The sequence below is a fragment of the Cyprinus carpio genome, chromosome A17 (genome assembly GCF_018340385.1).
Source record: "Cyprinus carpio isolate SPL01 chromosome A17, ASM1834038v1, whole genome shotgun sequence".
Classification (NCBI taxonomy): Eukaryota; Metazoa; Chordata; class Actinopteri; order Cypriniformes; family Cyprinidae; genus Cyprinus; species Cyprinus carpio.
This window is the reverse complement of record NC_056588.1, coordinates 14,853,432-14,961,393: the sequence shown is the minus strand read 5'-3', so window position 1 is coordinate 14,961,393 and position 107,962 is coordinate 14,853,432. Positions and strand designations below refer to the sequence as shown.

General features: G+C 36.6%; 11 protein-coding genes and 1 pseudogene across 19 annotated transcripts; 7 read left to right on the top strand and 5 right to left on the bottom strand.

The window, feature by feature from the left end:
• Positions 1–4,924: 4,924 nt before the first annotated feature.
• On the bottom strand, positions 4,925–8,590 carry LOC109107361 (iron-sulfur protein NUBPL-like). 2 transcript variants are annotated; one of them, XM_019120636.2, is made up of 11 exons: positions 8,247–8,590; positions 7,953–8,100; positions 7,781–7,815; positions 7,582–7,672; positions 7,442–7,481; positions 7,042–7,132; positions 6,708–6,801; positions 6,306–6,391; positions 5,911–6,031; positions 5,644–5,726; positions 4,925–5,008 (listed from the first exon to the last, which is right to left on the bottom strand). In XM_019120636.2, exons 1-11 carry the CDS (start codon positions 8,376–8,378, stop codon positions 4,946–4,948), a joined length of 984 nt encoding a protein of 327 aa, XP_018976181.1. In that variant the 5' UTR covers positions 8,379–8,590; the 3' UTR covers positions 4,925–4,945. The 2 variants fall into 2 exon arrangements, with proteins under 2 accessions (XP_018976181.1, XP_042630583.1); XM_042774649.1 differs by lacking the exon at positions 8,247–8,590 and having other exon boundaries at positions 7,781–7,855; positions 7,953–8,089.
• Positions 8,591–8,654: 64 nt separating this feature from the next.
• Positions 8,655–9,751, top strand: LOC109107362 (D-aminoacyl-tRNA deacylase 2-like). Its single transcript, XM_042774658.1, has 3 exons — positions 8,655–8,942; positions 9,032–9,101; positions 9,295–9,751. The coding sequence occupies exons 1-3, from the start codon at positions 8,829–8,831 to the stop codon at positions 9,615–9,617; spliced, it is 507 nt and encodes a 168-aa protein (XP_042630592.1). The 5' UTR covers positions 8,655–8,828; the 3' UTR covers positions 9,618–9,751.
• A 640-nt stretch (positions 9,752–10,391) lies between these two features.
• Positions 10,392–17,993, top strand: LOC109107705 (protein O-mannosyl-transferase 2-like). The gene is given in 21 exon segments (XM_042774669.1): positions 10,392–10,512; positions 10,731–10,835; positions 11,317–11,425; positions 11,521–11,629; positions 11,719–11,878; positions 12,364–12,470; positions 12,576–12,658; positions 12,795–12,901; positions 13,463–13,529; positions 13,608–13,677; positions 13,755–13,798; positions 13,801–13,832; positions 14,122–14,273; positions 14,562–14,653; positions 14,742–14,818; positions 15,521–15,592; positions 15,988–16,047; positions 16,125–16,249; positions 16,310–16,449; positions 17,112–17,223; positions 17,446–17,993. Coding segments are annotated over 21 exon segments (1,959 nt in total). The 5' UTR covers positions 10,392–10,482; the 3' UTR covers positions 17,552–17,993.
• Positions 17,994–18,732: 739 nt separating this feature from the next.
• lin52 (lin-52 DREAM MuvB core complex component) lies at positions 18,733–29,182 on the top strand. Of its 2 annotated transcripts, none has more exons than XM_042774666.1 (6): positions 18,733–18,840; positions 19,474–19,548; positions 19,852–19,889; positions 19,964–20,030; positions 20,302–20,385; positions 25,855–26,540. In XM_042774666.1, exons 1-6 carry the CDS (start codon positions 18,822–18,824, stop codon positions 25,887–25,889), a joined length of 318 nt encoding a protein of 105 aa, XP_042630600.1. In that variant the 5' UTR covers positions 18,733–18,821; the 3' UTR covers positions 25,890–26,540. The 2 variants fall into 2 exon arrangements, with proteins under 2 accessions (XP_042630600.1, XP_042630599.1); XM_042774665.1 differs by lacking the exon at positions 25,855–26,540 and adding an exon at positions 29,000–29,182 and having other exon boundaries at positions 18,742–18,840.
• Positions 29,183–35,547: 6,365 nt separating this feature from the next.
• vsx2 (visual system homeobox 2) lies at positions 35,548–41,829 on the top strand. 4 transcript variants are annotated; one of them, XM_042774641.1, is made up of 5 exons: positions 35,548–36,467; positions 36,767–36,851; positions 37,469–37,592; positions 40,204–40,384; positions 41,292–41,829. In XM_042774641.1, exons 1-5 carry the CDS (start codon positions 36,023–36,025, stop codon positions 41,663–41,665), a joined length of 1,209 nt encoding a protein of 402 aa, XP_042630575.1. In that variant the 5' UTR covers positions 35,548–36,022; the 3' UTR covers positions 41,666–41,829. The 4 variants fall into 4 exon arrangements, with proteins under 4 accessions (XP_042630575.1, XP_042630576.1, XP_042630577.1 ...); XM_042774642.1 differs by having other exon boundaries at positions 35,551–36,443; XM_042774643.1 differs by having other exon boundaries at positions 35,551–36,467; positions 41,355–41,829.
• A 3,271-nt stretch (positions 41,830–45,100) lies between these two features.
• znf839 (zinc finger protein 839) lies at positions 45,101–52,311 on the top strand. The gene is made up of 7 exons (XM_042774594.1): positions 45,101–46,110; positions 47,535–48,422; positions 48,517–48,699; positions 49,270–49,362; positions 49,461–49,607; positions 49,686–49,820; positions 50,688–52,311. Exons 1-7 carry the CDS (start codon positions 45,301–45,303, stop codon positions 51,351–51,353), a joined length of 2,922 nt encoding a protein of 973 aa, XP_042630528.1. The 5' UTR covers positions 45,101–45,300; the 3' UTR covers positions 51,354–52,311.
• On the bottom strand, positions 52,200–54,496 carry LOC109107351 (cyclin-dependent kinase 2-interacting protein-like). Of its 2 annotated transcripts, none has more exons than XM_042774656.1 (5): positions 54,391–54,496; positions 53,997–54,167; positions 53,756–53,888; positions 53,554–53,683; positions 52,200–52,692 (listed from the first exon to the last, which is right to left on the bottom strand). In XM_042774656.1, the coding sequence occupies exons 1-5, from the start codon at positions 54,429–54,431 to the stop codon at positions 52,490–52,492; spliced, it is 678 nt and encodes a 225-aa protein (XP_042630590.1). In that variant the 5' UTR covers positions 54,432–54,496; the 3' UTR covers positions 52,200–52,489. The 2 variants fall into 2 exon arrangements, with proteins under 2 accessions (XP_042630590.1, XP_018976166.1); XM_019120621.2 differs by having other exon boundaries at positions 53,997–54,183; positions 54,391–54,444.
• Positions 54,497–57,265: 2,769 nt separating this feature from the next.
• On the bottom strand, positions 57,266–60,688 carry LOC109107701 (ADP-ribose glycohydrolase ARH3-like). Its single transcript, XM_042774645.1, has 6 exons — positions 60,182–60,688; positions 59,672–59,768; positions 59,386–59,593; positions 58,597–58,784; positions 57,909–58,009; positions 57,266–57,814 (listed from the first exon to the last, which is right to left on the bottom strand). The coding sequence occupies exons 1-6, from the start codon at positions 60,354–60,356 to the stop codon at positions 57,438–57,440; spliced, it is 1,146 nt and encodes a 381-aa protein (XP_042630579.1). The 5' UTR covers positions 60,357–60,688; the 3' UTR covers positions 57,266–57,437.
• A 290-nt stretch (positions 60,689–60,978) lies between these two features.
• On the top strand, positions 60,979–63,274 carry LOC109107353 (annotated as a pseudogene).
• A 219-nt stretch (positions 63,275–63,493) lies between these two features.
• On the bottom strand, positions 63,494–70,266 carry heatr4 (HEAT repeat containing 4). Of its 2 annotated transcripts, none has more exons than XM_042774614.1 (15): positions 69,977–70,266; positions 69,449–69,790; positions 69,261–69,355; positions 68,624–68,805; positions 68,307–68,495; positions 67,884–68,027; positions 67,281–67,457; positions 66,982–67,151; positions 65,936–66,040; positions 65,724–65,842; positions 65,469–65,649; positions 65,293–65,362; positions 64,233–64,422; positions 64,058–64,136; positions 63,494–63,644 (listed from the first exon to the last, which is right to left on the bottom strand). In XM_042774614.1, the coding sequence occupies exons 2-15, from the start codon at positions 69,758–69,760 to the stop codon at positions 63,552–63,554; spliced, it is 2,106 nt and encodes a 701-aa protein (XP_042630548.1). In that variant the 5' UTR covers positions 69,761–69,790; positions 69,977–70,266; the 3' UTR covers positions 63,494–63,551. The 2 variants fall into 2 exon arrangements, with proteins under 2 accessions (XP_042630548.1, XP_042630547.1); XM_042774613.1 differs by having other exon boundaries at positions 68,307–68,498; positions 69,977–70,265.
• A 2,053-nt stretch (positions 70,267–72,319) lies between these two features.
• Positions 72,320–77,949, bottom strand: LOC109107803 (transmembrane protein 151B-like). Its single transcript, XM_019121000.2, has 2 exons — positions 77,534–77,949; positions 72,320–74,399 (listed from the first exon to the last, which is right to left on the bottom strand). The coding sequence occupies exons 1-2, from the start codon at positions 77,636–77,638 to the stop codon at positions 72,843–72,845; spliced, it is 1,662 nt and encodes a 553-aa protein (XP_018976545.2). The 5' UTR covers positions 77,639–77,949; the 3' UTR covers positions 72,320–72,842.
• Positions 77,950–78,705: 756 nt separating this feature from the next.
• rpap1 (RNA polymerase II associated protein 1) lies at positions 78,706–95,168 on the top strand. Of its 2 annotated transcripts, XM_042774593.1 has the most exons (25): positions 78,706–78,865; positions 79,011–79,223; positions 79,355–79,503; positions 79,585–79,677; positions 79,756–79,930; positions 80,010–80,168; positions 81,143–81,367; positions 82,006–82,121; positions 83,092–83,190; positions 83,362–83,463; positions 84,197–84,364; positions 84,446–84,619; positions 84,710–84,844; positions 85,243–85,413; positions 85,785–85,942; positions 86,079–86,249; positions 87,308–87,503; positions 88,073–88,182; positions 88,440–88,635; positions 88,706–88,852; positions 89,211–89,353; positions 92,064–92,826; positions 93,672–93,848; positions 94,718–94,774; positions 94,902–95,168. In XM_042774593.1, exons 2-25 carry the CDS (start codon positions 79,040–79,042, stop codon positions 95,043–95,045), a joined length of 4,212 nt encoding a protein of 1,403 aa, XP_042630527.1. In that variant the 5' UTR covers positions 78,706–78,865; positions 79,011–79,039; the 3' UTR covers positions 95,046–95,168. The 2 variants fall into 2 exon arrangements, with proteins under 2 accessions (XP_042630527.1, XP_042630526.1); XM_042774592.1 differs by having other exon boundaries at positions 78,706–79,223.
• Positions 95,169–107,962: the final 12,794 nt, after the last annotated feature.

Genomic DNA, 107,962 nt, shown 5'->3' with positions numbered 1-107,962 from the left:
ATCTATCTATCTGTCTGTCTGTCTGTTATAAGGCTATGTTCACATATTGTTTGTAGTAGCCTTTTGGATTGAGATTTACCAATGGAAATTGCATTAACCTTTTGCTCCGAGGTTGCAGGTAGAGTTTTAGGTTGGTTTAGGTTTTTTATTTTTATTTTTTTATTTAGCCTAATTCACATATATATTTTATTCTTGTATAGTAGCCTACAATTTTCAGATTATGCAGGGTATGTTTTAAAATAAGTCACTGTGATATTTTAATAAATGTATAGATTGAATGGTGAAATGTGTTCTATTTTACTTTATTTAAACCCAGTTGTTAAAAGCTCCATTGTCCTGGTCTGTTTGTATGAAGGCTCAGCTGCTATTTCAATAAGACAGGAGAAGAAAAAAAAAATAGATTAGGAAGGCTGGTCTTATCCTGTTTGCACCATTTTTATCTATTCTTATGGATGTATTTGGCACAAAGTCTAAAGTTAAATTTAAAAGCTTTTCTGAGTTCAGAGCTTCTATCTTAAACTAGTTAGTCATACCTTTACATCATCAATAAAATATGTCAGTGATAGTCACGGGTGTTCGTTTAGCAAGAGATTGTATACAGTGAACTTAGCAAACATCTGCAGTACATTCACTTTGGTATTTTTGGACACAGGACAATGTTTATAGTACATTGTTTACCATTTGAGTTAACAGCACTGAAGTTAACTGACCCATACCTTTTGAATCTGCACAGCCTCACTTGTGCTTACAGGCTTTATTTAAATTTAGATAAACTAAAGATTTTATTCTTAACAGACAAACACCTTGCTTTACAATTATACATTTATGATTCCTTTTTTCAACAGTTTCTTTTTTATGATTCCCTTTGAACACATACTCCTTCAGTATTTGTATTAAAAAGATTTTGAAATGATACACTTCACTTCTAACCAGCAGAACTAGACATGGGTTGGTCTGACTAAGGAATGAAGGTGGGTCACACACACACACTGAGGTGTGTCCATACTGTTGCTGATTCTCTTGTGTTTGATGTACTTTTGTTTCATAAAATAATTCTCTGTTACCAAATCTATTGTTAAGAGAGCGTCTGTTCCCAGGGCAACGCCTATCTGTGGTCAGTGGACAGCCACTCCCTGTCCCGGGACAGGTTTCAACAAAAGGTTTACAAAAGATTCTTCTTTTGTAAATGCAAATGGTCAATCTGAGCACTTAGGGTCTAAAATCACTGTACAAATTTTTTTTGTTATTGTTAAATGTTTATTCCTGTGATGCAAAGCTGAATTTTCAGCATCATTACATAACCCTTCAGAAATCATCCTGTGCTGATTTGCTGCTCAAGAACTTATCAGTGATGAAAACATGTGCTGCTTAAACCGTGATACATTTTCTCAAGATTCCCTCAGACTGTGTTTAGTAAATTCTGACCATGAATCAAATAGTCTGACTACAGTATGCCTCTTTTATCCAGATCTGATTTGATTTGTTAAACGATGTCTCTGAAACCCTGAGTCTGAACATGAATTTCATCACAGTGTCATGATTGTGTCTGTATTTAACATTCAAATGTTACTGCCATCAGCCATGTGCAGCCATCTCTTCCTCTAAGGATGTTCATTTGAAAAGCATCCACTGAAACTCTCTGTTTGCAATAAAAAGACCTATCTGTTTTTGTGGCATTCTAGATTCAAAACGGTGTTGTTTGAGTATTATTTATATACCATATTATAGTATTTATTAATATTTGTTTTATATTTGAGTTTTCATTTTAGTTTGTTATTCTGTTTTGTGTTTTTGTCATTTTTATTACATTTTTATTTTTAAATATTACTATAGCTTTAGTTTGAATTATTTAAGTTTAAGTAATATTTCGATTTAAAATTATTAAAGGTAGTTGACAATGCAACATTTCTCATTTTTGTGTTTTTTTTTAATGCAGGTTTTTTTTAAAGTTGTCTTGCTATCAATAGTAATATAACGAAATTACTTTCTGTAATGACTGAACTTCCCCAACAAAGGCTGTATGCAAAGTACTGATTAATATTCTAATGTTCATTGCAGCTACTGCCCACAAAACACAAAAGTGTGGACATCAAACGCTCAGCATCAGGCCTCGCTAATGTGTCTGTCCATGCCTCCTTTAAATCTCGCCCTCTCTCTTTTTTACATCATGAATTATTTACCTTCCCCCCACCCCCAAATCTCCTTCCAACACCCCTCAGATCTGCAGATTCACTGTCAGCTGTGCTTGGAGTCTTGCTGAGAAGCCCTGGTGTCCACACCCTTTGTGTGGAGCCTGATCGTGCAAGATAAGCCTAGTCATCGCTATGAATTTAACGTAATCTAAAATTGCCAAATGCTTAGGTAAATGTTTGATACACAAATAGTATTCCACCCATTCTTTTTTTTTTTTTAATGTTTTAATAAATATCTGCTCAACTTCTCAAACTACTACTTGAAATATAGTTTATACAGCTATATTACCTATAGAGATGTTCCCAAAGTTTAAAGAAGACCAATGCTAGAGAGTTAAAGCACCTCAGACATCTCCTTAAGCAGGAGCCCCCCTCCCGTTCCCCTGCGCTGCAGTGCAATTGGAACCAGCTGCTGCTGCTATGCACCCTGAGCAGCAGCACGGCTACATTGCCATGGTTATGGATCCACGCTTGGGATTGTGGGAAGGGCTGGGTGTCCGGGTCACTGCAGACGAGGCTTCAGGAGAAAGATATCATGCAAATAAATACAGCCACATTCTTAATATTAATAGTTAATAACTTAATAATATAGTTGCCTTGGCAACTAGCTGTCTAATAAAAACTTTAATATATATATTTTAAAATTCAGTTATTTTTTCAGTTAAGTTTATTTTATTTCAAGTACTGAAAATGCTTTTTTATGGTTTTAATTTTAGTTTCAATTTTAATTAACTATAATAATTCTGTTAATATTTACTCTTTAAGGTATATTAAGGGTAAATAAGGTACAGAGTTAAGGTAATGCCATATTAACAAGCTGTTGTGCCCCTAAAGGTACTATTTATTTTATTTATATTATTAACATTTGATGTTTCTCAGAATCATGTCTCAATATGTAGCCTTAATGAAGATTTATTTCACATGCCAGAAGTATACTATAGCATGCTTTGAAAAACCTCTGCTTCAAAAGGCATGTACCTTACATAATTTTAATCAATTATACATATGTCTTCTATTATACATGTGCAGATCACCATTTCAGCCAATTTACAAGCAGAAAGCCAATACCTAAGCCATGAAGACTGAACTAAGGAGGCAGAGCTTTCCACATATACATAGTTATGTCATTTGCAAAAATAATAGATGATCATTTAATCAGGATCTGGTTGAAAATCGTGCTGTTTTATGTTAAAAAAACCGTAACTAGAATGATATACCCTGAAGAGACCATTCATGACCAATATTCATTTTAGACATAAATATTTTCCTTAAATGTCTTTTGTTTGCACCTCAGCTTATCTTGATATCTTCAGTATCTGCTCATGAATCAAAGATGACCCAGAAATAAATCTGCCCTCTGTCCTCTTGGGCTGCACAGCTACCCCATTTAATTATTGATTTTTTCCCCATAGCCTTAGGAAGTAGAAGCTATAAGCCACATTTACCACATGGGGCAAAGTCTGCATTTATAATGTCACCGAGAACACCACAAGAACACTGTTGTAGAAATCTGTTTCTTGCCAGCTGGCAATTATCTGAAACATACTCAATCTGAATATGCCCATGTTATGCAGTCTCTCACAAGCAGATAAGGTTTCATGAGAGGAAGCTGTCTGATCTAGAATCAGATTAATGAATGGTCTTCTCCTATTCGTTGTGAAATTCCCTTTCTCTGACAGTAATCCCAGGCAGAATTTTGGTGAATTCTACATCTCTATATGAATAGATGTTTATTTGCTGTTTACACCTCAAGGGCACACTCATGGGAGTGTGGTGAGTCACACCACTTGCGCTCAATGACATCAGTCAAGGCATGTTATGGGGAATAACGCTTTCTTTAACGTGAAAACAAAGAGTAAATAAATAACACCAAATGTGAAACCGTCCAAATTCATCTGAGGTCATTGTACAGCTGAAACCCCGGGGTCGGACTTCTGGGAACAGTTAAAGAATTGAGACTAAAAGAAAGCAAAATAACTTCATTGCAGTGATGAATCACAGACTGGTCTGTCTGGCCACAGTTACACAGGGGTGGACTGAATACGGCTGTTTCAGCTGAGTCAAGGGAGCTGTCGAAATATGCAGGAAGTGACCCTGTTGTTTTCATCCCATGAAAACTTCACTGCACTTTTCCTATTGGACCGGGACCATTTATCTTTATTAAATGCAAGTTAAGTAACAAAAGAGTCCAATCATGTTACTGTCAAAACAGTTTAAGTGAAAGACCTAATTTAGCTATCACTATAAATCAAAGCACAATAAGATGTATAAAAACATTTGCAGTGCCATCAAGTGGTTAAGACCTGTAATGACCATCTTTATGTTGCAATAAGAGTCTGTAGAATGATACTTTGCTGAAGCCTCACTAAATCTGCCCTTTAACCCAGTTCCTTTTGGATAAACATCTTGTCAATCTATTCTGGTGGGAAAGATCCACATCTGAGATTTGTACACAGAAACAGATGTTACAATAGGGCACTTTTAATATGATCATAACTGCAGCAAGTTCTTATTTTCATTATTTCATACTTTAAACAGCTATGTAAAAATCCAATCTGTTTAAAATCAAAATGATTTATTAGTATTTGTTATTTTAATCTCTGTAAATAATGAGCAATTTGTCAGTCCATAAATAAAGAACATAAATTATAGTATTCTGATAGGTATGTGATACCAATCTGAATGAGTAAACAAGTTGATTAGGAGACAATGAATCAATACTGATAGTTTTTCTCAGGTCAGCAAAACTACATTTATCTTGTAAGCTCCGCTAGTCGCCGTACTACTGCTGCTGCAACTCTTCTGTAAGCCTCGGCCTGCAAAACAGAGAAATATGCATAAACATATAAGAAAATGATTTCATAAATGTTATTTCAGATCAGTTCTATCTAACATTTTATGACTACAGTACATTCAAATTGAATAATATTTCCATGACTGTTTAGAAATAACCAAATTTGAACATAAAATAGAAAGTCTCAAGAAGCATTTAAAATAGAATTAGGACTTGAAATAAAATAAAGTATATTATGTACAATAAATAAACAATATTTTCTTTACCATTGATGTAGTTTATTTTAACTCTTGCTTTTAGAAAAATAATATAATAATAATAATCATTAAAAAAAATTATAACATTATATGTCAGTGTATTATATACACAATATATATCTTGCCATTTTTATCAACACGTGCTACAAAGTGGTTTAAAGAAATACAATAACATAAAAATATAAGTTTATTTTACAATCATAACATGATTTATGAATAAAAGTATATTATATACAATAAATATACAATACTTGCATTTCAATTTTGTAATTTATCAATACATGTTACCAAAGTAGTGTACCAAATTTTTGCAACCAAAGATCCTGAAAGGCTTACGGTAAAAACTACCATAGTGGATAACGATGAAAAGCAAGACAGGAATCCGAAGTGATTCACTTACTTCTGGACTATCTGGAGACGACACAACCACTGGCTGTCCCTTGTCTGACGTCTCCCTAATGTTGAGATGAAGAGGAATGTCTCCTAGAGTGAGAAAAGAGAAACCCTGTGTCCTCACAAATAGGCCGATCCACTTGAATCAAATCTAAGCACATACAATTTGACTTTATAATACGCATTACATTTGGTAAATGTCAGTTTTTTTTTAAATTTGCTTAAATGCTAAACAGTCAGTCATAATGAAATACTTTATAGAGAATGGCTTTACCAAGCATCTCAACACCAAGGGTCCGAGCCAGCTCTTTCGCCCCATCTGAGCCAAAAATGTGTGTTTGATGACTGCATTTGGGACACTGAAAAACACTCATGTTTTGAACCAGACCCAGCACCTGAAAGAGAAAAGTATATCCTTAAATGTATATTTATAAAACAAAATTAAGTCATTTCTGTCGGAATTGACTGTCACAGAATAAATACAAAAACAATGATCAAATATATTAAGAGTATTAATATTTTGATGCCATTTTTACTGCTTCAGTGTTTTATTATTGCTAGGTCTATATCAGCATGAACCCAACCTGCTTAAACGCTATTACTTCCCAGTATAAATTAATGACAAGTTGGAGCAATTTGAGTCTTTAAACACAAAAGCAAATTCTTTACCGGAACGTTAACCTTTCTGAACATCTCGGCACCTCTTCGTGCATCTAGCAAGGCAATGTCTTGAGGTGTGGACACGATTACAGCACCTGAAAGGCAAAATGGACGTCAGTTTAGCATAAATTATACAACTAAGCTTGACATTTGGTGCATAAACCTGTCAAAACGTACTTACATTATGTTTAAGAGCAGTAAAAACTGATTTCATAATGAATGTTCTGAATAATAGAAAACAATGCATCCAATTCTCTCCCACCTGATATTACAATAAAACCTTAAAAGACAATCTGAATTGGAATAATCCATGGCGCTGTGTTGTGACTGACATTAGGTAGAATGCTTCTTTCAGATTGTAATAAATTCCAAAATGATGCAGATAGAGCATAAATCAGCTGTAACATTTACCTGCTATTGGAATATTCTGAGTAATAGACAGCTGGACATCTCCAGTTCCAGGTGGCATATCAATCACAAGGTAATCCAGATTCCCCCAATCTACCTGCATGGAAAAACGCATTGTAAACAACAATGTTAAGTAAATTAGATTGTTTTCTTAGACTGCAGAAAATGACAATTTTGCACGGAACCAGGGTAGAGAATAATTCATGATGTGTCAATGGATATAAATATTGAACTCTATTGAAGAAATCACATCTATTTGTACTGGACGAGGACAACTGAGAAAAAAAATTAACAAAATCCTATTATCAACAGCAATTTCCAAATCCAAATTACACACCTGTCTAATGAGTTTCTCAATAGCTGACATCACCATCAGACCCCTCCACACGATAGGTGCGACCTCTTCAACCAGAAAGCCCATTGACATACTGTAGAGGACGGGGAAGCAAAAAGTAAGACCTTAAAACATTTGAAAATTAAATTGTATAAAAGAAAAAACTAAAAGTAACATTCTAAAGTTTGGGGTCAGTGAAATAAATACTTCTCTTTAGCAAGAACAAATTCACCTTTCTTTCAAAAACATTAAAATAAAAAAAACAATAAAAGGTGAGCAGAAAAGACTTCTTTTAAACACAAATTTAAAATCTTACCAACCCCAAACACTTGATCACTTTTGAACAGTAGTCTACATAAAATAACACTCTTGCACTATAACTATTTTTCAGTCGTGCACTTACCAAGGAATTCCAAAATTCACAAGTGGTCTCATTAAGTTCTCTAAAAATAAAGAAAAGAAAGTATCATATATGAATGGCAAAAAAGTTTTCTTATAAAACATGATACATTTTGTTTACAAAGCAAATAAAAAAAAACTCACTGTCTGTTAATTCAGGGTTTCCTTTTAGGTTCATTAACCTTGGAATGGAGGGGCCATAGACATCAGCATCTAGAAGACCCACCGATTTACTCTACACGCAACAGTGGTCCCAAAAAAGATATTAAAATCATCTAATAAAAAGTGCAATAATTTTGTGCTTTCAATACAATGGCTAAGACTGGTACTATCTGAATGTTACCTGATCATTAGCCATAAGTCCAAGAGCAAGATTCACTGTGAAGACATTAAACCAAATGAGGGTTTCGGAGAAATACTGGCAGGTGATTAAAGAGTAAAACAAACAGATTGGAGATGATTGTGACATGCCGCATGAAACAAACAAAGATCAATGAATGCAAAAGACAACAGACCTGCTGTTGTGGACTTTCCCACCCCTCCTTTCCCTGATGCAACAACAATGAGCTCTTTGACTCCGGCTATGGGCTTCTGTTTTGGCAAACCTCGTGCCATGTGCTGCCTCTGTCTCTCCTGCAGAGCTCGCTCACCAGCACCTGAAGTCTAAGCAAACATTGAAAAAGTTGGAAAATATGTGTCAGTATCGCTGTCTATACTGTAATGTAGTTAGGTTTATGTATCTATACAGGAACCTGTAATCACTGACGTAAAAAGTTACATTAAATTATTAATTAATGAGGTTCGCTTACCTTGAAGCGGATTTCATGTCGATTTTGAGGTGAAGGAACAAATCTGCTAGGTAACAGTGGTGTGCCTATAATATTTGAGGACAATGTATATATTTGCAAAAGCCTTTTGTAGCTGTCGTGTAATTTAACCATCTTATAAAGCTTCCAGAGACGAGCTCTCAGACTACGTCACGAGCAAAACAAAGACATTAGACACCGCTGTGATTTCCATGTGACACGCGTTTCTATCGGTTTAGTACGTGTTTACGTTTTTTTTTTTTAAATCATTTAATATCACAAATACAGCATGTTTTTTTTTATATAGATGGCATGTGTTGTTGTGAAGAAGCGTCGCACACGCGCTGTCAACTGTTGATGACGTATGTCGTTTGGATTCTCACGCGGAAGCGGAACCCACTGTAGTTCCGCAGGTCTTTTCAGAGAATGTCCAGAGAATGTCTAATATGTAGACGGGCTCTGGTCTTTTCCATAACCAATGAACTCGTGAGGTTCATTTGAAATAAACTTATATTATTTATAATGCTTCGGAATTAAACTGATCCCTGACACTGAACTCGGCAGTTTCCGGCTTATTTCGTAGCAATGTCCGAGAGAACCGAGAGCGGCATGAAAGCGCGAGTGCTTCTGCAGCAGTGTCTGCATGCAAGACTGCAGGTCAAGCCTCCAGAAGCTGGGAGGGAGGCTGAATGGGTGAAGGTATTGGAAAAAATAAAATAAATAACCTTAAACACAATTCTAGTTTTTGTCCAATTAATGGCCTGTCTAATGTGATTCGGATTATTCAGATTAACAGGGGAATGGTTATCTACATCTGCTTTTTCAAAGGTGCAACTGAAGATATAATCCCCAAAATGGGTATGCAATTGTTTCTGTCTCACATTTGCAATAAAAACACACACACACACAAACATATATATATACATATATATATATATATATATATATATATATATATATATATATATATATATATATACACACACACACACACACACACACACATGCATTAATTCTGAAATGGAATATGAACTATATTTTTCTTTCTCAGTGAACACTCTGCTGAACATGAAGCTCTGTGAGACAGAATCTGGAAAGTACACCTCAGTGCTTCAGCTACCAGACAGTGTTCTCATAGTACCGCAAGCTACGCTTGGAGGAAAACCAAAAGGAAAAGGGATGCAGTACCATGGCAACATTGGGAAAGATGAAGGCTTGAAGCTCTACAACAGCTTTGTGTCTCATTGTCAAAGTGAACTCTCAGCCTGTAAGAACAGTGACACTGTTACAGAGGTCAGACATGGAACGTATGGAAACAGACAAGTCTTGAAGCTGGATACAAATGGACCTTATACTCATCTAATGGAGTTTTAAGAATTATACCATTTTCATTTGTTTGTAGATCTGTAATATATGGTTGTATGAAAGACATGGATGTATACGGATCATCCAGAACTGTTAATACACATTTATAGCTCCACTCCTAATTAAAATATGTGTAATGCTTACACCTGGTGTCTGTTTTCGTGTTATCTTGTGTTGTGATTCTTTTGTGTTTTTTAGGTATGTTAAGCATATCTATCTATCTATCTATCTATCTATCTATCATTGTACTTATCTGATAAAATAGTCCATAAATAATACCCCATATTTTGCACACACACACACACACACATCACACACACACACACACACACACACACACACACACACACACACACACACACACACAAAAACACACACACACACACACACATCACACACAGTCTGGTTTGCAATCCTTGTAGGGACTCCCCATAGGCATAATGGGTTTTATACTGTAATATTTTCTACCGCCCTACTCTAACCCTACATCTAAACCTACCCCTCACAGAAAACATTCTGCATTTTTACAATCTAAAAAAAAACAAACAAATTCTGTAATTTAGACAAGATTTTTTAGACAACACAAGTCCCCATGAGTTGGTGTGTATTCAGGTTTAAGTCCACCATCAGTGTAGAAAAACCTGTATACACACACACACACACACACACAAATTACCATAAACCTAAAACGCATTGGATTCACTGTGGCCGCATGTCCTTCTCCTGTCCAGCAGGTGACAGTAAAGTGCAGACTTTCCAATATCTCCCAAACCAACACTCTAGAACAGTTTATGGTGGACACGCACAACAAACATGAGCTGGACAGCGTTAGGATACTTGCAATGATGAGCAAGATCATTTCTCATTCTGCGACATGTCAACACACCTGAAGCAGCTAATCAAGGTGTTCAGGGCTACTTGATAATTACAGACAGGTGTGATGAAGCAGGGTTGGAACTGAAGTCTGCAGGACGGTAGCTCTTCAGGAGCAGGGTTGGAGATCCCTGGGTTACAGTGTATCTAGACCCCCGCTTGAGGCAATAGAATCTGAATTTATTATGGTGTCAGTTTTTGTGTAGTTTGTTGTGTGTGACTCAAAAGGATGTTTCTACACTCACTCAGATGCTGATCGGCCTCGCTGGATATCTGACAGGCTATGATGGCAGCTTTCCCTTCATAAAACCAGGGGACAAATATGAGCACCACAACTATTTGGGGATGAGAGCAGTAAATCCCACTTCATGTCATGCATTACTTTAAGACGGTGTTAACTTTTAAGTTATTTAGAATTTTTAATGTATTTTGAGCATTTATATAATTAAAATATTGCTTTCAGTTAATTGCTTAAAACGGAAAACAGTTATTTTGTATCATATGATGATTAAATAAATGGAGCCTTGTTGACCATAAGAGATGTTAAAAATCTTACTGAACCCAAACTTTTAATTTTTAATCTAGTTTTTAGTTTATATAGTTTAAAAGATCATTTTTCCAAATGCAAATTATTTTTTATTTCACCATGCAAAATTGTAATGTAATGTAAATGTAATGTAAAAATGTTTAAAATATAAATTTTTTTGAAAGTTGGATCAAAAGTTATTCTGTTTATGAATGGGCATGATGCTTCTTTATTTGATTATTTTCTTTACTTTGCATTGCTGATCTCTCAATCTTTAATCCCTGTGATGATGAATTCCTTTGTGTTTAGTTCTGTGCAGCTCTTGGTTCCTGTCTTCCTCCTTTTACTTTCCTTATTGTCCTGGAGCTGTCTCGCTCTACACCAGCAGCGATCATTGCAGCCTCTCTGCTTATCTTTGGTGAGTGTGGTAGTGATCATCAACACAGAGCTGGCCTGTATACAGTGAGGGCCTCACTATGATGATCTAAATCGTCTGATCTATTTTACCGACAGACACTGGCTGTATCACCCTGTCTCAGTACATTCTCCTGGATCCCATTCTAATGTTTTTCATCATGGGCTCTGTTCTCTGCATGGTCAGATTCAACACACAGAGACTCAGGTAGAGGAGTCTGAAGCATCTCTCTATGTAGCTTTACAGTGTCAGTTTGTGTTTCATAATATAATGCACATTTTCTTTCTTGTCTCTAGGCCTTTCAGCTTCTCCTGGTGGTTCTGGCTGCTTCTGGCGGGGGTCTGCCTCTCAGGGTCTCTGGGGGTAAAGTTTGTGGGGCTGTTTGTCATCCTCTTGGTGGGAATTAACACAGCATTTGATCTGTGGAGGCTGCTTGGGGACCTCAGCTTGTCTCTGGTATGAATGAGTATCTGTTATGAGATCGAATATAGTCTCAAATATATACACTGTTTAAAAGTTTGGGATCAGGGAAGTTTTTAATGTTTTTGAAAGAAGTCTCTTCTGTTCAACAAGGCTGCATTTATTTGATCAACAATGCAGTACAAACAGTAATATTATGAAATATTACAATTTTAAATAGCTGATTACTATGTGAATATATTAGAAAATATTGATATGTAAATTATTCCTGTGATGTCAAAGCACAGCAGTCATTACTCTGCCCTTCAGTGTCACCATGATCTTTCAGAAATCATTGTAATATGTAGATTTACTGCTCAAGATACATTTATTATTTATTTATTAATTCATTTATTTATTACAGTCTTTACTGTCACTTGATCAATTTAATGCATCCTTGCTGAGAAAAACTCTTACTGATTTCAAACATTTGCACATAAGTGCATGTTGTGGATGATAATATTTTCATGTTTTTTCACTAGGTGGATTTTGGGAAGCACTTATTGGCTCGAGTTTTCGGGTTGATAATGCTCCCATTGTTCCTGTACACTACAATATTTGCCGTCCACTTTGTTGTCTTAAACAGAAGGTATGTTTGAGCCAATATTAATTTTCAATTTTATTATTAAAGCAGTTCATTTGTCATTAATACAATAAAATAAAATGCTAAAGCTTTGTACTTTTCAACACACAGCGGTCCTGGGGATGGTTTCTTCAGCTCTTCTTTCCAGTCTCGCTTGATTGGAAACAATCTGCACAATGCCTCCATGCCGGAGTGTACAACAACTTGAGCTCAATATTTGGCATTTTTACTGCTTATGTTTCTTTTATTATTTAAAAAAAACTTACTGAATTGTGAAAAGTTTCAATTTCCTGACAATATCATCCTGGCTTGTACTCCTCCCTCATACAGATCTGGCATATGGCTCTCTAATAACTGTGAAGAATCTGCGAATAGCAGGAGGGTATCTGCACTCTCACTGGCACCTTTACCCAGAAGGGGTTGGAGCTCACCAGCAGGTCAGTTCACCCTCATTTACTCTTAACAGACAGTTACACAACAGTAACATTATCTGGAAGATTTCAAGATGAAAAACTGATCTGTGATTCTTAATTTGATTCAAAATGTCTAATTATGCTACCGGTAAAAAGTTTGGAGTAAGTAAGAAAATATTAAGCAGCAAACTCACTGTTATCAACATTGAGCAAGATAATAATCAGAAATGTTTCTTGAGCAGCAAATCGGTATATTAGAATGATTTCTGAAGGATCATGTGACACTAAAGACTGGAGAAATGGCTGCTGAAAATTCAGCTTTGCCATTACAAGAATAAATTACATTTTAAAATATAATAAAACTGTAATAATTTTTTTAAATTGTAATAATTTCTCTTAAGATTACAGTTTTTACTGATTAAGTAAATGCATCCTTGGTGAGCATAACAGACTTCTTTCACAGTAGTGTGGTGTATATTTGATATATGGCCTGAATTTATTATTTATTCTGTCAGGTGATCCGTTTCTAACAGAATGATAAATCATATTCCTGTCTAAATCTGTTTTTCAACTCGCCTCATGTAGGTTACAGCCTATTTGCACAAAGATTACAACAACCTGTGGTTGGTCAAGAGACCTGACAACTCTGACGGTGAGTTCTGGTACATGTTTGTATTATATTTCTAGATACACACTGCACATGAATCAATAACTTCTGTACTCTATTAAGATCTCACTGGGCCACCAGAACTGGTCCATCATGGTGACATCATTAGACTGGAACACAGAGTACGTATCAGGTCTTTGTTAAAGCAAAATGAAAATGATCAAAAAGAGTGTTTGTTTAAAGCAGTGCACTCCTGATCTTCTTCATCAGAACTACAAGGAATCTTCATAGTCATTTCCATGAAGCTCCACTGACCAAAAACACCTGCAGGTCACCGGTTATGGCATTGTGAGTACTATTTCTTTTTTCATTAAATGTTACCATTCATGTATTATAATGTTTTGGCATTATTATAGAAACTATGTCCCACTATTAGTTGATTAGGTGGGTTTGTGTTCTATCAGATGAATGGATTCAGCTTTGTTTTGATTAAGTTTTTATTTTCTGATTGTATCATTGCCAGAAAAAGCTCATTTTAGCACACAACTTCAAACCTCTAAATGAACGTTGATCATTTCATGTAAGTGCAACTACAGTAGCATCACAAATTTCAAACAATAATGGCTTTTCGTTTCAGAATGGAAGCGGAGACATGAATGACTTGTGGCAGGTGGAGGTGTGTGGAGGGAAGAAAGGAGATCCGCTGAAGGTGCTGCGCAGTAAAGTGCGTTTTCTCCATCGCTCTACAGGCTGTGCGCTCTGCTCCTCTGGAAGGACCCTTCCCAAGTGGTGAGAGCGTTCATTCAGCAAAAACCTCAGTTGCATAAACATAGACACTATGTTAAGAGTGTAACTCTCAACTAGCAGGTAGCCAAGAGACAATCAGTCTCACTTTTCTGATTAAAATTAGGCCAATCTACATTTTTGTTATTGACTTGTTATGACCAGTCTAGAAGAAAACAAATTAGATGGCTAACTTTTTAAGACTAGTCTAAGCAGTTTATGCAACCGGCCCCTGGTCTGTGGTGCATGACATACCACAGAAAACCATTTTAACTGCATATTACTCTTCTACAGGGGATGGGAACAAGTGGAGGTCACATGTAGCCCATATGTCAAAGAGAGCCCCAACACTCAGTGGAACATTGAGGATCTCATCAATCCTAAACGTATTTTCATATAGCTGCTTTTTAAAAAATACGATAAAATACGATGGGTTTTACTTGGGATTCGTGCGACATCTTTTTATGTCTGCAGTGCCCAACATCAGTCTTTCTGTGCTCAAACCAACTTTCCTGGAGATCCTCTGGGAGTCTCACATTGTGATGATCAGGGTAAGATTCTCCTAAAGGAAAATCTACCCCTTAAAATGTTATATTTCAACCAAAAAATTAAAATAATAAAATTATATGCTCTTAAAGGGATAGTTCAGCCAAAAATGAAAATTTGATGTTTATCTGCTTACCCCCAGGGCATCCAAGATGTAGGTGACTTTGTTTCTTCAGTAGAACACAAACGAAGATTTTCAACACAAACCGTTGCAGTCTGTCAGTCTTATAATGGAAGTGGATGGGAATCACAGCTAAAACATACACAAACAAAACCAAATTAAACCCTGCGGCTCATGACGATACATTGATGTGGAAAGACACTAAACGATCATTCTGTGCAAGAAACTGAACAGTATTTCTATAATATTTTTTACCTCTGATTCATGCAATGTCTGAACTATTAGAACTCTCCTGAGCACATTCGTCTTCTTCTTTCTTTATGGCGGATCACAGACTTATAAGTGCATTACCGCCACCTATCTCTCAAATGGACCATTGACACTCTGTATACAATCTCAATTTTAAGTGTCAGTGGTCCACTTGAGAGAGCCGTGATTCCTATCCACTTCCATTATAAGACTGACAGACTGCAACGGTTTGTGCACCTACATCTTAGATGCCCTGGGGGTAAGCAGATAAACATCAAATTTTCATTTTTAGGTGAACTTTCCCTTTAAGTTTAGTAAAACGTGTATTTTTGTTTAGGGAAACAGTGGTTTGAAGCCCAAAGACAATGAGATATACTCTAAGCCCTGGCACTGGCCCATCAACTATCAGGTGTGTTGCATAAGAAGTGTTAGACAGTTTAAAGAAAATCACTATTTTGAAAGTTTTATTTTAGTATTAATTATATAATGTTATTATATATTTAAGCTTTAATTTTTATTTATTTTTGATGTGCTTTTGTCATTTTTTTTATTTATATCTATTATTTTTTTTGTAAATTTTTTTTTTTGTAATTTTAGTACTTCAACATATTTTTAGTTAATTGCCAAGACAACGTTTCTTTTTTTTTTCAGTTTTTATTTCTATTAAAAACTTTCTAATGAAAATGTTTTTTATTAATTTATTTTTATTTGTTTTATTAAAAGTTTAGTTAACACTAACAAAACTGTTTTGAAGATCCAGATCTGTTGGAGTACTAACTCATTCTTATTCATTATTCATGATAGGGTTTGAGGTTTTCTGGAGTGAATGAGACGGAGTACCGCGTTTATCTTCTCGGGAACCCTGTAAGTGTCTCTGACTCTTGCTCTGCTTCCTAAGATCTCTTGTCGTATCATTGCTGAAGATCACATTTAATCTTCAGGTCATCTGGTGGCTGAACCTCTTGAGTCTTGCTCTGTTTGTTTTAATGCTGACAGTTGCATCTTTAGCAAAACAGAGAGGAGTGAAAATGGAGGGAATGAGGAAAGGTAAGCAGCACTACATAGTGTGCAGTACTTAAAAAGAGCCAATCAGAACGAGTCTAAAACAGCTGATGTTGTCTTTCAGTGCAAAACAAATTCTCATGGAGGGTGGTGGAATGCTGCTTTTGGGTTGGCTATTACACTACCTCCCGTTCTACATCATGGGTCGCATACTCTACTACCACCATTACTTTCCTGCAATGTTGTTCAGCAGTATGCTCACGGGTACGACGGCAAACCAGATAACCAAAGCCACTGCCTACTTTAAGATCTTCTTATCATACGGTTTTTCTATGGACTGGAAGTTAATTAATTAGCCTTACATACATTTTCCAGTGCATTTGTCCAACAGGTTATGCTGCAGTCAGAGTTGCCATCTTGTAAATACAATAGTGTTAAAGGAATAGTTCACTCAAAAATGAACATTTGCTGAAAATGTATTTACCCTCAGGCCATCCAAGATGTAGATTTGGAGAAACTTAACATAACATCATTTGCTCACCAGTAGATCCTCTGCAGTGAATGGGTGCCGTCAGAATGAATCCAAACAGCTTGTTTAGAATTGTTCTGGACTGTTTTCGCTTGCTTGATCAGTGCATATTTCTCTCCTGATATAGACAAAATGACTTTTTAAGTAGTAAAAAAGCAATGTTATGGATCGAGGACTTTTGCTTCACAAGACATTAAGTGAGGGGCTGGAGTCATATGGATTACGGGTATATTGTTGTGATGTTTTTATCAGCTGTTTGGACTCTCATTCTGACGGCACCCATTCACTGCAGAGGTTCCACTGGTGAACAAGTGACGTAATGATAAATTTCTCCAAATCTGTTGCAATAAAAAACAACTTTTTCTGAACTAACATTTAATTACCTTCTTTATTTAAGGTATTACTCTGGACATCTTCCTCCAGAATTTACACCTTCTCTTTAGTTCATCCAGATCCCATTATTTTGTGAGGGGAGGTCAGTTTATACTCCTGTTAGGGTTCATCTACAGGTAAGACTCTTCAATATTTAAATGTAGTTGTTTTTGGGCTCACATCACTTTTATGCTTTTATTATTTGTAACTCTTTACAAGATTTCCTGTTGGAAAATAATAAAGTATGTTAATTTTATCTAATGCTTAAATTGTGCATTTTGTACAAATGTTCTATGTACTATGTTTGTTTAGGTTACAAATTCAGTCTATTTCTAATATTGATCTCACACTTGCTTCAGCTTTTATCTCTTCCACCCTCTCTCCTATGGCATGAGGGGGCCGCTGGCACATGACCCTGCCTCCTCGATGGCTGGCCTCAGGTGGATGGAATCCTGGGAATTTTAGACAATTTTAGACAGTTTTGAAGGACTTCATTAGATGTTTTTAACTATTTTACTTGTAACATGTCGACTGGCTCATTTCATTGTGGAAGTACAGCCTTTACTCTGCTGTTAGACTGTGATGAAAATAGTATTTTAAAGTTAGTGTTTTACAGTCAAGGTGTTTTAACTGCTGTAGCTGGACTGAACTAAACTGATAAGTAATAAAGTGCCTTTCAAGTTTCAGATTTAAAGACACTAAATTATGTTTAAAATATTCACTCCTTCAGTTGTGTTTTGTACATTTCAATTGTTGCATATTTTGTTTTTCCTAAAAGAAAAATGTTTGAATTAGTGTATGCAAAAGCAGCAACCTTTAAAAATACAGTGTATCACATTGTTATATTTCTCATCTACACAAGTTGTGTATTTGATTAATTAAATTGCCATTTCTGGGTCATACCAAATAATTTTATTTGTATTTATGTTTGGTGCTGGATTTGAGAAATAATTAGTGTCCCTTCGTAATTGTGTTACTGAAACTGTTGCCTTAAATGCAGATTGATGACTGATTGAAATGAATACATTGCAAAAGATTTGCTGGTATTTGGAGTTTATTTGTGTTGCATTTGAGAGCAACCCATTTTCTAAGTCCATTTACTGAAAAGATAACATACTTTTCATAAACCACCATCATGCTAAGAGGAAAATTATTCATTTTGGGTTGTATATTTTTACCCAAATTTAGTAGCCTATCACTGAAGCTTAACGTTTTCTTGAAAAACGAATCTTTTCTCACAGGGTTTCTATAATCTCCACTTATTAAGAAATTGTCTTTGTTCTAGCTGCTGTCTTTAAGCAACTTTATCTGTGTTGATATCTGGGTGATTTCTCCCACCATCTCAACTTGCTTTTCAATGTCTGATCCGTTCTCCGACCGTCTCTAAATTTGTCATATTTAAGTAATGTTACATATCACTTTATATTAATACACTGTAATGTTGCATAAATGGTCTATTAGTAATAATTCACTTTCACTGTATTAATTTGTAGCTAATATTTTTAACAAGTTATTCTGTTGTATTTTCTTAAATATAGCCTATTTAACTCAGCCTATTTAAAACTGATCACAATTTTTATTAAATTAACACCCTGTTAGAAATTGCTTCTTAAGGGTTAAAAAGTTGCGACCATAGACTGCATAAAAACATCTCACATAACGCGAGAGGGCGGGGCTACAGGTAGTCACGGCCTTCAGCTATTGGCTGCTTCGAATCACGTGTATTGTTGTCAAGATGGCGTCTCCAAATGGAGGTAAATTTTAATTCCTCTTTTCCCTGGTAACATTAGTTGTTATTGTATTAGTGCAAAGGACCGATTAACCCTTATAAACTATTATGCTAGTCAACATATCCTCTTAAATAATTAACGAATTCAGGTTCAAAAAAAGGCTTATTTTTTTCTCGAAATAGCGTCATAAATTTGTTTGAGTCAGTAATTAGCAAGCTACGTGTCACGACATCAGTTACTAAATATAGGAATGTATTGATGCAGCGGTTATGCAGAAAAAGGTTGCTTTTTGTATCTTGCTTCTTTTGTTAAATACGTATTTTTGTTTTTTTTAACAAGCATTGCTATCAGTGCAGCTAGCTCCGCTGGATCACAATACAAACAGCTGAGTAAACATAACATAACCTCCCCCTCTAACGTGACTTGTCATAACATCACCTTTATACCTTTATATTATGTCCTGCATAACATGGGGATTATTGCCCCGAGAGTCACAGCATTTAAAGTGACCCACATTATAATTGCACTTACATCTGTGGTCTAATTGTAAGTAATGCTTGATTTAAAAAAAAAAAAAAAAATGTAATGCTGATCTAATTTCTGAACCAGTGTTGTAATAAAGAGCATATATCATTTGTTATTTATTTATTTATATAGGTGAGGACTTTGAATCTTCTCTGCTAAGTTTTGAAAAACTCGACCGAGCTTCACCTGACCTGTGGCCGGAGCAGTGTAAGTTTGAGTGTCTAATATTCTTGATTTGAACTAAAACAGTGTTTTATAGGATGTCATATTCGCAGATGTTTCCACATATGACCCAAAGTTACATTTGTTGAAAAACAAACATTTAAAAAAAAAAAAAAAAAAAAAAAAAAAAAAAAAAAAAACAATTATATATATATATATATATATATATATATATATATATATATATATATATATATATATATATATATATTGGCCTGTCATGTGTTTTTCTAATATACCTTTGAATGTTGTTTTGAAAGTCCCATGTAATTTTTATAATTTTAACAGTACCGGGTGTCTCTGAATTTGCTGCATCCTTCAAAAATGTGAGCAAAGAATCAGAATTATTTTGAAAGTTTGCATTCAGACACGAAATTGAGACTTTTGTTTGTTGTTCCAGCCTATCACAAATTCTCCGCCCAAGTGGATGGCTGAACTGGAGTCAGAGGATATCGAAATGTTGAAAGGTCTGTTTCCTTTTTCATAAAACCAAAACAAATTATATTAAGCTGCTCAATGTATTATTTTAGCATTTTTATGTCATGGACCTATCTGACAGATGCTTATTTCAGTTAAAGAGCTTAATATGGTTAGATAAATTGTAGCGTAAATTTAGAAAAGCTGTGGTATTTTTTGTATGGTGTGGTCATTTTTTAAATTAACTTATTTGTGGCGGTGGCACTACAAATGTTGATCTTCTTATGCTTGTTGTTATTGTGTGTTGTTGTTTTTAACTAGAATTAGGAAGTTTGACCACAGCAAATCTGATGGAGAAGGTGAAGGGACTGCAGAATCTGGCTTATCAATTGGGTTTGGAGGAATGTAAGTAATCTTAGTTTCTTAGAAACTTTTAGTCCATCTGTGCAGTGTTTAAGAAGTGGTTTGAAGACTTAAAAAAAGCCTCCACTAGATGGCGATATTAGCAAAGAAGAAAAGCGCAAGAGCTGCTGTTAGCTTTATGATAGAGGTACTTTAAATCATATACATTATTATAAATAATCTAGCACCTAAATCCATTTGAAACATACCAAAAAATGACTTCTTTATATTTATTTATTTATTTATTTATTTATTTATTTATTTGAGTTGGTAAGTTATAAATAAATCCCCACTCTCTATTTAAACAGAGCTGTTTTTTTGCCCAGTAGTTCTGAAATGTTTTGTCACAGAATTGCTAGATGTAGTACTAATCCATACCGGCAGGATTACAGAAAAGATAAAAGATTTACTAGATGAAAATGGGCATCAAATGGATAATTATTGAGAATTTGAAAGTAATGCAGACCATGTCTGAACACTTGTTTTAAATATATTACATTTCTTCTGACATTGACTTTTTCGTGGCATGTTCAAAATCATCCCTCAACAAACTTCCTTTCAATGAGGAACATAGGGTGAATTCAGGTAAAATCTCACACTCAAAACCATATGTTTGCTTGAATTGACCGTATTATTTTGAACAACTTTAGTTATTCTGAACATGTATAAATTAAATCTTACTGACCTGAAATATTCATCCATATATATAATTTTCTATTAGATTTGAGTGAAGTTGATATTTTTAATGTGACATTTCATGTTTCTGTATTCACCATTTAATATTTAAAACATCTGAATGTCTGTGTAAGTGCAAGCTCTCTAGGGTAAATACAGCTCCCATGTCACTGTTGCTATGTAAAAATGGCATTTTTTACAAATAGAAAGGCATAACCTGAGTCTGTTCTGCCTGCATTTAATATCTTTGACTTTACACCCAGCAGGCTTTCTAGCAGTGTAATAAGTCAACCTAGATGTCTCCACCTTCCTGTTATTTTGTCCTCTGCTTGTTCATGATGTAGCTTCTTCACTTCTGTATAAATGCAACATGCTTCAAGACATTTACTCTTTTTAACAGGAGTAAGAAAATTAATTTCCAATGCTGAAAGCAGGTTCTCTCCATCTAATATATAACCTGTGATTTAGTGTGTGTTTGGTTTCACATTTGTTTCTTATATATCTTTGGCTATACCCAGCTACTGGTTTCTTTAGTCTCTGGTCAGACTTGGTGCTGTAGTGTGGAAAATATACTGGTGAAGTGATGAGAGGTCGCCTTGTGAGTTCACTGCCGATTTGTAAAATCTCCATCAAGAGCGCATGATTAAAGTAGGCTCGTTCAACCAAGATTATGCCAAATGTAATTTGTCACAGCTCATGCCATTGAGCGAAAGAATAGTTAGAAATAGTCAGCTGCATGAACTTAACAAGTTTTGCGTAAAACCACATGATCATGTTCTCAAACATAATTTTAGAATGATCCAAAGAGCATCCTGTGCTTTATTGGAAACAAGAACATCTGAATGTCAGAAGGTGTTCACATGATTAATGTATTTTTTAGATTAGTAACCTAGAGGGTTCAAAATCTGAAATATGTCATATTCATTTTACCTGTTCAAAAGTTAAGATTTTACAAAAATTTATAATTCTAATAATTATATTTAAAAAAAATATATATATTCATAAAAAAATTGGGGGGGGGGGTGTATGTATAATTTTACTACATATATATATATATATATATATATATATATATATATATATATATATATATACATACATACATACATGTGTGTTTATGTGTATATATATATATATATATATATATATATATATATATATAAACGTTTCTTGGGCAGACAATCTGAATATTAGAATGATTTCTGAAGGATCATGTGACACTGAAATAATAAATTACATTTTAAAACACTGTTCTTTTAAATTGCTGTAATATTTCACAAAATTACTGTTTTCTCTCCATATTTTAATCAAACAAATGCAGGCTTGCTGAGCCTAAGAGACTTCATTCAAAAATATTTCAAAATTGTACCAAACCACAAAGGTTAGTGTACATCATAATGTTTCTTTGTATTACATAGTTCAAAATCTTACTTTGTTTATTTATCTCAGGCTTTTGGACTGTCTGTACACATTTGCAGTTTATTTTAAGATGCGTAACATGAATGTAGAAGGACTCGGCTAGCTGTGCTTCACTCTGTGCTTACATCAATTCATTATATTGCAGAATCGTTCAGCATCGTCTCAATATTCTATATTTCAATACGGTGTTTTAAATACGTGAACTGGTATGTAAAACCTCTGCACTGAGGAGACAGATATGAAATTATGATTATCATTCGGCTCAGCGCAGCATTTAACGTGGCGCTCTTTAATGTGGTGTGGTTTAATTTTCTTCCTTCTCCTAGCTGTCAGGGGAAGCCTTGTAAATCTGAGCTACTTTTTCATCATGTTTCTTTCTCTCTTCAGCGCCTTTAAACGAGCTGACGAGAGGTAGTGTTAGGAGACGGGAGGGTGAGGAGGAGGAAAAAGATTTACTGCACCTTTGGCACGATGGCCATTAAAGTCCTGATCTGGTTAATGGGGATAATGCAATCAGGCAGTGAAAGCTCACCCCAAAGGCAAGGTTATCAGCCACACATTTGTTTTATATATTTATTTCGACCTTCGTCTCTTCCACATGCAGATGCAGAGTCTTTAGATGCATTAGCCACATATGTTTGGGGGGTTGGTAGGATATGTTCAACAGCAGCATAAATTAAGCTTTGATTAATCGTGGAATTATGTTAAGCTTAAAATGTATAAATAACTGTATATTAAGTATCTTAATGGCTTGATCTTGAAGTGGATCAGCACATTTTCATCTGTAACTACTACATGAGAGGTGCGTAAACCTTTGGGGCGTGCAACCTTAGGCGGATAAGGATATCATGTGCATGTTTGTATATTTATTTGTGTGTGTGAGCGTGACATGTGCCACACCGTTCTCCTTGGGGACGTTTACCCCTCCTCTCCTAGCTGAGTGATGCTGATCAGGGTCGTTGTGGGAGGGCCTGACGCGTGCCTACCCCTCCAGCCCCCCACCAGTACCCATCTGCTCCAGGCCGTGATGAATGCTGCTGTTGGGGGGCTGCTGAGCATGGTCATCAGGCCCCTCTGCTCCCACAGGACCAGTCACTACACTGATAAGTACTGTTATTGAAGGTAATTGAATGGAGAGTGCTCCTCTGGGACAGCCAGGCCTCAGGCGATGCTGATGATACCTCCGATTCCACAGCGGCGGCTTGCACAGATGATGTAACACACTTGTTTCTACTTGAGTAATTGTGGGGGTGTTTTTTTTAAAATGGGCGTCAAATAATCTGGAAAAAAAAAAAACTTGTAGGTCTAACAAGATTGCTAATGCATTTTTATGTGTTAAGTAGCAAAATAAGCATCAGAAAATAGGAATGGATTAAATTTATTAATAGTGACCACTAAGGATTAGTGGAACACTGAGGATTAAACATGAGTTATATCTTAAGTCATGCAACTTGTTGAAGAGAGGTGTGTATTACTTTTCAGATTTAGCAGTGTACCAAAAACCTCTCAAATATCTTTGCAATTGTATAGCAAAGCCCTGGCAACCATCCTAGCATCATGATTACAAGTTCTGTGCAGTAAAGTAGCACTTACATAAATCTAGTTAGTCTAATGTTTCCCTGGACAGATATCATGATTGCTGTTTATTACAGATGCTATGATAGGAACACATGTGGCTCAAAGACAAGCTCAAAGACAAGTAAGAGTGTCCACGATTAAGAAATTGATAAGTCTTTTAAAAAAATCTGATTTAATGCATACAACAGAATAATGTGCCAAGGTTTTTTTCAATGTACTGTTTGTATTTATGGTGGACTCATGTTTTTGAAAAACATTTTTGTACCATTTTCAAGAAATTACTCTAGAAATGTCATGTGGTGTAACTATCATAAAAAAAGATAATATTTCAAGTATTAAGTAATATTTATTTTGTACATTTCCTTACACTTTGAATACATGTGAGTGTGCATAATTTAATCATCTTTTTCAAACACATTATATAGTGTTATAAAAGTGTTTACATATATAGTGTGTGTGTATATATAAAAAAAGTGTATACAGTATATATAATGAAGTATTTATTAATAATCATGTTTCTGGGTAGCTGCACCACATGACATTTTACAACCTGATCTAGTCTTACCTTGTAATAAAAAGGCGAAATTATTGACCTTGACACGCAGTCATGAGGGTCTGCAGAGGTCCTCTCTATGATGTCATTTCCGGTGTTTTTTCCCCTACATGTTTCTGCATTTTGGTCATACCACATTGATTTTGCAGACTTAAGTTAAATATAACTTTTTTACAAGTTTTGAAGTTTAGAAGCTTTGTTAATAAAATTTTCCCCAATAAATAATACTAAATTATTATGCCAAATGTATTTTTTTTTTTTTTTTGATTTCAGTATTTTAATTATTTTTCCTTTGTTATAATATCAGGACAGTTTTTTTTTCATTTTTGACAACCCTAAGGCCCCTAAAAATATCAAAAATAATAAAAATGAATATGCTCAGTATATTCAAACCGTTGCATGTATAAATAACATTTTAATGTATTTTTGATAAAATTAATAGATCCTCACAAAACAATGGGTGTCATGTCACTGACCCGTACATAGTGCTTCATATAGGAGGAAAACATGCTAAAAGTAAAACACTGGCTCGCAACATCCAAGAACCTCTTGCACCCCGTATGAAGGTCATACCCGTCCAGAGCTAATGGCCCCAATGTTCACTGCCTCCTCCCGTAGATCAATCTCTTCTCTATTAAGCGGAGTGTGTCGCTGAATATGATTGCAGTGATGCTACCCTACCGTAGTAATGTGCTTCCATCAATCCATCAGAGACACCCGACCGCAGGGGCAAGCAGTTATGAAGTGCTGCTAGATGACAGGCTGAGCTGGGGGAAAGCTCTCCTCGACTCTACTCTCTTCTGTCTTCCTGTCCACTCATCTTCCCCTCCCCTCACACACCATTCCTGCTTCTTTATGGCTATTACAGTGCCTGACTGGAGTAGGGAATGTTTGTGGAACCACATTCAAAATATAATCCTTAATATTCCTAATTTAATTTTGTTTTGACCCTGACTTGCTATGACACCATTCAGACCTTTCGACCGCACAGATACACCCGAGCCCGACTCAGATTTGGTCACGCACAGCGGGAGAGTGGAGGAAATTCATCTGACTCACTCTCCCTTCTCTGTCCTAGCCACCACCTCTGTCAACAGATCAGAAATGACACCTTATTTCCATAAATACATTAGGAATTCATTGGATTTTCTTTCCCAGCTAATCATAGCGCCTGTGCGAAACCTTTTAGGGTTTTTAATGAATGAATTTTGACTGATTGCCTATTAATAAGGACACCTCTTGAACAGGGATAGGCTGTGGCAGGGCTGGCTTGCGTTCATGAGAGCGTGTGTGTAATGATTCGTGGTGTCAAGCGGTTGGAGGGAGCGGTGAGAAGAGGAGAGCTCTCGGCTGGGACATTAAGAGGAAGCAGTGGCTCCCTTGGGAAATCACTCACCATGTCTGCATCTTAAATATCTCTGTGAAGTATCAATAAGTAGGTAATTGAATTTTGAACACAAACATGAGCATCAGGTGTATGTGTTCCAAAGGGGGTGGGGGGTTTGTGTGCGAGTGTGTGTCTGTCCTCCCCCGTCCCATGAGGTTTAGGCAGCGAGAATGGATGTTAAATCTATTAAATAAAGATTACTCCCCGTAATAGCCAAGTGGCAGTTTCAGATGTGCAACAGGGGCACGATTAGTGTGTTTGACTTCTAATGAAAGTGAATTGGGGCAGTCAGGTTTTGGAGAGAATTCAGTTTAAGGTCCGGGGTTTCATTTTCTCCTCAGGCTTAAAAACAAACTGTATTGTCTCTAGATGTGCTTTAATAGCCTCTAAAAGATGCTTACATCTCCCAAGATAAAAGAGCATTCATTACAGTTAAACTGCATTGATTTTAAGCAGAAAAGTTTAATGTTAGCTTATAATTGATCCTATTACTTTTAATGTGTTGTTTGCAATCCTATGCATTTATTATTTAATACACACACACACACACACACATATATATATATGCTATCATTAATTTATCTATTATATTTAAGACACAAATACACAGACACACACACACACATATATATATATGCTATCATTAATTTATCTATTATATTTTAGTTAGAAATTATAGCTGCCATGTAATTTTAATCATGTTAAATATGATGTTAATATGACTGTATTTAATTGTTAAATTTTATATTATAATAATATATGATGCATATATGTGTATATATTTATCTTTTAATAAAAATATCAAAATAACTTAATTATGTATAAAGAAAACATTTTAAAGCAACCAAACATTACATTACAGTTTGTGGCGTTTTAATTTTGCTCATGTATTGGCTCATTTCTGTTACTGTTATTATGCCTATTAACTCAACATGAAGCATATTTGCTTCATTCAAATATTTATAAGTACAAGAAGATAATATAGCCTCTGGAATCCATAATATGCCATTTAATATGGATGTCACCGGCAACAAGCTTCTGATTAACTAAGTACAGAATTAGTAATTGACCTTTCTAATCAACTAAACAAATCTCTAACTCCTGCTAATCAGTATTGATCTGCCCCGTCCAGTGACAGCACCAGCTTTGTGCGTGTGTGTAAATGCTCATACTTGTCTGTGTGTGTGTGTTTGAGCACAGTCGGCTAGCTGGCAGCACCCTCTGCACTCCCCTTTTTAATCTAACTCACTCAATGCAAATCATTTCCCTTCTGCTCTGACGGGATTTGAGAATAAATGGAAATCTAATTAATGAGTGGATCAGAGGGGTGCACTCTGGTGAAGGGGTCTCATGGGAGAATGCTTAGCCAGACAGACTCCTGTATTGTTTTGGACAGAAAAAGTGAGGGAGATTGGGAGCGGGGTAGTAAGAGTTAGAGTGGGGTGGGTCATTCAGCTATGACAAAGCTCTTTCCCCCTGTTTGTGGACCCCTCCAGAAACCAGTGGCCCATTTAACAAGCGTTAGCATCCCTATCATTGACATTAAACCTGGGATTAAGACACACATTTACTCATACAAAGCACTTGGAAGGCATTAATCTCTCTCAGTGAGGCTGCAGTGTGAATGTTTAGTGACTGCATTATCTTATAATGCTCGTCATTACTTAAATGTTTCACTTATAATGGTGATATCTGTTGTATTAATACACTGAAGATTAGGTTGCATTTCAGGCTTTACTCATAGCTTTCTCAGGGATCTAATATTTAGAAGTCAAGTGGTCATGTGTCTACTGTTTGAATCTATGCCATGGAAAATAGAAATAATCAAACTGTTCTTAAATCCTGTGAATTTCCCGCCAAATATTATTTTGGGTATTTTGTAACCTTTAATTTATGTGCAATGCATTTTTAATGTAATGTAAACTGGTTATGATACTCACAATGTTAGATTTTAAGTCGATACATTTGAAATATATTAATACATATATTGTCTGTTGTGGGGTCAGTAAGATTTTTTTATTTATTGAAAGATACATTTATACTTTTATACTGCAAGCTTGCATTAAATTGCATTAAAAGGTGACAGTAATGGCATTTATGATCTTACAAGAGATTTACATTTCAAACCAATGCTGTCATTTTGAACTTTCTATTCATGAAAAAAAAAATTCCTCAAGAAATGTATCATGGTTTCAACAAAAAACAGCCCAAATGCTTTCAACATTGATAATAATAAGAAATGTTTCTTGAGCACCAAATCAGCATATTAGAATGATTTCAGAAGGATGGTGTGACTCTGAAGACTGGAGTAATGGCTGCTAAAAATTTAACTTTGCCATCACAGGAATAAATTACATTTTAAAATACATAGAAAACAGTTTAAATTGTGATGATACTTCACAGTATTACTGCTTTTACTTTATTTTTGATCAATTAAATGCAGCCTTGGTGAGCATAAAAGACTTCTTTTAAAAACATAAATTCCTACCGAGCCATATTAAATAATTTGAATCCAGGTAGCATCATGTTTGATCCAGTGATGGACAGCTGAAGGTGAATCCACTGAATCATTAAAATGCCATACAGGGCAGCTCCTCTAAATTACAATCCGCCACATTTACAATCCGCCACATTATTTCATTAGCTGCCGCCCAACACTGTGGCTTACCCTGTCCCTCACGCCCATCACTTCCTGCCCAAAAGCTCATCAGTGCCTGTGTCATCCTGACCACAGGAGGGGTCATAGCTGTTACACCTCCATTTCTAAACGCTCACGAGAGTTGGCTGTAGATTATGTAGATGGAGCTTTCAGAATGAAGATGAAAAAAATGAGTTCATTAGAACAACTTTAATGATGTGCATTATATTTACTTTAATAATTACTCAGGATCTCGCTCTCCCTGATTAAAATATACCATGGAAAGTTACTTTATCTGTGTCTGATAAGGTTTGGAGACTGTCTTTGATATCACAATAACCTATTAACCTTTTATTTCCTTTTCCAGCTCGAGAAATGACAAGAGGGAAATTCCTGAACATCTTGGAGAGACCCAAAAAGTGAAGACCCAGATGGTGACCGCTGACCTGTCGGGTCAGCTACCAGTTGATTGTGAGCTTGTAAGGCAGAACACAGTAGCATGATACGCTAAATTTTAAATGCTTTCACTAATATTCGACTGATTTGGGGTCAAAAAAACATAACACCATGATTTTTTTTTGTATATACGTTTAATAGAGTAGAAAGGCTAGGATAGTGCCGTGCTTTTCAATACATGTTCATAAATGTATTTATTTTTCAGTCTACAGTTTAATACAACTTTTGAATATTTTAATAAAAATACAGTGTTGTTTAAATAAAATACAATTGGTTGTGCTCTTGTCTACATGCCCCTTTTTTAACATTTTAAAGACTTTTAGAATGCTTTTGGCATCAGCTAGTGCAGCTTTGCTTCCTATTGGCCATCCAGTGATGTTTCCTAAAAGTAGCTTCCATTAAACAATGAGGGAGTTCATGAAGTAGCATTCAAACTTTTAATTAGGGCAATAACTTGATGCCTGTGCCACTCCATCGACTGCTCCATTAACGTCTCTCTTTTGCTCTGGACATGTAAAAGGCTTTGACATGAGAGTGCTTCCACACCAGTGCAAGGCCAGTTTTTCTATTTAATGGGAATTGGAAGTTTTGAAGGCCCTCAGCACAAAACAATGCGTAAAAATAATATTGCTCATTGTCATCCCTGTTAACAAGACTTGACATAATTACTAGGGCCATTTCTTCTCTAATTAGCACACTTCCAGGGACATTGGCACAAACGGTCCGGGAGAAAAGGGAATCAGACAACAATCATGAATAACAAAAAACAAAGAACGCTCTGGCAAGCGTAATTAGGTGAGACAGTGGCCAGGACTGTTCTCGGTTGGAGATGTCATAGAGGCTTTGGCTGCGGTTGGCAAGTGTTCGCTCCTGCTCCCACCAATTCTTAGAGGTATGCCTCTCCCCCCAGTGCCTAATAAGCCCCTAATTGTATTTCTGATTCACATGGAACAAGGAAGCTGCTGAGTTAAACCCTGCAAAGCTACTACTGGTGTCTGATCCCATTCTGGAGGACCCAGATTTGCCCCTCATTTATTTTTTAACTGTCTAAACAACCTTTTTTGTTGTTGCAAGTTTAACCCTCTGATGCTCTCCAGTCACTTTTGACCCAACAATTTTACATTTAGTTTTTTTTTCTAAGATTAGTTTAATTGGAATAGTACAAAACTTAGTGAACACACAAAAATGGTCATGATTGGAAAAGACAAAATGGTTGTTAAAAGAAAAGAAAAGAAAAAAAAAACACATGTTCTTTGTGGTCAAAGGCCACCATAGGAAATCAATGGGAAATATGAAAAAATATGAAAATGCTGAGAATTTTCGGAATATAATCTGCAAATCAGCCACTATGCTGGAAAAAAAGAGGATATGTCAGTTAAATTGACAACATGTACCTACTCTAGTGTTAGGGTTTGGTTTAAGGTTAGGGTTAGTTAGTTGCGTGAGCAAAGTAAAGTTAAGTAAATTAAACTAAAGTAAAGTACCAAATTTTGAGTAACAATGTATGCAGTTTTGGCTGGAATAATTGAAGTGAAGTGAACTTGCATATTCTCTGGCAGACATTTTTCAACTTTTGGCAAATAGTCTCACATACTGGCTTAATGAAGGTATTTCTTCATCCTGTTGTTGATCTGTTATCTAATCCGTTTCTAATCTGAGGTTTGACAGAACGTTTCACATGTTGGTTCTGTACAATTGCATCTGTTACACTTTGTTGCCCTCATACATTGTGACATTAGTGATGTGCAATGGTTGTTGTGGCGGATCACGTAAGCTGCGGTTCACATAATGGCACCCGCTAGTAGTCGCAGCCTGTCAGATACTGTAGGTCCTGTCCAGACATCCTCCTTAAAATAAGGGTCATTCCCCACAGAGGGTCTGTCTCCAGAAACACCAGCATAGCCATAAACAACCCGTTGCCCTGACCTCGACGGGCCTTGCTGCCCTAACAAACGTCAATCCGATGTGCCCTCAGGCCTTTAATTAGCTGTCAATTAGTGCAAATTAATCAACTCCTCGCCTAATTAAGCAATGCTGGCAGGCAGCTTCCAAACACGCTATTGTGGGAGCTGCATGAGAAAACTGGAGCTAGCAAACGCTCTCTGCATCAGGGGGTCATCGCACCCTTGGTGTTTCGTGAGGGAAAGAACTCTACAGTTTCTATTTTTTCCACCTACTCGGCACAAGGTGTTTGCTGTCCTCAGTATCTGCTCCGAAAATCCTTAGTCTCAGAAAAAGGAGTTTCCCAGTAGCCTTAGCAGTAACTTTTAAACACCTCACAGGCACTTCAGTTTGATTCAAGACAGGTTTCTTAACTTTTTAAAATATATTGTTTTTTATTTTTGTTTTTTTTATTTTGCTTTGTTAAAAGACCATTCTGGATTCAATACAAGTACAAAAAAACACAAAAATATTATTTAGGCAAAAACCGAGGTTACGCTGATGCAATGGAAGTGAATGAGGCCAACTTTTGGAGGATATAAAAATGAAAATGTAAAGCTTATAATTTTAGTAATTATTTAGGTAAAACCTGTTATTTATTTGAGGTGTGAAGTTGTTTTGCCATTTTTACTGTTTCTTTAGTATTTGTGGCATTGTGTTGTCATGGCAATGAAGTTGTAAAATTGGGTACAACTTTACGCAGAAAAAGTTAGTATGTGAATTTTGTCCACACTAAAATCGTTAACACATTGTCTGCAGCTTGTGGCTTTACTTTTGAACAGTGAGTATTTTGATGTTATTTAATTAGGAGTTTGCCCCGCTCGCTTCCATTAAGTGCCTCACTGTAAGTTGTTGTTTTTAAAGCAATGGAGGGATGATAAATTGTAATCAACATTATGCCACAAGCGCTATCGATTGAGCTCAACTTGTATTGAACCTGGAATATTTATTTAAACCCGTACTACCTTTCAGAAGTCTCATGCTGATCAAAAATACAGTAGTATCTTGTAAAATATTACAATTTGAACAAAGTTTTCTATTTTAATATATTTCAAGATATATTTTATTCCTGTAATGTCAAAACTGAATTTTCAGCAGCCATTACTCCAGTCTTCAGTGTCACAAGATCCTTTAGAAATCTGAAAAATTCTGATTCGATGCTCGAGACACTTTGTTAGTTTTTTTTTTTTCGATGTTGAAAATAGTTGAAATATTTTTATGGAAACTGAATTCTTTTTGCAGGATTCTTTGATGAATAGAGAGTTCAAAAGAATGCTATTTATTTGGAATAGAAATCTTTTGTGACATAAATGTCTTTACTGTCACTTTTGTTCAATTTAATGCATCTTCACTGAACAAAAGTATTGATTTCTTTTAAAAAATCTCACTGACCCAAAACTTTTGAACGGTAGTTTATAAAATGGAAATTATGACTTAACTCTACTTCATTTATTAATATATTTTCTATTAGGTCTTGTTCAAAAATATTTCACTATAATTGCTTCATGAAAACGTATAAAAAAACTCCAAAAAGAGGAAAAGCAACCTGATAAGTCTTTTCAGGCACAGTATTGATTGTTTTAAGTTTGAAAATGATTGATTGTAAGAAAGGTCACATTAATACAATTAATGTTAAACAATATCCAGTATAATATCAGAGGTGATACTCCTACGGTGTGTGTGCTTGGTGTACAAAACGAAGTGCAACATTAAAAACAATTCATCACTTCCAATACATTGCAAATACAGAATTATGACCAGAAGAGCACAAGTGATTCTTCATTTAGATTGCCTGGCATGAGAAGATCAAGCACCAGCAATCTGTGTAGGGGCCGGGACTAATGCAATACAATGTCTCTATAATACAGCCCCATCCCAAAGCTCATTACCTTGCGGTGACCTTCCAGCACCGAAAGTTCTTCGTAAAGACAAATAGCAGTCAAGCATTTCAATATAAGAGAGGTCTTTATTTGTATTCATCACATTATGCTGTAAATTGTTACAAGTTTGGACAAACTCTCATTTTAGCAGCTTTGAAAAAGTACACAAGGGTTGTGTCCCATATTTTTCATAGAGGTCAAGGCAGTGGTGTAATTTGCCATCCATCTGTTTGACTAACGCAATCGCCTTCTCAGTATCTCAACTGCTTGCTTTGTGTTTGTATGGCGGATTTCACTTAAAATAAGTAGGCAACAGGCCCACAAGAGACCGAATATTCAGAGAAGGGCAAAACAAATTTTGCAACAGCTGTTTGCCTTTTAATCTGCCGCCATCAGATCCTCCAGTCTTTGATAGGCCACACAATCTACACGAATGACTGAACTAAATCTTTCCTTAATCTACAGCCTTATTAGTTTGTCCTCTTATGCATGTAAATCAGGGTGCAGTCATTTTCATATGTAGATGGATTATTAAAAGCCGTGGAGGGAGAGTGGGTTTTTTTCTTCTCACAATAAACAACAAAGCCCTGCACAGATTACAGCAGAAGCGATGGCTATGAGAGGGCAGGAAGCAGTTTGTAATTGACAGGCTGCTTTGACAGAGCGCTGTAGTCTTGTGAATAGATGGGTTTATCTAGACCGGGTGATGTGTCATTAGCATATCTTGATAACATTGATTTCTTCATTACCCTGAATGAAATTTCCACTTAATGGCTTCTAATTAGTTTCAACTGGTGCCTATGTAATTGCAGCTGTAATATTTTGCTCAGCGGCGCGGGGTTTAATGCTTTGAGGCGACGCAGAAACTCTTGCGTGAAGTTTTGTTCTCTTGCTGCTTACGCATTTGTTGTCTACATTTGCAGATCACTCGTTTGCTATATTGCTATATGTGATTAAACTTTACTTTTGTGTGGCTGCCAGTTTTGATGATCATCTCATGTAATTGCTATGGAGCCAGGCCAACAAAGAATTAGCATGGATGGGTAATTGAATAATGTCCCATAAGGCTACAAATCACATGTTTTTTCTGTGTTTTAAACTGCGCAAACAGGATTACTGTGCACCTTTATTATGAATATTTGGGGTAGGGTTATTATCAGGCCACCTCAGCAAAAAAATAAAATAAATAAATAAATAAATAAATTAAATAAATAAATCTTAAAGTGTTCGGTGTGGCTTCTAATTAGCCAGAAAAGCCACAGGTCAGGCGCTGTCTCGCGGGAGCGCGCGCTCGGGTCTGACGTTCTGCTGGTGTCATATGAATCATGACGTTTATTTATGCATCAGCACATGGCACTTTGATAAGATTGGTGTTATCTCTGTCTCCATCAACGGCTCGCTGCTCATTTCCATAAATTATCTCCCAGTAATTATCTGTCCAGATGTCCAAATTGTGCCACAAATTATCTGCAAAACGAATCAAAATCCCACTGTAATTTAGTAATAGCTGATTAGACCAGAAACTTGGATGTAATTAGAATAGCCTAAGCTATATTTTGCAGTCTGTTCAAACTTTTATATGCAACAGTGTAAACTTCTAAAAGTGTAAGAATAATGTAAAATATACAAATTTACCTGGACTTTCCCCCATATATGACCTTTACCCTTTAAAATTTAACTCAAAAACGTATTTGTATTATTGTGAACAAATAATATTGGACACATGTATTGTTGGTCATTTGCTTCCAGCTGACCAAGATTAATTAAATATAACTAAATTCAATATTCCGATTTAGTTGATTTCTCAGAATTTCTTATAAGAATTTTACAGTGATGTGATTGACATAAATACACCCGTTTTTCGTTTTCATATGTTTATTTTATTTATTTATTTATTTATTTGGGGGGGGGGGGGGGTGCAAAATTAATTGAAATCTAATTAAAAAGCTGATATTCTTGAAAATGAAATGTTGCCACTGTATCTTGAAATAAACAGTAAAGCATTTGAAATTTCAATATTGTGGCATTTTCTTTCTTTTTTAAATGAAAAAAAAAATGCATGTTTTGGTTATATCAAATGTATAAACCCCTTATAAACTTTGTCAGTTTCATTTGGAAATACTCTAAGAATTTGACACGTGTTTTTTATCATTTCAGACATCCTAATTTGAATGACCCATTAATCTTCTCCTTTAGAGCTTTTATGATCGAAGCCTTTTATTTTAAGCCCAAAAAGGGTTTGAGCTTTTGCAAAAGAGTAATATATAGCGATACAAGAATTATAAGTCCTCACAGGTTCTGTAGCATACGATCTTCTGAATCCTTCATCACCCAACAGGAATTCTTTAAAATATCTAAGCAATCTATTTCACTGACAAACATTCGATCTTAAATGATTGTGTTATTTATTAGTTTATAAAACAGATTATTTATAAAATGACTACTTTGTCAGTTTTGCTTGTTTTTGTAATAGTAGGCTATATCATTTTTATTCATTATACATTTTATATATATATATATATGTACACAGATATATATATATATTCCAGATGTCGTTTTCTATTTCAGACATTTTTATATATATATATATATATATATATGTACACCATTGCTGACGACATGATTCCAGATGTCGTTTTCTATTTCAGACATTTTCCTTTTGTAGATATAGGTTTCACGCAAAGTCGTGTATAATAGATCTATCACGTTTAAAACGTTGAAGCCTAAAAACAGAAAACATTTTGGCATCGACGATTATTATTATTATTATAAGCCTACTTCAATTGAGTAAATTTAATTCGAAATTTAATTTTGAAGTGATCTCATTTTATTTGCTAATTTTGGTTAAATGTCTGATTAACACATAATTGCAAGCAAAATGTGATGTGAATGAAATGACATGATGCATAAAATCAGGCAGAGCAGCATCCTGTATCCTCTGGAATTCTAAATCACTTCCTCGCCGCTGATTGGCTGTTGAGTTTTGACCCTTGTTGGGATGGACCTGTTGGATAAAAGGAGAATTTCTATCGGGATCATGCGTATTGCGCCGTGGATGCCTGTGCACAAGGGACCGACTCGTATGTGAAGAAGGGAATAGTCTCAGAGGCATCATGACGGGAAAGGATGGGGCTGTTTTGTCGGGAAGTTTGAACAAATCAAAATCAGTGTGTGCCGCTGAGAACGGGGGAAATAACAATCCACATCTGTCAAAGAGCAGCACCACACATCCGCCCAAATGCACGGGCTTCGGCATCCAGGAGATCCTGGGACTAAATAAAGAGCCGTCCTCGGCTCCGCGGAACACACTGGACTCGTTCCCTGCCGGGGCGCACCTTCTCGCCAGCAGGTCGATGCTCGGTCCAGCTGGTGTTGGTGTTGGGGTCGGGATGGGATTAATTGGCCCTGGAGGTATTCCATCGTTCTACAGCCAGCCCGCGTTTCTTGAGGTGCTATCAGACGCGCATAACGTCCATCTGCAGCCGCTCAACAGGACAGTGAGGCCGCTGGAAACGAACCAGTCTGCAAGCTCAGGTGAAATTCATGTTTCATCCTTGTGTAAGACAATTCATCCAGTTTCTCTTTTTTGTGCACTGTCATTTTTTGTTAACAGAAGGCCTTAATCTATTATTCTTGTTTCTCTTCTGTTCTATATTATTGTTTCTATTTTTGAGCCTCCAACCTGTTGCCTGTTTTAAATTTTATTAGGCTATCTATGTCAAATTGTTATAATTTTTCTCCAAGTCCTACGTCAAAACGTAAATTTTGCTTTTAAAATTAAAGGGCTATACTGTTGCAAAACAAAATATTTCACATTTTTTACAGCAGTTATAATAACATTTCCCCCGATGTTACAGATTCAGAGGATGTCTCTTCAAGTGAAAGGAAAACATCAAAATCTTCACTGAGCCAGAGCAAGAAGAGAAAAAAGCGACGACACAGGTACTTAACGCTAATAAAATCATGTAAAACGACAGTGATCTATATAATTATTTTATTAAACAGCCGAAACAACAAAAGGCACGTGTAGCGATGGTTTGGCATCATGGCCAGTTTGAAATCAACTGGAAAATAACATTTGAGGAACAGACTAACTGCAAGATCCCTGTCCTCTTTTTAAGAGCCAATTTGTTTTTTTCGTAATGAGTTAAAGGTTCGTAGGTTTTAAAAGGCAGTCAAAATATATATCCTTTCTTTATAATAATAATAATAATAATAATTGTAATTTGTATTTTTTATATTATTATATTTTAAGAGGCATTTGGATTAGCCTATTTTGTTAAATTAAATTTAGAAACAGGCCCATGATTTTTAGCGTTTGACATGTTCAGGTCTACAAATTAAAAAATAAAATGAAATAATAAGAAAAAAATGAAAATAATTAAATGAAATAATAGACACGTTATTATTTATATTTTAAAACCTGAAAAAAAAAAACATGTTTCATAACCTCGACATCTGCGGTAGTCCATTCGATTTTAGTAGTTATCGAAATACAAGTTATGCGTGATGTTTCAACTGTTTATTTCCTAATACAACTGAATGTTGTTCTTTTGCAGAACAATATTTACATCTTACCAGCTGGAAGAACTGGAGAAGGCATTTAACGAGGCTCATTATCCGGATGTGTACGCCAGAGAAATGCTGGCCATGAAAACCGAGCTGCCCGAGGACAGAATACAGGTAACGAACATTCAGCTATTTACACTCGCCTTTTGAATTAAATGAGAGTATAAGTAGACGACAATGTGCTCTCTTCGACCCCTCTTTTTTATTTATTAAACAAAAAGCCTACACTAATAATTTCGCTATATGCGCCTGTATCTTTTTTTCTGTTACAGGTTATTTGACGTGTAGGCTATTTGCGGTTATTGATGTAGACTACAAAATAAAGTTAAAATATTCTTGGTCTTTATTTTATTTTGCTTTTACATTAAGACTTGTCCTGTATAATTCCTCGAATTACGTTAGCTTTTTCTATCTTAGTTTCTTTTCTTTCTTTCTTTTTCATTTTTGCTTTGCTGCATTTCCTGTTTTCACATCAACATGACTAACTCAGTTATCGGCATCTTTTAAATCATTCACAATTAAAATATAGACCAAAAAAATCTAAAATCAAAAATAAAAAATAAAAAAAAAAAAAAAAAAAGCATTTTATATAGACATAGCCTCTTCCCCTAGCCCAAATGACAGACGAAAAAACTCTGCCACACCGGAGCTCATTCCTATCATTTAGTATGTAGCCTAATAATGAAGCACCAGTTCAGGTTTCTGAGATGCCTTCGGAGAACCTGCCTCAGATAGCCATTGCTCAGTTATGTGGATCTACTCAAGGAACTCTGAAGTGCCTCAAAACCTTTCCTCTGTACCGCGTGGCCCATTGTTGAGCTCTTGCCGGAGCTTAGTGGTTCCTCAGAGAACTGACCTTTTAGAAGGGGCTCTCAGTGGTCAGTGTGGTGATCTGAGGAAATGGCGAAAAAAGGAAATGGTCAAGTGTCTTGGATTATTTTAGTCGGTTTGTGAGTTAAGGGTTAGTCGGTAGGCTAATTTCTTCAAGTCAGCTGCAGAAGGTGAATATGTTGGAATATCAGTGGCGCGAATTATAGTAGAGTCCTCTATAATTAGATAGTCTATGTTGCTATAATTATGGATTTTTAAATAAGTTGATATTTATTTTCATAAGTAAGAATATGTTTCCACAAGGTTCGGCTACCAAACGTTTCAGCAATAACAAAAGTTAGATCCTACAAGTTTGTCAAAACGAGTATTTCCGCCTGTAGCGATCACGAAATAGGCTAAACTCGATAAAGCATGGCATATCACTTTATATCACTTTATTATAAATGTATATATCCCAAATAAATTGGTCAAATGTATGACATATAATAGTGCTAAATTACACATTTGCGCTGCTAGTACCTAAATAGCGCCGAAATTACGAAATTACCTTTAATATTTAATGTATAATAATTTGGAATCCGTTTATAAAAACACCAAAAAACCTTTAACACAGTCGGCCACCCTAAAAGCTAATGTACAATTCACTTATCGATCAAGTGCAGCATCCCACTCGGACAGATAATATCTCATCAGCCTCAGTTGTGAAACAATTTGCTCTCTCTCTCTCTCTCTGTGTGTGTGTGGGTGTGTGAGAGAGAGAGAGAGAGAGAGAGAGAGAGAGGCGCTAACGACCTAATCAAGCAATCAAGGCGGAAGAAGATTACTGTGTGACCTGAACCATCCATCTGCTGGCACGCCTTTTAATTTCCTTCTCATTACGGTGCCTCTCGGTGAATAAATAATAAGGAAATAAATAAATAATTCTATTTCAATCCAAAGTAAAATTAACATCTAATTTTCTCACCGAGTGTAATTAGTTAAATGAGAAAAGCCTGCCGTGTTCCAGAGGAAGAGATGTGGCGAGGTGTGGGGAGTTCAAATGAAATAACTACATTGAATTTATTAGCACGGGTCAATAGCGCTGCTCTCCGGGGTCCTGCTCGTTTAATTTCCCGTGATGTTTGCCCGCCTGTCCACCATCGATTGGGCTCGAAATTAACTTATTTTTCAATCAGCCTGTGCGTGCCCCTGGGGTCGTCTCTCATCGCTGTCTCCACCCGCTTTCTTTTGAGCGCCCGATAACCAATTACTCCTCAGAAAGTATCTTGCATGAAATGAGGGCTATCATCATCGGCATTACCAGAAAGATTGGAAAATGGTTTTGATAATTTCTTATCCAATGTCTGGCCTCTCTGGACCCGGGACCCCTCCTCCTCTCCTCCGTCAGCTCTGCTAGCAGCTAGAAGGAGTGAAGGGCAAGTGCTGGTTATTAAGAGAGGAGAGGAGAGGAGGAGGCGATCAACCTGCGCTCGCGCCGCGTCATGACACAACGCGACCTCAGGCGTCGCGTCATTTAGCTCAAATGGACACTATCATGCCTGCCTGCTTAAATTGTTTGCTCGATAAAAGCTACAACAATAGCCTACTACATATGGCTCCAATTAGGCAATGAGAGGTGATAGTCAAAGGCACATTTTCATGGGCACACACTGAAAAGATGTAAATTACATATTTGTTGTTTTATATTTGCAAGTTGCAAGCTGTTAGATTAGCTGGAAACCTGTATGATTATCTTTCTTCAGTGAAACACACACACACACACCAGTGTTAGACAGATTGATATAGGCCTAGCTACCTTTTACTTTCTATCTTTTCCGTATGAAGGTGACTCTGTCATTCCGACTCAGATATCCAAAAGAGACTATACATTTGACCATTAATAAATTATATCCAGGTGTGGTTCCAAAATCGAAGGGCCAAGTGGAGAAAGCGGGAGAAGTGTTGGGGTCGTAGCAGCGTGATGGCTGAATACGGGCTCTACGGTGCCATGGTGCGTCACTCCATCCCTCTGCCTGAGTCCATACTGAAGTCTGCTAAAGATGGCATCATGGACTCCTGTGCTCCCTGGCTTCTTGGTATGCCAACATATTAAGACTTTTTCTTTGTATCATAATAAGAATTTATTTAATAATAATTATAATGATTTTTTATTCATCATCATAACTAATGATACAGGCTTTTCTAAATTGAAAATTATATATTTTTAATTAAATTATAAGAACATTTTCATGAAGACTCTTCTCTAAATCTGTTCCTCTCTAATAATTTAGAGCCTTGCTTATACTCTAAATATTTCATTTGTCACCCAGCACTGCTCAGTTTCAACAAGTTATATGAATGAATACTGCATGTCTTACTTTATGGAGAGTAGATCAATGTCAAATCACAATAAGGTGTGAAATTACCTAACCAGTACAAGCTTATTTTGAATTTACACATGCTGTATTTGTAATTTACACATTACTTCCTGTATTACAATAATATAAGAACCAGAAAGTAAAAAAATAAAGTTTAGTCATATGATTGCTACTTAAATAAATTCCTTAATTATATACTTATTATTGTATGTAGTTTTATTTATCTGTATTTGTATTTACTTTACCACGGTTTTAGTACTTTATTTTTGTCTTTTTCTGGAAATTGTTTTGCTCTTGCACAAAACAACAGTTTGTTTGTTTTACTATGACCCCTCTGAAGATGACTGCATTTTTTTTGTTCTTTAAAATAAAATATTAAAAATAAATACATAAATCTTTAACCAATGACATTTCACAACTGACTATCACCACATTAGCTACCTGTAAATAAATAAATAAATAATGATTAATTTACTTACATGATTAAATTATAATAACAAACTATAAAAAAGAATATTGCATTTCTTAATTTATTTATCCATTTATTTTTGATGCAGTTTGACTCATGGCTCAGATTAGTCCTATTTTGTTACTAAATCTAAAATCTGTCTCTTGCTATTTCCAGTTCAAGATGGTTTTCCTACCACCAGCTGCTTTTCTAAACACGAATACCCACCATTCTTTTCAGGGATGCACAAGAAGTCCTTGGAGATTGTTGCAGTCCAATCAAATGAGAAGTCAGATGTCATTCAGAAACCGACCAATCCCAAGCCGGATGAGGCTGAGGCCGAGGCTGAGGAAAGGAGGACAGAGTCACCCATGTCCAAAGAGGAACTGAGGGAGAACAGCATTGCTGTTCTCAGGGCAAAAGCACAGGAGCACAGTGCTAAAGTGCTGGGAACGGTTACCTCTGAGAGACTAGAGCACAAAATGGAGACGTCGGTGACAGAGGAGTCCAGCGAACAGTCAGACACAAAAGAAGAGGAAAAAAGTTCTTAGATCATGCACTGTAATTCTTCCAATACAAAACATTGGCTTAGTGTGCATATATCTGGGCTATTGTCTCTTCCCTTCCTGCACTGGTCCCATGACAGCACTGGACTTTTAATTGATTCTCAATGTTCCTCTGCATTTTATTTCACTCTAGCAAGGTCAAAACCATATAAAAAATATAAATATATACTTATATAATCATCAAATAAAGGACTACAAAAATTCCAGCCATAAAAATTCTTATATATATATATATATATATATATATATATACAAAAATATATATATATATATACTTTTTTATTTTTTTTTTCAAATAAAGGACTACAAAAATTCCAGCCATAAAAATTCTATGTATAAGTATAGGGCCCTTTATCATGTTGGCAGCCTCCTCAGTGCTGTTTGCAAAATTGCTCAATTGAACAAAACCATAAATGTTTGTATATTTATGATATAATTTCAGTATATTGTCATACCAAGATTATTGGTCAAGAACTCCAGCTGAGCTTTGAAATAACTGGATTTAAATGCTTTTCTTTTTTCTTTTGTACAGTACCCCGTCTTCAAATTCTCAGTGGTTAAAAGTTGTAATAGAGTGTATTGCTGTATATATTGTAAATTAAAATAGCCTGCTACAGTATTGTTTGAACTATACATTAATGTACTGTAGTCTTATGTGGTTTTTTCGTAATATGTAAAATGCAATACAAATTATTAAAAAAGATGAACAATGCTAACCTGTTTTACATCAAGTGTGTTTTAAATCATAAGTGAAGGAGAGCATAAAATGCATTTTATCAGTTTAATTGTGTTTAAGGTATCATATCATATAAGATAATAATAATGCTTTTTAATTAAAATCCAAATTTGTGCTAAATTTTGCACTGCACTAACTGGCGTAGGAACAAGTTTTTGCTCAGAAATTGCTTGCAAATTTAATTAACAATGACAAAGAAACAGCAAGTAACATTGAATTCAACTAAAATTACTAGTTGAAAAAGTACTCTTTACAACTAATTATTAATAAATGTTTTTTATCGTGTGCTTCGGTCTGTGCCTGAGTAACAATCATTTGTATGTGGGCCAAACAGTTGTGTGTCACCGAGTGTAATCCGAAACAGTTGAGAGGCCTCAATCTGAGCAGATTAAACAGCAGCAGCAATGCATAACAGACACATGGGAGAGAGCAGGAAAGCAGCCCTATAGATAAGGTGCTCTCACTGAGGCTAGTTCTCCTGTAATACCATTTATCCTTCATGTATTCACACATAAAGTCTATCTATATACCTGTCTGTCTGTCTGTTTAAAAGCACTGATATTTAAAAGAATAAGGCCCAGGATTACAATCATTCTATTTCATATTAGCAGTCTTGGATGCCTTACAATTTAAAAATCCTCACATAACAGGATAGAGAAAAGCATGGTAATTATCTTACAACTGTACAGAATTAAAATTAGCCCGTGTTAAACCTAATGAATAAAAATATATAGGTCTCCTTCTGACTAATCTGTAAATTGTGAAATCAATCAGGATTTTATGCTGATTAGAAGCGTCCGAAAGGATGTAGCACGCTCTCTCTATTTCATCTGGGCTGTTGATCCTTTCCATGCCCTTATTATCAAGGCCTGTCAACAGATTATTGAGACACGCTGTTAATTCAATCCTAATTTAATTTACTTAGCGTCTGCGTAATTAATTAGTTGACATCTGGGGTGATAAGGCTAGGCTTGTGTAGCAACAGAATATACTGTATCTCTGTCTGCTTTCCTGACATCTCTGTCACACAGTGATCCTGTCAGGCATATTAGCCTTTTACATTTCCCTGCATTGCTCTAGACATGGTTTAATAAAAGAAATGTTGTATAAATCCTCAAATGGATTCCCTGCTTTTATGCCATAAAGCATATTTTAATCAACACTCATTATTCAGACATTTTGTTTTTATCTTTAGTAAGACTTGGCAAAGCTGTTTGTGACGATTACCAGTTTCTTTATTTCAGACTAAGAGGAATCCTGAATTACAGTGAAGTACTTTCTAAATCCCACAGTGTCACTAATGCTGGCCATTAGGGACGAACTGGACTTTATCTGTGATATGAAGATTATCAGAGTTGAGATCATTTATCTTAGTGGCAAATCCGTGCTGCCTTTAAAGTGATTTCTTAATCAGATTGTGATGATCACTAAGATGCTGTGCCGTTAAGTAACGTAGGTAATTCATATATATGTAAAGTGAGCAAGGATACTCACTTTGACAGTATGCATGTAAAATACATCAGTCATAAATTTGATATCAATCAAACTGATTTGAATTATTAATTGATTTCTGTATCCTATCTTTTCAGCATGGCTCAATGACTAATTTTATATTTTAATATAAATTCTAAATGATATATAATCTATAATTTGGTTAGATAAATGAATAATTTGCATCTGACATGATTATTAAAAATAATATAATTTAAATATTACTATTCACTAATATAATTTGAAAACTCCCTGAGAATTATTAATGCATATTTGTTTATATTGATCAGAGAACATTGGTGACATTCTAAACTCTTCAATATGCGCTTAAAATGATGAAAAAATGGTTGAAAGAAAAATTATCTTCATTCTGTTTGACTGAATGGCATTCTTATGTATGCCATCTTTGTGCAATGGACTTGCTCATTATTATATTATAATAGCATAGTTATGGCTCTGTTTGAAGGTATTTTGGCTCATTAAAATAATGGCAATAATGTGATAAGAAAGATTCAGTTTGTTTTATTGATGTAGCATTATGAAAAAACAGAGACCGTGAACTGTGGCTTGAGGAAGGTAAAAGTGGTCCCTTCCTGCCCCCTGCTGGACATTTGCTATTATTTATGGGTAATTTACCCGAATACATAATTTGCTTCATAAACCCACCAATACATTGGTGTTTACTTAGTAATAAATTAATTTCCGAGGGGTTGTGTAGGTTTATAATCTAAAAGCAATGGTATTTTGAATGAAAAAGGCCTAGAATTACAATCATATAATTGTAATTTTATTTGTAAAATGCGTAAAATACACACCATTCACACAAAGACAGAATTATACTGATTTTTCGTACATTACATATTATGAAATGTCAAAAGCGATAGGAATTAATTAGAAAAAGGGACAATTTTTTTTTACTAAAATGTGTCCCAAATGCAGTACTTAACTCAAATTGTGTTTCTTCATCAGTGAATTTTTTTTTTTTTAATATCGTAATAAACTTTTGGACCAAATAAAATCAAATTTTCCTTGAGGAGGGTGTTCACACCTATAGCCTACAATATTTTTTTTCTTAAATTATTATAAATAGTTTCCAATGTAAAGGCAGCAGGACAGACTGAACGTAAAGCAACGAGAGAACGGCGCGCTAAGTCCGGAAGTGACGTATTTTGTTGTTACCCATCCTCCGTCATTGCCTGGCTACCGTTACCTTAGCGAGCGTCTCTTGATTATAACAGTTTTCCACATTTGAAATGTTTTGGGCCAGGCTTTGAATCAATATCGCAAATATTACGTTCCTCCTGAGCATTAATCGTCTGCCAGCAAACGGCTGATTCTCGCGCTCTTGTGAGGAATCCTACGTCAGCGAGCAAGTTTTGCTCCTCTAAACAAAATGGCGGACAATGAAGACGATAATAATTCAGCGTCCAAATCTGCTGCAGCGACAGTGGAAAACGTCGACGCGAGCGGATCTCCGCCGCAGCCCGAGACGACACAAACCGCAGCCGAAGCGGGAAATGATCAAGAAGACGCAATCAAGACCGCAGAAGGGGGCGTTGATCAAGGCCTCGCCGAGTTCATGCACAGCGAGTCGGCGGTGGATGTCGGAGCTCTGGACGCCACGCAGGAGGTGATCGGGCAGATCGTGAGCGGTGAGGTGATAACCGATCCGAACATCATATCGTCTTACGTTCAGGCCACTGCAGAGGCGGGTGTGACTGCTGAGTGCACCACTGTGAGCGGCGAAGTCTTAAACGCTCTCGCGCCGACGACCACCATCATTTACGTGCAGCCCGACGGCAGCTTCGTGGAGAGCTCGGGGTTATCGGCCGAGGAGCAGCAGCAGTTAATCGAGCAGTTAACGAAACAACAGTTAGTCCATGTGGCAGGTACTGAGAACGCAGTGAAAGCATCCACTTCCCCCATAGTGGACGTGCAGCAGGTTATAGTGAGTAAAGCACAGGTGATCGCTCAGGCCGAGCCGGCCACGACCCACACAACGACCCCAAAAATACTGCAAAGACCTGTCACGACGCAGACCACGTCCTACATTGCGCTGGAATCCAGTAGCTTGCAGCTGGCGACGGCGATCCAGCCGCAGACGGTCAGCGTCGTGCAGAACGCGTCGCAGCAGCTGCAGAGCGTCGCCAAACAGGTCGCGCTGCAGCAGGCGCAGAATGGAGCCCACACCACCACACAGAAGGTACTTACATGAGTTTTAGAAATTGTATTCTTACGAGAATGTTTTTTTTTTTTTTAGAGTACAGTGTGCAGTAAGTACTTTCTTTCTCTTGCTTTCCCCTCTAACGTTACCTGCTTCATGCGTAGTGACTTATTCACAAGCATTTCTCTCATTTTCCTTTCCTCCCCTCTGTACTTTTTTCTTCTTTTCCTTCCTCCTCTCTGTATTTGCTTCCTTATGTACTTCCTTTCTTCTGCAGAAACTTCCTTCTGTATGCACTTCCTTTCCCCACATGTATTTCCTTCTCTGCTTCATCCCTTCCTTCTGTACCCTTTTCTTCTTCTGTATGTCCCTCTGTACATTCTTTCATCCACAAGTATTTCCTGCTGTACATACTACTCTTCTTCCACACAAATTTCCTTCTTTATTTTGTTCTGTGCATTTCTTCCACAAATATTTCCTTTTGTACTTCATTTCTTCTGCACAGATTTCCTTCCATACATCCTCCTTTCTTCCTTCCATACGTTCACATGTATTCTTCCACAAGTGTTTCTTCTGTAGAACACTTCCTTTCTTCTGTACTCCCCTCATACATGTGTATTTCTTTCTTTTCCTTTTTCTGCATTTCCTTCCTTCTATACTTTCTTCCTCCCTTCCTTCTGTACTTCCTTTCTTCCACACAAATATCTTTACATATTTTCCTCTGTATATACCTTTTTTCTTCCACAAGTATTTTCCTTTGCTTTCTTGCTGCTGCTGCTGCTTTTTTTTTACTACTTCTGTGCAGACTTCTTAATGTACTTCTTCTGTGCATTCTTTTTTTCTAAGGTTTTTCTTCCATTCTTATTTCTGAACATACTTCCTTCTGTACTTGCTTCCTTACACACTCCCTTTCTTCCACAAGTGTTTTTTTTGTTCTGTCTTTCTTTAGTATTTTTTTTTCTGCACATACTTTCATATCTTTTTTTTCTCTATAGGGTCATTCCGTGTGACCACCCTCTACAAAACACTGGATTACTCAGAAAATATTCATCCATGACATTTAATATTTTGGCTTTCATTACTATACATGTTTATCTTTCTTCAGAAAAAATATTAGCAAAATTAAAAATTTGAGTCTGGGACATCTGGTTGAGTTGACACGGAATGACCCTGTACATAAATCCATCCTTTCTTATTTCATAAAGACATTGTACAAATTGTCAAGTACTTTAGATCATATATTAATTTATGATTTCACTGATTTCACAAACAAGTTTTGTAAAAGAAACCAGTTCTTTTATGTTACAGTGGTATAATGCTGAAAGCATCTTCTGTTTAGTATCCCACATGCAATCAGTCAGATATTCTGTATATGCATCAAATTATTTTAGTCCAAAGACTATTCTTATTTACCTGTTTATCTCAAAAGTTACTGTTGTTTTTCCACACCTTGAATTATTCAGGTAGCTGAGCCCATCCAAATTCAAGTTCAGGCACCTCTGAAGCAAGACAATAAACAACGGCAGACAACCCCAATAACAATTTTACAGCCGCAGAATCTGTCAGCCAGTCAGCCGCTGGTGAAGGTTTCAACCGTAGGAACACTGAGCAGCCCACAGATCTTCCACATCACCCCTGTGCCAGGACAGCAGCAATATTTCTTACAAAACCCAAGTGATCCTCCAATTCAGCTTCTCCTTCAGAAACCAGCTCCTGTTGTTAGCACCATTTCTGTCCCCATTAGTAAGGTACACGTCCCGGCACCTGCCACGGTCAAGAGTCCCCCAGCCAAACCAATAGTTCCTACCCCAAAGATCCTAGTGCCGTCTCCGAAAGTTTCATCTTCTCCAGCCAAGGTAACAATTCCTTCCAAAATCATATCTGCGGAAACAAAAACCGCAACTCCAGCTGTGGAAAAAAACACACAAAAAGTTAAAAACCGCCAGAAGAAACCTCCGAAAATCCAGACCCGATCTGGTCGGGTGTCCAGACCACCTAAGCACAAGGTGAAAGACTACAAGTTTATTAAGAACGAGGACTTAGCAGAAAGCCACCAGTCTGATTCAGATGACTACTCTGAGATAAGTGTGGAGGATGAGGATGGAGAGGAGAGCAAGAAGAAGACCTCAGATGTGACACTTAACCTCCGCGACAAAGCCTTTAAATGTGATACCTGTGAGAAAGCGTACATCGGCGTCGCCGGTCTGAACAGACACTATAAGCTAAATCCCACACACGACAAGAACCCGACGCCACCTCAAGCAGAAGACCTCTCCAAAACTAGAGATGAACAGCCTTCAGGAACAGAAGTCACCGACACTAGTCAAGTGAAAACACTCAGTACTCAAAAAGTAAGATGATTTGTTTTGATTGCTTGATATTAGTTCTCAGATCATAAAAAAAATCGATCCGATTGATCAGGTAATTGCATATCAAATATTTCAGGTTCAAGAAATTGGGAAGGTAGAACCCAGGAGACCTGGGCGGCCCAGAGGACCAGGACGGCCTGGTCGTCCTAGGAGACCGGGGCGCCCACCTAAAAGAGGACGACCAGGAAGGCCACCCAAGTACCCCAGAGGAATGAGTTTGGAGCAGCAAGCACAAAGACAGAGGAATCGACTAAAAGAAGTAAGATCTGGTTTGTAATACATCTCCGTGCTGAGTTTGTGTACTTTGCAGACATTCAGATCAGATCATTCAGATGCATGCATTTTTAAAAATAGTGACTTCTCACTATTACCTTTGTGTTTTATAACCTTACATATTTGTTACATAAAGTGTGATTCTGATTGGCTGTCAATATTTTTTATTGTTCATCAATTGGGAAAAAATGGTTCTGAAAATAATTCCTATGAGTAGTTGTGTGTCATTATCATTGTGATGTGGACATCCCTATACTTATTATAATATAGTATTAGAGTATTAAAGTATTAACGAGTATTTAAAGTCCTAGTTTTATGGCACACAAACTGATGTCAGTTCCACGTGGTTGTATAAAAAAACAAATTTTGAGATCTTAAGCTTTGGTTGTTAGCAAGAACCTTTTTTTTTTTTAACAAATTAATTGACAGATTCAGTGTCACAAATTTGCATATTCAATAAGTGACATAGGAATGGTGTTGAATCTGAAAAGTTTCCCCTCTATGATTTTTTTTATTTATTTTTTACATTTTTTAAAATTCTTTCATCTTTCTTCAGTTTATTAAACAGTATGACGATGAAGATCTCATGGAGATCGTTCTTCCGCGTCTGGCCAGAGTCATGACTGTATGGGAGTTTGTGCTGATGAAGGTAAGTTTTAGTCGGGTCGTGTTCTCACTGTAAACTATCATGTTATTACATGTATTGGAAGCATGTTATGCACGCTTACAGTATGCTTGTCCCTGTAGGTGGAAAAGGGCTACCCGTCAAAGCAACAGTTCCCGAGCGTGTACCATGAATTTGAACAACTACACAGCCAGGTGAAGAAGATGGCCCTGGAATATTTGCACACTTCACCAGCCTCCCGGCCAGCCATAGAGGTCAACAACATGGGAGTAAGTAATCGCAAGACATTTAGCCACAGCAGCTTTGTGCTCAAACATGAGTACCATACAAATCTTCTGTCATTCCAGGTTTTACAATCTCTGGGTATAACCGATCCCAATGCACTAAAACTCCTGACTTCCTCTGAAGGACAACAAAGTCAAAAGACAAATCAGTCAGAGCCACGAGCAAATCAGGCCACCAAGAGCCTACGGAGTATCGAGGTACATTCTGTGCAAAAATCATTCCAGTGCAGACTCCTGTATGCGAGTGTACATAGCACACATTGCTCAGCTGCAGATTCAGAATGATTTAATTCTGTCTACTAACTAGTCCTTTAATTCAGGGAGTTTGAAACTTTTTGATGGCCTGCCTGAACCTCCAAAGATGATGCTCTTATGAGGAACCCCCTTCGTGAAATATAAAGACATTATTAAATTATTAAAATATTTAGAGAATATATATTTATTTATTATACAAGATACAGTAAAACAATAACAATGTGAAATATTATTACAATTTAAAATAACTCTTTTCTTTTGTTTTAGCACAATTTAAAAAAAAAAATTAGCAATTTTTAGCAGCGATTACTCCAGTCTTCAGTTTCAAATGGTCCTTCAGAAATCATTCTAATACGCTGATTTGGTGCTCAGGAAACATTTTCTTTTATTATCAATGTTGCAAACAGTTGTGCTTCTTGATATTTTTGTGGATACATTTTTTTTTTCAAGATTCTTTGATGAATTGAAAGTCCAAAAGAACAGCATTTATTGAAATAGAAATCATTTTACATGTTACATTAACTTTACTGTTAATTTTGATCAATTGAATGTGTCCTTGTTGAATATTTTAAGATAACCTCGACAGCCCTATTTTTTTCTGTGTACCCTTGATTTAGTAGATACTTTTACCTTTTTTCATGATTTGCTCATTTTGGGTTTTGAACCTGGAAATGTTTTTTTTTTTTTATCTAGATCCATATTATCACCATTCCACTTTGAGCTGTTCTGGGCTACTTGTCATAATTTTATGTGAATTAAACACAGTTTACTGTGTATAGTAATAACATTTCCTCTTCATGTTGTTCTTAGAATGCCAAAATGCTGCCTCCAGCAAAAAGGTTCAAAATAGAAAACTGCAATGAAGAAACCAACGGGTATCAGGTTAATCAGAATGGCATCCAGAAGGACGAGAGTGTTGATGGCTCTATGCTGCGTAAGCCTCAGGTGGTGCTGACCAGACTGGAGGACTTGACTTCTGTAGATCTAACATCTGACGATGCTACACAGAGCACTGAAAACACCGTCCCGGAGCGGACAGAGGAAGAGCCAATGGAGACGGAAGTGTCGTCTTCGGATTCTGATGCCACAAAAACCGTAGAAGACCCTGAGATCTCCAAGGTTCTGAACAGCAGCGTCGTGGTGGACATCGTGGATCAGATGGAACAGCTGGAACAAGCTCTAAACACAGACTCCGAGTTCAAGAACTCGCAAGAAGCCGCTCAACAAGAGGTTCAAGACAGCCAGACCGACGCTCTCGAAGATCCCGAGGCCAGTCAGGTGGTGCAGCAAGAATCTCCATTTATCATCCAGACAGCAGAGGGGCTCGTCATGCAGAGCGCGGAAGAGTTAGCCGCCAAAGGCATCGTCATTGTCAACGGGCCCGATGGCACCATGATGCACATCGAGGCACCTGAAGGCGTTCCTTTAGAGACCGTTCATGCCTTGCTGGGCATTGAAACAGAAAGAAAGACTTAATGGACTCCCATCTTCACTTCCTGTTTTTGTCCATTATTCACACCATACATACGTTCTGTCTGTGTAATGGTGTTTTTTCAATGAACTTTTATTGCATTCTTTGTAAATTTGTATAAAAACAGTATTATTATATATTAGTGTTTTTTTTTCCGTTTGTTTATACAAAAAGAAGTCATTGTTCATTTCCAATTTTAGAGAATGTTCACTTACGTTGGCATATCTTAACTATTGGTTTCAGAGTCTGTGACTATGTAGCTGCGTGTTACATGTCTCAAGAGGAAAGTGATGACATGGTGGGAAACACTTGTGACAACACACTAAATTGTGGAGGGAATCCAGTGTTTTTCATTCTGGAAACTGATTCTTTTACAACATGCACAGATGGGAGGAAAGAAAATAGTATCTGCCAAAACTAAGTTATGGACTCCAGCGAGGTTCAGTAAAGCTGTGGTAAGATTTTTGTGATTACTGTGTCCACTTAGTTGGCCATCCAGTGAAATCTGTATATAACCGTTCCTTTGTTAGCAAGCCAGGCTGTAGTTCTAATACAGTTTAAATTGGTACCCCGTGAGATTTCATTTATTCAAACACGTTTGTCTGTTCGTTTGAAAATGGTTGATGCCTAAAGGTCTGACCTAAAAACGTGATCTTTTGAGATGTCTTGTACAGCGGGGATGTTTCGGTTTTGATAACTGGCCACTCCAAGCCGTAAGAAAACGCTTTAGATTTGTAAAACAAACTGAGAAAACTTGAGGTGCTTATAATCTTAGACTGCAGCCTCAGATGTTCCATTGTTTCTGTTATTTAGTAGTTTGTCTAGTGCAAAAGTCATTTGAAAAGTTGTTGCACTATTTTATTACTTTTTATATAATATCTGGTTTACTGTGTTTTTGAAACATCTCAGCATTTTTAATACAAAGGGACATGTTCGTATATGACATTAAAACTTTTGAGTGAGTTTATGGAGTTAAGACTTTGTATGGTACAGATTTGCTTACAAGGCAGCAGTGCAGTATTAAAATAGCATATTTTCGAGAAATAAATTTGAAGGTTAAACATTACATCAAAGCTATGTACATGTCATGATATGCTTTTAATTTGTTTACATAGTCCTCATGCATAGACTCCAGATTGAATCACAAAGGTCTGTGACCTGTCTCCAATAGCAAACTCTCTAGTAGCAGTTGTCCACTGTCCTCAGTGTAGGGTTGATACAGCCATGATGACAGGTAGACCATAGAAAGTTCAGCATTAGACGTGTGGGCCAATTCTTGCAGTATAGTCTTCTTCAGCGCCAGCTCCTGCTTGTATGACTCATAAAGCTTGGAAGATACTTCAACTGTCACAAAGGGGACAAAGAAACAATAGGGCATGAGTGATTATGGGACACTGACATAGACATACATAGGGCTTTAATGTATTTCAGGTATCAGTCTTTTTAAATTATATACGATTATACATATGAAAACTTGCAGAAAATTTACACACCCTCAGGCCATCCAAGATGTAGATGAGTTTGTTTCCTCATCAGAACAGATTTGGAGACTTGCTCACCAATGGATCCTCTGCAATCCAATCTGATCTTCAGTGAATGGGTGCCGTCAGAAAAAGTGTTCAAACAGCGGATAAAAACATCACAATACTTCACACGACTCCAGTTGATTAATTAATGTCTTGTAAAGTGAATATTGAAAAGTGTTTTATCAGCTGTCTGGATTCTCATTCTGACGGTACCCATTCAGAGGACGTACTGGTGAGCAAATGATGGCAAATTGTTCCAAATCTGTTATGAAGAAACAAACTAATTTACATCTTGGATGGCCTGAGTGTGAGTAAATTTGTGGTAGTTTGTCATTTTTAGGCGAACTATTCCTTGAAGGGGTCACATATGCAAAGCAAATGATTGCTTCACACTAAATTAGTGTATTATATATATATATATATATATATATATATATATATATATGTGTATTATATATATATATATATATATATATATGTGTATTATATATATATATATATATATATATATATATATATATATATATATATATATACACACACACACACACACATACATTTAGAAGTAAACCGATTTTATTAAAGTAAACTTTGGACATACAGATCCCAGATCAAATTTATTTAGACAGAAAATGGGATGGTTTTGTGTTTGGTGTATGATCGAACGTGTTCCTCTTACCAAACTGTTGTGTGGACCAGGTGTGAAACAGTGGTGCTGCTCTTTCTTTCTCTCCATACTGGAATGCTTCTAACTCACAGATGCCATGCTCAGCATGGACCATCTTCTCCATCCTTGACAGTATGTTTGCCTTTGGAGAAACAATTTAGACTACATAAAAATGTTTACAATTAATAATGCTCGTTCTGCAAAAAAAAGTTACCATTTTATCCACAACGTCTTGTAACTTCACACATTCTTCTTCCAGCTCTTGGTTGCTCTGTTTCAGGTTCTCTGAAAAGTCTCCAGCTGCCAATCTTCCTCCTTCCATCACAACATCAGTCTCAGTCTCTGATCTGGGAACAGACATGATGGAGGAAACAAGTGTAACACAAATCAGTATAAACTATACAGTATAATTTATATTTATAGTATTTATTGTTTGATTGACACATTAAACTTACTTTTTGCTCAGTCCCAGATTAACAATTTTAGTCGCAGTCGTGGATCCCTCGTCATTTAATCGTTCCCATTTCAGGATGAGATTATGCCAATCTGCGGCATCGTCCTTTAATTTCCTGGCACTTCCGGTCAAATTGCCCTTTTTTCCTGGGGTCGTGGACTCCGACATTATGCTTTTAATAGTGCTTACTTTAATAAATGCGTACAATGCAATAACATCAGCTGAATTATGTTGTGCTTTTTCTCATCACGTAACTTAACTGAGCACATATGACCTATTTGCAAGTTTACAGATTTCTTCTCAAAAAGCTGTATATTTGTCATTTATTGCCTTTATATTAAAAATGGTTTTAAAGTATTTTGTTCATCACTGCCAACAACATCGCATTAACTCACGTGTTTCTTCCTCTACTCTTGCTCTGCTTCTGCCGTTTCATGCTAAGTCAATGCGAACCGTTTTAGTGCCACCTAATGGGACAATTATGTCATTACATGAGGGGGGCTCCTAGACGATATCAGTCCGCTTCAGATATGTGTCTGCAACAGGTCAGTAACTAGCTGGCATATATGTTTTTTTTTTCTTATTTGTGGAGTAGTGGGTCAAATCATTTAGTTTAAATGTGCTCACATGAATAGTCTTTATATGGTTATATTGTGTTTGTTTTATTATTCTGAGAATAGACATATGATTGTCTTTACCCGAATTGCTCCACAACTTGTAACATTCTAAATCAACATTTGGAGGTGATAAATGCTATATTAAGGCAATTAACTTATAAAACAGCGTTTTATGCCTGTTCTCTGAGCCTGTCAATCAACAGTAGCGCCCCACCCACAGGATAACGCAAGGACATCTCTTATCTGCTGTCAGGGAAAACATGGCAAACAGCAGAACGCCCTTCTCAAAGTACTCAGGATGGCAGTACATCACTGTCCCTGAAGGCAAGAGTTTGTCACATGTTACTCTGACTGAAATTTCACAGCCACCGGGAGCCCGTCCTCGCCCCGGGTCCCCTCAAAGGAGGAGCCGACTCCTCCTTCCCCCATCTTCTTTCCGATGACATGTTTTCAGCAAATTTACATTTACATTTAATCATTTAGCAGAGGCTTTTATCCAAAGCGACTTACAAATGAGAACAGTAGAAACAATCAGATCAACGAGAGAAAAACAACGGTATACAAGTGCTAAGACAAGTCTCGGTTAGTCTAGTACAGAACATGTAGCCAGGGTTTTTTTTTTTTTTTTTTTTATGAATATGATAGACAAGAAAAAGAAAAGGTAAGTACTAGTATTAGTTGGTTAAGTGCAGGCGAAAAAGATGAGTCTTTAGATGTTTTTTGAAAATGAGTAAAGACTCAGCTGTTCTAATTGAGATCGGGGGGTCATACCACCAGCTGGGAGCAGTCCAGGAAAAAGTCCGTGAGAGTGATTTTGAACCTCTTTGGGATGGCAACACAAGGTGTCGTTCACTTGCAGAGCGCAAACTTCTGGAGGGTGCATAAGATTGAACTAGTGAGTTTAGGTATGTTGGCGCCGTGCCAGTGGTCGTCTTGTAGGCAAGCATCAGTACCTTGAATTTGATGCGAGCGGCTACTAGTAGCCAGTGTAACCTGATGAGGAGAGGAGTAACATGAGCTGTTTTTGGCTCATTGAAGACAACCCTCGCTGCTGCATTCTGGATCAGTTGTAGAGGCTTGATAGTACATGCAGGAAGGCCCGCCAGGAGAGCATTACAATAGTCCAGTCTGGAGAGAACAAGAGCTTGGACAAGAAGTTGGGTGGCTTGCTCTGACAGGAAGGGTCTAATCTTCCTAATGTTGAATAAGGCAAATCTGCAGGACCGGGTCGTTGTAGCAATATGGTCTGTGAAGCGTAACTGATGATCCATCACAACTCCTAGGTTTCTGGCTGTCCTGGAAGGAGTTATGGTTGACAAACCCAGCTGTACAGAGAACTGTACAGAGCAAATGTGGTCTATTAAAACATAATTATAGTTATTTTTTATTTTTTCATTATTTAATAAAGAAGTGATCTGCAGTGACATCACTTATTGTAAAACTATTTTAACATGGCTTGTAATTATCATATAATTATTATACTTTGAATTTTGACAGTAAACTCACCCTCGATCCTCGGTATCTCATTACAGTCCAGCTGTCTCAGCAGATGTGATGCACTCTGACCTGCTGACAGAGTAACTGGACTGTCCTGATCTCGAGGCTCATCGTCTTCCATTTGCTGGTCCTCAGCACTTGTGTAGTCTTCAGGACTACTGGAAGGAGCCTCCTGATGATCATTATCCTCTACGTAGATGATGTCCTGTAGAGAAGTCTGATCTCAAGAGAGGAATATCAAACAAAATAATAGAAAATGAATATTGCATACTCATATTAATTCTTCATTTAGGGGTACTTTTGACTAGTTTGAAAAAAGTTGAAGTCTTTACACGTTTTCATCGATATTAGGACAAATAAAGTATAAGAGTTTTTTGTAATGTGTAATGGGTGGTGTGTTTTTTAATATTAGACTATTTGTAAATGGTTAAGAGACTTTTTTTTGGATGAACAGAGCTCTGGTGATGAAAACATGACATTTACCTTCAGAACACCTAATGGATGGTCCAACTTCAGCGTCCTGGTCCACCTCACCCTGCTCCACCCTCTCATCCTGAGCTCCGGTGGATTTGGGGCGAGACAAACAACAGAAAAAGGAGGCAAACCTCAGGAACCCTCTCTTTGCATCCACAATCATCACCTCCTTTCTCCACTTTTGTTCTGAGAGAAAGTCGCTGTCCCATATTCAACAGACGATAAAAACGCCATCAACAACTGTAAACACCCTTAATGATAACTACTCCTTGCTCACAAAGTGAGCAGGTGAGTTTCAAGTCTTTATAGTCCCGCACAGGAGATTCTAACACAGATTAAACAATAATAAAAAACGTGTCTAATAATAAATGATCAAAGCATACGCATATATAAAAAAAAAAAATTTCAACATATTTTGCACCATATTTCTCATTTACTATTTTCCTGTTTTATTCATTAATATTTATGTGGTTCAAAACATAGAATATTTTATTGTATTATTGTTATATTAATAAATAAATAAATAAAAAATAGTATTAGCCTAAATTAGAAAAATGCAAAAAAAAAAAAAAAAAAAAAGAGACATGTTCATTAGTGTCCTTCTAAGCCCCACTGTATATAGTTTTCAGAACACTGTTGAATATGAAGTTGATAGAGAATAAAACACAACACACAACACTATTACCAATAAAATGGTACCATTTTGTTCTTTTTATTGTAAACATTTTGCACAAGAAGTTTCACATTTTATAAACACAGACGATGGTATATTGGCAAGTGCATTTGACACTTTGTGCCAGGTGAAGTTTCACTTATGCGTGGCTGCATGTTGCATAATATGGCCATGTAGTGGGTCAGTCAGTTTTTGTAGTGTGCTGATCACTGGCGTATGTGTGCAGTTGATTGTTCTCGCAGCTTGATGTCCCCCTGTCCTCTTCAAACTGTGGAAGGCAGTAAAGATCATACAAACGTCTCGCTAAATCATCCGCCTCCTCCACCGCTTCGCAGCTCTTCTGCCAGCTCTGGGGAATGGAGTCAATTCCATAATGTGCCCCTGCGATTGCCCCTGCCATGCAAGCAATGGTGTCAGTGTCACCACCCAGAGCCAAGCTGTAGGCTATTGTCCTCTCCAGTCCTCCGAATCGCTCTGGCAGCCCGTCCCGGGGCTCCAAACAATGCAGCACGCAGAAGATAGCGGTGGGCACAGACTCTAAGGCAGCGATGCCATTCCCTAATACAAAGAAAGAGTGTCAACTTCAAGAAAAACAGCAGAATGCCTTTATGAATGATCAGATCAATGGTAATCAATAGTAATCGATACTAACCCAGTTCAGATATGACCTCCTCAATGCTCACACTGTTTCTGTCAATAAGTTCTTTCACTCTGTGCAATCGTGAGCAATATGGGAACTCTGATAAACTGAGTCTGTGGAATAAAACACAGTGGCTCTGAATCAGTACTATAATAACTCTTCTTAAATGGACTGTTCACCCCAAAAATAAAAGTCTGTCTTAATTTACTGCTTCAAATCTGTGTGTGGAACTCAATAGAAGATATTTTGTATAGCTTTTTTTATCCATAAAATGAAAGTCAGTGGGGTCCAATGTCATTTGGACAGTGTATTTTTGTATTTATTATAGTATTTATATTTATATATATATATATATTGAATACATTTTTATATTTTCATGTTTCATTTTAGTTCAGGTTTTGATAATTTTGTTATGTGCTTTTATTTAGCTTTATTTTTTTTATTTTTTTTTTCAGTTTTAGTAATTTAGTACTAAAAGTAGCATTAAGTACGGTAGTTCTTAATTCTAAAACTATTTTCTTATTTTCATGTAGCTTTATTTAAAAATGAAATCGTGTTTTTTCATGTTCTACTGAAGAAAGAAAGTCATTCAGGTTTGGAACGACATAAGGGTGAGTAAATTATGACACACTTTTAACTTTAAAACTTTCCATTTAAGAAACATACAGCTGAAATTTGTTCTTTCAATGGGTTCACTTACGCTTTAGCATCAAGCTGGGCTTTTTCATCTTTTTCCATCTCTTCCATTTCTGATATCAGTTTGTTGATGAATTCTTTTGGCAGAGCCAAAGCGCCTTGGAGAGACAGATGGACAGCAAGGGCCTGCAACGCCGCCCCATTGTAGCCCAAAGAGCATGAGTGTGTTAACATTGCGCCAAGCCGTGAGTACTGCCAAAAACAAATAGAAGGACAGAATGTTAGCCTGGGACAGTCCAAATTATCCTTTCAAATTAAGCTTTTAACAATGGTTCTCAGCCTTTCTGACTCAAAGGCCCCCTACTGTCAAGCACAATATTCAAACCCCCCCTTTCCAATCCATATGCACCAACCTATATTTTCAACACTGCCTATGTAATTATGACAAAGCTTTTTCATTAACAGAAACTGGGAATATTTATATCTTAAATAACCCACGATTCATTTGTGTTTCAAAAACTGTATGTTCTTCAGTAAAAAACAACAGTTATTGAGAAAGAGAAAAAAAAGATTCACTTTACTGTACATGTTAATTTATGTGTTTTTAGCATTCTTATTTAGATCTGAGTTAATTATTAATTTAGTACACTTATAATAATTGATTAATTTAAATATGTTTAAGCCATCCTGTGGCCCCCTAGTGGGCCTCCGCCCCCAGGTTGAGAAAATAGGATATAAAGTCTAAAGGCTACACTTCAGTCTTTTTATGACCAATTCAAAATGTCAAAAATGCTTTAAGTCAAGAATGCTTGAAGTCTACTAGCTTAGATTCGACAATCATATGATTGTTTACCTTGCAGACATCAGCGCGACTTTTGAAGGCCAGGGCAAAGGGTGCCGCTCTCATGGCACCTCCATTGCCGAAAGAACCGCGGCCGCCAAACTGAGCCTGCGCCGGCTGGAAGACATCCTTCAGATGGGGCGACGCAAGCTTCCGCAATACCTGTACGACACCTGAGCCGTAACCTCGCCCCGGAGCAAGGTTATACTCCTTTGCAAATCTGGAATTAAGTAAGATGATCAGGAAAATCGAACACTTGCTTAAAGGACTCTTGTAGCCCTTTCCAATGATAACAAACCTTCGGGCCATGTCTCGTTCATCAAACTCCATCCTGGTGAGGAGTGAATCTGCCACGCATCGCATCATGGCTGTGTCATCACTGTACTGAAGAATTCCTGGGAAAAAAGTCAAGATGGGTAATTAAGAAACAATTAGATTCATAGTCAAAATATTTAATGAAAGTAAAACTGGTATTTTTTGTGTTCTTTTTTTATATAGCAAAAAATGGTGCATAAATTAAAGATGAATATTAACTGGTACCATGAAATCCCCTCAACATATTAAAGGATAAATATTACTGAAACAAAAAAATACAGTACATTTATATCACCAATAATGTTACCGCGAAGGTTCACAATTGTGACCCCTAAATGAGGAATACTAGAGGATTAATAAAGACTTTAGGACATGCAAAAGTTTGATTTTTAATTTAACATGGCCTTCTGATCCGGTAATGTTAAATATTACATACATGCGTAAGTAAATACTGTCAGTGTATAATATAATCGTAAAATACGTTAATACTCACCCTCGCCCCGTGTTTCATCCTCCAGAGCGCTGAGATGCTGAAGGACTCGATCTAGAGGTACATCCACAGCGCCTTCAAACTCGCCGCCTATACAGTCACCCAACACCGAGCCGACCAGAGCGCCGCGGAACCGGGACAACACACCGGGCGCTGCTACACGCGCCGCAGCCGACATTTCTCCCGCTGTATCCTAATATAAACACACGCTGCACACGAGAAACCGAGTCAGACTGTTCTAGTGTGATTCTAGCACAGTGACATCCGGGGTCTGTTCCGCTGGAGGACTGTTGTCACTGTGCGACCCGCTTCTTACCGCAGCATGTCAAATATATACGTATCACGATTCATCAAACTAGCCGCGAATATTATAATTTCGACCCACTCTCTAAAATTACTATACCTAACTTTGCGGAAACGCTTGGTTCTTTTTATTTATGGCATTTATTTCGTTATTTAAAGACAGAATCGCTGCGCAGAAGGCTACGGCGCGCTGCAGTTGAGTAAGTGAGCTACGTTTCCACGCCTGCTGATTCAACAAATTCTAAATTCAGCAATTATTTAAAACGTGCATATAAGACCATCATAGACATTTTAAGTTTTAGTTTAACTTTGTAGTTTGGTTATAACTGATTTATAGTGCAGAATTGTTCCTCTTTGTGGGTATTTGGGAATCTGCGGATCCTGGAATGCAGCCCAACATAGGAAGTTGAATTGCGCGGGCACGCGTCTACTCTTTATATGATCTGTATATCATATGCTATTATTCGGCTTAACGAGGAGAACTGTGCGAATATATGCATATTTTGATGATATCTTCGTTTATAATACGTTTGCGTAGCCGTGCTAGTGTTCAAAAGAGAAAGAGGCGGTAAGTAAGATTGAAATAACTACGACGTTTTATTTGTCAAAATCAATACGGATCGTGGACTTTTCTTTCAAGACCGAGAAGTAAACACTGGACGCCTTGAAAAACAGTCAGTATAGCATTTATATTCATATAACAGCAGCCAAGCAACAAGCTAAGTGAATTACTGAGAGTTTATTGTTTTAAGTTAAAACTTGTTTTGTACATTTTGAGAGTATATTTAATGTAAACCAAGGAGCTCGTAAAGGTACACGGCGACCTTCTAAAAATCATATTTTAAACTTTTTGTCTTCGCTATAAACAACAATTAGTAATCAGATAACTCAAAAACCACCGAAATATAAATTTTTTATTCTCTTTCCATATTACAAAACTATTCTATCAGTATTTCCCCTTAGGGGCTCATAGGACCTATACATAAGAAGTAGTAATCTGTTATCTTAATAAAAATAAATGAATACTTACACATGAAAATGCCTCTAGCTGAAGAAACACCGACATTTTTATGCTTCATTGTTTGTTAGATTGCCACCAGGTCTGGAAACGCGCTTGTTATGAATCCCTGGGACCCCATTACTTACACGGTGACACCTGCTGCTAAGATTTTAGCTAGATGTGTAACATCAGGCACCATGACACAGGTAAACTAAGACATGGCTAATTTTGAGATAGACTTTTAAACTGTTATGGTGGATAATACCAAGCATTTGTGTTATTGATCTTACAGGAGGAGCTCGACGCTGTCCCACGGGATTCAGAAGTCTTTTCCACATCTTTACTTAAAGCTGAGAAACTGAACAGAATTAGACATGATCTCGATCAGGTTGGAAAACAAATTTAATATTTTTTATTTCACCACTTAATATTTTTTCTGATTTTGTCGTTCCAAACCTGTATGATTTTTTTCTTCTGTTGAACACAAAAGAAAATATTTTGAATAATGTTGGGAACCAAACAGTTGACGGTAGAGATTGACATCTATAGTATGGAAAAAAATATTACGAAAGTCTATGGCTACCGTCAACTTGAGGGTTAGGAAATAATGAAAGAAATTCTATTTTTGGGTGAACTAACCCTTGACATGATTTTCTTTTTTGTCATCCACTCACTCAAAGACTAATTTAGATTTAGAGCTGCTGAAGCTGGAAAGAGACGGTGCAGATGTCACTCACACTCATTATCTCAGTAAGGGTTGCAAATGGAATCATGCACATTTGGTATACACAATTTGTATACTAGAAGAGTGTATTTTACTAATGAATGTTTTGTTGTAAGGTCAAAGGTATGCTTCCTTGCAACAGTTCACTTCCCACCTTCAGGAAGTGTTGCAAGAAGACAGTCCTACGAGAGAGACTCACAAAGCCACTGTGTCAGCAGAACCTCCCCATTCAGGCTGATCTTCACAGGTCCGGTGCATTTAATGTGCCACTCAAAGAAAGTGGCTTTTGTTCAATGTTTTAAATTGTATATTTGTATTGAATTAATTGCCTACAGTATTAATAACTGTTTATGACCTTGTGTACAGATATGTGGTAGAGCTCATGGGGATGGTGGTGGAGTTCATTCAGAACTTGGAAGTGAAAATTAAGATGGTTCAAGCAATTCCAACCACTGACAGTTATCTGAGTAATTTGGTAAGTGTATATGCATATACAACATCAAGAATATGCCTGTTAGAACTAAAAATATATAGACCTGTGGTGGTTAAAAAATCAATTAATTATGTGATATGCTTTGAAACCAGTGTCTATATGTGATTTACCTTTATTCTAGTAAACCTGTCAAGTTTATAATGTAAATGCATATTCTAACTGTTCTTTCTGAACTCCTCTCCATCAGAACAATGCCAGAACTCAACTGCTGTCTCAGGTCACTGAAGTTGAGAACCTGTACAAGCAAGTTCTTAAGCGACGAGGCCATCTACAGACCAACATTAAAGACACATCCATTTGATAAAGAATTTAAGAAAATTTAAATATAATGGCACCTAGCATTTGATCAGGATACCAGTGGATATTAAATGAATAAAAAAAGAACTAATCTTCACCTTGTACCTACTGGTTGTTTACAGGCATCTTTAGAGAAAACTGATTCAATTTGTTTTAATTCATGGATTATGTATATACTGCAGCGATATGTAAATATTGAGACATGCTTCATTTTATGTGAGTTTTTTACTTTTGTATTTTTATGTTTAATAATAATAAATACATTTTCCACATTTGAAACCAAAATCTCAGGGTTTCATTGCTTGTAACCAGCATTATGTATTTTATGATTTGTGCACTAAATATACTTTCTTTTTGCTGATACCTTAATATACCATCAGTGTAAAATAAGTAGTGAACAGCTATATCCCTGATGTATCAAAACAGTTTTTCTCATTACTTGCCTGCTTGCTTGATTGTCTGCGACTGCAGTGGATGATTTTTAGGTGGAACAACTTAAAAGATTTGATTCTGGCTTTATAATATTTGATATAGCATGACAAATGAAACCATAAATTCAGCACAATAATATTTGCTCTTGCTGCTTTCCCCTCTCTTCCATCAAGAGCACTTTCTGTGTAATATTGTGTTTTGTGCACAACAGCTCCACCTACAGAACAAGAGAGAAATAACTTAATGTTAGAGATTCATTTCTAGAGCAGTGGTTTTCAACCGGGAGGCCACAAGATGACTTGGAAGTGTTTAAATTAATAAATTATTATTAATATGTTAAAATAATCTAACTCTAAATTAAAATGCTAAAAATAAATAAAAACAATGAGGATAAGCTGAAAATTTGGTCATCAAAAGCTATTGTTTTTACTGAAGGACAGTTTAATATTTTTAAGAACAGTTCTTGAAATTTTTGGAATCATAAGCTCAGTTGTGGTTAATGAATTTGATTATTGTGCTGGGCAATAGGTAGCCTTCAAAAAGGTTGAGAACTGTTCTAGAATGAAATGCATTGAATAAACCAGCATCTTCAGTGCTTGAAGCCATGGTAACACACTGAAGTGCACTAACCTGGAGCTTTATCTCTTGAATCTTGTCTTCGTTTCCATTCAGACTGTATCCACGCTTTTTCAGAAGACTTTCAATGTGCTTAGTAAGAAATTTTGTTAAAGTACATTCAGAAAACTATTTTACAGTACATATGATTCACTTATAGTAATGATTGTGGTCTAGTATAAGTACACACCTCTGCACATCAGCATTGGGTTCCAGTGCATTACGCTCCTGTAAAAAATGCTGTAATTCTGGGCCCTTTGCATCTAAAGTGCTCAGGGCCTTACAGGCAGCAATGCGCACACTGGGCTCCTCCTCATGGTGTAAAGCCCACATCAGCAACTCCTGGAGAGCTGGGTTCATCCAACCTATTTGCCCTAAAGCAATTTATATAATAATAATTTCTTAATGTAATAATAAAAATTGTAACATTCATTATTAGACACAAAATGACTGCACATAAACTGATTAAAGAAATAGCTCACACAAAAATTCAAATTAATTGAAATTTTACTCATCCAATATGTAGTAGTTTGTAGTTTGTTTCTTCATCAGAACAGATTTGGAGAAATGTAGAATTACATCACTTGCTCACCAATGGATCCTCTGCAGTGAATGGGTGCCGTCAGAATTTGAGTTCAAACAGCTGATAAATCACACAATAAAATCAAAACACACAATAACAAAATCACAATAATCCAAAAAGTAATCTACACAACTCCAGACCACCAATATCTATAAAAACATTGCTTCTTTTGAAACCATATGTTCGTACTACATAATAAAGGTTCCTCCAGTGAAAAAGTTCCCCCTGTTGTGCCCTCACATCAAGTTTGTTTAGAACCGTTTTGGACTGTGTTTGCTTGTAAATAGTGCTTGATTTGATTTCTCTCCTGATTCAGATGAGATGACTTCATGGACAATATGGATAGAGGACTTATATTTTATCTGGAAGCAATAGTTTGAAGTGTGTTTATTACAAACACACAGCTTTTCACTTCACAAGACGTCAACTGATGGACTGGAGTCGTGTGGATTATTGTGAGGTTTTTATCAGCTGTTTGAAATCTCATTCTGACGGCACCCATTCACTGCAGAGGAACCATTGGTGAGCAAGTGATGTAATGTTAAATTTCTCTAAATCTGTTGAAGAAACAAACTCATCTACATCTTGGATGGCCTGAGAGTGAGTACATGTTCAGCAGTTTTTCATTTTTGGGTGAACTCTTCATTTAATTAATTTTCAAGCTCACCATCAATTGCTTCCACTTTCACCTCCCATAATGGATCATTCTGCATCAGGTTAATAAGCTGATCCAGGACCTGTGAACATGTGTTATGTGGTCATTCGAATGAACCCTCAATTTCTTATTGTCCATATACCATCAAAGATCTATTGTGCATCTGCACAGCTGCTTTACTTCCTTACCAACTGGTCATCCATCATAAGAGATGCTGCAGTCAAACAAGCTAGTTTGCGCACAGCCACAAAGTCATCATTAAAGCACCGCAGGAATGTAGGCAGTAGCTTGGGTGTCATTATATTGAGCTGACCAATGAAGATTAGCGCTTCCATCCGCCAAGCAGTCGGACCCTCCTTCAGCTTTGCACTGTGGAGATACTGCATGCTAAGAATGAACTGAATCCAAACCCTCTGATGTGTCTGTTGGGTAGAGATAGTCACCTCAGCTCACTGTGCATCTCTCTGGCTGCATCCATTTTACTCAGAGCCAGCGCTGCAGCGTGACGAACAGCACCGCTCCAGTCGTTCCACATCATGTATATCAGTTTGTTGCAAAGATCCTGCATGAAAAGCAATTCTAGTATTTTCTACAATCATTAGAGAAATTAGGTATAGAGCCGTTTGAAATGTGCAAAAGAATTACATTGTGATACCTTGTTTATTGGACTTCTGAGCTGTGCAATGCTAGTACAGGCCTGAACTCGTGTTATCCAGTTAGCACTGTTTAACTCTTCTGCCAGAAGAGAGCGCACCAGTGTCTGGATGTGAAACAGCATGCAAAAGTTTGAGTAGAAACTAAGATTTTTTTTAAGAAAATAGTACTTTTATTCAGCAAGGATGCATTAAATTGATCATAAGTGACACTAAAGCCATTTATAATGTCACAAAATGCTGTTCTTTTGAACTTTCTAAGAAATACATAAGAAATGTTTCTTGAGCAGCAAATCAACATACTAGATCAGTGGTTCTCAATTCAAGCATATGGTCCTAGTCTGTATATCTGCACAGTGTTCTTTGCACCCTACTCCCTGAACACAGGAAATCCACTGAAGTTTACTTCTTTTCGGAACATTCATTGACAGATTTACGCTAAGTCACGGCCTGCAGCGTCTTCACACACAGACGAAACTTACTAGAGAAGTGTGACGTAATATACCTCTGTAAATAAATAGAGTTTAAATAAACGTCTTGCACACTTTAATGCCCTTTGAATGGAACATATACACTCCCTTCATACTGGAATGGAATGGCGGAATATTCTGTGAAGTCCACTTCGCAGGGCACTTACGGTCGAATACAACAAACGTCTGAAGTGATAAGAGATACATACAAAATGTGCAGAGCAGGGGTATATGAGGACTGGAATTGAGAACCACTGTACTAGACTGATTTCTGAAGGATCATGTGACATTTAAGACTGGAGTAATTGCTGAAAATTCAGCTTTGCCATCACAGCGATAAATTACATTCAAATAAAAAAGTAATTTTACAATATTGCACTTTTACTGTATTTTTGATCAAATAAATGCATCCTTGGTTTGCATAAGAGACTTCTTTCAAAAATAAAATCTTACAAATCCCAAACTTTTAAAGTGTGGTTTATGAAAAATGATTTTATGTGAATTAGATTAATTCGTTTATATAGTGCGTGCATAAATAATTGTTCTTTTACTCAAAAACCACTGAGAGAGTCACTCACAGTCTTGCTGCTAATGTTGGAGAGTAGCATCATAGACTGCTCGTGATCTGAAGGAGCGTCTCTGAGAAAGTGCTGTGACAAGAGTCTCTGTATGACAGCTTGACTCGTATCACCGTCTATCGCCAAGCACTGTGCCGCCACCCAGCTGTCTGCACCTGTGCCCGAAGGGTCTGAGTCATAATATATGATGGTCATTTTGAGTCAACATCTGAGTAGAAAAGACTGTTGTACCTGTGACGTTAATTAAGGTTATCTTAATTGACATTTTTAGTTTCAGGCACTGGTACCCTTCCACAGACCTTGCTTCAATGTGCTTCGTAGTATGTCTCTGGCGCGTGCGTTAGGTGTCCTCATGGCATACTGGCACACTGCAGCAGCCATCTGAACTCTCTTCACTGGGTCGTCAAGCGCTGAGACAATGAGAGCCTGCAGCTCCTGAGGAACTGCCTTCAGTTTGCATCCCTTACCATGTTGACCTAAGCAAAGATGGAATTAGCTGACACTTTTTGTGTAATATACTCTTAATCATTTATTTTCTACCTTATTAATTAATGCTTTAAAAGGGTTTTATTTATTCCTGTGATGGCAAAGCTGAATTTTCAGCAGCCATTTCTTCAGTGTCACATGATCCGTTAGAAATCATGATGATATGCTGATTTGGTGCTAAAGACATTGCTTATTATTATCAATGTTGTGGTGCATAATTAAAAAAAATTGTATTATGCATCACTTTTTTTTTTTTATCAGTGTAAAAGTCTTTGCTGTTGTTACTTTTGATTAATATAATGCATCATTGTTGAATAAAAGTATTAATTCTTGCTGACCCCAAATTTTTGAATGATATATTGTATTATATTATTATTTATTTTGTATTGAAAAATGTTTTTATCTGACAGATTAACCTGCTTTGCCAGGGTCAAGCTCTTCTTGTGGTCCATTAACTGCTCCCAAAGCACAAGTTATGATGGCCTCCAGCCGCACTGGGCAATTAGGGTCACTAAGAGCCCTTTTTAGGCCCTCAATGGTCACTCTCTGCAAGGGCAACTCTATATGAAACAAAATAATGATTTTCCAAAAGTCTTTTCCATATGAGCAATCGATGCAAAAACAATAAAATGCATGCAGGTATCCAAGGTGCTTTCCTGCTAATAAAACACACTGGATATCTATAATTCTGCTTCATAGCCAACAAATCTCAGCAATGTGTTTTTATAAGCATATTATAACTTAATAAAAGTGCAATTTATTAACTGATTATAAATATAACCATTAAAAATAACATGTGCAGAGGTATGGCACACAGAGCTGAGAAAAGAAACACCTACTGATGTTGCAGGCATTCCTCCATTGATCAACTGCATAGCGAAGTGTGGAAAGTTCAGTCACAGACTGTTTGGGCATCTCAGGATCCTGTCCGCTGAAGTCCGGAGGTCCGAGACCCTGCTTGAGGGCAGAGTCAATTTTGGTGGGCTGATCCATCCATCGCTGTTCCGGTTTTACCGTTCTACCAGTTCCTGCTAAAACAAATGGATCCAGAAACATAAATATTTGAGCCACATATGAATCTTTCAACTTTCCATGTCTCAAAGACATTTTTAACACTAATACTGTACTTCAAGATACTGTACATATGTAAGTCTACCTGAGAAGATCTCCTGTTCAGAGACGTTCTTTGTGACATGACTGCCGGCACTTGGATTCAAGATATCCTGTAGCCGAGGGGCCTGTGGGATCTCAATGTGCTTGCTGGTCAAAGTGGCTGCTGTCTTATTTAAGCGGTTCTGCACATCTGTGCTTACCGGAGAGAGCACATAACCTGGTATCCTGTTAAATAAGGACAGACACCACAAAAAACGTGGAAAAATGTGGAATACAGTGTGGCTTTGGACTAAGTAAGTGAATGCATTAAAGGGATAGTCCAGCCATAATGAAAATTCTCTCATCATTTACTCACCCACATGTCGTTACAAACCTGTATGCTATGCATTTTTTTTTTTTTTTTTACTTCGGAACACAAATATAGAACAATGTTGGTAACCAAACAGTTTTGGTTCCCATCGACTTGCACTGTATTTTTGTTCATACACCGGAAGTGAAAATGAACAGTAACTGGTTACCAGCATAATTCGAAAAATTTTCTTCTATGTTCCACAGAAGAAAACCTGCCATACAAGATTGGAACGACATGAGGATGAGTAAATGGTGATAGAATTGTAATTTTTTGGTGGACTATACCAAGGTGCTCTATTTAGAAAACAATTTCGATTAAATAGTTCTACCTGTGTTTTCTCAGTTGTAATAGTTGACTCGTCTTATTTTGTGCACACTCCTGCACCCTGCTGCTCTGGGCTTCCCAGTCCTCTGTAGAGGACTCCTTCAAACAGGGGTGCACATTCAAAACCCGGAATGGTTTTGTTATTCTAAACACATCATACATCTTGCTGATACTAATACTTATGAAAGGTACCTTGGTGTTCACCGCAAGAGCCTGTACTGAAATTCTGCTTTCTTCTTGGGTTAAACAGTTGATGTTGCAGGGTTTTTCATTGTTCTCATGCCTCTTTATTATCTTTAATCTGGTACCTGGTGCTAAGGGACCCGTGGCTTGGAAAAGCCAGCTAAAGTCAGCTTTTCTGTATGAAATAGCCCCCATCTCATCCATAACTTCATCAGAGAAAGAAAGGATCTGGCTTGCATTATTCAGAAGCTGTTTGTACAGAAGGTCCTCTCTGCGCTTGCTGTGATGCTCTGATCTGCATTTTGCATGCTGTATATTCATGATTCTCTGCGAGGCCTTATGGAAAATTGTCTAAAAAAAGAAACGATGATCAAATAGAAATTAATTAATTAATTCTTAAAGCCTGCTGGCTTAAAAACAAAAGAAATCAGGATACCGTTTTAAATAAAAAGAACCCATATAACGGGAATAAATAAATAAATAATAAAAAGTAACAATAAAAAAGTGCCACCGTGGCTATTATGAGAAGTCACCTACCGACACACTGCACAAATCACGTCCTCACTCAAGTCTCAGCACAGAGCTCACGGTGAATTTTGTTTGTTTGTTTGTTTGTTTTAAATCAAACAAGAAAACAAAAGCAGGTCGCTGAGAAAGGTAAAGTCACCACAGCTCTGGCAGCTCTCAAATGTTGGCATAGCAACAAGACGCGCATGTTTTGGCTGCTGAGCGACTGCCGAGGCTCCCTGACGTGACGTGAACTCATCAGGATTGGAGATCTGATTCAATCCCACCGAGTCAAACATTTTGAATCCGTTCACCAAAATGATTCATGCACTAATTATTAAGGGCCAGTATGTGGCTACACGTAAGCGTCATGTGAATACGTCATTGCGTGAAGCATTCGCTTTGTTAAAAACAACAACTTAAGACTTAATAAATTGTAAAACTTTCAATAACGTCTTTACGCCACAGTAATTCGGTCATCAACCAAAAAAAGAACAAAAAAAACCACCAACCCAAAAAAAAAAAAAAAAAAAATAAAAAACCCACTCCTTGTTGTGAACGAGATTGACTCAAAAATGAACGAAAGACATCATTCAGTTCAATCTGGATAAATTCAAACTCCCAATATCTGCAAAGGATTATGCACTCGTCTTTGATGCTGTAACTTCTGGTCTCCTTCAGCTGTTGTGTGGCGCTAATGCTGTTGATTTGGATGTAACTATTGATTTTAGTTTCAGGTTAGATAAGTATTGTTGATTAAAAAAGTGCAACAATAATTTCCTTAGACAGATTTGTCATTCACTTAGGATAGCCCCAGCTAAAAGTTTCTGGAATTCACGCTTCTGGGAAATTAAGTGGGAGAAGGCTTTTTTGGTTTCCAGGAGATACTGTGTCATCGATAAGATTCATGAGGTTTCATTTAAAATTATCCATTGTATTTACCCAGTAAATCAGGTTATAACAAGATTTAAGAAAAATATTGATTTGAAATGTCAGTTTTGTAATTTTAATGATGACATTATTTGTCTTTTTTTTTTTTTTTGCACAAAATAGTTCTGGTGTGATTTTGAGGTCTTTTTTAAGGAGATTTCTGGAACTGACATTACTTTGGAGGACAAATATATATATATATATATTTTTTATGATAAGGCTTTAGAAAAGAAAATTTGTTTTGTTCTTAATTTGTTTATTATTTTAGGGAAATATCACATTCATAGATGTCGATGGGCGAAAAACATACCTAGTTTTATACAATTTTAAACTTGAGCTTTGTCAATATCTTAAATCATTGGAGGGTGTAAGGAACAGCAAAGCAAAAAAACTGTTGCAAGGCCTTGAAATTCTATCCATTTAAAAAAAATTGTATTTATTTTGTAGATAGAGATATGGATTTGACTTCAGTACCCCTTGTATTTTTTTTCTTTAGTGTTTTTTTTATCTATTTATTTTATTTTATTATTATTTTTGTAATTTATATGTTTGTTTTCACTGATTTTGTTGTTTTTGTTATTATTATTCTGTTTTATCATTTTTATTTAATTGCTGTCTCTTGTTGCTGAATAAAGCATTAAAAAAAAACATTCAATTCACTTTCACTCACGAACCAGATGTCACGGTATTTGGTCGTCCTGTTCTTTGGCAGTACAGGAAGACAATCACTTACATGCCTCAAAAGATTCATTCAGCACTAAATATATGAATCAGTGCATAAGTAAAACAGCCGCTTTCTGGTATAAGGTCCATTAAGTACCCACTGATGAGTTCTGGGAGGTTTTAATGTTGGTAGACAGATAATATGAATGAACAAATCACATGAACAAAATGGTTGGGAGACATTTTGATGTTTTAGCATTGGAGCCATTTTATTCTGCACTATTTTTTTTAACAGTCACTGCCATTTCAGCAGCATTTCTTGACTTTCTCACATCCATACTTCAAACATACAGGTCAGGCCATAACATTAAGTTTAAAAGGGGATTGTTATATGATGAGTCTCTCTCATTTGATGAGCCACTGTAATTCAAATGCGATGTCTTCTGTTACAGAGACATATATTGCTGTTTCTGGGAACCTCCTTAGAGGGAGAGTTTCCAACAAGCTGCATACATAATCACTTGCTTCTTTGAAACAATGTGAGTGAATTGCCACGGAACCTTTGCTTATATAAACCAGACATCAAAGACAATCCTTTGATGCCAACATATACATTCAGTGGATTAGCATTAACAAAATAAAATAATAATAATAGTGAAAATGACAGCAATAATAGTAATCATCTTTGTCTTCAATTATATATGTATGTATGTATTGTATATATATATATATATATATATACTGTACATATATTCATAAATAACTTATGTTATATATAACGTAATTTTAATTTATTTGATCTATTTATTTCTTTAAAAACAATGTCAGATTAGTAACAAAGGCTAAATGGCAGCTATTGAATTAATTTTCTCTCTTAATTATGTCCTTTGAGTAAGTCAGTAGTCATAATCTTTTCCTTCAGTGACCACAAACAAGCAATGCATGATTTTTGACATAAAATGTAATGTGTTTGTTAATAGATCTTCTTTTAAATGAATTTATTAAAACTGACATACAGTATTTGTCAGCCAGCTTTTCATAAATAGTATGAAAAGCTGGTTCTATTTATTGATAATTCCAATCAAGCCCTTTAGTTGAAATCAAAATGTAAACAAAAAAGTCTTCAGTGCTGCACTGAATAAGCCACATTTCTTAATTTTGCACATGTTAGTTAAAGCAAAACAAAGTTCATGAGAATACACTTCTTCAGTTCGGCATCAAGCAACAGCCATCAAGTCCACTTTCTGCATAGTGTAAGTAATAATGTCTAACAAACTTTTTCTATCGACCACTTCAAGCCACTTTAAACCGAAGTCTCCACACAACAGGAGCCTCTGCGAACATAATATCTCCTCACCTCAGAGGAGTCTCCACAGCCCTCAGGCCGATGTACAATAAGAACTGGGAAGAAGCGGGCGTCTTGGTAGGTCGGTGGGCTGTCATTAAGTGCAAGCTGACTGGTGTAAGACCTGCAGCACTGCTCATCAGGGCAGCAGCGCTCTGTAAGTGTACTACTGCGGCTCCTCCACAGCCCCATGGTGCGCCTGGAGCCGTACATGCGGCACAGCGAGAAGTGCGAGGTGTCCAGGGACAAACGGGAGTGGAAGGTGTGGCGAGAGAAGATGGAGGAACAGCTAGAGCTGATAGTTGGCCGTCTTCGCCCGCCTTCCTGATTGCAACAGTGCTCACAGTTCTGAACCAACGTCCCGTAGCTCTGTGCCGAGCAGCTGTCCAACAGCAAGCGGTTGGAGGAAATGCTTTCTCTGTGGTTTGACCCAGAAGTCCCCAGGTTCATTAGCATGGCCTCCGAGTAGCTTGGTATAAGCTGGCGGTTTGAGCGAATGTGCCATTCCAGCTCCGTACTGTCGATGGTTTCTGCTCTCGGAAGGCCGTAGCGATTGTTCCTTGTGGTGGCGTCGGCCTCTGGAGATGGGCTGTCGTTGCTATACTCTAGTCCGAAGAGTTTCTCAACTTGGTAGTGCACAAACGCCGTCCGGTACTCGATCAGCACTCGCAGTGGCCAGGAGAGCATGAGGAGAGCTGCCAACCAGAAGGTGACCCGCGAGGTGTACCACGGCAGTTGGTCGGGATCCACATAAGCGATGAGGTGCTCTTTAAAGTCGACGTTCTTCAGCAGCATGCCTTCGCGGGCTTCCATGTAGTCATCCAGTCCCTCGATTTCCGAGAAGAACCTGGCTCGTTGGTTGAGGTACGCATTTTCAGGTCCTGCTCCTGTGAAACTGAAGCACTTGGAGAAATGTAACCGTGTCGCCGTGTGAGCCTCCAGCCCACGCAAGTTGCGCGAGACGTCTCTCATTCCGCAGTGGCTATAGTCGAACTCGCCCTCTGCCACATGTGTGTTAACACGCTCGTGATAAACCTGCGTGGTCGTGTAGGCGTCTCCATTCCGGTAACGCGTCACTTGTCGAGTCCTGCGTACGAAATGGTAACTGATGGCTTTCCACCAGACGCACGGGCGGGCTTGACGCATGCGCAGAACCCTTTCGTACACGCTCTCAACGTTGGCCTTGCACTGTAACTCGCTGCGGGCACGACAGTGCCAGCACTCCATAAGGTAAACGGCGTAGAGCATGAGCAGGAAGGCCAAGGGGATGTACACATAACCGTCAGAGCAAGGGCTGTCGTGGTATATCATGGCACGACCTCCTCCTCCTCTAAGAGAGTTCATTGAGGCTGTGAGGGAAGTACTGGAGGAATCGAAGCTCAACTTGGTGACCTGGGTGAGCTGACACCAGGCCACGGCACCCAGGCAGCTGTACATGAGCAGTGAAAGGAGAAGGCATCGCCAGTGCGTCTCGCGGCACATAGAGGCACTCAGGGACTGCTTTATTGGCCATTGCTACAAGGAATAATGAGAAAGAGAAATAGTAATCAGCATATTTACCAGGCACACCGGCTTGCTGTGAATAAGAAAACAAGAGGTAATGAATACAAAAACCATCAGAGATTTAGTGTCACTTATATGACACAATGATATTGGACAAAAGGATCAAATGTCTTCTGATCAGTGTTGTTATTGTTAACTAAAACTATTTTTAGTCATTGTTTTTAGTAAGGGAAATAAAGTTGAAAAGTAATATAATTAAAATGAGAAATGTTGCCTGGCCAAGTAACTGAAATAAGTTTAAGTGCTAAAATGACTAAAACCTAAATAATAATGAATTAAAGCTAAACAGAGTTATAAAAACCAAACAAAATTACTAAAACTTAAAATTACTAAAAATAAAATTTAAACTGAAAATATAAAAATAAAAGCTAATTTCAAATATTAATAAATACTATAACACCCACACACACACATATATGTGACCCCGGACCACAAAACCAGTCTTAAGTGTCAATTTCTCAAAATTGAGATTTATACATCAACTCAAAGCTGAATAAATAAGCTGTCTATTGATGTATGGTTTGTTAGGATCGGACAATATTTGGCTGAGACACAACTATTTGAAAATCTGGAATCTGAGGGTGCAAAAAAATCTAAATATTGAGAAAATTGCCTTTAATATTGTCCAAATGAATTCTTAGCAATGCATATTACTAATCAAAAATTAAGTTTTGATATATTTACAGTAGGAAATTTACAAAATATCTTCATGGAACATGATCTTTACTTAATATCCTAATGATTTTTGGCATAAAAGAAAAATCGATAATTTTGACCCATACAATGTTTTTTTGACTATTGCTAAAAATATCCCCCTGCGACTTAAGACTGGTTTTGTGCTCCAGGGTCACATGTATTACTAAAATAATACTGCCTCAGCTGTCCAGTGTGTCTTAGGTTCCTCTTAAATATCCTATTACATTAAACTGCTCTAAAAATAAAAAACATTTAAAATAAAATAAATTTTACTTCTAAATGAAGTCTATGCACATTGATTTGAGTCTAATTCAAACAAAGTGCAGACAACACTCTGACAGTAAACGCTTAACATGACTAGGGTATAGATCTATGTGAGAAAGTGGGGCCTGACAAGACAGAAGATTTGTAGCAATCCTTCAGTTCAGACTTAGTTACTTACAGTACATCCTGGCACAAATCTTCAGATTATGTCTATTAAACCTAAGACAAGCACACACTTGCTTCAGATAATTGACCTGTATTTAAACTGGTTAACCATTTGAACATTTTACAGGTAATTCTATTTTTATGACATTATTCAGCAATTCCTGCCTTCTTTTTTTTACGACTGATGAAAATCATAGAGCACTATGTAACCAGCAATGATATGGATGAAGCAAAACATGGTGGATGTCATGTCATTGCAACTTTGTCTTAAGTCTTCAATCAACACCAGACAAAATCAATCAATTTTATTTATTTATTTATTGTATTCAAAACCTGCAGGAGAATAACTCAGCAATGCTTTTGGACTAGCTCTGGACTTTGCACACCTCTTTATCAATGCACAGAATTGTTCGTAATTGGAAAAGGACCTTTGCTCCTAATTCCGAGCCTGGGTTTGAATCTCACTCAAGAGTACAGAGCTTCTGAATACAAATTATGATTATTACAAAAAATGTCAGCTATTGCCATGAGTTCACTGAATTAAACATACTAAGAGGCTGCTTTTATTTAATTGAACTGATCAAAAATCTGAGAATTTTGTGTTTTGAGTAAAACCCTGACTCCGTATCTGAGATTACGGCTTAGAATTGTATTTGCATGAGTTGAGAATGTATGGTTTTGTCCCATTCAGGTAATACTACAGCTTCTGATATTTCTAAGGGTTGAAAGGCTTTTAAAGAGGGGAGAGCGAGGTGCAGCATAAATAATGGAAATCCCACATGAAAGAGAAAACATGTGACAGAGCTAACAGCCATTCAAAAGCATACTGTAGAAAAAACTGCTCTTATCCTTGCTGCTCTGGGATAAGTGAAACTTTGGACATAATATGGTTATGATCTAAGATGCCTAGCAGATGGAGCACTGATTTTGTTTGTCGGTTTAAAAAATGAAATTTAATTTGAAGCAACTGCTCATCTGCTGATACCTAGAAAAATGAAAATACAAACAAACATTCCTTCACCAACCTACTTGAATTCTCATCAGTTTGAATGTAATTTTTGGAGAAGATAAAACCACAATTCTGAGTTCCAGCAAGCAGGATTTGTTTGAAAGATGAGTTTAGGGACACAGAACAGAACTGGCAGGCCATACCAGAAAGCTTTACAAGGCAATATGCACCAATAACATTAATATCAGAGATGTGGATTGGAATCAGCATCAGTGCCAGGCTATTTAATATGAGTGTGTGATATATGAAAGGATTTATCCAAAATACAGAGTTAAACATGTCTGCTCTAACTCCCTTTGGTGAGGGTGATTCTCAAGCTAACAGGCATATAATCTTTACCACAGTGGCAATTCCATAATTACAGCAGTGTATTACAGAGGTGTTGATCAATGCACAAATCGGCTGAGTGCAGTGAATATGACAACAGATTTAGAGCTATACCTAATGTAAAATGCAAAAGCACTTCCCAATTTCAATCTGTTTGTCCTCCTTGGTGTCTTCTCAGATTTATTGTCATTATGGAATTTGTAGATCAAGCACCACCACAAAATCAAACCAGCTTAAGCATTCCTTCCAGTGTAGACCACACAGCCTAATTCAGATTCAAGCATTGCATCCTATTAGGTTACTTCAGATCTGCAGTCAGTGATAACTGCAAAGAACTCAAGAGTTTCATTATAGATGATTATCACTAACCTGTGCATCATGAAGTTTATGCATCATTTGGAAGCAGAGGAATGGTCAAAAGGTATTACATTTAACAATTCCTTACATAGAACAAATATAAGTGCATTTACAATAACATTTTCTCAATCTCAGACAAACCTTTACTATGACCTGCCAGGCAAAGCACACTAAGACAATTACAGTCTACAGGGGGATAGAATGCAGAAATCCCCTCTCCTCCATGATGACTCTGGTACATCTAGTACTTATAAGACTCATCTCATACCTCTTCCAGCACATCGAGACTGGCCGGTGTCTCCGCGCCTCCATCTGGGGTGCTTGGCGCGGTGTCCTCCGCAGTAGTATCAGTTTCCAGATCTAGAGACAACATCCTGCGGCAGGTATAACATTGCAGTCAAATATGTTATCTGCAATACGCCGCTTTTCTCAATGAAACACGCTTCGGGACGCTGTTTCGTCCGGCTGTGCTGTATTTGGGAAGGATGCCAGGAACGCCGGGGATCCCGCTCTGGGTGTTCCCATTCAGGCAGACTGGGGGGCGGAGACCGCGGGGAGACTGCGGAGGACGGAGAACAAAACTGCTCCCCAAAGTCTCGTGGAGACCGAATCTGATTCTTTGATTTGTGTTTATCCTGAACCCACTGAACTGCGCGAGATGTGATCGATTCCTCAGCATAATTAAGAGAGAAGACGTTGCGTGTTTGTGAATATTTTCAACATAAATTTAACTATTAAATAATTTCTAACTTACTAGTTAAATATTAAGCATCTTATACGGGAGAAATGTTTTAAAAGTTAAGTTAATTAATAAAAGTTAAATGAATAATAAAATATGAACTTTGATTAAATTCACTGATGATAAACATGGGTCTATGTGATGATAAATACATAAACTGCCAAAGTGATCAGAGGAAAGCCAGTGATACTCAAACATGGATTTGAAGACAATAAAGCTTTTCTTAAAGATAATATTGCCCGAATATAATTTCTGTTATCCTTTATGCAAAGCCTCTTTGTCGTTGATATATTTATCAAATTATATTTGATTTAATATTTTAATATAAAATAAAATAATATAATTAATATAATATCAGCAATAGTAAAGGGGAAATAAAATAAGGTTATTGTTATGTAAATAAAACGAAAATTAAGAATATATAATTAAAAATATATATTTATAAGAATATATATTAAAACTAAATGCATTATTTTGTGTTATATATTTATATAATTTAATAACGATGCAATTCAAGTCCTCATGAAATCTAAATGTACACTCTTTACTTCGTTAGCGCACATTGCTAGTCTCTATCTTAACAAAAACAACTAAACAAAAATTCCAAAAATTGTTTGTCTTGGTAAAAATCTCTATTCAAAAATTCCAGCAACTTCCGGTTCACGCAGGCTTAATAAAACCGAAAATGCTGTTATTTTGTAATGGTTAAACATAACCCGGAAGTGGATTAACGTCTGTAAACTCTACATGTGTTTAGTGTACATATTTAGCCAAATAGCTCCGTGGCATAAACGATCTTCCTGGATTTAAAATAAAGGAATATTTCCGTCATTACTGTGCTGATCACGGACTGACTATTAGGTAACTTCCTGGAAGGGTGCTGATTATCTTCTGCAAGCCAATAAACTTTCAGACTGTCAGTCAGTCAAGCACAGGATGAAACGTCAGATTTGAGAGCTAAATGTTGAATCGCTATTATTTCTGACACTCCGCTGTAAACCGTTAGACGCCCTTGTGTTGACTGAGGAGGTTGGGATGTTGCGGCGTCCCAAGCCCACGGACAGCGAGGCGGATCTGCTGCGGGAGCAGCAGGAGCTTCTGGCGGCGCGCGGTCAGTCCTCTGTCGCTGTAGTGAAGCGCCCTGACAAACGCAGAGGAGACGCTGCTGCAGCTGAGCCACACGAGCAGGGAATCCAGAGAGATGTTGTGACTATAGAAGGTAGGTTAGAAATTTCGTTTTCAAAAACAATATTAATGATGAGTTTCATTAGACCTGCTTAAATAAGATCAGGCTGATTTAGTTTTTTTTTTATAAGCATTGTACTGAAATTATTTCATCCGCGCCTTCAGATCTTCCAGACGAGCTTCCCACCTTGACCCCTGCACCTCCAAAGAAGTCACGCTTCAAACAGGAGCGGGTGCGTTTTGAAGATGAGGACCCAGATGAGAGACTGGACAGACATGATACCCACATCAGTGCTGTCCTATCTAGGATCATTGTAAGTCACATTTTTTACAGTCTACCTGTTGTGTGACTCAGTGGCAGTGTAATGCCATTCTTATTGTTTGTCTCCCTTTAGGAGAGGGACACGAGTGCAGTGCCTGTGTCACTCCCGTGTATCACAGGCACTGCTTTCCCTAAAGTCTTACATAGATCTGTAATGGACAGTGAGGTGAGAAGATATACATGCACACAATCCTTCCCAGCTTGTTTGTTTGTCTGATGTTTCTGTATTTCTCACTGCACTTAGGGGCAGGAAAGAGCTCTTAGAGGAAGAAAAAGTATTTTTGCACGCCAAATTGCAGCACAAAGGGCTAAGAAGGAAGATGTCCAGTCTTTAAATGGTTCAGGGACTAGAGATCGGTCTTCTGCATCTAGACATGTGGAGAATATGGAGACTGAGCAACCTGAGTCAGATGTTATGGGTAAGTGTTGACACATTCCACAAAGTTTTTCGTGGTTAACTAAAGCATGATGTATTTTCTGATGGGGCTTCTGTTTCAGACCGCGTTGGTGGCCCCGTGCTACTTACGGGTCAAGGACTTGGGATTGCAAATAGTGCCATGGAGACTATGAAAATTCATGAGGAGAATCAGTCAAAGTTGCAGACGATGTCCCAGAGTGAGATACTGGAGGAACAGAGGAAGCTACTGGCACAGCTTGGTAAGCTCTATATCTTCTACTGACACTTCTGATGGCAAATTTTTATATATATATATATATATATATATATATATATATATATATATATATATATATATATATATATATATTTATATATATATATATATATATATATATAAATGATCTGTGTAAACAGCCTCTTATTCATGTTATTGTAAGGAAAAAAATACTGTATACAAATATATGTTTGTCAGTTTGTTGGAAATATAGTATATACATGTATTATTTGGTCCCTAACAAGCTAGTCTTCTGAATTATTATAATGTGCAACCGTGTTATTTGCAAACCCAGTGTAGCATAGTTATATTATAAATTCTATTTCATTTTGATGTATCCTACCGTTCAAATGTTTGTGGTCATTAAGATAAAAAAAACAATATCAGTACATTTATTCAGCAAGGGTGCATTAAATAGATCAAATATGACAGTAAAGACATTTATAATGTAAAAAGTATTTTTATTTCAAATGCTGGTCTTTTGAACTTTCTATTAGTCAAAGAATCCTGAAAAAAATTATCATGGTTTCCACAAAAAATAGTAAGCAGTACAACTGTTATCAACGTTGATAATAATAAGAAATGTTTGAGCACCAAAGCAGCAAATTAAAAAGATTCTAAAGGATCATTTGATCCTGGAAACAGTAATGGCTTCTGAAAATTGTAATTGTAATACAAATTTCTATTACAGTTTTATTGTGTTTTAGATTAAATAACTGCAGCATTGGTGAACATAAATTTTTTGAACATAAATTGTCCATAATTTGGCCTCCAGAGCTTAATTGGGGTTTTCTGAAATTTAAGCAGCCTTCACTGTTAACATTTTGTTTTGTTGATTTTATTTGTTTTATTGAAATCTTAACTTTTAGATCATGTTTTTTGCCCTATTTGTGGAACCTGCCTTCTGTAACAGTGATATTTTAATCACTTTGCCCTCACATTGTTATATTATGTCAGACCCTAGATTAGTGGAATTTGTGAGATCTCGAAAGCCACAGAGAACACCAGGATCTGAGTCAGCATCTGGTCTTGTGCAAAGAGAAGACTTCCTGAATGAACCTCTGCCTAATAGCACTTCTCCAGAGTTAGACCACACAATAGAAGCTCAGGAATCTCAGAGGGATACCATGGAGGACGATGAGGAAGATGAGAATCAGCTTGTAGTTCAAGCTCCAATTACAGGTGCGTATAGAGCTTCTTTGGCAGAAACAGATCACATCATATACCACTGCGTTGTGAATAAATGTTGTAAAAATGTTAATACACAGTAAAACTGCATGTTTGTGATTTACTTGACACATACTGCTTAGTATTGCAGCATTGCTTTAGTTTCATGAAGAAGGTTGAATGGGGTTTTTGGACTAGTCTGCACGCTTACAGCATTTGAAAAGTAAAGCTAATGTACCAGATGTGGTCTTCTCAATCTTGTCAGCACAAGCTGGATGATTTCCAGTTCGTTATTCACCCTGGGCTTGGAACTCACCACACATATTCAGGACTGTACACTTTGCAGATCTGTCCAGCTAAGCTGTGAGCCCAGCACGCTAAGGCAGATGCATCAATTTCAATTAGTCTGATTAGAGCAGAGTTAGCTAGAGCAAGCACCAATTTGTTTTAAGGTAATAGAGATAAGAGGAACTCATTGACGTTTATGGATGAAGCACATCAGGGGTTACTGTTCAGAGAACAGTTCTTCCTTGGTTGCGCTGCCATCAGCATGTGTATGTCAATATACATGGGAATTGGAATAGGCGGTTGAATTAATTTTTTGTTGCTCTCTATTAATCATGTATAATATTGGTGGTGTTTATTATTTACAGAGGAGGAGCTGCCAATCAAGCCTCAAAAGGAGTGGCTTCACATGGACAAGGTGGAGTCAGAAAAACTGGAATGGACAAGAGACCTTCCTGCACCCAGAAAGCAGAGCACCAAAAAGGTACAAACCAGTTGTGCTTTTTAAAGGGATAGTTACCCAAAAATGAAAATTACTCCCTGATTTACCCACCTCAAGCCATCCTAGGTATATATATCTCTTTCAGATGAATACAGTCGGAGTTATATTAGCAAATGTCCTGGCTCTTCCAAGCTTTATGATGGCAGTGAATGGAGATTGAGATTTTGAAGCCCAAAAAATGCATCCATCCATCATAAAAAGTTCTCCACATGGCTCCAGGGGGTTAATAAAGGCCTCTGGTGAGAAGTGATGAACACTGAAGTCACATATTTGAAAATGCATCACTTCGCTTCAGAATGCCTTGATTAACCCCCTGGAGCCATGTGGAGCACTTTTTATGATGGATGGATGCATTTTTTGGGCTTCAAAATCTCAATCACCATTCACTGCCATTAAAAGTTTGGAAGAGCCAGGACATTTTTAATATAACTCTGATTGTATTCCTCTGAAAGAATAAAGTCATAAACACCTAGGATGACTTGAAGGTGAGTAAATCATGGGGTAATGTTTGTTTTTGGGTGAACTATCCCTTTAAGGCAAGCATCAGTAGTACTTTTTCAAACCCCCCAAACTCCAAAAAGGGCACATACTGTAACTAATCCTGCACTGTTTGTGCTGCAGACATGAATGATATCTCAAATCATTCAGCTTCTCATGATTATTGTCTGTTAGACAGCAAAACTGCACAAGAATTTCCCATACAAATTACTTTGCAGCATGCATGCAAAATGATTGGAGAAGTCTGACATAAATCTCCAGAGAGAAGTCTGTCATTTTACCGGAAGATCAAGTTATGATGTTTTAATCAAAAGTACAAGGTCAAAGCAAAATGTAAAAAATGAAACATGTATGAAGTAGCATTTAGAAAATAGGGTGAAATTTCACTTTATACCAACTTTAATAATGTTATTCTCTGTTCTTTTTTTGCATGAATGCTTTATCAAATTTTCAGGCTATGCAAGCACGTTTTGATTTTGCTGGCACTCTTATTCCACCCACCAAAGACTTGCCCACCCATTTAGGCCTGCATCACCATGGAGAGGAGCCAGAGGTGAGTAGGTTCAGCTTAATTCATCTGCTGGATTGTTTTTATACTGGCAGCAAACTAGAACTTATGCCAGTACTTCTTTAGAAAGGTGTTTGTATTAGTCAAATGCAGACGTTTGTAGTTGTTGTATATGTGTAATACTAACTATAATTTTCTCTCTCTCCTCTGTTCCAGCTGGCTGGCTACTCACTGCAAGAGCTTTTCCTTCTCTCTCGCAGTCAACTGAACCAACAGCGCAATCTGGCCGTCAGCACTCTCGCTAATGTCTTAGCCAAAGTAAACAAACTTTGAAAAATTAAAACAAAAGTTCATTGAGTTGAGCTTTGAAAAGCTATTATATTGCCAGTAGATTTGAGTCCACAGAGACGGTTTTATGAGAGAGTAAATGCTGGATCCTCACAAAGATGCACTAAGTCATTTAAAAAATTGTGTATATTTAAAAAAAAAAAATCAAACATACTTTTGAAAAATAGGTACTATTAATAATCTAAACTCACATTAGGTGAAGACTTTCAGTATATTAGTCCCCTACTAAAATTCTACATGCAGCAGGTCTCCTCATGGGGACAGATCGCATATTGAGATCACATGACTCGCTTTATCTTGAGTAGTATTTAACCCCTTTTTTGGACACCTTCACTTGTGAAATTAACCAACTATTTGTTTGTCTGTCTGTCTTTCTGGGTTAAGACATGCATTTTGGGTGTTAATTAATGTTGCTGACTTGGTAATGTTGCATTAATACTTTTCTTCCATAAATTTTGTGCCTGGAAGGGAAACTCCCACAAATCCATATGCAATAATGTCAGCTGAAAAAAATCACTTTATCCATGTCCTTTCATTGCTAATTATTCACTGCTTGTCTTTGGTAAATCAAAGTAATCACAGTAATCTTTAACACCAAAAGAGGGTTTGCGCTGGTGCAAGCTGTTACTAAATCTGGCACTAAAGTGCTTTATTTCTGTAGATTTGTCTCTTTTGAACACTGTACGCTTGTGTTCTCCATCAGGCCCGTGCTGGTGAGTACATTTCCTCTCTGAAGGGCAGTGTCTTGTCTTCTTTGCTGGATGCTGGACTCCTCTTCCTTCTGCGGTTCTCCTTGGATGACAGTGTGGAGGGTGTGATGTCAGCAGCGGTGCATGCCTTGCGAGCTCTGCTGGTTTCATCTGACGATGAAGTAAGAGACAATCATCTCTCATATCATTTATGCACTTTTATTGATAATTAACCACTTAATTTCTGATTTGTCTCATCCTAGGAGTGCCTGGATAATGCCTTCCCGTGGTTGCTTGGGATGGCAACCTTTCCTTTACTGCCCACCGCTCAGGAGGATGAGGACGATGAAGGCTTGGATGAGACCATAAAAGAAACAGCTAGAGAGAAAGAAGAAAAGAAAACGGATCATGATGTTGCTAGCCAGGATGTTGTCAAGGTAACTGGGGTTTAAGTTTGCTCTCTTTCTGCAAAGTAAGTTGTTGCTCTTAGTTATGCAGAATTCCTGAAATTTCTGTGTTGCCATCAGGGCTTTCTGAAGATGCAGGGTCTGCCTCGGCTGCGGTACATCCTGGAGGTGGTGCGGCCCTCTCCCCGGGTGGTTCTTGATATTCTGGAGGTTCTGATCCGAATCGCTCGCCACTCAACTGCTGCAGCAACACAGGTATCTGAATTCTGAACCAGCGTTATTTTGTAGTTTTTAGTTTTGATTTTAGTAACTTTTTTGTGTGCTACTTCAATTTTTATTCATTTAAATTTTTTTTAAATATTTGTTTATTGTAATTTTAGTACTTCAACTTCAACTTAGTTAGTTGCCAAGGCAACATTTAAAATTTTTCATCTAATATTCATGGTTTATTTTATTTCCGCTTTATTTTTAATTATTTAAAAATATTTTTAATAGTTTTAGTTGTAGTTAACAATAATAACACTGTTCTGAACTTTGCTATGATCTAAACTTCAATGCTACATTGTTTTTAGTTTAGATTTGGATTAATGATTTACACATTGTTCTTTCTGTTGTTTCTGTTTTTAATAAATTCAAACCTTTTTCCCTGTCAGATCTTGGCCTGTCCGCGACTAATGAACACTGTGATTTCGGAGTTTCTTCCCTGCTCCTGGGCTCCTGCCACCTCACAGGCTCTGTCCTCTTTGTACGGGCTGCCTGTTGCCTTGGCGATGAAGCTGCTTCGTGTTTTAGCAAGTGCTGGGAGGCATGCTTGTGCTAGAATAGTAAGTGTCCACTAAACTGTGTAGGTTAACAGTGTCAAGCACCCACTAATTATAAATGATTATAATACTTATTATAAAATTGACAGGTCTCCCACCCACTTCAGTAAATGATGCTTATTTAAACATGTGACAGGTCTCCTACTCAGATGTCAAACCATAATGTTATGCTGAAATATGTATATATAATATATAGTCTCGCTGTGGGCTACTATGGTATTTTGATACTTTGGTTAATTAAGCTAAAAATTTAGGTTTTTCTTAAATAAAACCTCCTTAATGGTGTTCTTATACTCTAAAATAGTAAATTTTAGTTTGTAATATAATAATAATCTTAGAGTCAAGCTTGACCCTAATTGGTCTGTGCTTCTTAGCTAAACTCTTTAGGAGGGAAGGAGCTTTTGTCACGTTTTGTGGTTGTGGAACCATCAGAGATGTTGCTGGAAACAGGTGAAGCTCTTCGCTGCAGTACAGAGGCGCTGAGGCTGTTCGCAGTGGCTGCCAGCTATGGACAGGCTTGCAATCTGTACACGTGAGGATGACCAGTCACTTCCCTTTTTTAAATGATGACAATAAGCTGTGGTTAATACAGTGATGTGTATGCAGATGTTTGGGAATGTGTTTAAAGCATCTGGTTGTAGTGACAGTGAGTGTGTCCTTCATTTCAGAGACCTGTATCCTGTGCTGGTGAAGAGGTTGCAGGCTGGGAACCTGCTGTGTGCTTCATCTGAGGCTGTGCCGTTTCTGGAGCTGGACCGAATCAAGGCTCTGATGGTGCTGCTGACTCGGGTCACTCAAACGGCAGGGTCCCATGAAGAACTGCAGAGAGGCTTAGTCAGGTTAGACTACACTTCTACGATGTGGTCATTTTAGCAAACCATGTGCAAATGTCTTAACAATTGCACATTACATAAATAAAAATTAACTTAAATTATTTTTGACATGTTAAAAGAGTGTATGTATTTGATTGCTACTTTTGATAATTTGAGAAATAATTAAAAACTATTAATATACACCACCACTATTGTTTTTAAAAGAAGTTTCTTATTTTCACTGCATTTATTTGATCAGAAATACAGTAAAACAGTTTAAAATGTTAAAGAACTATTTTCTATTGTAATATATTTTTAAATTATTTTATTCTTGTGATCAAAGCTGAATTTTCAGCATCATTACTCCAGTCTTCAGTGTCACATGATCCTTCAGAAATCATTCTAATATACTGAATTTGCTGCTCAAGAAACATTTCTTATTATTATCAATGTTGAAAACAGTTGTGCTGCTTAATATTTTATTGTTTATTTTATAATTTTTTTGGTATTTCATTGAATAAAAAAAGTTCAAAATAGAAATATTTTGTAAAAAAAAAAAGATAAATGGCATTACTGTCAAATTATTATTAATATTTATTATTTTTAATTTATAAATAATATTAAAACAGTTTAGAGTAATATTTACTGTGGTGTTTTACAATACATCACAATACTAGTGAAACTGATATGTATTTATCATATTTAATACAATTAATATAATTAGTTATAAAAAATTAAAGATAATATACTTTCTTGTATTTAGCCATTTCATACGTCCTGATAGAACTTCCTGTTTCAATGGTAAATGTCAACAGAAAAGGAAAGTGCACTAATTAAGTGATTTCATGGATTCCTTAAAGATAATTAAAAAGAGCTTTTGAACTGTTTTCTGTTTGATTAGATTTTACAGTTTGTCAGGAACCTTGAAACACTTGGTAGGATTAACAGCTGTTTTCATTTTTATTAAGAGAAATATATACCACCATAATTTATGACTTGCTTTATTCATATTAATATTGAAGTTTCATTTGTGTGCTATTAATTTTGGATATGGCCTTGATCTGTTTTGCTCTGTGTATTGACAGTGCTCAGGGTACAGCGTGTCCTCCACCTCCTCCGGTTGTGTGGAGTCATGTGACGGGTCTCCAGCCCACTGTCATTAGCTCTCTCAAGGGCTTTGTGAGAGCACTCGATGGCCCAGCTCAAATGTCAAGTGCTCTGATTCTGCTTCCATCCTACCTGCTCTACATTGAGGCGTATTATTCACAGCTCTGTGTGCAAGTAGGTATTTATAAGAAGAAAGAAATAAGACTCAAAGCCAGTGTCGCACCAGACAAGCTTATTTTAAAAACAATCTGTTCATCTGGAGGCATGGAAAACCTGCCTGAAGTTTATATTTAGCCACGTTTAAATACACAGTTTACATTATAAATGCCTTGAGAAGTTGATCAATGAATCAACTCTCAGAATCAAAGTGCATAATCAATGGCTTCTTTTAGATCCAAACTGCCCTTCATCAAAGCTTCTGGTGCGATAAACACCAAAATATGAAAGATTGTTCTTCCACGTTATTCAGCGTATTGAGTCAGATCCCTCATGGCAAGATAATGCTGTCTGCACAAAATAGCTGCTGATAATGTATCTTCACAAAAAAATATTTTTTTTTAATACTTTTTACACTGCTAGTAGAAATTGAGTGCCATTTCTCTCATATATTTATCCTATTATATTAAAATGTAGTTGTGGTAACAGAAGCTTTTAGTGCAAATGGGCCTAAAAATTCAGATACTTAAATAATTACCATCCTTTTCAAATGTAACGTGAATGATTTGATCTGATTCTTTTGTCAGAGCTCTTTCCAGCCAGTACAGTGTCTACAGGAACTTGAGTCACTGACTTCAGACGTGCTTCTGCCACTGATATCCCATCAGTCTATGCGAAATATAACCAGCAGATTCAGGTGGAGTGAATATCAGTATAATATAATAATATAACAATAAAAGAAATGTAATATTAATAAAATAATAATTGTAGTGAGATATATACAGTTATAAGGGTGTTACAATGTACTTGCACGATTAAATTGCTAATACATGACAGTTAGTTTTTCTTTACAAGTGTTTACTTATAGAATCAAGTAAAATGAATGAACAATGATTTAGTTAGAAGTTAAGTTGGAACGTAATAGTGATTATGTTCTCTTCTCTTCTGCTGCAGGTCCAGCTCTATGATCTGTAACCCTGGGTTGAGTGCAGCTGGTGGGGAGGTCGTCCCCAGTCTGCCAGGTCTGGGCTGCTCGAGGCTGAAGACCTCCAGCACAATGGCAGGGCCCAACACCCCTCTGTCTCTCCCTACTGCCCTCCTATACCTGCTGAACACCATCACCTCCATCCACAAAGGCTTAACAAAAAAGGTACATTAATTTTGATGGTAAATGTGGAAAATGCTGGCATACGCTTGGTGGTAAAATTGTCTCTCATCAGTTCAGTCATCTCATCCTCTCGGACTCTGTGCTGAGTTATCTGCGGTCTTGTATCGGAGCCATGCCCTCTGTTTCTCACATGAGTGCCTGGATTTTACACCATGAGCACCACCTGCTGTATCTGCTGCTCAGACTGGCTCACAAGCTGGTAACTGCAACCCCTGCATTTAAAACATTTGCATAAATTTTTTTTACACACACATATATAATTTACTTTACAATTATAATTATTAATATTATTTAATTAATTAAAAATCTATATACTTATATTGTATATATTCTAAAACATTATAGATTCAATATATACATATAAAACATTTAGAGTATATTTTAATTAGATTTTTTTTTTTAATTTCTTTGCTCAATTAATAAAATATATTGTGTTTATTTAGCATTAATTAAGCTTGAATAAAAAAAATATTAATCTCATATATGCTGTTTTTATTTGAAAAGCATTCTGCTAGAATTGTAATGGATTACTTTTATTGTGACTCAATTCTTTTTAGGTTCCAGTTGACCCAGAGGTGGCCAAACACGCCGCCTTGTTCCACCAAGTATCGCTGGCTCTAGTGTCCTGGCTGCTGCCTGGCAGTGAATATCTGGCACATGAACTCATGTCTGTCATGACCTTCAGTCACTGCCTCCTTCCGTAAGTCTCTGATGTTTCCCTACAGCTCTTATTTTTCACATACATTCAGGGCTCCCACGCGCCCTGGAAAACCTGCAAATATTATGACAAATTAAACAGAAGCCAGAGACGGATGGATGCATACATTTGGAGGTATGAGAGTACCATGATGTGTGTTTGATGATACTGATGCAAGAGCTGGTTTTCTGACATAGAAACCAGATGTGCTGCGCCTTGTTTTCAATCGGAGGAATACACACGCATGCGTCATGGTACTCACGTCAAAGACTGGCATGGAAGAGAAGAAATTGTTCAGTAAAGTCATTATTTTTGTTTTCTTTGCACACAAAAAATATTATTAGAGCTTCATAAAATTACTGTTGAACCACTGATGTAACAAAAAATCAGAATCGATGATGACGTATGAGGTCAGCGTTGCGCATGCGCCGGTGAGTCTCGTGAAAACCAACGTTTGTTAACAGGAGCAAAGGAAGCAAAGTTTCACACGGTGTTGCAGTGCATCAATCCAAAAGCGTAATGCAGTGCTAACCATCACAACAGGAAAGAGCAGAAGAAAAGACGATCTACGCACCAACCCAAAACAAGAAAGGCGAGTCTACTGTAGATGGTTCTTCAAAGGCTCGAGGAACCGCCTGCTTGTTTTCAATCAGCAGTGGGAAACTTTTGGGTTCTAGAGATGCACCGGTCGACCCGCTATAAATCGTAATAGTTGGCCAATCTCTATTCCAGAATTGCACACAAACTGCATTGCAGTCATTTCCCAACATGTAATTTGTGTGGAATTTTTATGAGGTCTGTAAAGAGGAGAAAATACTGTCCCAGGCAGATCAGGCTCACTGCTGCGATGCTCGAAATATAGGAAGACAGATATGTGGGGGTTTATTTGAATGTATCTCTGAGAGGAACTGACCGTCTTCAGAAATGTTTAGATAGCATTTATTTTATTTTCCTTTTACTTCCATAGAATACATATTAAAGTAGTTTTTTATAACTGCAGCTGCTTTGTTTACAGCAGTAACCAAGGAAACACTATATCACTGCTGTTTCATGACCAACACCTGCTGTCGGAGGATAAAATAGCATTTTCATTGGCTTTTCATTGAGGTATGCAGCCTTCAAATGTGACTTCCGGAGGACGCTGCCTCCGAAATGAGACGCAGCCATTCAGTCTGTCTGCTGTTTTTGTTTTGTGTAGGTTTCTTATGTAGCATAATTTCACAAATCTGAAGTCAGATCATTCTGATTTTACTTTAAATCTTAAAATTATTACATCTAATTGAAATAAAAAACAACTGCTCATGCTACATGTATGTTGCACTACTGTCTGTTCAAAATAAATAAAAAAATACATTTCGGTACAAAAATACATTTGTACCGAACTCCGATCTAACCGTGACCCCAAAACCGAGGTACATACTGAACCGGGACTTCTGTGTAATGTTACCCCTGTAAGATAGACTTTATACATCATCTAGAAGTAACCTTGACATCAGTTGTTTAAAAATAAATGGGGAAAAAAAAAGACTTTTGGAAAGTGCATAATTTGTTAGTAGACGCTTCTCTTTTTTTTTCTTCAAATGCAGTGAAATTCTTTCCAAGAGCTTTCATATTTTAATTGCTTATGGAAATTGTCATTACAAATGTCACAAATCTTTGAATTCAATCTAAGCAAAAAGCAGTTTTATTTGATAGATCTCGGTTTCATATGACTGTCCATGTCTTTTATGTTGCTTGGCTATACTGTGGTTAATAGTATTAATATTCTTGATTGTCTTTCGAAATATTCCATGAGGACATTTTTTGTTAATTGCACAGAGATAAAAGTTGAAACTCAGTGGTAGAGATTAATCACACTAAGGGTCTCCCGTATAAAAGCTACTCAGGTCATGGCTGGGTATTTAGATTTGCCCTCATATTATTGTACATCATGGTCTGAAAAATAAAATAAAAAAAAATCAGAAGTTGTAGTTTCACATCATACTCACAAGAGAGCAGCAAACTGCACATTTCAGAAAGGATGTAGCAGCTCTTTGCATGGACAGTTGTTTCTGGGGTTATGTTTTTTTTTTGTATTTATTGTGAAATGTTTGTCATTTTTTATCTACGGTATTTTATTCTGTCTGTCTGTCTGTTTGTTTGTTTTTTAAATACACAATCATTTAAATGTTGGGGTCAGTAAAAGCATTTCTAATGGTTACAGTAGATTTCTATTTGAAATAAATACTGTTTTTTTGAACTTTCTATTAATATTAAAATATTAAGCAGAACTTTTTTCAAAATTGATAATAAGAAATGTTTCTTGAGCACTAAATCAGCATTTAATGATTTCTCAAGGATCATGGGGACAATGAAGACTGGAGTATTGACGCTAAAAATTCAGCTTTATATATATTTTAAAATATATTCAGATAAAACAGTTATTTTAAGTTGCAATAACATTTCACAATATTATTGTTTTAATGTATTTTTGATATAATAAATATTGCCTTAGTGAGCAAAAACATTAAAACATCTTACAGACCCTAAACTTAGGTAGTGCATGTTTAATATTATTTTATTTGAATTCTTTTTCCTCATCACAATTTAAGCTCTGGAAGGATGTACCTTTATATTGATGATAATTATATTGTTGTCTTGGGATTTTTTTTTTTTTTTACTGCTGTAATATGAACTATTGTACACTAATATTGAAGTTTTTTCCTGTTGTCAGGGAAGGTGTTGATGGTGAAACAGAGGTGGCTGCATTGGCTGAGCTGCAGCTTAAAGACAGGACTTCACCTGCTGTTGGTGCTCTACTGCGTGACGCTCTTCAACATTTGCCCTCCATCCGTGGTTGTTACCTCACCCACCTTGCACACTTGGAATCCTCTGTCCTTTCATCCCGTGACCGGTACCTTGGTCGAACCCCTTTTGTCAGCTCTCATCTCCTGCCTGAACTTACCGGCCCCTCCCTGCCTACTGACTGGCCCTTCTTACCGCTCATAAGTCTCTATGAGCGAATGGGACTGTCAGCTGGTGGTGAGCAGCAGGTCGAGTCTCTTCCAGCGGGGTCAGTGCAGTCAGTCACTCACTGCCTTCAATGGCTGCTTGTTTTGGAGAGTTGGAGGGAGCAGGCGCTCACGGTGGTGCCACCAGTGGCAAAGTTAGCTCGGCTAGCTTGTGTCTTTCTGTGCTCCAGTGACCTCTTCCTGGAACGGCCCGTGCAAGAGCTTACTTGGGCGCTGTTTCGGGGACTAACACGGCCAGCCCAGCTAGAGGCGCTGGATCTGGGCTCACCTCCACCAGGCCTGGCTTCCTTTCATGACCTATACTCTGCTCTGCTGGCGCAGTATGAGGCTGTGTCATTCGGTGACCCACTCTTTGGCTGCTTCATGCTTTTGCCTCTACAGCGGCGCTACAGTGTCACCATGAGACTGGCTGTGTTTGGAGAACATGTGGGAATGTTGCGATCCCTGGGGGTCTCGCTACAGCAGGTAAAGGGTTTCTTCTAGTCAGGTGTCCTATGCACAGATGAGGCATGATGGAAATGTTACTGTAGTTTTGTCTTTGCAATTATGGCCATTTGAGATTTCAGCTATGAAGTGCAGTTCACATGGTCATCAGATGATTTGAGTGGGGAAAGTTTAATTTAGTTTACCAAGATCTTACTAGTGTGAGATGCATGAAATTAGTATGGTGAAGAATAGTCACAATTTATTGTTGTTTTGCAGCCTATATAAAAATTAAGCAACATTGTGAATAGCACCAAGATTTTGATGCACTTTTTTCCCATTAACATTTCTAAAATAGTAGTCAGTAGTCAGACTACCGATCCTTTCATGAGCTTGAGAGTGTAAAAGGGATTGCTTACCAAAAACGGAAAAATTCCAAACCTTTACTCACTTGTTCCAAAGACTTTCCTTCACCTTCAAAATACACATGAAGATATTTTAATGAAACCTGTTTTCTGTCTCTTCAGAGTCAATTAATTTGCATAATTCCAAAAACCAATCACAGAAATCCTTATTTTATATATATATTAAAGTCAGCATGAAATGGAAGTTATGATTGACCTCTCTTCTTTAATGAGAAAAAACATAGGGCGGGATTTGATTTGGATCAGGAATTGATTGGATCGTTGTCATTTGCTCATGAGTTGGATCTCATGCACAGGTTGCTGGAGTGGAGGGATTTTTACAAATGTCATCAGAGAAGAGTTGTAGTTAGGCTGAGGGGAAGTTATTTTGACTGAGTTTGCTGCTTAAATGTACATTTTGTCTTGCAAACCGATTAAAGAGGTCTCCATCTGAAATTTGTTTTTTTGTTTTGTCTTTTACAGCTGCCTATTCCACTGGAGAAGTTCACGTCCCCCATGGAGGACTCGCTGCCTCTGTTGCGGCTGTATTTTCGAGCACTAGTAACAGGAGTTCTGAAGAGGAACTGGTGTCCTGTACTTTATGCGGTGGCTGTTGCCCACCTAAATGCGTTTATCTTCTCCCAGGATGAAGTGGCAGAGGTAAATTACCTGTGCAACAAGACCAGTGTTATTTTAGTATTATTTATTATAATATTAATTAATTAATTTAGAGTCAGCTTTTATATTTATATTTTCAGTTTTCATTTTAAGTGCACTTTTAGCGCATCCAATCAAGTTTTCGTAATTTTGTAGTGTGCTTTTGCCATTTTTTTTATATATATTTTTTTTTATAGCTTTATTTTTTATTTCAGTTTTACTAATTTTATCACTTCAAGTTACTTGCCAAGGCAAAATTGCAAATTTTTGTTTTTTACTTCTAATATTTATATTTTATTCCAGCATAGTATTTTGAAATCTTTCTATTAATAGTTTTTGTAAACATTTACAGCACCGAACAAGAACAGTGTAACAAAATAAAGCATAAAATCATTTAAGGATGAGCAGCAGGGCATCGTATTAAACCTAAAATGAAAATTTAGTCATCATTTAGTCACCCTCATGTTGTTAAAAATCCATGACTGACTTTCTTACATGGAGCACAAAAGGAGACATTTAGCAGGAATGTTCAAGCTGCTCTTTCCATATAATAAAAGGTAAATGATAATCAGAGGGTGATAAGGTCCAAAAATAAAAGTAGTCAATATGATTTGTGCATTACATTCCAAGTAAACTGAAGCAATATATTTACCTAATGTGAGGAAACTGCCCAAAATTTGGTTATACATCTAAGGCTTTTTTCCAAGGGAAACTATAATTTATGAAAGTAAGCGCTCTGTCACACAATCCCAAATCGAGTGGTTGAGTTTGAAATATGTCTGAAGAGTGAAGCAAGTGTGATCGATGGTCTCTTAGTTGTCTTATTTTGTTGTGCTGTGAGTTATGACCGACTTGACTTACACTCTCTGTAGGAGAAGGAGGCGGCACGTCGGAGCCTGCTGAGAAAGACCTACTATCTGACAGATGAGGTACCATCAGGCACTCGCCTCTATCTTAAAGAGACATTCCATTATCTGCATCTGCTTTTATCTCCACTATATATCTCTCTTGATGTTCTCACTTTCAGTGACATGTCTGGTTTCTTTGTTTCTCCAGGTGTTAAAGAACCACCTGCTTCTTTTTCGGCTGCCCCAACAGAATTTAGAGCTGGGCTTCAGCACCTATGAACAGCTGCCACCCATTCGAGCCCGCAGGTTGGAAAGCATTGTGGGAAAAGAAGTAAAGGGCGGAGAAAGGTGAAAAAGGGAAAAATCCTGGTCCCACAGCTTCCTATGTGATTTGTAAACTGTCATCATAATATTTGTGATTTTAGGAACATATGGCAACCACATACTTTAAAATAAATTTTTTGGTTCTCATGGATATGGTGTGGTTACTTGTGTCCATATAGCTTTTTTCTTTTAGATTTATGTTTTTTTGTATATATTTTTTAAGATTTCTATCTCTGTCCGGATAGTAGTTATTTGATATGAGGACTTGAAATAATTCCATATTTTACAGGGGTTGCTCAGTTTTTTCCACCCGAATCTGAAATGTCAGGATTTTTTCCTCCCTCCGTCCACAAAATTCCCAGCCAAATTATACTTTCTTTGGACAAACACCAGGGTCATGTGGTAATTTAAATCCTGAGTTTAAAAGCAGGAATTAATCCAAAAGTCGTTTTGGAAATCTATTTTGACCACTGCTAAGTGCTGTATGGTTGCTTTGCATGGTAATGTGTGTATTTTTGTAACAATGGAGGCTTCTGTGGCAAATGTTTGAAATTATTTACACTAATAGTTGAGCCGCCTATGTACCACATTTAGTGGGAGCCCTTAAGATAATAAAGCAGAGCCAAAATGTGGTGTACACTATTGAAATAGTCGATTAAAATTGCATCAACTATATGTGATAACATTTTATATATATAAAAGTATAAATACACTATCTATCTATCTATCTATCTCTCTCTCTCTCTCTCTCTCTCTCTCTCTCTCTCTCTCTCTCTCTCTCTCTATATATATATAAATGAATTACATCTGCTATTTTCCAATATGTTTCATTAGTTTATTTATTAGTCTGAAGAACAATTGCTGTCCATGATCACAACTGACGAAAAAAAGAGCAAATTCCTTAACAGAAATATTAGCTTTGAGCTGCTTTAATTGCACTGATAGTTGTGGGAAATCACAAAGAACCTTCTAAAGGTTGTTTCTTTTTCTTTCATCTCATACTGAGATGAGTTCCACTTATGTCAGTACAATTCAAAATACTGCATAATGGGAAACAAACACTGTACACTCTTCAATATACTGAAACTGAAGTACCACAAAAATTATTTAATAAAAACAAAGGGGTATTTCTTCTTTCATCAACTCTGACTGACCTGAATGTTAATGGAAATATGATGGAAAGAATTATTTTAGTAGTAAACTTCATGAGACTCCAAGAAAAGTCCATAAAAATAAGACTCAATGTCTGCTACAATTTCTGTACTGATTTTTTAGTGTTTTGCCCATGTATTAAATTACAGATTGTGTTTTAGGGTTGAAGGAAATGTCTTTAAACTAAACGGATACTGTCCTGGCAGAAAAATACTAAAACCCTACTTTTTTTCTTAAAGTGTGCATGAGTTATCCTGCGCTGTTTGTGGGGACATCTTGAATCATGTGGCTTATTGATACGTGTGCTATATCTTTCCATTCTTTCTAAGTAACTAAATGGTTTTTAATGGTGGTTGATAATATAAGTGGGAAAAATAAAAAACTAGAGTGGGAACCAATATTCATTTATGTACATGCATTCATTCTTTGGTATGCAAAACCATACTCATCTTTGAAAATGTTCCTTGCACTCTTCAGTGTGATCAGTGAAGTCCGATCCTCAAGCCGATTGTTTTTAGTGATAAAAAAAAAAAAATCATGACCAGTGAAGTCAAAATCCCAAGCTACTGAATCTTGTGAGCTGATTTGTTTTAGTGAATCACAAACATTTAGGAATTATTTGGAGCAGTTTCTCATTTAATCTCACTTACTGAACCGCAAGTCATTCATTTAATCATATTCAAATCCATGAACCAAGAAATGATAGCCTAGTAGCCTATGTTACGTTGTAGGGCCTGTGTGACCTTAATCAGTGTAGTTACTGACTGTTACTTTTACATTATGCATTTACAGAAATTATGAGTTTTGTGAGTTGTATTTTACACAAATAAATGAATGTTTATATAACATTTAAGTTGTTTTACATTCAGGCTGTTATTAAAATTATCCCAGCAACAGAATTTAAAATCTGTTTTCCAAATATAAATTTAAAAGAATCATTAAGGAACAGGAACCGTTAAGTGTCATCCTCAGAAAATATGTCAAGACCAAGACGGCCTGGTGTTTAGTATATGGACAGAGCACTTTAGTTTTTGCTGTTCTTGCAGTGTCCTCCTCATCTTGGTGTTTAAGTGTCATTAAGGAATTCAATAAAACTATAGTAAAATGCGAAAGACCGGGAAAAGGCGTCAGTTGCCGGTTAGGCTCTTGTTTGCTCCAGGAATGCTGTCTTTTTGCTTGCCAGTGAAAGACAATGAGGCCTCCTGTGAGCGCTGCTAATGCTAGTCACACGGTTCAGCTGACATCTGGTCTGTATTATATCACAGGCAGGGGGCACTGAGTTTCACTACGGCTTCTGTAGACAACACAACATCTCAACTGGATCGCCAACCGTGAGATCCTATTTATCCAAATTAGTTTTTGTCCAGACTCATTTGTGTCATTTCAAACTTGAAGCGACTACAAATTGCTGATGGAAAGCTGACTCCATTTAACTTGTTTGTGCGATAAGCGAAAGGTCAGAAGCATTTATGTTTTGTTTTTAAAAGATTTTTGCTTTTATTAAAAATGGCACAATTTAAACAGACACACATATTCTCCAATAGTTGTAACTTAGATGTGCAGTTATGGAGGCTGTGAAATGCACAGGCCTGAAGAGTTCTCATGTTTTACATTATTACAGACATATAAAAAATGTTAATTGCACCTTGCATTGTTGTATTACATGCGTTTTTGTGTCTTTAGGGCATGTATGACATGCTAATTGTCTTTTAGTCTTATTTATACTGCAGTATATTATATGGGTGTGGCATTTGATTTCAAAGCATCAAAGTGCATGTGAGAGAACTCTATATCCAGTGGTTTATATTTCTTTGGTTAGAGCCACTGACTTTTTAGCAGCTGTATTGTATTGTAGTAAAAGCTGTCTTTCTAATGATATTGCAAGAGAAGGTAGTATATTTTTCCAACACTGCCTGTTAGCAAAAGTAACAGCAGCAAATTAAAAACATGAATTCGTAGCATATTGCCAAGAGTTGTGGAAATGTGTTAACAATAAATAAACAGAACAAGACGACAAGGGAAACAATGATGGCAATATTTATATGCAGTTAAATTTCTCAATCCATCAAACAGTTGTTTGGCTTATAGTCAATCGTTTGTGAAAGCACAGAATTACTTTCTCTACTTCGATCTTACCTCATTTTGATATAAATCTAAATTAGCTCTAATGGATGGCTATGTCTCATGACTAAACAAAATTCAGGGAATGCATGTCTGGATATTCATGATAAAATTATTTTTGGCCGGATATGAAACAAAAATATCCTTCCAGGACACAGCCTTTTTTATTTTTAATAGTGTTTGGTATTTTTCTGCCACTTGGTAGTTAATCTAATTAGTTATTCTTTCTCGTATGTGTGAACACAGACACAGAGGACCCTTTTGTGTGCCTCTAAAAAAAAAAAAAAAAAATTGTGTGTGTGTCTGTGTGTGTGTTTGCAGCTGAAATAGAAGATGTAAAAAAAAAAAAAAAATTCTGTGTAATGGTGACAGAGTCCAGATATGTCGTATTAATAGTAGTGGTTGAAATTCAGTTTGTGCCCATAGGTATCTGTAAATGGTGTCCCTCAGTGTCCATTTACACAAGCTTACATTTCCCCACTTCATCTTTTTGTGACAGCTTTTCTCCTGTTTGTGGTTGTCACTTGGATGACCTCCTGTATAACAAATTTTTACCTCATTTTTCAGACTACATTTGTTTGTTGGCTCAAAAGTCTGTCTAAAAAGTCCAAATCCAACCCATTTTTTTTCTGGGGCTTTGGAGACTAATCATTCATTATTCAGCATAGTGCTCTTTTTAGGGGCTACACAGCAGCTGAGGCAAACAGACCATGCAATATGAAGCAGTCAAGAGCCCCAACCTAAAGGAACTAAATTGGTGTCACCAGGTCATAATGTTATTAGCTGGGATAGTCAATTCACTGATTATATTAGACACAGGACATGGTGCCCTGGCAACATCTCAAGCCCTTGACAATACCCACATTGAGTTGGAAGCATGTTGACCGCAGGCAGAAAACAAGCAAAGGGGATGCGCTTGCATGTTCATGCAGTGCAGTTCCTGTTCAACCAATCTTCAGCTGTCAGAGCAGAACTGCTCATGTGTAAACAGATGACAACTGACAACTGTGAGTAAATAATAACAAGTTTCTATTACAATTCAGCATGTCATGCAGCCTCCAAAAAATATTCAGAATTAGGGTTTGAATTATCAAACAGAATTGTCATCAAAGGTGACAAGACTTTTTTGCCTGTATTTTTGTTTTGCTTTAGTGAAAACATCAGAATTTGATATATTATTATATTATATTATAAATAATATAATATAATTTAATATAATAATATCATATAGTAATGTATGCACTACCGACTAAAACTATTTTGGTAAGTAAAATTGTAAATTTTTATTCAACAAGGATGCATCAAATTGATCAAAAGTGACAAAGACATTTACACTTACAAATACATCTATTTAAAATTTTTTTTTTGAACTTTCTGTTCATCGAAGAATCGTGAAAAAAAAATGCATCACCATTTCCACAAAAATGCTAAGCAGCATGTCTGTTTTCAATATTCATAATAATAAAAGTAATGGGATAATAATAAAAGTAAAATTCAGCTTTGCCATCACAGGAATAAATTAAATTTTAAAATATGTTAAAATAGAAAATTAAAAAAAAAAAAAAAAAAAAATCATGTTATTACCATTTTTAAATTATTTAATTATTATTATTATTATTATTCTTTTTTTTTTTATCAAATAATACAGCCATGGCAAGCATAAGAGACAAAACATAAAAAATTGCACTGACCCTTTTGAAATGATACTGTATATTACTAGATAAAACAAGATAAAATTACTGACAAAACTTTTTTTTTCTTATTTAAAAATGTTGTCCCCGGGACCCATGATTTTAGCAACGTCCCCATTCAAGATAGCTCTCTTGACTCTTTTAGGCAGAGAAGAACAAAAGTCTCCAGCAATGAGAAGCAGTTCACACCAGCCAGCAAAACACATGGACAGAGATTCAATAAGGTACCAGAACCAGAGAACTAATGTGAAGCATCGTGCACTGCTAACAAATGAAAGAAAAATTCTTGACTTCCCTGTCTACCACAAGAATGTGCACAGTCCCACACCCTTCAGTGACTATCCTGAGCAGAAAGGTAAAAGTGCAAGTTCATTAATGCTCTTAAAATCCCACAGCTGGCCATCAGTGGAAAAAGATGCTTCAAATTGTGCAGTTCTTTCTCTGCAAATTCACACAGTCAAAAGGGTTTATAGTATTAGGGGTTTAAATGAAGCGTTCGTCTTCTGGCAAGATAACATAGGTCTAGACTGCAGAATGATATTCATTATATTTTACAGACACCTACATTTTTTTATCCATACAACTGCTATTTCATATTGCAATAATTTCTCACTAAATCACAGTTTTACTAAGTGCTGCCACAGAATGATATTTGTTATCTTATAAAGAGCTCAAATGTGCAGTAGAAAGTAACATACTGTACACAATCTCTAGAATAGCTTCTGTTTGTATGGATGTTGATTTGTGGCATGTCTGCTCAATTGTGAAGACAAATATTATACTGAATTGTTTGTCTTTGTGTCTCTCTGTTGACTGGGCTTTAGATAACCGTTACTGGGAGTTTCTGTTTTGTGCATCACTTATTGATTTATGCGCTCTGTCGAAAGAGATTTATGTCTATGAAAAACATAGTCTTCCTCTTAATTTCACTCTTGCTTCTATAAATCTCACAGCTTGTTGGATTGAAATATTTTAGCAATTAATTGGTGCTGCAGTACATATGGATAACAGCAGCCTCAAAGAATATTGCCACAGCACACAAATGCTGATGCAAGAATGCATTTTGCCCATGATTAAAAGTGCCTTCCTAAAAGCCATATGTTATGTAAGAGCAGATAAGTGACATTTCAGAGGGGAGACTTGAAGCAAGGCCTACTCTGAGCAGTTCATAAACTGACTTCTCTAAAACATCACTGAGGAGAGAAAACTAGTGGATGCAAAGGTCTCTGTCTGTGTAACGCTAATTTATTCTGACACTGTTTTGAAACACTTGCCAGTCCATTTTTACTGAACGTTTTTTTTCTCCTTAAAAAGGTGTGGGGCTGTTCACACAGAACCTGTTTTTGCATTTTATTGTGCTGTTTTTGCATGGTTTTTCTATGTAAACATGCTCTAGATGGACATCTTTGACCATTACTATTGAGTTATGAACATTACAGCTTTCTAAAAATGTGGAACTCAAGTTTATATTCACATTTGTGGATTATCATTTGCTCAAATTCATGTCGTTTCAAGCCTCTATGATGCTATTTCTTCTGTGGAAAAAGAAAAAACATATATATATATATATATATTATATATATATATATATATATAAATAAAATAAACACCATTATTGAATTTTATTGTTTAAAAAAAATGAAAGATTAAATAACCCTATAAAAAAATGCTCATTTGGTGGAAGAATTTATGCAAACAATGTGTTAAAGGGATACTGCACCCCAAAATGAACATTTTATCATTAATCACTTACCCCCATGTCGTTCCAAACCCGTAAAAACTCCGTTTGTCTTCGGAACACAATTTAAGATGTTTTTGATGAAAACTTGGAGCCTTGGGACTGTCCCATAGACTGCCAAGTAAATAACAGTGTCAAGGTCCATAAAAGGATGCGCTGTTTTATTTCAAATCAAAGCTAAATACAAATAGAAACAGCGCATCCTTGTGGCGCGGATGATACAGAAGAGCATACACAGCATACGGTGATATGGAGAGACACAGAGGAGACTGGTGACAAAGGAATTATTGTATTAAGTCGTTATTTTTGTTTTCTCCACTTACAAAAATGTTCCCGTCATTCATATAACCCAGATTGCACGTCTGATGGCAGATGGAGTATTCTGACGATGATTTAATACCTTTTATGGACCTTAACACTGTTATTTACTTGGCAGTCTATGAGACAGTCTCAAGCCTCCAGGTTTTCATCAAAAATATCTTAAATTGTGTTCCGAAGACGAACGGAGCTTTTACGGGTTTGGAACGACATAGGGGTAAGTGATTAATGACAAAATTTTCATTCTGGGGTGGAGTATCCCTTTAAATTTAATTTTTCCTCACATAAAGCTATCATAAGGCTTCAAAAGAACATAGCTTATGGACCACACTTATGGTATTTTATGGTGCATTTCCAGAGCTTGGCAGCACCAGTTCCTTTTCACTTTTATTATACTGAGCTGTCAGGATATTTTTCAATTTTCACCTTTCATGTTCCACAGAAGAAATGATTTGGAACAACATGAGGGAGTAAAAAAAAAAAATGGGTGAGCTACTTCTTTAACAGCAGATTTCCTGTTCACAGAGTTGCCCATAAACTCTATTTGACTTATTTAGGTTGTCCTCCTACATGAGCCATACCATTGCTAATGCATTTGATTACAAGAAGTCTGTAAATGCATAGTTATGTGCATCATATGTGCATCATTAGCCAATAAGGTGAACTTTACGTACGTCAGTGGCAGCCCAGCATTAATAGATCTTGCATAAATTGTTAAAAAATGACCAGCTTGTTCTCTTGATGTAGATGACACACACCCACACCGTTTGAACATCACTAATGTATTGAATTATCAATTATGATCTAGAGACCTTGCCTGGACATAGAGTGAGTTTGAATCCAAATGTGCTGCAGCTTCTCTCTCCCTCTGTAGTTTGTGGTGTTTTCATTATTTATCAAGTAGCTAACGAGTATGATGCTTTTTAAGTCTGTTCTACAAAGACTGCACTGTCATTTGGCCTTTGGATCAACTCAAAAGAGATGAGCATGCTGTGTGAAAGATCGCCATTTATTCTTTCACTGATTATAATTGTAGAAAATGGAGTTCACACTGACCTAATAAAATGCACGTAGATCCCATCAGCAAGTCTAAAAATGGAAGGTTTTACTTGACACAACCATCTCATTCAGTACTGACTTCGTGCAAACTGGCTGGATCTTTTGCTGAGGTTGAGCTTGTTAATTTTTAATATCAACCTGTCATCATTAACTTATCAAGAAATCCTTTACTGTGCTCCTGAACAACATTAATTCTTCAAATATTCTTCAGATTTACTTTCACAGCACCTCTCTGCCAAATGGAAATTTCGTCAATAGCTGTACTCCTCCGTCAGGCTAAATCTTCTTAATGCTTTAGGATGGGTTTTTGTGTAGCTGATCCTACTATTTATTATGCAAAATCACTCAGTCTCTTTTATCTCCAGGCTTTTATTGCAATTTAAAACATTTTTGTGTGTAACTGCATACACTAATGTTGTGTAAAATGCTTGATTTTTTGGGAACATTAAGATGAAGTATGGAAGGCTTTCTGTGTTAGAGAAATGACAGCGTGGAGTGGAATTTTCTTTTTGTAAAACTAATCCCATGTCAAAGTGAACAGCGTATAGATTCAGGTTTGTTGGAGTGCACAGGCAGAATGTAACAAAGCTTGAGAGAAGCTAAGTTGAGAACACTCATGGTTTATATCTGCTGTTCTGAAAGTGAAAAAGGAAAAGAAAAAAAAAATTGGTAGACCTTTCATGAATCATATTTTCTTTTTGCCTGTTTTATCCATGAACCCTGGACATCCATTAACCCTTTTAGCTCTTTTAAGTGGGAGCAAAGGGTGTAAAAAATAATGAAATAGCATCTGTTCAGCACGATTCAACAGATGTCTCAGAGATTCAATGTTTGCATCAAGTGACCATCCAAATGTCAAAATTAGCCAAGAATGATGAATTTCAATCACTTACATGAAAGGTCAGAGTTTTCCATTTAATAATTTAAGTTTCCTCTGTATGGAGCATATGCTCCAACAATGTAATGACCCATTAAGTTCATCAGTACATGGCCAATCTTTTAGGGAAAAAGCCTTTTAATTGGATAATTGTTTAGCACCATTTTCCTTTTGTTATTCTCCTCTATCCTCAGGCTGGAGGCTAATGTGGGCTAATGAAAAGGAAAAATGGCATCAGATAGATATAACGATCAAGGTCCTCGGCCAGCCAGTGCATCTCTAGGCAACCAGTATTGATCTTGTACGTAAGCTCATGTTTATCAGGGTTGCTCAGGGGAAGATCATGCCTGTGGAATTAGTGGACCGAGGTTTCCAATTAGTGGGTCCGCCTGGCTGGTCTCCGATCGGCCCCTCTAAGTTTCTGGGCTAATCAGAGCTGACTATAGGGCTGAAGAGAGCTGTAAATCTGTAATATACCTCAGATAGACAGATACTGTAGGACACTGGCTAGTAGTGGTGAATGAAGATCAGGTTATTTTAAATGTTCTGAACAGGGATGTTTATGATTTGTCTCAGAAAAAATTTATTTCTTGCTATTAGGTACCTTGAGAAAAGGTCTTGTATGTAGGCAGATTTATCATGGAAAAATAAATTATAAGCCAGATGATCATGCTTATACAAGTAAAATAAGATGCCTACATGTTTATAATTTCCTATTATTAGAAAAATATTATATTAAATATTACATTTAATAATCGAATAAATAAATAAATTCTTTAACTGTATTTATTTTATGCTGAAATATTGTAGTACAGGGACCAATTCTCACTATTAACTATGCTTATTAGCATGTATATTATTAACATATTGGCTGCTTATTAGCATTTATAAAGCATTTATTCTACATGATTCTACATCCCTAATCCTTATACTTAAATGTAACAACTACCTTACTAATTATTAATTTGTTCATTGAAGCAAAAGTCGTAGTTAATAGCTTAATGGTTTGTTAATAGCGAGAATTGTACCTTAAAATAAAGTGTGACCATGACTGATAATAAATATTATTAATTTATTTAATTGTTCTTGATAATGTACATAATATATCCTGAAATCTTGAAATTTGAGCATTTTGTTTTTGTAATCAGTCTTACAAAATGTTGATTGATATCTAAAATCTTCAAAATGTCAAAATGTGGTGCATTATAATCATTATCCTCTTGAAAGAACACAGGCTGAAGCTTTAATTGCTGCATTTTGTTATAATAATTGTCCGATAATTGCACTTCCTTTTTGTTTTTCATTTTGGATAAACTTCTGCTTTAAATCAGTAAAAGTGGAGAAAGAAAATTTAACTTTTTATGTTTGCTCAGGTGCTACTTGGAGCTTGCCCAGTCCAAGAGAAATCCGAGGGCCTGTCCTCTCTCATCTGGGCCGTAGTGGGTGAACTTACTCTGAAAAGGGTCATGAGTTGAATGTTCTGACAGCACAGTGTATTTTGACAGGGCCAAGTAATGAAGCATGGTGTGACGGAAGACCTTTTTTTCCCTGTCTCTCTCAATTGTCCTCTCTCTCACTTTTTCCCAGATGCTGGCTGTGGCTGTTATTCCAGCTGTGCTGCATCCCAGGGTGCCTCAAAATCTCTCGTTCCATAATGCTAATGATTGAGTTCTTTGTGTAAACTTGAAACCAAGAAAAGCCACTGTTATCTGATCACTTCACAGCATCAAGGGGAAAAAATGATGAATGAATTGTATGAATGGAGATGTAGGACTTATGTAGAACACAACAGTGTTGCTTTTTTATTTGCCTTATATGATTGCAAAGTTTTCAGTCTTTCCTGTGATACAGACCCCTTTTATAACCTTTTTTTTGTAATACACAAAAAATGTTTTGGCTTTAGAAGGCTTAAAATGACATGCATGTGAGTAATTATTGACAAAATTTAAATTTTAGGGTGAACTATTCCTTAAAAGATGAAGTGTGGAATTTCTGCACCACTAGCATCACCAAACAGAATGCAAAATGGCTATTATCAAACAGGTTTCCTGCCATTGGCCACATAATTGGTCAGATAAACTAACAGCCCTGTCTCACATTCAACACAGGCCCTTTGCAAAAAGATGCCTAATGAAAAATAATATTATTTGACTTGTTGCATGTTTCACCAAATTTTCAAAGTGAACTTTCCAGTGATTGTAACTATTGTAAATATGCATTTAGTTTTAATGTGAAACTGGCAACATTTGTTGCTTTGGTTGTTGTATGTAACAGTTTAGAAATTAAATGCCCTGAAAGCAGAATGCTCTATCGTGTTTGAAAATAATGCACCTACACTTAACAATACCTTAAACCTAACTGAAAGAGCTGACAAAAGCAAATGTGAGATAAAAATGCACTTGTTGAACACATTTGAGCTTGCTTCTACTAGAAGTCTAGAGTTCTTTTTATCCTGAGCAATATGCTTATTGTAGTTGATTGCTCTGATACCAGGTGAGCTACAAAGCAAGTTTACTATGTCAGAAAAGCCATACAGTACATATGGAGCTGGTTATGTGATGCAAACGTCAAAATGAGTTTACAAATCATACAATATGGTAAAAGTGTTTTGAGGTGTTAACACAGTATTACTACGCAAAAATGACTATTAATGTGTAATCTGCCACCAACAAAAAGTTGTTGGTGTTTTACCATCTCTAGTTGTCGTTTCAGCTGTAAACTGTATTGAATTGTATGTACCTTATTTGAGTTGAGCAAAAATGTAGGTAAAAGCATGTTTTTTTTTTTTCCAATGAGACTGAGTTGCCCAAATTGACATGGTTCGTTGTGACACTGTTGCTATGTTAGGCGTGTCAGAATGCTTAAAGAAACAAAGGGAAATTTGGGGAAATCTGCAAATTAATTAATTAGTTGTCTCTGCATATTAAGCTGAGATATAAATATTTTAAATGGAACAATCACACAATTCACATTTATCCACACACAAACAAAATCTTAGCTAACATCTGATAATTCAGTATTTGTGCCTGTTTTCAATAACGATATACAAGGAAAGACAGACTCAGGGAGAGTCATGATTTATATCATGTACTAAATATGTTTATTGTTCCACATTTATTCCAAAAATATATGCGTTGACAGGCTAAAGCTAAACAAGTTTAAAGCTCTACTCCCAGGAGAATTATGACATCTAGAACATAACTAGATCTCATCCAAGATGTGTTTGAGATGTCTTGCAGCATGAATGCCAGGATCTTGTGCAAGGAGCATGTCAAAAGAGAAAGTCATACAACACTCAAAGTCTTCTGCACATACCAGACAAAGCCTGTTTAATGTGTGTGATACACCAGAGACCCAGATATAACTCACTTGCTAGCATTAACACCCGCTGCATATTCTTTCCAGGCTGCTGAAATAATGCACTCACCTAATTACATATCAAGACACACCTGTTTCTCTTCCCAAATACTTCCATGAGCAGTCCCACAAAGCCTGTAAAAATCCTCCAAACTTGCAGCAGCACATTATTGGCAAGCTTGGAATATGGCAGACTTATTAGCTTTAGCGCCACAACGTTGATAAGTATAATTCACTCTATCTCCTCTCTGCGACTGCCCCAGTTTTTACTTTGCCAGTAAAAATACACAATAATGTGCAGTGAGAATATATCTTCTTCTGTGGGAGATTTGAAAATACTCTGATTACTGTGATAATATCCCTCACCGTGAATGTTGTTAGGCTTTTTAATATCATTCCTCATTATTTCATACATTTTATCGCAGTAAATGTCAGCTTTGTGGAACACAACAAGTGTTGCAATAGAATTCGAGACAGAGGAAAATCATGTTCCTTCACAGTTTGAAAATGACATTTACAAATAATAATAACTTATATCTTTAGCTAATTATAAATGAACTGAAACTTTGGGTCCTCAGAATTGTTAGTACTTGAGCATTTAGTATGTAAGTATAAGTGTTTTCTTAGGACTG

Coding starts and splice junctions, on each gene's coding strand:
- rpap1 (XM_042774593.1), top strand. CDS start 79,040: ATGTTGCGGCGTCCCAAGCCCACGGACAGCGAGGCGGATCTGCTGCGG. Junction 80,169..81,142: donor GAAGCTACTGGCACAGCTTG/GTAAGCTCTATA, acceptor ATATTATGTCAG/ACCCTAGATTAGTGGAATTT. Junction 89,354..92,063: donor TTCAGTCACTGCCTCCTTCC/GTAAGTCTCTGA, acceptor TCCTGTTGTCAG/GGAAGGTGTTGATGGTGAAA.
- LOC109107803 (XM_019121000.2), bottom strand. CDS start 77,638: ATGTTGTCTCTAGATCTGGAAACTGATACTACTGCGGAGGACACCGCG. Junction 74,400..77,533: donor GTCTCGATGTGCTGGAAGAG/GTATGAGATGAG, acceptor TATTCCTTGTAG/CAATGGCCAATAAAGCAGTC.
- znf839 (XM_042774594.1), top strand. CDS start 45,301: ATGGCGGACAATGAAGACGATAATAATTCAGCGTCCAAATCTGCTGCA. Junction 49,363..49,460: donor GGGAGTTTGTGCTGATGAAG/GTAAGTTTTAGT, acceptor TTGTCCCTGTAG/GTGGAAAAGGGCTACCCGTC. Junction 49,821..50,687: donor AGAGCCTACGGAGTATCGAG/GTACATTCTGTG, acceptor TGTTGTTCTTAG/AATGCCAAAATGCTGCCTCC.
- lin52 (XM_042774665.1), top strand. Junction 20,031..20,301: donor GGATATCGAAATGTTGAAAG/GTCTGTTTCCTT, acceptor GTTTTTAACTAG/AATTAGGAAGTTTGACCACA. Junction 20,386..28,999: donor TCAATTGGGTTTGGAGGAAT/GTAAGTAATCTT, acceptor TTCCTTTTCCAG/CTCGAGAAATGACAAGAGGG.
- LOC109107361 (XM_019120636.2), bottom strand. CDS start 8,378: ATGGTTAAATTACACGACAGCTACAAAAGGCTTTTGCAAATATATACA. Junction 7,482..7,581: donor AAACCCTGAATTAACAGACA/GTGAGTTTTTTT, acceptor CTTTATTTTTAG/AGAACTTAATGAGACCACTT. Junction 6,802..7,041: donor TTGAGAAACTCATTAGACAG/GTGTGTAATTTG, acceptor TTTTCCATGCAG/GTAGATTGGGGGAATCTGGA.
- LOC109107362 (XM_042774658.1), top strand. CDS start 8,829: ATGTCCGAGAGAACCGAGAGCGGCATGAAAGCGCGAGTGCTTCTGCAG. Junction 8,943..9,031: donor GGGAGGCTGAATGGGTGAAG/GTATTGGAAAAA, acceptor CGGATTATTCAG/ATTAACAGGGGAATGGTTAT. Junction 9,102..9,294: donor AGATATAATCCCCAAAATGG/GTATGCAATTGT, acceptor TTTCTTTCTCAG/TGAACACTCTGCTGAACATG.
- heatr4 (XM_042774613.1), bottom strand. CDS start 69,760: ATGAATATACAGCATGCAAAATGCAGATCAGAGCATCACAGCAAGCGC. Junction 68,028..68,306: donor GAGGAATGCCTGCAACATCA/GTAGGTGTTTCT, acceptor TGTTTCATATAG/AGTTGCCCTTGCAGAGAGTG. Junction 67,458..67,883: donor GCTTGACCCTGGCAAAGCAG/GTTAATCTGTCA, acceptor ATCTTTGCTTAG/GTCAACATGGTAAGGGATGC.
- LOC109107351 (XM_042774656.1), bottom strand. CDS start 54,431: ATGAAACGGCAGAAGCAGAGCAAGAGTAGAGGAAGAAACAC. Junction 53,684..53,755: donor AAGACGTTGTGGATAAAATG/GTAACTTTTTTT, acceptor GTTTCTCCAAAG/GCAAACATACTGTCAAGGAT. Junction 52,693..53,553: donor CTGGTCCACACAACAGTTTG/GTAAGAGGAACA, acceptor CCTTTGTGACAG/TTGAAGTATCTTCCAAGCTT.
- vsx2 (XM_042774641.1), top strand. CDS start 36,023: ATGACGGGAAAGGATGGGGCTGTTTTGTCGGGAAGTTTGAACAAATCA. Junction 37,593..40,203: donor TGCCCGAGGACAGAATACAG/GTAACGAACATT, acceptor AATTATATCCAG/GTGTGGTTCCAAAATCGAAG. Junction 40,385..41,291: donor CTGTGCTCCCTGGCTTCTTG/GTATGCCAACAT, acceptor TGCTATTTCCAG/TTCAAGATGGTTTTCCTACC.
- LOC109107701 (XM_042774645.1), bottom strand. CDS start 60,356: ATGTCGGCTGCGGCGCGTGTAGCAGCGCCCGGTGTGTTGTCCCGGTTC. Junction 59,769..60,181: donor GGATGAAACACGGGGCGAGG/GTGAGTATTAAC, acceptor CTTTTTTCCCAG/GAATTCTTCAGTACAGTGAT. Junction 58,010..58,596: donor GCCCAGCTTGATGCTAAAGC/GTAAGTGAACCC, acceptor TTTATTCCACAG/ACTCAGTTTATCAGAGTTCC.